Genomic DNA, 144,179 nt, shown 5'->3' on the forward strand with positions numbered 1-144,179 from the left:
TTTTTCGAAGGGGAAAAGCCTCAGGATATTTCGTGGCATAGTCACACAACACTAAAATATATTTGTTGCCTACACTACTTTTCTCAAGGGGCCCTACAATGTCCATTGCAATACGAGAAAAAGGAGTGTCAATTATTGGCATCGGCATGAGGGGTGCCCGATCAGACCTTTTACTTGGAGCCGTTAGTTGACACTGAGAACAGGATTTACAATACTGGACTGTATCAGACCACTGTTGTGGCCAGTAAAATCGGGGGACCATCCTAGAAAAAGTCTTAAAATGTCCCAAATGTCCTGCCCAGGCTACAGAATGTGCTAGGTTCAAAACTATAGGTCGTAAACCTGCTGGCACAACTAGCTGATCCCCCATTTTGCTACGTCTGAAGAGTTGTTCATCTTTTACCAAGAACACTTCTCTTACTCTGTCTGTAACGTCTGTATCAGTAGAGACACATTTAGCAAATAATGGAGCTAGAGTGGGGTCCTCACGTTGCAGTTTAGCTAGATCACTGGGAATGACCATTAGCTCTTCAGAGATTGGTGGAAGAATTGTCTCAACCATTTTTGTGCCCTTAAGTTTTTCTTGTCTTTTTTGGCTTTTACTCTTCTTTGGACCCTTTTTTGAGCTCTCAGACACTGGAACATCACAGTCTGAAAAAGGTAACTCTTTTCCGCAGTCAATATCCTCAGACTCTACCCTCTGCTTGTGACCTGACCTGGTGACAACAGCCATGCTCTCAACAGAAATACCATTGTCTTTAGCGTTGCCTTTTGCTATTAATTCACGCAAAATGGGCAGGTCCCACCCCAGTATAACTGGGTAGGGCAGTTTGGACATAACACCCACTGAGAGTAAATACTGCTGGTCCTCAACTTGGATGTTAACATTCGCAATAGGATAGTCCACATTGTCTCCATGAACACACCAAATTTTCATTTTACCCCTAAAAGTGACATCTTTAGGCAGACAGTCTTCTCTAATGAGGGTGCGGCTACTGCCTGAGTCTAACAGCGCAACATGTGGTTTGTCATCTATAAAAACACAGACAGTTCTTTCCTCATCAATAATTGGTGGAGACATCTCTTCTAGGACACACTGAGATTGCGGGCCCAAACACATGAATGTCTTACTGACCTGCTGCTTGGGGCATTCTGACCTAAAATGACCAATTTGACCACAGGAGTGACAGACCAGAGGGCTTTTGTCTTTAAACTCTCTAAATCTAGGGTTGGGGTTTGAAAACTGAGGTCTAGGGTTTTTACTTCTAAACCCACTCCCACCCATAGGTTTACTCACTCCTGGAGACGGAAGAGGTAGACTGGTTCTAGTAGAAATAGAGGTTTTGAAAGAGCGCCGTGCAGACAGGAATGCTTCTGCCAACTCTGCAGCTTCTCTTGATGTTGGCGGGTTGCGCTCCTTGATCCATGTGCGCAACTCTGGGTTGAGCATTCTCAGAAACTGCTCCTGCACAATAGCATCTCCGATCTGCTCCCTCGTTCTTTCTCTTGGTGTCATCCACTTGTCGTAGAGATCTTTCAGCCGGGACTGCAGCTCCCTGGGCGTTTCGTCCTCATTCACCTCTGTAGATCGGAACTGCATCCTGTAGGTCTCTGCACTTATTTCAAACTTCTCCAGCACCGCTTTCTTCACTTTGACATAGTCCATTGTTTCTGTGACATCCATAGCCACATATGCAGCTCGTGCCTTGCCATTTAGAAGTGGGGCCAAGTACAAAGCCCACTCTCCCTTTGGCCATTGGCAGGCTGTAGCAATTCTCTCGAACGTTGTCAAATAATGATCAATGTCTTCATCATTTTGATATGGCTGCATTTTAGGACCTTTCCCGCTGGGGATCCTCACCAACGCTGGCAAAACGGGGGGCCCTGCCTGAGCTGCTGCTCCTTCCACCACAGGCTGCTGGTCTGGATGCTCTGCTTTCACCTCCTGCTGGAGCTGCTCCACCCGGCGCTCCATGGACTGCCACCGGTTCTCCTGCTGCAACTTGTCCTGCTCCCATCTAGCATCATGCTCATTTTGCTTCCTCACCAGGCCGTGGAGCAGGTTTGCAATATCAGCCATGCTTGGAGTTAGCTGTGGGGCATGCTCAGTCAGTAGCTCTGGTCCCAATGCTCCTTCCTGTCTCCCCTCTGCATGGTCTTCTTCTGGCACTTCATTAAGTTTACTCACATGTGGATTGCGTTTTGGTGGCATCTTCTTCAGTAACTGGATCCCACCACTGCCACCATTTGTGAGGTAGTGTGGCTTTCAGTGGCTATTTAAAGTGAATGATGAGACATCTCAGGCAGGAAGTTGCAAAATCTGTGTCCATTTTATTTACAGTGCCTCCCAAACATTTACAGAGTGCTGGTACCATGATGTGTCTTCCTCCACAGATCAAGCACAAATGGAACAACCCTGAACAAAGCACACACCTGCCTTTTATTCTCAGGCCCACCCATTGGCCCATCCCCTTACTGGGCGTAGCTCCTGGTGAGGTCACCAATGACCTCACCAGTCTGGAGTATAAAACCAGGAAATGTTGACAGCACTCCCCTTTTAGGAGCCACATGGAGCAGGTAAGGATGAATGTAGTTTTGTAAATGTGTATGGGGAACAGAGTGTGTGCTGTTCAACTACAGGGACAAGTGAAGTTTAAGACTCACTTCGTCACATCCATTAATACATCAATTATCCAGAACCGTCCATCTATCAATGTATCGTCCATCCATCCATAATTTCCATCTGAGATAATTTATTTTGTTTATGAAAGATTATTTGTGCCTGCACCTAAACAAAAAAACCAAATCTGAGTTCGGATCTCTAAAAAATTCTTCTCGTGATGGTAAACTTTGCAGAGTAGACATGGAAAATGTTACAGTGAGCGTCTCCTTCTCTATTTACTATAAAGACCACAAGGGGTCGCACTACAGCTGAGTGTATACTTTACACACCTTTATAAGTTACCATGAAAACAACACACATTAAAGGGCAGTGGTTTGTTCTTGTAGGCACAGTTATACAGCTGTGCTTTTATTTAAAAAAAAAAACCTAAAAATGAACGATTACATTTTGTACGCTTTGAGTTTAACACACTTACTCGCTCTACTTCATTAGTACTTCATTGTAGTAGTTTGTACAGCGAAAATAGACACGCATCCTCCTTTACACTGTGTTTTATGTGCCGAATACTTAAATCTCTGTCTCCAGTCGTCCTCAGAGTCAGTTCGGCCTTTCACCATCTGGTTCTCATTTGCACAGCACAGCTGGAATGTGTGTTGGCTTTAAAAATGAGTTATTAGCCCATTAATACATACTTTGGCCAACACTGTTTAAACGAGCCCAGTTTTGAAAACATAAAGCTGCTTGAACAAAAACTTTTCATTTTTTGCATTTGAAGTACATTTGCTAAGGGTTGTAGAAAAAATACTGTATATATCATATAATTTTTGGCAGGTGAAAGTAATAGATTACACGAACTCTCATGACTGTAATTGAGTTGCTTTTATGGGTACTTGTACTTTTTTAAGTACATTTCTGAATCAGTCATTTTACTTGTACTTAAGTATGTTTTAAAAGAAGTAAAGTAACTAATTACATTTCTGCACCCAACCGTTACTGAGTAACTTCAGAATCAGAATCAGAAAGGATTTTGTTTGCCAGGTACAGTGTAAAAAACAGTACAAGGAACTTGGCAGTTAGAGCGGAAAGAACACACATCAACACACCAAGGCGGCCATTTGCGGCGCCATCACAGTTAGATGAAAAGTTGGAAAAAATACAGGAGGAGAGTTGAGGGGAAAAGGGAGGTTTTAAACTGAATTCCCTATGTGTTGGGGGTGGGGTCCAGGGTGGAGAGGAGGAAAGGATTTCCAGCCGCTGGGGGGCACGCACGTGCAGCCTCTTGTGGGCGCTCCACTACGCCAGGAGTTCCCAAACTTTTCAGCCCACAGCTATTAGGGCTTCATACACATGCCCAAAGTGTTTTTTTCATTGATTCCCTCAATCGTTAGTTAGAGGATGATTTGCTCCTTTCTTACTGCAGGGTGAACCCAAACACCTCGCTCCAATTTGATGACGCGTTCCCACTTTGATGACGAATTTGAGCTGGAGAAGCCGCGCCTCCAGGAAGCTCTCTTTCGTGATTGACATGTAAACAGACACACCCACAAAGGTGAGCATTTCAGCGTCTTTTGCACAGTGCTATGTATGTATTTTCTACAGTCTATGTATGTACCGGCGAACACCCCGCCCCCACGCTCTCTCGTGTTTATAAAGCAGCATGAGCTCGGCTACGGAGTGGGTGGGAGGAGGGCGGGCCATCCTCTGGCCGTACGACACCGTGCGGGGAGGAGGAAGTCAGTGTCCCGTCTGTAGACACGCCCATTTATGAATAGGCATAAGTAGGACGTAAATCAGCCTGTTTGTGTAGATGAATGAATTTTCAGAGGCTAAAACTCTGGAAAACAGGCGAGTTTGGGAAAATAAACCTCAAATACTATGTTTTTGGGGTTTTTAGAACAAATGGAGATGGGTGAAAAATAACATGACATGAGACCTTTAAAATGTGTCCCAAGCTTAATGCAGTGTTTTAATGTGAGCTAATACTGCCTCACACACCTGTGTGTCTGTGGTGCAGTAAAATGGGGAGCAATTGTGTGTGTCGTAAATCTGTCATTATCGCCTCCTGAGGAGCATTCTTGAAATCATCTTGCGAACCCAACTTGACGGTTTCCGACACCCCCAGTGGGTTGGGACCCCTGAATTGGGAACCACTGCACTACGCTTCCCTAGCTAGGAGGGGAGGGAGAACTTATTATTTTTTAGCATTATTTTTGAATGTCCGTTTCATGGCACATTGAACATAATCCATATGTTCTTAGTTTTGCCATTTCTGATCAACGCCCAGCCACTTTCTTGGCACTGATTTGGAGTTCATAAATGTAGCTATTGGAGCATGAGAATTTTTTTTATTTTGAATTTAACTCATTGGTGTTATTTTATTTTTAAAAATAATTGTACATTTTGACAAAATTAAGTTTCAATTATGCAAGATTTAAGTTTATACATGAGTTGTTTACTGTATGCAAAACAACTCTGGCAAGATTTATTACCAAAAATAAATGTGTTGGGTGAAAGTAACTAGTAACTTTTACTTTGAGTACTATTTAATTTAGTTACTTTTTACTTGTACTTGAGTATTTTATTCATGACTTACTTGTACTTGAGTACAATTTCAATCAAGTAACGGTACTTCTACTTGAGTAAGATATCAGTACCCTTTACACCTCTGATTTTGGGTAATTTTATCAATTACCAGAATGTAATATTTATTAAAAAATGAAAAAACAATGTGGCACCATTTGGGTTGATGAATTTTCATTTTGACATTTTATGTATTCTTCTTTGTATTACACCAACAATATTTAATGTGCACTTGGACACTAAATATAGTGATATCTTTTTAAGACACAATAAAAAATAAAAATAAAAAAACTGGAAGGACTTTTGACGATGGCGATGTCTTCCAGTGGTTGAGTGGTCTTAGCAGTATTCTTCACTCCTGGTGTCTCCTCTGCACACACCTCCAACGAGCCCGACCGTGTTGCAGCTGCGTACCCGGCTGCGTTTCCCACTGCCACAGCTGGACCAGGCAGACCAGCAGGACCAGTTACCCTCCTGGGTAACAGTCGGTGGAGTACCTAGAAAATGCAGTTTATACAGTGTTAACAGGAGGTGATGATCCATACTGATGATTTTGCGTAGACCTTCTTACATCTTTTTCTTACCTTCATATTTAGCTTTGTCACCTTTGAAATTCTGGCAGACCAAACCCTCAAACAGGTTTGAGCACAGGCAGAAACACTTGCCATCAATCAAGGCCAGAGTGCCTCCGTTTTGACAGGGCCGACACTTACATAGATTATATTCTGCCACATATTCGTCTATGGCCTGCTTCAGGTTTGAAATCCTGGTGTTGGCATCTGCCATCTCCAAAGGAACCAACGCGTAGATTGGCTCCCTCTGTAATCAACATGCAAAGAAACAAACACGTGCATGAAAATAAACAAATAGTGCATTTAAATAAGCGCGACGGGTGCAAAATGTGTGTTGACATTATTGGAAAAAAGAACAGAGACGAGAGGACAATAGAAATGATTACAAATGACATTTAAAAGTGAAAAATAGAACATTGAATACAAAAATTATCTAGAAAAAGTGTATTTCACACAAAAAAATAAAATGCTAGTGAGGATGTATTAGATGAATATCTCAGAATCAGTTTCAGAGTCAGTATAACCTCTCGGAGTCACTGTATAATACAGTAAACTGTCCTATAATGACTAACTGCAGGGGGTGCTGTATTTACTGTTCCAATAGGTTTTAAATTAATCAATATCTGTTAAACTTACAAAAACACCAAAAATCTGTTGTATAATGATAACAATAAGAAACTACATGGAAAACAATAATGAGGATTATAACTAATTAATTATCACTAATTATTAAATAAACAAATGAGCCATTAAATAATTGCGAAAAGTAGAGAAACTTGAAATCCAATCAGGTTCAACTCAGGAAGTACCAAAACAAATAGACATCATTTCAAATGTATTTATGTATATATGTAGTATAGTTTAAATTTCTAAGTAACCAAGACCAGAATACGGTAATTAGAAAGTTATGAAACAATGAAAGTACAGATAAAAAGAAAAGTTCTACTGCTAAAAGTAGTTTTAGTCATTGAAAGCAATAAAGTTATTAGCAGTAACTTGATAAAACATCTAAGAGTTCAGCTCACTCGCTCACTCAGTCACTCACTCACTCACTCGCTCGCTCGCTCACTCACTCACTCACTCACTCACTCACTCACTCACTCACTCACTCACTCACTCACTCGCTCACTCACTCACTCACTCACTCACTCGCTCACTCACTCACTCACTCACTCACCTCAGTGACGAGCAGTGCAGGAACATCGGCGATGCTCTGAGCCCAGGCCTGATAGGTTATTGTGTCCATGATTCCTTTAGTGTTTAGTTTGGTCTTGATAGCGGCGGCGCTCTCCTGACCTCCTCCTCTGATAGAAATCATCACCTTATCCACCAGAGCTTTTCCATCTTCCTTCTCTGCAAACAAAACCTAAAATTGGCAACGCTGAAACAAATTCTCCGAAAGCTAAATTAATCTCTTTTTAAAAATGTGCAATCGTTCTCATTGGTTTTGTTTTCAATGTCTTTTTGCAATTACTGTGAGAAAAGAAGGACGAACACAAAGTCATTCAGGAGATTCTTTTTGTGAATTTTCTCTTTTTTGTTGTTTTTTTTTAAGGGAAAATGGCTCAAATACCCCTTAGTTTTAAAAATGAACTAAACCCCAAAACTTTATTCTGCTGAATACAAACCTATTTGTGTATTAAGTAGTGCTGTTGATTGATCCTGGTCCAACTCTCTATTATATTTTAGTCAAAGTATTTAAATTTAGCGTATTTTGTTGTAAAATGTAAGAGTCACTGCCCTCCATGGGTAGAAACCAGGCTATTACAATGTACTTTTGCTATTGGCTGAGAACAAGATCATGTGACGTTTTGGGACCATCTTGCGTCACAAACAATGGCTGCGTTCGAATATTCCCTCCTATATCCTTTCCTATCCACTTTTCCTTAACCCAGTGGCTGATGTCATGGGGTAAAGGAAAGATATTAGGAGAGGAGTTAGGAAAAGCTGACGCTCTTTTATCATGGTCACCACTTAAACACTTCCAGGGGTTAGAGAAGAGTGGATAGGAAAGGAGATAGGACTGACTATTCGGGTCAGGTGAAAGCAGGGGTTTAGTTACTCTTTAAATACAGAATGATGATAATGTGAAAAGTAAAGCCAACCTTGTAATTTTGTTTTGACAGTGTCACAGTTTTTATTGTTGAGATTTCCGCTAACAGTGAGGCCCTCCATCCCCGTCACGCCTGCATTGAAGTTCAGTTTGAAACAGTCTGCAATGGATTTCTCAGACAGATCTGCAAGAACCATAGTGATATGGAGCAAGACATCAGCCTCAGTTCTATTTGTTAGCTCAGAGATTTTCATTGTTGGGAGTTCCTTACTTAATTCCTTGATGATGTTCTCATTTAGAACGTAGACCAACTCATATTCCCCACCAGACTTTCCATTTTTGGTGTAGTGGGTGCCATAGTCCTCCAGGAAGGCAAAGTAAATCCCCTTCTCATATTGCAGAGGCAAAGACTTGATGTGCTGTAGGAATTCCTCTGCCACTTGCAGATTTTGGGAGCGCATCCGATAAGTGCTCATCTCCACTTTGCCCTTCACACGCATATATCGCTTATTCTGAGGATACAAGAAGTAGGCCCAAGTGGTCAGACCAGGAGGAGGTTCTCTGCATATGTTGACTCTTTAAAGACTGTATCGTGTAGGAAGAAATTCCTGACAATTACCTGGGTATATGTGGTCTCCACCATGTCCTTAATCATTGTCTTCTTCTCATACTCACCACCTACACCACCAGTAACAGACATCCCTGACATGGGCTGTTCACTTGGACTGAATTTAAAAGAGATTCCACCCCCCACAGTACTGCTCATCTCATGCAGCATTTCCTTCAAGAGACTGTGTGTGTGCTCATAGATCTCACTGGAAACGGTTTCCTCCACTTTTGTCTGGAATGGAATGAAACCACAGCTGTAAGTTAACACTTCTTTCAGTCCATGTTTGGCATGTGTCTTTGATTGCGTTGTACTTGCCTCATAATGAAACACGGCAACATTCCAAGGAAGCCTGTCAGTCCTTCTCGTAAGTGGATTTCTGATTCGATCACATTTTCCATTGAAATAGTCATTGTTGAACGGATTTATTCGAGGCTCTCCGCCCAGGACGGTGGTTCTGGTGCATAGATAGTTATACACACATCAGTGGCAGATCCAGACTTTATTACAAGGGTTGGACTAGGCTGTGCAAGGCTTTATTAAGTGATGAATGATCAGTTTCTATAGGTATATCAAGGGAATATGCCTTAATGTTCTTGTTGACACTTGACTATACTCAACAATGAGTTGTCAATTACCTGGGGTGACCAATTGGCTTCTGTAGGGGGTAATTACCTTAATGCAGGGCTGTCAAACTCATTTTCACTGAGGGGCCAAACACTGAGCAGTTTGATCTCAATAGTGTCGCAGATTTTAGGCGGGAAAACTAGCAATTTTGACATAAATGTGCCCCCGTTTGCACTTCCACGTAGATACATAAAGTATAACACCAACAATATCAGAATCAGAATCAGCTTTATTGACCTGGTACGGTTTAGAACAATACGAGGAATTTGACTTGGTAGTTGCAATCCAGGCAATAAGTGACAGATATTAGTCTCTGCTGGGTATTTTTAGTCTGTGACCAATTTTTATTTTATTTGGGAGAAATTTTGAGAAATATGTTAAGGGAAAATTGCAGAATTTTGGAAAAATCAAGAGTTCTTTCAACAGTTTAAGATTAAAAATGACGACTGCAGCTGTGTGATAAAAGCATGGGAAAACTGCAAACTCTGCAAATGTATAGTTTAATTTGAGTATTTGGAGGGGCTGACACCTGATATCTACACATGAATTAGATAGTAATTTATACACAGATTCATGTTTTATCATTTTCGCTTTCTCAAGATTAAAGCTGCAGAAAAGCCAGAGTTAATTTGCATCTTTAGTCCCTCGGTCGACAAATGCAGCCACATAAAACACAGGGTGCATGAAAACATGATAAAAAAAGAAGGAGCAGATGAAGATTTAGACATGTACACAGTACAAAAGATATACAATTTATTTCAAGACCATAACATTTTTTTGGTTAATTGGATTTTCTAAAATTTACTAAAGGAGTGGATGTTAACCAGAGACAAAAAACATGTTTAAATTATATATAAAATCTCATGGAAATTTCATAACCCGAGGGATACATCGACCCCAATTTGACGTGAGTGACTGAAGTCACTTTTTTGACTTAATCGCAAACTTAACCGTAATTGTTTGTATTATGCGGTTAAAGTTATATTTTCACACCTAAGTTGAGCATATTGACATGAGTGTAATTTTGCTTGTCTTATCTAAACAAACCATACCCATATCCTGCAGTCCTGCTTTGCTCATTAGTATCAATGACTGATGAACCACATGGTCTACGAACCGGATCGCAGTCCTCATCTGACCCATCTTCACAATCGAGGTCGCCGTTGCACATCAATCTTTTCTTGATGCAAAACCCTGTCAGATGACGCAGTTAAAATCCAAAGCATTTGTGATTTATTTAATTACATTTTTTTAGCATGATTTATACCTGATTCACACTGGAACTCTGTCTCTGAGCAGTTAGTAGGTGCTGGCGCCACACATTCAGAGGTGGCTACACAGAACTCTTTTTGTCCCAACGATCCCTCGCAGGTTTGACCCCCAAACTGGCCAAATGCTTCGATGCCACGAGAGCGCCTCTAAAGACCAGATATTTAGAGACGTTTTGAGGCCTTTTACATTTATAAAATACCGAAATCAGGATCATAGAATTTTCTTTTTTGAGACAAGAAATAAAAATACTGATTAGCAATTTACTATTTACGGTGAAGTGAATAACTTTTCTCCTCTGATAAAGAAATGATCGGTCTGTAATCATAATGGTGAATTTATTTACAGTGAATACCTGCTGTTATAAAAGCCAAAGAAGCAAATGCATAAAAAAATAATTTCAACCAAGAGCTCTCAGAGAGTGCAAAACACTTTTCTCTTTGCCAGGTATTGGCAGTTATCTTGATCAATGATCCCGATCAATGTCCCATGATCATCAGGCTTGGAAGAAGTTTCTGTCCCCATTAATAGCCATACAGTGATTACAAATGTTGATTAGTCAATTAGAAACCAAAATATACATTTTTGAAAGTTTGCCAATGATGAGAGAGAGAGAGAGAAAGAGATTTTTCAATTGTTGAAAATGATCAGTGTATTGATCGATCCGGATCCCTCCAAACTTTAACGGAATTTTCCATCAAGTAAGTCAGATCAGTCTTGAAATAAAAATTTGTCAAAATTTGTTAAGCACTTTTGACCTAATCCTGCTAACAGACAAACAAACACTTGTGAAATGATTACCTCCTTGACCAGGTCACAAGTTCCATATTGATTTGCTTTTGATCGAGTGAAAAACGTTTCACCCTGTGTTTGCTTTATGAGACTTCTTTGCCAAACCCTAGGCTACTTATTAAACAAAGGGTCACCAATGCGGTGCGCGTGGGCACTAGGTAGCACGCATGGACAATAAACCAAAGAGCTCACTCTAAAATCTGACTTGCCAGGCTTGAAACCCACACAGATGAAAACAGACGACAGATGTAGTTAGTGCCTTAGTAGAGTTACATAATGCTGCACTTCATAACTTTTCATTTTCCATCTTTACATGTTTATTTTCACTGAAACTTTGTGATAAATGTTTTTAGGTGTCACAGATTTGGTTTACTGGTTGTGATAAGATGTGTTATTAAAAAAAACTGCAAAGTAATTTTTTGTAAAATATTAGATAATGGTTAAATTCTACAAACATAATGAAAATGAAACAATTGCATACATTTGGAGAAATGAAGTGTCACTTGTTGAAACTTAAAGTGAAAACGTGATAATTTTGTATTTAATAAATGCTTTTTAAACTGGCAGCCCTTCGGACTATTCACTATGGGCTCTATTCTCTCATGTGCATAAGTTCAAAAAGCCACGCAGCGGCGCTGTTTTTAGCTGTACTTAAGTCAGTCACTGCACGCCTTCATCCCAGTTACGCACTGTGGGTAGGGCAGCCCTGAAATGTGGGTGTTCCCATTCAAATCTGGCTTTACGTGCATTCTCCGGTGTGCATAAGTAGTTTTCTTCTTACGCACTTCTAACCTTGGAATATGTGCAGTGCCCCGATGAGGTGAAGCATTATATTGCACTAGAAATATGGACTTAGTTACATTTGAAACCCAACAAACTTGTGCGTCGCGCAGCAGCAGCTGTGATCACTCAGCTGCTGCTGCGTGATTAATTAAAACTCTGACAGACGCAGACTTCTGTCCACATTGGTCACAGTGATTCAACTATTTTCATACTATGTCCAACAGAAAGTCACGGTTTGATCCACTACAGAGTGAAACAAGCTCATATGCAGAACAAATGCAGAAACAATTGATATTTAAAACTCTGTATTATGGAAGCCAATAGTTCTGTTTCACTGCAAACATCCCTCTGTATTAAAGCACGACGCTCTGCGGCCGCGTTATTTCCTCATATCTCCAGCGCATCTAACTCGGTCACACTTTACAGCGATGATGATGATGATGATGATGATGATGATCAAGGAGAGAGATTTTAACTGTGACTCAGTCACACTGCAATAATCTGATCAATGATCTGCTCAAATCAACCTGTTATATTGTTTATCAATGAAGGCGTTTCAAATGAAAAGTGAATTTTCTCATTTTCACGGATTTCAATGATATTTACAAGTGTTGGGAAAACTCCAGGTTCTGTGATTTCTTGACAGCCCAAAAAAATTCAATGCAATTCAAATCTTCTGCTTCTCGTGAAGCATTTTTCTTCTCCCGCTCTCCTCCCTATCTTACCTTGCTGCAGGTAGCGGAGAGGTTTTTTCCTGGTTCTGTACTTTGTTTTCCATTAGGGAACTCAGTGCATAATCTGCTTTTTTCCCCTCACCTCTCCCTATGTTGTTTTCCCATTTTTTTTAATCTAAATACGGGGCGCCTCCAATGCCCAGTGCTCCTGCTCTTGTCGCCCATGTTATTTGTGACTGTTATTCCATGTTCTTTTTAGATGGGATTATACTGAAATTTTCTGTAAAGCACTTTGTCGTTTTTACCTGTGAAAAGCACTCTATAAATAAAGATTACTTACTTAGGTCCTTATTTTCCCTTTTCCTCAAACCAGTAGTCACACTGGGAAATCTGTCACAATAGAATTGTTACTGGCTGAGTAACGATGCTATGCGGGTAGACATTTAAATCCAATATTTAATAATATAGCTCGACAAAATCTTGCATAGAAATAGTTTATTTGTAATAAATAGTGAATATTTGGAAAACAAGCTAGTTGAAGTAGTTTGTCTGTCCACCGTCTGTATTTACTTACGCGGCTTTTCGAACAAGGGTCACACAAAGTCCACTCAGACCAGCGGCTCCATTGACAGTTCACAGGTGGAGGATTGGGAATTTCCTGCCCACTAAAGCACACATTAAATAAAGTTATCATCCAAACACAGTTCATTAAGACAAGTCTAATTTTGATCAATGATACATACATTGCTTCTTCCCCCTGGGCCAGAGTTAGACACAGGCCACAGAGGACGAGGTGTAGAGCGAGCACAATCCTCATGGTGAAGCTCAGAGATGACAGAGATCAACCTCCACTTCCCCCTTTTTTGTTGCTTTGTTTGTTAATTATTATCCAACTGGCAGAAGAGGGAATTAATCCCGTCACAGTCAACATTTTGGGTTTCACAAGCAGCAATATCGATTTGGTTCCCGGAAAGCATATCAGATCCGTACATATAGACAACTTACCCAACGCAGACAAACACTGTAAGTTGTGTCATTTGTGTAAAGAGTACTGATCTATCCTACACTGCTGCTTGATTGAAATTGTACTCAAGTACAAGTAAGTCATAGTCAATTACAAGTAAAAAGTAGCTTAATTAAATAATACTCAAAGTAAAAGTTACTAGTTACTTTCACCCCCACATTTACTTGAGGTAATAATTATTGCCATGGTTCCCTTGCATACAGTAAACATCTCATGTATAAATTTCACAAGTCAGAGACCAAATCTTGCACAATTGGAACTTTGTTTATTTTCCACAAAGGCATCTGTATAAAATAAAAGGTTTGTCAAAATGTACAATTTTAAGAAAAATTGAAATAACAATTAAACAAAAATTCTCAACCTCTAAATATAGCTACATTTATAAACTCTAAAACAGTGTCATGCCAAATGTGCCATGTGGGCAACAACATAATAGGGATTTCTACACCCCAACCTGAACCAAAGAAACTGGTGGGCATTGATCAGAAACGCCACGACAAAGAGCACATGGATTATGGTCAATGTGCGGAAATAAAAGAAATAATCTCAAAAAAATCATAATTCACTTAGAAAATGTTAGGTGTAGCAATGTGACAAATTACTTCTTTTAAAACACACTTAAATACAAGTAAACTTACCGATTTAGAAATATACTCAGAAAAGTGCAAGTACCCATAAAAGCTACTCAGTTACAGTAACGTGAGTAATTTGTTACTTTCACCTCTGGTTTTAACTCTGCAAAAAAACTGAGACAAAAACACAGGTGGTGTCATATAATAAAACTGTAAAAAGCTTGTGGGTAGAGTTATTTGTTCAAAAGTGTTTTCAGTGACTTCTGAAATATGTGCATACATCACAAAGCACTGAATAACTTTTAATCCCCCAATTGACAATTGTTAAATTCCAGTTTAGTGAAATTATACTTTATTTAAAAAAATAAAGAAAAATAATTTGAATAACAGCATTATGCATTTGTTTTTTGGCTTTACAAAACAAATAAAATACGCTACATATACATAAATATAGATACCTATAGGGTATATATATATATATATATGTTCATATATATCGTGATGGCCAACTTTTATCACACCGGGGGCCACAAAAATGTGACACTCTGATGTGAGGGGCCACATTCTGAGAGTGGAGGCAGACATGGTAACAAAAATGCTCCAAAAGTGGCAAAAACGTGCCAAGAAAAGAGTTAAAAGTGAGTAAAATGGGCCAAAAGCAGTCAAGAGTGGCCAAAAAATGGGCAAATAAAAAGGACAGGTGGTATGTAATGGCAAAAGGTCTGGGCTAAATGTGGCAAACAGTAGTGAAAAAGGGCAAAAATGTGCAACAGAAAGAGGCAAAATATAGGGAAAAATGGAAACAAGTGTTTTTTTGGGGGGCAAAATGTATGTTATTTGGAGGAAAAGTGGCCAAAACAATTAAAGAAAGGACAAAAAATGAAGAATAAGTCAAAAAGAACCAGCAAAAATTGACAAAAAATAGGAAAAAAATAAATATATTTTTAAGCAAAAGGTAACTAAAATCTGAAAAAAGTGTCAGAAATGGGACAAATGAAGTTGCAAAATGGCCAAAGGAAACCAGTAAAAAGGGGTTAAAAGGTTTCCTCCTTTAAAGGTTTTCTGGGGAACAATAATTAAAAGAGCCCCACGTTGAGCATCACTGACTTAATATCGGCTTCTATGGTGTCCGCTGATAATGTAGTGGGCTGGTCTGGATAGAAAATACCACAGTGTGTATTTTTCTCCCAGTTCACTCCTGGTTACATTATCAACATTCATGTTAGCAGTTATAATAGTGACCAATCTGAGCATTAACACATCAGTTTTTGTGTGTTCTTGTCATCTTTGCTGTATTTTCGATGATTTTTTGTTGGGTTTTTTTGGAGTAATTTGTACATTTTTGTTCCCGTTTTGTGTTTTTGAAGTCATTTCCTTTTCATTTTTGTTGTCAATTTGTGTATTTAATGCTATTTGGTGCACTTTTGTTGTTGTTTTTTGGTTTGTCCATTTGTGACCTCACAATCAAAAATCAATATTTCTCCCCAGATTCAATTTTTTTTTTTTCAACTTCAACTTCTGTTTTTGGATAAGGAAAACAACGGCAATAGAAATGCAATAATTGTTACAATGGAATGATACGTAAACCGAACTGTATTTCTCAAAGAAAATGCAAGTGAGGATGCGTAAACTGAACCCTTTGCAGTCGATATAACCCCTCGGAGTCAGTATAACCCAGGAGTCTGCAACTCGCGGCTCTGGAGCCTAATGTGGCTCTTTGACTCTTATGCAATGGCTCCGGATAGCTATATAAAAAAAAAAATAATAATAATTAAAAAAAAACTATTAAAATAAACAGTATTTTTGTACAGAAGCTATTAATGATTCATGACAAATAAAATCAAAATATAACAATTTGTTAACCTAAAATAAATCACGTTGTGCAATGACTCAGCACCTTCCTACTTCACCTCCTGCAACATCTACAGACCATCAACTTTCCTACACCTGTGGCTAACCTCAACTTTTAAATCCCTGGTAAGATAATTAAACCAACAAAAACACTATTCTGGAAAATTGAACCACCAATGTACAGGCTGAATATGCGTGATTTATGTGTGTCAAGAAATAATCAATTAGCATGTGTTGATCACATGATCATGTGTTATTAAATTCAAGTTACTTTTTGTAGCCTTTCAAATACATTATCTAAAAAAAAAATCTTCTTTATATAACATTGTGTTCATGTAAACTGAGATGTGTAAGAATTTGAAGATGTAAGATACTGTTTTATTTCTTAATTTATTTCATTTTATTTTAAACAGTTTTTAAGTTGCCATTTACATGATCAATCAAAATCAAATGAAATTAAATCAAACGTTATTCTATATAATCTGAACTGTATAGAATTTAATTCACTGTATTGTCTTCATTGAGAAGGTATTTTTTGGCTCCAGGAGGACTTTAATCCAGGTGAGATGAGGTGAAATGGTAGAGTAAAGGTTACAGACCCCTGGTATAACCTCTCAGAGTCATGACTAACAGTAGAGGGCGCTGTGAGGCCAATATAAACTGTATCATATTTGTGACAGCGCTGTTTCAATAGCTTTGAATGGGAACGTATTTCATTCAAATTTGACAACTAAACCAAACTATGTTTTGAGTGTTTACCCATAATCACCCAGGAGAATCAAATGCTCCTGGAAATACACATTGAAATGATGAAATTATGTCATGTGAAATTGTGAAATAACCATGGAACTAAACATAACAACCCTGGATCAGCCTGTCACTGAGAATGTTCATGGACATAATATTTTCATTTAAATGTTCACCTGCACTACTCATCAATGCACTACTGCACTATTGTCTTATTATTATTATTATTGTATTTTTATTTCATTTCATTATCTTATTATTATTATTGTATTTTATTTCATTTCATTATCTTATTATTATTCTTGTATTTTTATTTCATTATTATTATTATTATTATTATTATTATTATTATTATTATTATTATTATTATTATTTTATTTTATTTTTTATTATTATTATCTTGTTATTTTATTTAGTTTGCACATATTAGTCTAACTACTCTTTATATTTATACTTCTTTTTTTATTTATTTTTCTTTTTTCTAGTTGATTGTTATTATAAGTCTAACTACTCTTTATATTTATGTTATATTTCTTTTTTATTTATTTTTCTTTATTCTAGTTGATTGTTATTATTAGTCTAACTACTCTTTATATTTATACTTCTTTTTTTATTTATTTTTCTTTTTTCTAGTTGATTGTTATTATTAGTCTAACTATTTATATTTATGTTATACTTCTTTTTTATTTATTTTTCTTTATTCTTCTAGTTGATTGTTATTATTTAATGTTACACTATCAGAGAGAGCACAGTTCACCAAGACAAATTCCTCGTGTGTATTCAATACATGACTTGGTCAATAAAGTTGATTCTGATTCTGATTCTGATTCATATGGTTTGTATGTCGGTCAAAGGAACATTTAGATTCATATCAGAGGAGAAAAAAATAAAATTCCTTTTTTTTCCTTCTTCTTCTGTTATAGAATGAAGCAATTGCATTCGGGTAGTTTTGTTTTTTGTTTTTTTTTTTCTCTTCCAGCAGATGTTAAACTAGTTTTTGTCCACAAGATGTCAACATTGAGCAGATATACAGTATAGTGACATGTCCCAGATTGTGTTTATTATCAGAAAAGGTCAAATGTCTAAAAAGCCTGAGTTTCCAACACATAAAATAATGTCATTTTAATGTGTCAAACAGTGTTTTTCAGTGTAAGGGTCAGTGAAGAAGGGCTTGCACAACACACAGGAAGCTTTGAACTGTTGTGCCCAGTGATCTGTCATGTGATCGTCTTGCTGAGTCTGCACTTGTTTGTCCTTCAACTGGAAACCGTGGTTTGAACAAGTTATTAGAAACTGAGAGACTCACAACTTCTCTTTTACTTTTTAAAGTGTTCAATCGAAAATCAGAACATGTGAAATATCTAATGTTGTGCCTTGTGTAGTGTTACACCAGGTGTGTTTTTGTTAGATAGAAAGGTCGATTAACTTGCAGAATCAGCAGATTTTTTAAAGACTTTTTTTTTCTGCTGACAAGAAAAAACACAATCACACTCTAAAGTTAATCTGAAGCTCGTCTGCGCTGGATCTGGCCCTGTAATCTGCGGGCAGAGCCAGGCTAGTTTGGGGCCTATGTGGTCATGGCCCAATGCAGAGGCACAAATATGTGCTGAAGTCATCACTTTCTCCAGGTTCTGCAGTTTCCTCCCCAGCTTTCTCAGGAAACCAGAGGGTAGGTAAGGTTCTTGGCCAATATTTCTCGGGACTAGAAAGACTTCCTGTTTTTGAGAAGCTGGGGGAGGAGAAGGTTAGGGCTGAGTGGAAACCATTATGGAACAGCACACACACACACACACACACACACACCCACACACACACACACACACACCACATTTACTGTAAATCCCACACTACAGCACACAAAAAAATCTTTGTCATCCCGTGAGGGGATATGATGACGTTGCGTCCTGCGCTATGGAGCGCCGATTGTAAAGTTGCTCATGCTAAAATAAACAGCAACCTTTTGCAACATTGAGCAACAGACCACATTTAAAAAATGTATGTGAATTTTTTTTTTTTTTTTTAACATTACTTTTGACCAGATTTACAGCAATATTTGTGAGGTTTGTGTTTTTTTTCTTGTAAAAATGTAATGTCAATGTTAAATCTAAATCTAAATGCCAAATATCACATCTAAATCTAAATGTTATATTTGAATGTTACATTTAAAAGTGAATGTTGAATCTAAATCTAAATTCTAAATGCTAAATGTTAATATTAAATCTAAATGTAAATGCTAAATGCTAAATGTTAATGTTAAATCTAAATGTAAATGCTAAATGGTAAATGTAAATGTTAAATCTAAATGCTAAATGTTAAATCTAAAACTTTGAGCGTCTATTTTAGTACTTTTGGTGAATTTGCATATTAGCTAAATATTTAGTTTCACTCGTAACATTTAGATTTAACGTTTAACATATAGATTTAACGTACAAATTTAACATTTCAAATTTACATTTAACATTTAGATTTCACATTTAGCATTTAGATTTAACATTTAGCATTTAGATTTAACATTTAGCATTTAGATTTAACATTTAGCATTTAGATTTCACATGGACATTATATTTTTACGAGAAAGAAATATCACAAATTTCACAAATATTGCTGTAAATTTGGTCAAAAGAAACATTTTTAATTATTCATTTTATTCAAACATGGTTTATTGCTAAATGTTGTAAAAAAAAGTTGCTGTTTATTTGGCATGTGCAACTTCACAATGGTCTCTCCATACTGCGCTGCCTTGTTACGCTATGTACTTCTTTATGTAATGATAGAGTCACACACATAGAGAGAGGCTGTAAAGAGTCTCTGGAGTTGAATTCCACAGAGGATAAAGTCATAGAGGATAAAATCTCAAACTACCATAACTATGCTCTGTAGATAAATACTATCTTGGGCTGTGATTGCAGCGGTTTGCAGTAATCACGCCCTGAAATGCTTGTTCCTTGATTGTGTTCTTCCTGTCGTAAACCAAAGGCAGAATTCTTCCTATTGGATTACTTACAAACACAAATCCTCTGTCTGCCAAGCCAGATATGGGCCACTTTTATCACAGTGGGGGACACGAAAATGTGATTGTCTGATCCGAGGGCCACATTATCAGCATTCATGATGTCAGCATTTAGAATAACTAGTGTCCGTAGGAAGTATGTATATATTTAGCACTGTCTTGTGTGTTTTCAGGGTAATTTTATTCCATACTAATTGGTTGGATTGGCAGAAGTCAAAATTGCGTTATTGTTTTATTGCCAATATTTGCAAAACTTAAAGATTCCTGGTTATCTTGTGTCTGGTGATAATATATGCAGATATTTGTACCCAACTAATAACTACCGTAAATATAATGACGGCACACAAAAGTGTGTTGAATTTCTTATCGTAACACAAGAAGACAACATTATTTAACTGGTTAAAGGCAGACGTTGGCAACTGGGGGCCACATGTGACCCTTGATCTAATTTTGTGAAGCCCTCAAACTATATGCACAAAATAAATTCACTAAATGACAACCAAAATAAATAAAATGAGCTCAAAAACAACAAAATGGCAACAGAAATACACAAAATTACTTCAAAAAAACAAAAAATAGCTGAGAAATATGCAAAATGAACATACAAATGCACAAAATGACAACAAAATGATAATAAACAACAATAAAAAACACTCAGTTACTTCGCAAACACACAATGACAGAAAAACATGCACAAATTACTTCAAAAACACAAAAACAGCAGAGAAATATGCACAAAATGAGCGTAAACAACAATACAAAACACTAAATTACTCAACAAACACATAAAATTACAGAGAAATACACAAAATGACAATAGAAAAGTTAAAAATGGCAACACAAAATACACAAAATTACTTTGAAAACACAAAAAAATGCTGAGAAATATGCAAAAGGAACATAAAAATGTACAAAATTATAGTGAACAACAATAAAAAAAAACGCTAAATTACTCCATAAACACACAAAATTACAGAAAAATACACAACATGGCAAAAAATTCCACAAAACTACTTCAAAAACATAAAAAAATAGTAGAGAAAGATGCAAAAGGAACATAAAAATGTGCAAAATTATAGTAAACAACAATAAAAAAAAACTAAATTACTCCACAAATGCACAAAATGACGGAAAAATACACAAAATGCCAATAGAAATACACAACATGGCAAAAAATTGCACAAAACTACTTCAAAAACATAAAAAAATAGTAGAGAAATATGCAAAAGGAGCATTAAAAATGCATAAAATGACAGCAAAATGAAAGTGGAAAACAATACAAAACATTATTTACTCAAACACATAAGATTACAGATAAATACACAAAATTACAATAGAAATACACTAAAGGAACATTAAAATGCACAAAATGACAGCAAAATGATAGTAAACAACAATAAAAAAAAACACAAAATTACTCCATAAACACACAAAATTACTGATAAATACACAAAATGACAATACAAATGCACAAAATAACCAAAGAAAACTTACATTACAGAAAATTACACAATACACACCCCATAAAAGGTGCCCATCCCTGTATTAAAGGTTTCAGATTCAAAGATTCTTCATTAGTGTAATTTAGCATGTTATTTGTGTATTCAGGAGAGTTTATTTCACATTTATGGATGGCAAACATTTGAAAATATATATTTATAGGAGGTTTCATGATAAAAATCCTTCTTGTAACAGTTGAGGGCCATGGGAGAAAACAGGCCCTCAGCTTGTCCGTATCTGCTCTAGGAGGGGCCTCACCTCCTGTAGAGTAGCCTTAGTCAGCAGAACACAGGATACAAAGCCAGGAAAGACATCCTTCCTCTGTCAGTTTCTCTCTCCTACAATAAACAGTATACAGCATGTGTCTTTGACTCAGAACCATGGCATTACGAGTTCAGCTGGTTCGTACCATCAGATATTTATAGTTGTTCGCCTGTTATAGACATGCTGTATTTCCAAATATACGACTCGTGACACCATTTAACTTCTAAAACGTAGATGTTTCACCACAACAATGTGGTATTAATTACAGGATTTATCTCAGTTTTTACAGACTTTGGGAATGTTTTTGATGATGAAATTGTCTAACTGTGTGAAGTCGAACCAGGCGGCAAGCCTCAGTAAGCTATAGCTTCTCTTTGTTCAAATAATCTACGCTCCTATTATGTATCCTAATTTGCTTCTTTATTCTTTCCTTATTTTACCCAAAAAAATTTAATCTCAAATCGTGCATCTGTTTTTCGAAAAAAATTGCGTGTCGAATGCTAGAATGTATTGTAACGTTTGCCTTGGACATTTCAATTGGGGAAAAAAAGGGCCATACTGTATATAGCAGCACACAATTGACAACAAAGTGTTAAATAATAGATTGTTAGGAAACAGTAACTCAGAACTACCGGTTTAAATGAACAAAAACGTCTTTAAGCTAAAAGTTGCACACACAGAGACAGAGTTTGAACAAAACTAGGGCTGTTTTTCTTTGAACCACATCGGGTCATTTCATGTCATTTCGCAAATGGCCCGTGCACTTTGGTCTAAAAAGAATTCTGTTACTTGTGAAAAACGAATAAACAATAGAAGATTATAAGACACAGAGGAAAGCTACAATGACCTCATGTATAGGATTTTCAATATTTGCGAGTGGTGAAACAAATAAATAATAAATAAAAATGAAGAAGTTGTTTAAAGAAAAATTGCTTTACATCCCAAGAAAAAGTCTTCTTTATACGATAAATGTACACATGCAGTTATGAGGCAATGAACATAGCAAAAAAAAAAAAAAAAAGCATTTTTTCGGATTTCAAGAGACTGTCATCCAAGAACCAATGCGTATATCTGACTAATCATTAGTGATTTGAACAGTCTGTGTACAAGCTGATTAAACTACAGGGAGCTAAGGCATATGCAAAGTTGTGCCCAAACATGTTCCAGCCCCAAACCCTGACAAACTTTTTTCCAAATTTTAAAAGCTGGCATGTGCATCAGATAAGATGTATAGCAGATATTTTGGTATATGCTGAGAAAGTAGGTGGAGCTGTATTACTATACTTTGTACTACCAAATTTATGTTTCCTATCTGGTGTCATTTGTGAGTTATTGGAAGCTGAAAGTGGACGAAAAATATGGACGCATGAAAATTGACACACACACCCCGCGCACTAAATTGTTCATATCTCAAAAAGAATTTGATGCTGGAAAACAACATCATTGTGCCACAGTTTGCACTTCTACGTATACATAAAATACCAAATTTGTAAGAAATCCACCTTATCCAAGCAATAACTGATAGATATCAGTCCCAACAGGATCTTCACTAGATTTTGTGACCCATTTCTATTTAATTAAGGGAAATATTATGTCATAATTTGAGGAAAATTTCATGATTTTGTAAGAATTTTGATTTGTTTCAACTGTTTAACATTAAAAATGACTGCAATGATGTGATACAAGCACCGGGAAAAAGCACTGTGAGCCTCTGCAAACATTGTTGAGTTTCATTTACACAATGATTCATGTTTTCTCCATTGTTTTTACTTTTTCCATCGGGCTGAATTCGAAGCTCCAAAGGGCCAGATTTGTATTGTATTGTATTGTATTGTATTGCTTTATTTGAAAGGGGACAGTGCAATTTCATATAACCTATGAACAAACATGGTTAAAAAAAGCCAGAATTAGCCAGGAGGCTATTTTTCATCTGTAGTCCCCTGGCCAAGATGTAAAAAGGCATTAAAATACAGAATGTAGAATACTGGTACATGGAAACAAGTTCAATCTGTTACATTTGAACACCTGGAGAATTTAGCACTCATAATAAATAATATTTGCAAATAAAAACTTTCAAGGAAAAAAAAAGTGCAAATGCTCAATAAAACCCAGAGCAGCTTTTAGTTTAACATTCTTAAGAACTTGTAGAAAACTGGTACATGGAAATAAATTACATCTGAGAGAAAGTACAGATATTTTTTTTTTTAAAGTAAGGAGTAAAAGTAAAAACTCGCCAAAAAAATAAATACTCAAGTAAAGTACAGATGCCAGAAAAAACTACTTAAGTACAGTATTGAAGTATTTGGACTTCGTTACTTGTCACCCCTGCTTGTAGAACATGCACCCCTACCATAGACGTAGTTTTTATCTGATCTATCAATGAGACAGTTTGGCTGTTTGGAAATACTTTGTTTTTCCTCAAATGTGACACCTCACCCATAGTAAGGAGAACACACATATTTACAGAAGTGAAAGCCACCAGTCAACACAAAATAGCCACAATGACATCATAACTCATGTCAGAGCTGATAGCACTGCAGTTGCACAAACCTTGTAGCTCGTCAACAGGCTCTGCAGATCACATAGGTTGTGTTTAGCTGTTTGCTCTAACCCCTAGGGGTATAAGAGCACATTACAGGGGGTACTCTGAAAAAATTAACAATTAATTCAAAAAAATTGGAAAATTTTCCGAGTTACTTTTTTAGAATTTTTTTTGGAAAAAATTAAAGCACTATCGTTCAGAAAAATTCTATATTTTCTGATAATTTATTGGAACAGGATTATTTTGTGCTTTTTGTCACACAATATTATGAGACAATAACTAGAATATTTGCATTTCCTGAAGCAAATGCAAGTGAGGATGCAGGTGTTGGCCCCTGCAATAGCATTAGCCTAACATTAGCATTAGCCTAGCAATTGCACCAACCTAACGTTAACATTAGCCTAGCATTAGCAATAGCCTAGCAATCACATTAGCCTAACGTTAACATTAGCCTAGCAATAACATTAGCCTGTCATTAGCATTCAACTAGCATTGGCATTAGCTTAGCATTGGCGTTAGCCTAGTATTGGCATTAGCCTAGCATTGGCATTAGCATTCGCCTAGTATTACCACTAACCTAGCATTGGCATTCGCCTAGCAATAGCTAAAACCTAGCAATAGCTTACTATTAGCAGTTAGGTTGAAGAAAATCACTTAAAAGTTGTAGTTTAACTAAATTCCACTTTAATTGTTTTGAATTTGTTGAATAAGCCTTAGGGAACCAATGTTCAAGACACATTTAGATGTTTTGGAGAGTCCACTGTTCCACAAATAAAAAAGCAAATGAAATTATGGAGAGGGTACTTATGATATGAAGAGGTACACATGATTTGACAAAAATGCAAAGGGGGTTCACGGGACAAAAAAGATTGGGAACCACTGTTCTTAGCGGTAGTTTTTCTTTTTTGAAACTCAAACAATATTTTAAAGCTGATGTGAAACAGAAAACTATCATTACGTGACTTGAATTCCAAACCCAAAACATGCATTTACACAAAGGGAACCGGTGACAGTCTTTCCTCACTAATCCACTTTATTTAATTCTCTAACAATATGGTGCTCCATGATAAATGTTAGCTATTCAGTTGTGGCACAGGTTGTATAGTTATTACTTATCTTGTTTTTTACCAGGACAATACAAAAAGGTAAAAGAGAAAAATACAGGCCAATAATCAACGGTGTTGAGCTACATCCACGTTATTTGTGCTACTGTAAATCTTCTCTTTGCATTCCAAATTTACAGTTGACCTGCAAAATCACTCCTTGAGCTCATTGTAACCATTGGCCTGGACTGATTTGGGCTTTGGATCAAATGTTGGATGCACACAAAGCTCAGAAATGACATGTAACACAATAATCCTTTGTTATCATTAAGGCAGGCTGAGGTAAAAAAAAAGGTGAAACTTTATTGATCCTGAAGGAAATTAGAATAAACAAACAAGTCAGGTGCTCACATTCAAGATACAATAAATACAAGAACAAAACATACAGAGAAAAAAGCAGAATAAGGAAAAAACAAGATGATCAGAAGAAAACAAAAAAACATGACTAAAAAGGCAGAAGATAATATACATTATATGACGACATTATATGACATTATATGACGTATATTAAACTGAATGTATAATTTTCTTAAAGGTTTGCTCACAATTGTGAACTAACGCATATAATAATAATAATAATAATGCATCAATTTTATATAGCGCTTTATCATAGACACTCAAAGTCGCTTTACAGAATTAAGGCATTATTCTTTCACTCCACACTTAGTGGTGGTAAACTACTACTGTAGCCACAGCTGCCCTGGGGCAGACTGACGGAAGCGAGGCTGCCATAGTGCGCCATCGGCCCCTCCGACCACCACCAACACTCACTCACACACTACATTCATACGAGGCAATGTAGGTGAAGTGCCTTGCCCAAGGACACAATGACAGATACCACTGGGTGACTGCCACCAGTAAAGTCCCGCTCAGTAAGAGCACAAGGACATAGGATTAAGAAGAAGAAGAAGAAGAAGAAGAAAAAGAAGAAGAAGAAGAAGAAGAAGAAGAAAAAGAAGAAGAAGAAGAAGAAGAAGAAGAACAACAACAACAACAATTTGTATTACTATTATTATAGTATTTTTGGTATTTATATATTTTGGAGAAGCAGTGCTAAATCAATCAGAACTGGTATGAAAATATATATTTATATATTTAAGTATTTATTATTATTATTATTTTTATTATTATTATTATTACTAGTGCAGTGCCCGTAGGAAGTATGTATTACTATAAAAAAGTGGGAGGTTCAGTAGCTTTTTCATGGGTGGCCAAATGAGGTTGTGTTTGAAGGTGGGATGTCAGCGACATTTAGGTTTGTTGTGAACTGTGTAGAGCGAGAACTATTGTGTTTTTATATATTTTGGCTTTCAACAAAGACACTGTAGGGAGTTGAACCCCATCTACTCCGATTCCAGTTTGTTGTCCTCACGGATCCGGATCTCTTCAGACCGGAACAGACTCGGTCCGGACTCGTTTAGTGTCATTGATGCACAACAGTCAGGTAAATGCGCACGGAATTTGTAAAGCATTTATTAAATAATTTATTAACTGTATCATTGAAGTTCAGACAAATCCGACATCGCACACCCTTGAACCAAGCAGCAGCCATGTTGAAAGTCTCAGCTCTGTCTGTCATTATTATTATTATTATTATTATTATTATTATTATTATATTCATTTTTGATAAAAAATGACAGTGCATTAAAAAGACTAAAGGATTTATTTAAAAAAATTACAATTTTATTATCGTCACGATAAATAACTTACATACAGTGAAAATACAACAAATATATAATCATTAACATAGAACAATGAGCAATTGGTATATTATTAGATCAGTCATTGTTTGATTATTTTATTATGATTCAATATAGATTGAAATTATGAAATAAAAGATATTAACACAAACATACATCGTGAAAATAAATTTAGCATAAATGTAATGGATACAAGTTTTTAAATATCTAAAGAGGGATACAAAATACAAATTTTTTAAAAATATTTTTAAATACAAATTACTAATGTTTATTTTTATTTTTAATACAAAATATATGTTTATTTTTTTATTTTCTCGTTTTGGATGACGTCACTCTCCTGACCTACTTAGTGGTCACAGCGGTGACGTAGGCAGACCCCGCCCCCTCCGCCAGCTGAAATCTGCTGCTGGTTAGCGGTGTGTGCGTGTGTCAGCAGTGAAAGGGTTAAAGTGGTCAGCGCTGCACTGTCTCTGCTCGACCCGAAACATCTCCTCCTACCGACTCTTTCCCTCACATTATTCACCTCCACTAGCAACGAACACAAGGAGGGACTCGAACCTCTCACCGCGTTTCCACACAGGTGAGTCATTGTGCGCTTTTTTAACGCTTTTTTCCATCCCCGGTGTTAAACGTAGGCTGCTCCAGATGTGCTGGCTGCTGTTTTCTTTTCCTTTTCAGGTTTTTTTTTTTTTTTTTAGAGGAAGTTACACAACAGTGAGTTATTGTGGAAATAAGCTTGAAATGATGAGAAAAGTGTTGAATCCTGAAAGCAGCAGGTCTGTAGGTGGGCCAACTTAATTATTGCTTTGGTTTCTAACTCCATGTGATTATTTGATCAGAATAATTACCAGTCTGAGCATTAATACAGGAAAGAAAATACAGTTTTGGTGGTTGTTTTTTTATTTTTGTCAATTTGTGTGGTTTTGGAGTCAGTTTTGTGTCTTTGTTTTGTCTTTTTGTTCTATTTTATGTGGTTTTGTTTATTTTCTGGTAAAAAAAAAAAAAATTCTTGCTATTTTTGGAGTACAATTTCATATATATATATATATATATATTTTTTAAAATTTATTTATTTTTTGTCATTTTGTGCTTGTGGCCCCTGGGTCTGATAACTGTGTGTGTATTTTTACATTTCACATACCTTTTTAAACTCTCCTCCTTCAACACTGAAACAATGAGGCATTTCAAGATGTCTACGACTGTAAAAAAAAAAAAAGACTTTCTTTCTTCCATTCCACTCTGAACTGGCTCTTGTTTCTTTCTAATTATGACAACAATCCTCACAATGTTTTCCAGTTTTTTTTGTTTTTTTTCCCCCCCTTGTGATGTTTTCACATGTAAGCCGTAAAAAGCTGCATACACAGAACAAAGTCTCTGTTGTGAATATACCAGTAATATTCCTTTTTTAAAAATTTTTTTTCTTAAGTGGCACCATGAGGCATATTTTCTTTTATTTTATTCATTTGTGTTGTACTCAAAACATGTTTTATAAAATTCGACCATCCAATGGTGATGTACCCGAGTATCTTTTCCAAATTTCTTTCTCCTTTTTCTTTCACAAACATGTTTTTTTGGTATTTTTTTTTTACTTACTGTTCTTTTTGGTACAACACTCCTTTTTTTTTTTTCTTTCTTTTTTTTCTTTTTTCTAAAAAACAGCTTTTCTACCTCCTAAAGGATATTAAATTCTTGTATCTTTTTAATGAACACACTTCCTTATTTTCAGGTCAATTCCCTTTAACCACACCAGATCATCCATTGTTTAAAAAAAAAAAAGTAATAATACTTTTTATTCTCAAAATGGCTTCAATGACCTGTTTTAAAAACTCCTAAATAAACCCTATGGACTCTCTAATGTAGTGAAAAATGCTGCTTGTTTTCGTGCTAAGGCCGACTCTGTACTTGTGTGTTTGCATGCTTGCGGGGCTCACATTAGACCTTGTGGTATTTCACCATCTCATTCACTTGCAGCCTGAGTCATTCTCTGATTTCCTCCAGATGTGCAGTCGTTTATGTTTCCTGGCGGCCTGCTAGGATTGTGACATTTCTGCCCTCGCGCTGCCATTATTGTGCTGACAAATAGACATTTAAAGTCATCATAAGGCAGATTTGGGGCTTTTCTGCTGTTTGTTGTAAAATTCTAACTGAAATATGCAATATTAAATGGATTATTTTCCAAACTGAAATTCCCTCCACCATGTCAACGTTAACGGTAATCTTTGGTCAGAGGTGTTGAAAAAAATAACGAAGTAAAAGTACAAATGCAATGACTTCAAATGGCTTTGGTAAAAATAAAAGTCCCAATTAGAAAAATCACTTGAGTAGAAGTCATAAAACAGCTCACGTTAAATGTTTTCATCATTTAGGTATCAAAAGTACAAAAAAGTAAAGTAAAAAGAAGCAAAACAGCCATAGTTGTTCTCTTTATTTCACTTTTAGGTAAATGGGGAAAAAAATGTGATTTGACAAAAAAAAACATCTGAGCAAACGGTGAATCAAGTGTCGTCCTGAGATATCGATTGATATTGGTTGTAAAGATTAACTCCTTGACATTAGCAGAGTTACGATCTTTTAGATTAACATGTTCCTGAGATGCATTCAGGGTTCCTGGGAAACCCAGACAATTTGATGACTTTGTAAAAATCCATCCATGTGGTTCGGACAAGACGTGAACAGAGGACACGTCCGGGAAAAAGAGGCCATATGGCCACCCTAATCTAGTGGTTCTCAACCTTTTCAGCTCGCGACCCCCAAAATAAAGGTTCAAGAGAACGGGAACCCCCACTGTACCTGAAGGTGGTATGAATCTGTGATAACCTGAATGATATCCATTGGAAGTTTATTATTAGTATATAGTCATCTTGACGATATCAATCCTTAATTTGCTCGCCACTTGAACAGTTTCTTCCCACAAGCTGTGACGAATTTGCAAAAAAACGGAGAGAAAAAGGGTTCAAAGTGTCATTGTTGGAACAATTAGTTTAAACTGGCAAATAATGGACATGACAAATTGTGAAAGTGGTTACATTGGCAAAAATAAGCATGAAATATGGTGAAAAGAGGTTTAAAGTGACAATAATGGGTCAACATATGCGACATTCGGTGAGAAAAGTGGTGGAAAGGGTTTATAAGTGCTGAACATGTCTTGAAAGTGGAAAAAATGTGCAGAAAAGGCATTGAAATGTGGCAGAAATGGGAGTAACGTAACAAAAATGCATTAAAAGAAGCAAAAATATGGCAAGAAAAAGTGATAAAAATAGGTTTGGTGTACTGTAGTTGCAGAAATGGTAAAAAAAATTCTTGGTTCCGTAAATGCATCTGGCGACCCCCTTCCCGTGTCTCGCGATCCCAAATGGGGTCCTGACCCCAAGGTTGAGAAGGCTTGTCCTAATCGACAGTAACTGCACACGAAAACCGGAAATTGTTCTTTTGTTCTCGGATATGCCCATTCCAGTAAAAGTATGTTTGTTTTTTTTTTACTTTTAATGTAGTAGATTAGAGTAAAAAATGCTGATTTAAAAATAAAAAGTACAAATCAATAAAAGAAACTACTTAACTCTTGTACATTGACTTTGTTACTGTAAATCTGTCTCTCACTTTCTGTGACTCAAACATCAAATGTAAGGATTTTCTGCTTGTCCTAAAATAACTTTGGTAAACATGTAAAAAGCATGATGTGAGCAGTTTCCCTCCACTTGTCATGAGATCAGTGTTTATTGTTTTACAGCTGCACAGTAGCTTTTGCTTTTATCACATCCCGCTTGTGTTAAAATCTCCTTTGCACTTTTACTTTTTCAATCTATTTGATTGGCTTATCTGTCTTAGTTTGTGAACAAAATGTCTTTGTTGTTGTTGGATCAGATACAGTTTAAAGTAAAGTAAATGTGATCCACACCTTATAAACAGCTGCTGTGATCAGAAAGGTCATGTTTATTATCTCATCCTGTCTTACTCTCATTTCCTGCATGGATTCCACTTATCTTCACATTTGATCGTAAACGATACCTCTGGACTTGTTGTTTTTTTGTTTTTTTTTTTAATTTATTTTTCTCCCTGTGGGAATTGTTGTCCTTAGTTTAGGTTTTGCTAACGGCTTCAATTTCCGTTTGTGCTTGACTACCTGGGCATCACGAGATCGTTGCTTCGTCTAGCGTAAGATTAACTTGAGTAAATTGCTCAACCTTTGGTCGTATTGAACCTTTGGTCCCTGCTATAGTTTCTGCACTGTGCTGGATGCTGCTATTCTAGCTGGTGGAGCCTCCAGAGCTGGTCCTAAAGGTACGTGGGGAGGATTTGTTGCGTTTGAAGGTACTTTTAATGGCTTCATTTTGCTTTGTTGCATTGAAGGGATTATCTCCGCTTGGCGTAATAAACACACATTGATTACTTCAGAGGAAGATATGTTTCGAGTGATTTATAATGTACTGTAATTCTTTTTGTGTATATGTGCTGATGCATTAGGAGTTAACATGGTAATAGAACCCCTCCTCCTATCCATATATATTTTTAAATGGGTAAAGAAATTACAGTTTTTTTTTTTTTTTTTTTTTAACTGATAAAAAATAACATAGAATGTGCAATTACACATAAACAAAAAACAAAATGGGGGGGGGTGCAATTCGGTGTCATGGTGCAGCCCATATTTATTGTCAACCTTTTTCTGTTGCCCCCCCCCCCCCCCCTCCTCCTCCATCCTGTCCAAATTATTTTAAAAATGGGTCAAAAATGTTAGTTTTCATTGGAAAAAAGTAAAAATTGTGACTTCTGCAAAACTTACTAAAATAAAAAAAATGTGCAACCACATAGAAGAAAAAATATAAATAAATACATTATAAAGATGAATAATTTTTTGGGAGGGGGGGTTGGAATTCTAACGACCCCCCCCCCCCCCCCTGTTTTGGTGTCCTGGGGGTGCGCCCCGCAGTTTGAGAACCGTCTTAAAGCAGGTGTCATGGTGCAGCCCAGATTGCTGATTCTGTCAGATTTTTTCTTTTTATTGTACTTCAAATCACATGATGCCTTTGTGCAGTGTCATCATTATGGCCTTCACTTTGACTGAAGGGACGTTAACTGTTCGGGCTGAAAAAGACTTGAAAATAATTTTAAAGAATATATTAAGTTATTATGCTCTTGGTATTAATAACACGTGTGTTTTGTTGCCGTAAACTGTGCACATTCCAGTTTTATGGTTTATTTAATGGTCAGTCCTCCTTTTCAATTTTTTTTGCTCCGGCTAAAAACTGGTTTCCATAGTGACTGATAAATGTTTCTAACAGTGACTTTTGTTTCCCATATGCTTTAAAGCAGTGGTCTCCAAACAGGGGTACGTGTACCCCTAGGGCAGCGGTCTTTACTCTTAAAGGAGACATTTTGTCTAAGCATACCTGGATTAAAACCCTTCTGGAGCTGAAAAAACTATATTCTCAATGAAAACATAGTTAAATTGATATCGAATAATGTTATGTAAAGGTTTTCTGAGTTAATGTATTTGCAGGGCTACGAAAAAGTGACATAACACATGATCATGTCAGTCAACACTTGCTCGTTGCTAATTTCAGCATGCATATTAAACCGTCATATTGGCAGTTAAATAAGACTTTCCCACACAAATGAAATCTTTATTTTCTTCCTAGTTGTCTTATCAAGGATTTAAAACGTAAGGTTAACCACAGGTGCAAGGAAAGTTGATAGGAGGTGAAGTAGGAAGGTGGCTTAGTTATTCTACAATGTGATTTATTTTTAGGTTAACAAATGGTTTTATCATAATTTTATTTGAAATTAATGTCATTAATTGTTTATACCCTCTGTCAGAAATAACAATTCATTATTTTAATATATTTTTTTAAAACTGTAGGGAGCCATTGTAAAAGAGTCAAAGAGCGACATGAGGCTCAAGAGCCACAGGTTGCAGACCTCTGCCCTAGGGGTACAGGAGCACATTACAGTGGGTACTCGAAAAGATTTAAAAATGAATTAAAAAATAATAAAATAAAATCTGGATATATTTCTAGTTCTTTTTTTTTTTTTTATTATTATTATTATTATTTTCTTTTTTTTTAAAAAGTAGTGGAAATCATTTTCCACTACAGGAGACATTGTAACTGCACAAAGAAGTGCACTGAAACCTGGGCATGTTGACCAGCTTGTGTTTTTTCAATAAAATATAAAAAAGAAAGTACTAACTTTCTGCATTTAAGGTGCACTAAAGTCAAAGTTGGTTTATCAGACTTTTTTTACTTTTCTATCTGTTCTACAGTGTACATATTTATCTTTTATTATACTTTTCTCTTTATTTGTTTGTTTTTTTTTTTTTTTTTTTTTTTTTGTAGGATCCAGTAGGGGTGGGAATCTCTGGGTACGATACGATACGCGATACAAATATTTCTCACAATGTGACGATACTGCGATTATCGATATTATGGTCAGAAATCAATCTATGACATAACAAGAAAAAAAAAAAAAGATTAAGTGAAAAATACAATTTTTATTTTATATCTCTGAAAGACAATAAAATGAAAATGTGTCCTATGAACAGTGACACTGTTTTAGTGCAACATCTCTGTAAATAAATGTCAACATACCAATGCAAACCAATAAGTATCTCCAATAGGGTTTTGTGTAAACAAAAAATAGGGTCTTTCTTACCAGTGACACCATTATAGTGCAATATTCCAGTAAACAAAATATTAGTTCCTTCAACAAACAGCGACAAAATTGATAAATGATAAATCTTAAATCCCCCCCCAAAAAAATCGATACTTAGCTTGAGCATATCGATAATCGATCGTGCGAAAAAATATTGTGATATATCGATAGCATCCAGTGTGGTGAACATTTCATTGTGCACATGATAATAAACACTTTGAATCTTGAATCTTAATCAGCTATTTGTTTATTATTGAAGTAAACACATAAAAGTTGCATGGTTTGTAAAAAATTCAAATAAAATAAAAAAATCCACTTTAACACTGGTTTAATCTACAAATTAAAAAAAAATTATGCAATTCGGAGTCACAGTTAGGGGTTTAGGAGAGCCCGCTGTTCCACAAATGAAAGAGCATTTGAAATTATAAAAAGGGTACTTATGATATGAAGAGGGGGTGCACGGGACAAAAAAGATTGGGGACCACTGCTTTAAAGGAAATGTTTAGCCATCATCTTCTGCCTTTTCCTCATGCTGTTCCACTTCACTTTTTCTGCTGCTGACAGACGGCGACAGCAGCATGTGTGCATGAGTCCAACTTTCAGCTGACCTGACTGTCTACACGGAGGTGCCGCCCGCTTGTCCTGCCATCGCCCCTCCCCCACCGCCACCTCCCACTCGTAGCACGGACCCCACACCATGTCGGCGGAGGTAGACCATGCACACGCTTCTGCTGAGCCCGGCGTCCCTTTACCACCCGAGGCCTCGACCCCCGCCACTCCCCCCAGCTCCCCCGCTACAGCCCCCCCCAGAGCCACATTTAAGAAGGAGAAAAAGAAAGGTGAGTGTTTTTGGGGGGGGCAGGCTGATACTTTAGTGATCAACACTTTGTTTAGTATCTTGGTTCCCAAAGTGGGGTACGCAAATTGTCATAGGAGTTATGTGAATAGAAATGAAAAACAGCGTGACATTGGAAGCTATATTATAAATCAACCAGCAGTCAGGAGCCTCCATGCATTGCCACAAATGACACATTGGCCTGTGAGACTGCCTTCTAGTGGTGGCAGAAAAATAATCTCATCAAAAAACAAATATGGCCAGAGTTACATTGCTTTATGCTGGCCAAACGTGCTTGATGCCCTTTGCTACAACATACTTGTGTGGAAGTGGGTTTTTAACTTTGACAAACATGAAAGCAAAATACGATTAAAGACTCAGACTCTCTCAAATTCATCCAAACATTACAGAGTTCTGTGCATCATCTCATCTTCACTCTTCTCATTAAATTTGTAGCGAGTTGTATTTCACAGTTTCAGAGTGATGAATATGTTGTATTACTGATATATGTTCAATCAACAAATGTTTTGTAGATTTCTTTGAACCAAAAAAAAAAGATTGGTTTCTCACTGAAAATGCCAGTTGGCAAATTAATAAAAAAAAAAAAAGAAACATGTGATAATTCTGAAAAAGACGTTTTCTTGTGTGCCTAAAATTATAATATATATATAATTCCTCAACAGAATATAGGTGATTTCACTATAGGGCTACATCGTATATGACATTACATTATTGTGTTTTTTTTTAAGCGTGCAGGAGAAGAGTGTAGCCTACATAGCTTCAGGTTAAATGTTTGAAGAGGTATGGGACTGTAAATAGTTTGTGAACCACTGGTTTAGAATCATAGTTTTGTTGGTTTTTAGTCCTAGAGAAGACGGATCAGTACCTGCTGGGCAGGTTTCAAGGGGACGGCGTGAGGTACAAAGCTAAGCTGATCGGTATCGATGACGTGTCTGAGGCTCGAGGAGACAAGATGTGCCAGGACTCCATGATGAAACTGAAGGTACAGCATTTCCACCTATACTTTATTTATTAATTTCATGAAAATACAAACAAACGTTGCCCGTGTACATCCAATAATATCAGTCCAAATAAAAGATTTTCATGATTGGAAAGGAGCATTAGAAAGAATCCTTAACTTAATCAATACATAATTGATGACCCCACCAACCTTCCCCCATCAATCCACACAATTTTCACTATTCTTTGTTAACCTAAAAATGACAAATCAAAATTTACAAGTCAACTTTCTCAAACATATTGGCAGATAATTTTTTTGCCCTATACATTTTTTTAAATTGACAAATATTTTTACAAACCATAAAATCCCTTTTTTACCCATTCCTCAACCTTTTACACCAACAACAGACAAGCACATTAGTCTTGAAATAGTACGAGCTACTCAGTGTTTAAAATAAAATTTCCTCCTTTCTCCCAAGTGCACTTGGTTTTTAATTAAAGCTATTATATTTGTACATCCTCCTGTGTCCTTTATTTTCATGATTTTCTTTAAAGCAAAAAAACAAAACATTTTTATTTTATTTTAGGATGTTTAATCAGATCCATTGATTTAATTTTTTTTGTTTTTCAACAGGGTATGGCAGTAGCTGCTCGATCCCAAGGCAAACACAAGCAGAGGATCTGGGTCAACATTTCTATGTCTGGCATCAAAATCATCGACGAGCGATCAGGGGTGAGTTCATACATTTGTTTGTTGTCTCCCACAGCATGTGCAGACAAAGTGAAGGTCAACACTACCAGAAGTGCAATCTTTTAAAAACAGCAATGCATGTTTTGTTGTTGCAATCAAATAAATTAATTTATTTTATTGCATAATTGTGACCATCACCAGCCCTCCCTAAGGAAGGGTAAGAAATGCTTTATTATAGGGAGAATATAAAAAGAGAGGTCAGTGTAACACCTGGGTGAGGGGGGCGGGAGTCAGGGTAGGAAATGGAAAGGCTGGGGAAGAGGTGACTGTATGAAAGTGAGAGTGAGATGGGGTGTTATAGTTGTGCTTATTGTGTTGTGAAATCCATCCAGCCAGTCTGGTGGAAAATGTGGAGCTTAAGTATAATGCTAGTGGTGGTGAACAGAGGGAAGGCGTGAGTGGTAATACCTAAAACAGGTATTTGGTATCAACGTGTCTAAGGTTAAGCCCAGTACGAGGCATGCCAGTGTGTCCATGACCGATGTTTGTGCAAGAACCGCTTCTGTGAACCCAAGCTCTGCCCCGGGCCCAAAGATGCAGCCAGGCCAGCAGAAAGAGCGGGGGCCAAGGAGCCCCAGGCCACCCCCACGACCGAGCAGCCCCCCAGACCCCAAGCCGAGAGTCAGTCACCGCCCCCCACATACACACTCGAGAAAGCCCATAAGGAGCCAAATACCCCACCCAACCCCCTGAGGGTAGAGGCCAGAGTGCCCCCGCCCGAGACCCTAGCGGAGGAGCAAAGGCCCACGCCCTGTAGACGGCCAGAGCCGCGCTGAACAGGCAGCCAGCGGGCGCCCGTCGGTGGGCCCAGAGACAGCGGGGACTGGACCCCAGGCCAGAAGGAAGTGAAACACACCGGCAGCAGCCTGCCCAGGGACAACGGCCGCCTCCCCAGCCACCAGGTGCACCGAGGGGATGCTGCAAGTCGCCCAGCTGGCCCCCAGGTGCACCGGTTGAGTCCCCCAGAGCGTCCCAGATCACCCTTCATTGATAGCGCCAGCGCAATGAGCATTAGTTATTGTCAAAGTCAGGACCACCTCCCCAAGGGCCCGTCTTAACGGTATACGGCACTCACAGCCCCAAGGTGCGCCGCATCGCAGGCATGCAAGGGCGCGGCCCGCGCCGCCTGCCTGCCCCTGCCCAGCCGGACCCCAAGGGCATCCTCCCAGGACCGGGAACCCCCAAGGGCAAACCTCCGGGTGAAGATTCCCGAGGAGAGCCCCCTTACCCCAGCCCACGAACCGGCCACCATCCAGCAGGAACGCACAGCCCCAGACGGCACAAGGACAGCAGCCTAGGTCTCGCCGTCCACCGGACAGTGCAAGCCACGGTGTGATGCCCCCCACCGGCGCGTGACCACGAGAAGAAGGCACATCAACAGCACACACCTAGTGTGGTATAGCAGCCCTTGCTGTACACGATAGCCCAGCCATCAACAGAGGGGCCGGGCCCCCACTGATGGGCCTATTTGTGTGAAACCACCCACCACCCTGTTATGGTACCTCCCCATTCCCCAATTGAGAGGCACTTCCCTATCCCCTGTGTGAATGTGTGTGTTTAGTGGATGTATGAGGCTCATACATGTTAAGCAAATGGTGACCAACATTGACATTATCATGGGAGGTAAGGTTACTGTCTGAAAATTCATGCGTGCACAAGTAAATATTTGTGCCTGAATAGTAAGTGCGTTTATTCGTAAATAAGTGCACACAAGTTAAAATAAAAAAATCGTACAGCTTGATGCATTTGCTTTTGAGAATCATTGTTGAATTTGTGGATAGAAATCTGACAGCGATATCACTGTTAAAACTACATCACGCGGTTACAGGAATCATGTGTCGAGTAAAGATCAATTATAAGCGATGCCGAGCGAACCTTGTTTCTTAACATTGCAGATCTTTACTCAACGTATAATGCATGTGACTGTGACGTCTTCCCTGTAATTTCAGCTTTGTCTGATTAATATCCACGCTAAGAAAATCCAGAAATGCCACTGATTCGTTAATGTAAATTAGTAAATCTGCATGATTATTTTTTTTACATGTGCATGCACAAATCTTGGGATGTTAACCTTCCCTCATATATTTTGAGAGACTTATGCATGTATTGTTTTTGTTAATCTTCTCCTGTGTTGTCCAGGTAATCGAGCATGAACATGTGGTGAACAAGATCTCCTTTATCGCCCGAGATGTAACGGATAACAGAGCGTTTGGATACGTGTGTGGAGCAGAGGGCCAGCACCAGTTCTTTGCCATCAAGACTGCACAGCAGGCAATGCCATGAGACACACACGCGCACCAAATGCATGTAACAAGCAGGAAAAAAATCTGTTTCCCATCTGATCCATTGTTATTGTGTAACACACAGGCAGAGCCACTGGTCGTCGATCTGAAGGATCTATTCCAGGTCATATTCAACATGAGGAAGAAAGAGGCGGAGGCTGCACTAAAGGTAAAAGTCTGGGGCTGGAAACTGGGAGAAGTTAGAAAGAGTGACGTGCAGGCAGGGGAGGCAATAAAAGTACTTGGAAATAATTTCACAAATATAAATTCATATTAATAAAGAAGAAATGCATTTAAGCTCAGTGCCTCTCCAGCCATTGACATCACCGCACATCACTGGTTAGAAAATAGATATAGATAGATCGATAGCTTTTTATTGTCATTGTACAAGACAAGGCATACAATGAAATTTTAGCAGCTTGCAATAGTGTTACGACACATACATTTTTTTTTTTAAATAACAATAAAATCACAAATATCTACACATACAGTGCAAAGGTGCAACAGTGCAATGAATGTTTATTGTTTGTAGTGTGTTAGAGTTGGGGGCAGAGGGGGGAATGACCTCTACCTGAGGGCAACAGGTCAAACGGGTGGAAGGCATGATGGGTGCAGTCCTTAGAGATTGCCTGAACTCTGCTGGGGCAGCTTGAGCTGTGAATGTCCTTCAGAGACAGGAGAAGACAGCCGATGATGTTTCCTGCACTTTTTACCACCCTCTGTCGCTCTGCTTCAGTGCAGCGTGAGAACCACACTGTGTTGCAGTAGAGCAAGATGCTCTCGATGGTGGAGTGGTAGAAGGTTTTCAGCAGCTCCTCTCATGTTGTACTTCCTGAGCACTCTCGGGAAGTACAGGCGTCGCTGTGCCTTCTTGATGACAGCCGTGGTGTTGGTAGTCCAGGAGAGGTCAGCAGAGATGATGGTGCCCAGTAGGGTGAAGCTGTGGACCCTCTCTACACATTCACCGTTTATGTAGAGGGGGAGAGGGTCTGTCCTATGCATCATGAAGTCCGGGATGATCCCCTTGGTATTTGTACTGTTTAAAGTCAGGTTGTGAGCCCAACACCACACAGACAGTTCTTGGGCTTCGTCCCTATAGGCATACTCATCCCCACCTGTAATCAGCCCCACCACAGTGGTGTCCTCTGCAAACCTAGCTATGGTGTTGCTGGTGTGGACAGGTGAACAATCGGCCGTGTAGAGGGTGAAGAGCAATGTGCTCAATACACATCCGTGTGGGGAGCCAGTGCTCAATGTCGGGGTTGAAGACAGGTATGGCCCAAGTTTTGACTGACTGGTCTGTTGGTGAGAAAGTCCTTAATCCATGAACAGGTGAGAGGATGAAGTCCCAGAGCAGACAGTTTGCTGACCAAGATGTCAGGAATGATACTGTTGAAAGCTCTGTGTTCCAGATGACTCAGCACAGTGTGGAGGATGATGGATGTCAGCACATCCTTTTTTCAGTGTAGAGGAAAGCATTTAGTGTCACATTTGTATTTATCTTCACCTCACCTGTGAGTTATTTCAATGAATCATGGTTATCAGACTTGCCTCCTAAATGATGTGACAAAATTTAGAAAAAAAAAATTCTCTTCTCTTTACAGGGTGAAAATGGCAGCACAGTAGAGGTGAGCATTGCGATTATTTTCCAACCATCTTCATACCATAATCTTGCCATTTTTACAGTGAAATTCTTTGCATTTAAATCTCCAGAATGGAAGCGATGCCTTGCTCAGTATGGATAACGGAGGCAAAGCTGTACAAGTAAGACTCTCACACAGATGTTCATTAATTATAGTCAGTCACAAGAAGTCGCTCAAATGAAGCGTTTGTCTTTGTGTGACATCCAGGCTGTAGAGCAGCACGACCTCTTTGGAGACATAACCACTCCTCCAGACATCAAGGACACAAATGTAAGAACAAGTCGGGTCAAATCTGTCGAAGCACTTTATTTAAATATTAGTTTCTTCAGTGTCAGACATAGTCGGGGGACAAAATTAAACCATTCCACGGTTAAAAAAAAGACAAGGTAGTACAAGGTTTTCCTCCCTAATCAGTTTTTGTAGCCTTTAATCATTTGATAACAGATCATCCTCCAGATCAACTCATGTATGTCTGTGTGAACTCAACTCTTAAAAGACAATCTTAGAATATTAATTCATTGGATTACATGCTTTCCAGAAATTTTTCATAAATTACTTTGGTTCTTTTAAGAATTGAGTTTTTCATCCATGTTTTCTCATTTTTGTGATTAATCAAATGTCCTTGAAGCAGCTCCAAGTAGAATATAATCAGATTGATGCTGAGCGGTGCCTTTATTTACACCCCAGGGTTTTAAATTCTGCTGAAGCTTCTCATTAACTCCAGTTTCAGCTTCAACTGCACATGTTGATTTTTATCATGTTTATTCAACTGTAGTCTTTGCTAAGCAAGATGGATCTTTTTTTGTGTGATAAATGGCTTTTAACAACGAGCCAGATCCATCCCACCAGGCCATCTATTTTAGATTTTTAGATATCTCTGCTCTTATAATTCAATGAAAGTTTCCAAAATCGGATCTGGCTTTTAATTCTTTTCTGCATACCACATGAGTGCAGGAATATTTAACAGTGAATCCTCAGAACTAAGTAATGCAACAAAATCCTGCAAATTTTGAGAAAATTCATCCCGAAATAAAATATAACTTTTCAAATATAAATTTGACTTTTTGCTTAACAATTAGGATATTAGAAGTTTACTATATGTAAAAATACTAACCAGACGTAACTAAAACTAAAAGAACATGGTTGAGAATAAACTGATTTGTGGCCCCTGAATTCCAATTAAATGCACCCCTTGCTTTAGAAAATGCTTTGGCATTTGGATTAAAACCCCTTTTTTATTCTACATGTGGCTGCTTCACATGTTCTCATCATTTCATGTAGAGCTGGGCAATATATCGAGATTCAAGATATATCGAGTCTGGTCTGAAAATATTGAGATTTATATTGTACAATATGAGTTTTTGCCCATATTGCCCAGCCCTAATTTAATATCATTTGATCAACTTTGCTTCATGTCGACACAGTTTGTCCTGCTCTGCTAAAACTGATTCATATGTCTGTTTTTTCTGTCCCCCTCACGCTAACCAGGACTGTAAAGATATTCTCTTGCTGGACTTCTCCGTGGAAGTTGACAGCAATCAGAATTGCATAAAGGGAAACTCCTTTCTAACTTTTTCGGACCATAGGGCATCCCAGCAAACGGGGAACGAGTTCTCCTCTACGTTTGGCTACTTCCCAGCACCTGACAGTGACCCTTTCAGAGACGACCCCCTTACTAAGTCCCCTGATAACACGCAGATAAATCTCGCCTCCATTAACAGCAGCTCGGATAAAGACTGTGATTATCCCTGTCCGCAGATAAATGGCTTATCCAGTAAAAACATGATCCTGGCTCTCAGTAATGGACAGTGGCCACTAGGGGGCAAAATAACTCAGGGCAACATAATCACAATGATGGATGGAAATGAATCTCAATTAGATCCCTCAGCCCAAAACCCATTTTATGAGTCATGTTTGAGAACTCCAACTACGCCCAATGGTAACGAAGCACCTGTGGCCAATAGCAAGGATTCAGTTGTGTTAAGCCCGCCTCCTCAGAGCACTAAGTCTGGACGAAGTCGAAGGACTGCAAAGGTGAAACTTCTTTGCATTTGAGCTGCATGTGTTGTGCTTTCATAGAAGTTTGCAACACGTTTGGCGCTATCTGCTAGTTCCAAGGCCCCACACACATCTTCTGGATTTTTTAAAACGCCTTCCTCTAAAGCAGTGGTTCTCAACCTTTTCAGCCAATGCCCCCCAAAATAAAGGTGACAGAGACCAGGAATCCCCACTTCACCTGAAGGTGGTTGAACAGTCATGTGGAGACAGGGCCATCTATAAGGGGGAATAAAGGGGATAACTTTTTTGGGCCCATCCATAAAGTCAGCAAAATGATGCCTTATTGTTGCATGAATCTGTGATAAACACATGTATTTATTTATCAGAATAATATCAACTGTTATTTAGGAAGTTGTTTTTTTTTTTTTGCGCCATAGTATATCGTCATCTTTAAGATGAAAATCCTGGTTTTATTCAGAAATTTAATAGGTTAAAACTTAAAAGTGACTAAAAAAGGTGGTAAAGTGGTATTTTTAATACTACAAAAATTGGTTAAAAGTTGCAAATTAGAGTGGCCAAAAACAGACAGAAAAAGTGGTATAAAGGGTTCAAAGTGTCAATATTGGCTTCAAAGTGGCAGAAATGGGGGTTAAGAACAATTGGTTTAAACTTGCAAATAATGGCCATGACAAATTGTGAATGTGGTTAAATTGGCAAAAATAAGCATGAAATATGATGAGAAGTGACAACAATGGGTCAACAGATGTGACATTAGGTGGGAAAAGAGGTGAAAAGGGTTTATAAGTGCTGACGATGTCTTGAAAGTGGAAAAAAAAAAAATGTGCAGAAAAGGCATTGAAATTTGATGAAGTGGCAGAAATGTACCAAAAATTCATTAAAAGGAACAAAAGTGTGCCAAGAAAAAGTGCTGAAAAATATGGCAAGTTTGGTGTAGCTGCAGAAAAAGGGTAAAAATATGCAAAATTATGCTCAAATTGTTCAAAAAAAGCATCTGGGGGCCCCTTCAAGTGTCTCCCGACCCCAAATGAGGTCCCAAGGTTGAGAACCCCTGCTCTTAGCAATCTGTACCTATTACACTTTACATGTAATAAGCTAATAAGTGCCTTGTATGAAGGTAATCAGTTATCTAAATCATATTGCCAACCTAAAATATTGTAGTTTAACAAGGCTTCAGAGATAGTAGCATCTTCAGAAAGATCCAGACATGTGTTGATGGGGCCTGGGAGTTAGGTGTCCACACTGGTGCCTGACAGGATATATACTAGGGTACTGTTTTTAATTTAGATCTGTAGCTTGTTGTTTACATCCTTAGTTATCTTGGTGCATGTACAGTTGGTGAAATGCTTCTCTGTCCTGTTTGGTCTGCACTGCTCAACAAACGCCTGTCCTCTGCTCACACATCTACTTTCTCACGTTTTCATGCAACACTGATTGAAACAATAAAGGCCTACGGTAAGTCGCACAGCATGCTCCGGTATCTATGCTAAAGCAATGTGAGCATTGTATTTGTAATATTCTCTCTTGAATACATTCTTAAAATGTTACATAATGTTTTTGTAGACTTATGTTTTGTTATTTTTGTGGTTAGACCTCATCCAATGACCTTTTTGGAGCCGACCTGTTTGCTGCTCCTGCTTCAGAGACTTCTCCTGGGTCAGAAGGCCTTTTCAACAACATGCCCACAAACAATGCACCCTCCTCCATTGCTGCTCTGGGTAATTGACAAAAGTTACTGTCCCTATGAAATACGTCTTAGAGGTAGTTTTACTTAAAGCTGCTGTATATGATTTTAATCGGATAAAGACGTAGTGCACGCCTCACAGATCAACGGAAGATCATTTGCTTGAAAAAAATGATGTAAAGGTAAATACTGTAAATGCTTCATTTATTGACATTTTGGGGGAAAGTTTTGCGTTGTGGAGTCCCGTAGACGGATGCATTGAAGTGTTTTTACTTTATTTTTTATTATGATTTTATTGTGTTTGTCCCCAAATATTCTGCCAAAGTGACTTCCCAACATATTATTGGTGTTTTTACTGAAAGTTGTGGCAAAACAATGGAAGATGTTTATCTTGGAGTTTACACGGAAAGACCCGAATCCGGCCAAAATGTAATGTTTGCATAGGTGGAGTTGGAGATTCTTGCCGGGGGGGCAGCAAAAAAAAAAAAATTCAATATATAGATGTCTGGAGTTTGCTTCACACATACGGAATGAATCTAAATGTTTCTTCTCATTTCTCGAACATAAGTTTTAAAAGCTGTATTGTGGACCGGCCAAAATAAATCCAAAAATGCAGCTTGAAATGTTCTGGACCCTGTTGTAACTTAAAGAACAAGAGAGTAAAGTTGCTCACATTAAGCAGTACAGTATTATTTATGATGATCTACATGATATATCATACAACACTGGATGCATGTTTTAATACAAGGGGGCAGACTTTAACATGGAGGGGTAGACTTTGTCAGTTGTAAATCACTGTTAGACAACAGTTAAGATAGAATTAAAAGTCCAACAACGTAGATTATGGCATAAAAGTATCTAACAACGATACTCCGCCTTCATTGAATGCTGAGGGCATGCATACTCCCAGGGGACGGCGATTTTGTCGGGGAGGGGGAAGTAGATTGGAAGAGCACTGCTCAATCCACCGCTTTGTAGCCAGACAAGTGCGCACTGATCACAGGGTTTGCTTGTTCTCTGTTCCAGTCGCTTGTTTTCACAGTGCATCACTGCAAACAACAGACTGAGTCTACGGAGCACCCGCTGTGTCCTCCATGTTGTAAACAAAGCTCTGAGCTGCTATGGGAAGCAGGAGGGTCAAATGTCATCACTGCTGGTCCTTTAAATCATCTTTACTTGATTTTATTTTGTGAATTTTTAATGTTTTTATCATTTCCTGGTCATTGGGTTTTTGGTACTTAAAATATTTGTAAATTATGTACATTATATTAAGAATTATTTTTTTGAATTAATTTGGTAAAACTTAAATGAAAACTTTTGATCACTAGGGGGGCAATGCCCCCCCTGCAAACTCCGTGTATGAGTATCTGGCGAAGTGAGGTGGTATCACGGGGAATACCAGGTACAAACTACAACAAAAATGGTGTCAAGCCAATCACTGTTTTCCTCGTCTAGAGAAGTAACACAAGAAAATCGGTAAGAATAAAGTAAAAACCCTTCTATAGATCAGTCGATGGTATTTCGTATCCTGCAAAACTTTTCCAATGTCAATAAGTGTTTACATCGGAGAAAGGTTTAAATTGCCACTTGAAAGTTTTTCTCAAGTAAATGATGAAAACTTTCATCTCAAGCAGCTTTATTTTAGAAATGAATAGTTTTCTGTTTTTCACACTAAGGAAACCTTCAGCTTGGTCCACCAGCTACCACAGCTATCCCTGTATCGGGCATGTGGGGAGCGCCTTCTGTAGCACCCACCATGTTCCAGATGCCAGGAATGACAGCTCCAGGTCCAAGGCACGCTTACCCACAGCCATCCGCCTTCGGAGGTCTACCAATCCCACCCACAGCCTGGGGTCAGATGCCCCCTCAGTTCAGTCCTCCACCGCTCTCTCCTCCTCATCTCGCTTGGGTTCAGCCGACGGGGACCAACCCTTTCCAACCCGGCGTATACCCAGGAATGGCTGACCAGCATGGTCCAGCACGCCCCCCTCCAAGGCCACCAGCAAAGGAGACGCCTCCAAAAGTGGAGAACAGTGCCTTCACTGCTTTGGATCCCCTTGGAGAGAAAGAAAAGAAGATTGGAAAGGACATGTTCAAAGACTTCCAGATCGCTAAACCACCACCCGCCATCCCGGCGAGGAAAGGCGAGGTCGTGTCCATCTCCGCTCCGACGCCCAACACCAAAGAAACTGGTGCCTTTGACGAGTACTTTTCCAATAAAGTGGGCATGGCTCAGGATGTTGCCGATCACGATGACTTTGATATTAATCAGATGTCGTCGCCTGAAAATGGTAACGAGCTGCACCTGTTTGTGTAGTTTTGCACGATGTGTATGAATTTTAACATTTTGTGTGATGTCTTTTTTCAGATATGTCTAAAGCAGCTCCGAGCTTGAACTCTGGCCTTCTGGATGCTTCCTTCCCTTTGGCTCCCATCACAAACAATTCATCACAGGGTCAAGCCTGCAATCAGAACATTTTTGATGATGCGTTTGGGGCCGCGGACTCCAGCCCATTTGGGGCGCCACCCGTAGCAATGGTAAAGTCCAAATTTAGTTACAATTTACTGTCATAGTCGTCTTTTTGTTTATCGTGAATCATTTATTTCTCACTGGTATTTCAGAATTCATCTGTCGGGAAATCCTCTGGATCTACGGATGCTTTTGCGGATCCTTTCGGAAATCCCTTCGCTTGACCCGAACTTTTGATTAGTAAGTGTTGATCTCCATAATCTGAGTGTTTTGCTCGCATCCAGTAAGAAACAAACCTCTTTAAAATTGTGCTCTCGCAGACAAAATGAAGAAGATGGAATGTTGCATGAAATGCCATTGCTGGGAGAGGCTGCTGTGTAAAAGACAACCTGAACGATGGATATTGCCACATGTCCCCAAACTCAACTTTGTTGGAGATCTTCACCTCTGTGGTGCATTATTTTTCTTTTCAATCAGTAGACCCTTTATATATGAAGACCACTGATCTAAGAAGTAAATGTTGTCATAATCTGCTGAAAGAAGGAAATGTGTTGTGTATGTGTTTGTGAGAGAAAACTCATCTCCAAAGAGGTTCACTGCTGATGTATGTTAAAGAATTATAATAAATCAATTGAAATACTTCTAGGTTTTGCTGCATTTGTTTTTCTATACACGCGCACGTTAATGTGTTTTGTTTTTTCTTTTTTTTTTTTGGTTGGTTTGTCTGATAGCAGGATTAAGTTAAAAGTACTTAAGAGATTTTGCCAAAACATTTACCAAAGTTGGACTTTACGCTATGGAAGATTCCATTTAGTTTTGGTGGTGATGTCATTACTGATTCTGATTTTAAATCAGTTTAAAAAATAAATAAATCCCTATCTCTAATCATTAGAGAAATTTTAAAAACCTATATCTCTGTTGGTAAATGATCAATCTTAGTAATTTGACTTGATTATGTCAGGGTCGTTCTCCAATGACCCCTCTGAAATGAATCCAGATTGGATCTAGATTGCACATTTCATCGCGATTATTCAAAGAAAATGGGCGTGCACATTAATTTGGGCCTACTGTATCATTAATGTGTGAATGATCGTGGTACCATGTCAATGATCCATATCACTATAAGAGAATATTGAGTTTGTGCTGAAAGCTCTTATTGTTTTTCATGTTTTAAAAACTCACAGGTTTTCGTTGCTTTTCGTCGACACCCCAAATGCGTCCACCGCCAACAGCATCCTGGTTCCATGGTATAGTGGTTAGCACTCTGGACTCTGAAGTGGTCAAGGTTCAAATCTCAGTGGGACCTGGTTTTTGAAGTTTGCATTGAAACTCATTATTTATACTATTACCTGGTGACTTTTAATTATGGTACCAACGTGTCAGTCAATCGAGCAGTTGCTGACAGGAAAGACCTTACTTTCCTTTTTCCCACTTGAATGCACCATTCAACAGCAACTTCTTTTAAAGTGGGGGGCCTCAAAAATGTCATCGTCTAATCCGAGGGCCACATTATCAACATTCATGTCAGCGTATGAAAGAACAAAGTTTTGTCTTTGAAGTCCTTTTGTGTGGGTTTGTGTCGTGTTTTTTGTGTTTTCAACATTTTGTGTTTTTGTGTGCTATGTTCTTCTTCATAGAACTTCCACCTTTATGAATAACATTTTGACTCCAGTTGCCTATTTTTGATGTAGGACCCTGTGCAGCAGTGGTTCCATGGTGTAATGGTTAGCACTCTGGACTCTGAATCCAGCGATCCGAGTTCAAATCTCGGTGGAACCTGATTTTTGGAAGCTTCGCATTGAAACTCATTACTGCTAAAAATATTGGGGTTTATGAAAGGGTCATTGGCGTGAAATGTGAGGAGCATGGTTTACTAGGTAATCCCTGGCATCTCGCTGTTTTCCTTGAGAGAACTTTCTGTTTCTTTCTGATGTAGCTGAACAGCTGAGTTCAAAATCGGGACCATATTTGACTTAATAGATCGTGTAAATATTTACAGGTTTACCTGGTTACTATTGATTGTGGTACCAACGACCTTCTAATGTGTCGGTAAATATCACAGTTTCCCATAGTCCATGAACGCACATGGTTAGCACTCTGGACTCTGAATCCAGTGATCTGAGTTCAAATCTCGGTAGAACCTTAATTTTCGCAGGAAAGAAATTGGTTTGTTTTTGGTGGCATTACATTCAGGAGTAAATTAAAACAATGCAAGCCATTTCCCATGACCCAATCACACCAGTAGTGTGACAATTTAGCACAAGAGTATTTACTCTCATAGCGATAGTGATTAGCGAGAAAAAAATGTATTTCTTGGAATTGGTTAAAGCAGAACTAAGTAACTTTCTCCCCTAATAAATCCTTCTCGTAGTCCCTGTGAGGGTAATACAAGTGTTTATGGGGTGATTCGGGGATCTTTTATCTCTCCCGACTGTCTCTGGCCAGAAAACCACACTTGCAATTTCTCTTTTCTTCGACCCGGTGGCAAGACGTACAAGACACGAAATCTTTCCTTCTTCCAGTCACGGTTGTAAAGGCCGTGTCGTACAGCTCCAGGTGGTCACACGCAGCTACTACTCCATGGTTGAATAGGTGAACAGACCGGTGTCCATGTTGACGGCCTGAAGTCATCGTCAACAAAGACTCTGATTGGCTTTTGTCATGCGAAACAGTCACAGGAGTTCAATATTTTCAACTCTTGCCAATGTACGGATGTGCAGATATGCGTAAAATCGGGAGCACGCTCGCACGGCCAACGCTCTTGACACGCGGAAAACCACACAGGAAAGTTTTTGCCACGTCTGTCCATTGACTTTGTATATAATCTGGACGCACGAACATTTTGTTATAGATTATGACCAGCCCCGTGACTGCACACAGTTGTCTACAAATTCACTTTTCTCATACCTTTATCATGGTGGAGCCAGCAGAAAAAAGAAAAAAAAAAAGCAGAGAAGACTTTTGTCCGAGGAACAGAGCAACTCCATGCAATCACAGCTCAGCAGCAATCACACACACTTGCAACCCAGCGCTCCATCAGGCAGCACACACACATATCCATCCCAACTGTCTGGACCAATCATATTTGGGATTACTTGCTAATTGCCAAACATCATCAGCTGTCGTTGAAAGGTCACTACCAAGGCAAGAATATGTTTTTTCAGTACTACTGAATGAAAATGGTGGGTAATACTGTGTTATTTCAGTGTTATATAATATAATATACCCTTGTAATATCTAGTACTATACATATAAACTTATAATATACTCCAATTTATTTGAATAACAGACACAAAATGTTACATTGATGATGATTTAACCTCATTTAATTAACTTATAGTAAATACTTTTCCTGACTTTCTAATTATGTTTTTCAAATTATGAATTCATATTTCAACATTGTTATGAGATAATGTGTACTATTTATAGACGAGACACCATGTACTGTAACTTTGACAGTTTCAGCGCTGTCCTTTTTCCTGCAGTCCATGAATGCACCATTCAATATTTGTGAACGTGGCAGTATAGGTTCCGTGGTGTAATGGTTAGCACTCTGGACTCTGAATCCAGCGATCCGAGTTCAAATCTCGGCGGGACCTTAGTTTTTTTTTTTCAGAAAATACAATGCATTTCAATTCCATTGTGTTTTTGGTGAGATTACATTCAGAGGCAAATTAAAACTATGCAAACACGTGCCTACGACCAAGATTTCCATTTATTGGAATTTGCTGAAAATTCTTTTCCTAAGTTTGGAAAAAAAAAGTGTGTGGCTCATTAGTGAACGTGATGTTTGGTGTGAATTACGGAATTCTGACGCTTAATAAACTGCATGTTGAGTTCACACATGTGAACTAAATTTTAGACTTAGACTTTATTTATTGTCATTCAAACTTGAACTTTACAGATACATATATATATATTTATGTGTAAGATTCCTTACACATAAACACCAGTAAATACAAATGTATTTATTACTAATACTTTCCAAACAAAAAGCTTCTTGTCAGAAGTGGGATTCGAACCCACGCCTCCAGGGGAGACTGCGACCTGAACGCAGCGCCTTAGACCGCTCGGCCATCCTGACACATTTAAGTAACGACGATAAACGTTTCGAATACCTCACAAATGCAAAGTGAAACCGGGTTCTTTTTTTGTAGTTTTCCTGCTTGCAATCACATCAAATTTCGTCCGACAAATAACAGAAATGCACGATTATGTATGAGTGTATCTTGTTTTGGATGTCCTCTGGTAGTTTTTCCTGAAATAAATACGAATGTCTATCATTGATATAGCTTTGCTATCTTTGCTCGCCAATTCACAGAACTACGTTACCCACAATCCCATTCACTCATGCAATATCTTGTCATTGGAGAAAATGGTGGACTGGCGTTTGCACGGCCAACGCTCTTGACACGCAGAAAACCGCACAGGAAAGTTTTTGCCACGTCTGTCCATTGACTTTGTATATAATCTGGACGCACGAACATTTTGTTTCGCATCTGGTGTGAACGCAGCATAATGCTAGATTATGACCAGCCCTGTGACTGCACACAGTTGTCTACAAATTCACTTTTCTCATACCTATATCATGGTGGAGCCAGCAGAAAAAGAAAAAAAAAAGCAGAGAAGACTTTTGTCTGAGGAACGGAGCAACTCCATGCAATCACAGCTCAGCAGCAATCACACACACTTGCAACCCAGCGCTCCATCAGGCAGCACACACACATATCCATCCCAACTTTCTGGACCAATCATATTTGGGATTACTTGCTTATTGCCAAACATCATCAGCTGTGGTTGAAAGGTCACTACCAAGGCAAGAATATGTTTTTTCAGTACTACTGAATGAAAATGGTGGGTAATACTGTGTTATTTCAGTGTTATATAATACAATATACCCTTGTAATATCTAGTACTATACATATAAACTTACAATATACTCCAATTTATTTGAATAACAGACACAAAATGTTACATTGATGATGATTTAACCTCATTTAATTAACTTATAGTAAATACTTTTCCTGACTTTCTAATTATATTTTTCAAATTATGAATTCATATTTCAACATTGTTATGAGATAATGTGTACTATTTATAGACGAGACACCATGTACTGTAACTTTAACAGTTTCAGCGCAGTCCTTTTTCCTGCAGGCCATGAATGCACCATTCAACATTTGTGATCGTGGCAGTTTAGGTTCCGTGGTGTAATGGTTAGCACTCTGGACTCTGAATCCAGCGATCCGAGTTCAAATCTCGGCGGGACCTCAGTTTTTTCAGAAAATACAATGCATTTCAATTCCATTGTGTTTTTGGTGAGATTACATTCAGAGGCAAATTAAAACTATGCAAACACGTGCCTACGACCAAGATTTCCATTTATTGGAATTTGCTGAAAATTCTTTTCCTAAGTTTGGAGAAAAAAAAGTGTGTGGCTCATTAGTGAACGTGATGTTTGGTGTGAATTACGGAATTATGACGTTTAATAAACTGCATGTTGAGTTCACACATGTGAACTAAATTTTAGACTTAGACTTTATTTATTGTCATTCAAACTTGAACTTTACAGATACATATATATATATTTATGTGTAAGATTCCTTACACATAAACACCAGTAAATACAAATGTATTTATTACTAATACTTTCCAAACAAAAAGCTTCTTGTCAGAAGTGGGATTCGAACCCACGCCTCCAGGGGAGACTGCGACCTGAACGCAGCGCCTTAGACCGCTCGGCCATCCTGACACATTTAAATAACGACGATAAACGTTTCGAATACCTCACAAATGCCAAGTGAAACCCGGTTCTTTTTTTGTAGTTTTCCTGGTTGCAATCACATCAAATTTCGTCCGACAATTAACAGAAATGCACGATTATGTATGAGTGTATCTTGTTTTGGATGTCCTCTGGTAGTTTTTCCTGAAATAAATACGAATGTCTATCATTGATATAGCTTTGCTATCTTTGCTCGCCAATTCACAGAACTACGTTACCCACAATCCCATTCACTCATGCAATATCTTGTCATTGGAGAAAATGGTGGACTGGCGTTTGCATGGGTCCCGCTGCTTAAACATTCGGCGTTGATTAATACCTTGTTTCTTCCTCAAAACTTGTTTTCGTCCCGAACAGGTATGTAATACGGAGTAGTATGACACGCATTTATACAGTAAAACACAAAAATATTACTTTTGGGTTTATTTTACGAATCCTACCGGAAAATTCTGACTGAAGCAGCTTTTCAGCTCAGATTTGGTCTTAAACGGTCATGTTGTGGTTTTCTTGTTGGTTTATGTTTTGTGGACGTAGCTTTCTTTGTCTTGGTTGTGTTAAGTTAGATGTTTATGCACTGTAACATCCTGCTGAACTGCCTCAAAAACAATAAACAACTTGCATGTTTATAATAATGTTACAGCATTTCTTCAGCCTTTAACCAGCCTGAATGAGTTCTCACGATTTATTATTACATGTGGCTTAAATACTGTGAAGTTTTAGACATTTTTTTTTTTGAAATACTAAGTCTAATATCATCTATCCATCTATTTTCAGACCCGCTTGTTCTTGTTTTTCAGGGTAGTGCTGATTTCTAAACGTCACCGTCAAACAGCTGGGTTTCCATTACAGATTTTCGCAGAATAAAAGCGATGTTTCTAAATGTCGACAAAATAATTGCGCTTTAAACTTTGTATTGGGCTGAAGCATAGTGAAATCTCATCCCGCGAGACTTTTTATTTTAAGTATAACGCTAAAAAATATCCCGGTCTCCTTTTCGGTCCACACGTGCCGCGTCATGAGACGTCACTTCCTGTGACGTGTTTTTGCGTTTCCGTTTAAACTTCATAGCGAAAAAACGTTTCAGCGTTGAGGTTTTTTTCTCCCGAAATTTGTGTGTTTCCATCACCAATACTTATTTTATCAAGAATTTGCGCATTTCTGCGGGTAGTGGAAATGCAGTGACTGACAGATCACCTATGTTTAGATGAGTCATCTTATTAATACTTACTGGTTTTGCTTTATTTGAACCATCAGGCTATAATAGTTTTTGGTACGTATTCATTTTTGAAAATTAGTAATGTATGTATGATTGGAATCAATGGTGTATGACATTATTATTGAAAAATGAATTACAATATAAATTATCCATGCATTAGTTAAAAAAAAAACAAACCAAACAACAAAGTGTCTATTGATACGGAAACATATCAATAGCCCCCGGGACTATGGGTTCGTTTTCCGGACCTTTTCTACATAAGCGTAATATGCCTGTGTTTTTTCACCGTGTCAATGTGGCTGAGTGGTCTAAGGCGCTGAACTCAAGAAATCTTCCTTCTACTGCCGTGGGTTCGAATTCTGCTTTTGTCTATATGTTTATATCATTTTAACATATTTAACACAGCAATATTCACCTTTAAAAATACATATATGAAAAAATATATATATTTTAGGATATTTCCTGGGTAAGGGATAGAGTTAGGATTAAAAATATATTAATGAAAAAAAATGATATTTTAGGGTATTTCCTGGGACAGGGTTAGGGCTGAAATAAAAGGATTAGCACGGTAGCTAAAAATAAATCTGAGCTAAAATAAAACTGACGGAAATTTAGGTCACGTGGTGCACCTATCACGTCACCTAAACTGGCCAATGAGGGGCGTATGAATGGCAGTCTATTCATATGCTTCCGTATCAATAGCCATGGCCAAAAAGCAATGCAATACCGAGTCTTCACCTCCAGAGAAAGTGAGTAGGTGTGGGGAGAAAAGTATTGATTCCCGATATATTGCGATTTTTTTAATGGAAATATTAAAAATCAGTTTTCCTCCACGGAATTGGACATTTAAGATTTAATTAATTTGTTTAATTTTAAAATTTCTTCATATGTGGTCATAGGTTAACACTACATGTAGTGAAGTGCACTTTAATGTATAAATGTCTAGAACTCAATATAACAGGGTTCTCACCAAGAATTTTTCACAGCACAGGGTGCGTGGTGGGCGAGCGAGCGCTGTTGGTGCAGGCAATTTGGAAATGTGTAATTTTTTGAGGGCCAAAATTAGTGAAATAAGTTTTTGTTACTTTGTTACTGCCTTACTTTTAGGGGTGTGCCATCTAAGGGACTTCACAATTCGATTCGATCTCGATTCGGGATGCTACGATTCGATTAAATCAATGATTGTTACAATATTAACAATTCTCACAATGTTTTATGCATCTTTTTTCTTTTCCTCACTTTGTGGCTATTTCATACTTTTAAACAAGGTATATGTGTCAGTATCCATTCATTAAAGTAACCAAACACATGTATCACTATTAGGGATGTAACGATTCACTCAACTCCTGGTCCGATTCGATTCATGATACTGGGTTCACGATACGATTCTCTCACGATTTGAACTTTAAAAGAAATCCCATATCAAAGAAATAATATAAATAAACAAACTATGGCTTTAGTTCTCTCTCTCTTTTGTTTCTCCATTTCCTCTCTGAGCCCCTCTTACCTTGGATTTCACATGATTTCACACTTCTGATTTAAAACGCGGTGGTGCGTCCTGAATTTCAAATTTTAAATAGATAGCGCTCTCTGCTGTTAAAAAAAAAAAGTTTTTAAAAAAGTTCTGTGATTTCAATTTCAGAGTATCGATGTGAACCGGAGCACCTTTGAATCGATTTTTACATCCCTAATCACTATTATGTTTATATCAAATCACCAAATCCAACAGTAATCATGTTACAAAAGAAATAAATATATTTGAAAATAACAAAAATATTAGCTTGTTCAGCTAATTCAGTCTGATATAACACAAGAGCTTATTCAGTAAAAATAAAGACTTCCAAACAAAACAAATGAGTAGCATAAATCCCAGGGGTCGGTGGCCAACATCACCACCGACCCATTGCGGCAACTGTCGTGGTTCGGTCCCCGTGTCGGGGCACACTGAGGACAGTCCGTGAGGGGGCACCAATATCTGCTCTCCGTCCCCGCCGAAAAATGTATATGGTGTCAGTGAGTATTTATTAGTGGAGTACCTATACCAGGCTTGAGTAACGCTCTTAAATACATTCAACATCATGACCCCTCATCAATTGATTAGATTTGATTTAATTTTATTTCGAACATGAACGCAACAGCAGTGTAATTACCACAATGATAATGATAATAATAATAATAATAGTAAAATTTTGTACAGAATGTTATAGTTAATGGATTTAACTAAAAGAAAAACCCTTTTGATTAATTCAAGATGCAATGTTTTTTCCAGATCAAAATGTTTCGCAGATCAAGATTTAGTGTACGGCCGAACGTTTCCTCATTAGGAAGAGCATGTGGAGCAGCAACGGCAGTAACAACAACAGCAGCATCCCAGGAAAGTCCTTCAGCATCTACAGAGGTCAGTGACACCCCAAATGAAGCAAGTGACAACAATCCTGCTGTGGTTGTGACAGAGGAGAAGTCTGACGTGCCCCCGTCGGAGAAAGTTGCAGCGTCAGGGTAAGTTAGCGCTAGTCATGGACATACGTCTCTGTTTGTGTGTATTGTAACAAGCATGTCCCGCTTTTTTTTTTTTTACTTTAATTAAGGAACAGCAGCAATCAGAATGGGGAAGGTTCTGCTTCTTCTGCAGCAGTCCAGAGACGAAAGCGATTTTCAGTCAAGCCCAGAGTGACCCCCGGTCGTCCTGCACCCCTCCCACGTTTGCCTAAATCTCCAGTCAAAGCAGCTCCTGAGAGTCCAGCGGAGGTGTCCATTTCCAGCCTCGACAAATCACCACCAAACGCATCCAGGCAAACGGGCAGTACTGCATCAGTTCAGGGACTCCTGTCTCCTAGGCGACAAAGCCCTTCAGAAGGATGCAAACCGCTCCGATTCCAGTCCAGACCTGCGGTCATCTCATCTGAGAGTATAATCAACGAGTCGCCTGTGAAAACCAGTCCGTCAGCCGACAAAAGCAAACAAGCCGAGACCCCGTCAGGCAGTCACATCAAAGACCCTCCCCCGGTTAGAGGACCAGACAAAATACCACTCTCGCTGCCAGACAGAGAAGCTGCTGAAATATCTGAAAAAGCCAGAACTTTGGTAACGTCTAAGACCACGCTGTCACTTACGCCGTCCGCCTACTCGTTGAGTCGACTGCTCAACAGTCCATCAGACCTACAGAGGCTTGTAAAGGCGCAGAAGCTTCGAGAGCTGCTCAAAGAGGAAAAGCGCAAAGAAAAGGTGACTTCAGGTCTTTACGTGGGACACGACTGCTCTCATTTATCAACCGTTTGTATGTTCAGATCTGAGCGTACAACGTGCGTTCGACCATATTCACACAAGCTTTGGTATTTATCAGTTTTGACGTGAGCGTACGTTACAATCAGATTTCACGTCAGGTCTCACCTCGTGTACGCAAATCTGAGTGTGGGTTTGTGTTGCAGCAGCAAAATCAGGTTGAGTCTGAGAATAATTATTAAACTAACAGCTGCCATTCCAGCATAAGCAGACACACATTCAGAACAGGTCAAAACAGATTATTAAAATTAATTAAACAAAATAAAATTAATTTTCTTGCCTCGTCGTGCAGCAAGGTTGGGGTCAATTATAATTATAATTGCGTAATTGATAATTATGATAATGGCATGATAATCATTGCAATTGTAATTTTAAAAATCTGTTGCTGTTGTAATTTTAATTCAATTGTAACTGACTTTAGATAATTGACTTTGTGATTGTAATTGCCATGAAAATTCTATAAAAATGGTCAATTATAATTTAACGCTAAATTGGGGAACTATGTTACAGTTCTATGTACAGTTCTACACATATGTAGATAAAGCTAGGTTAGGTGATTTTCTCCAGATTAACTTTTTACATTTTTGGTTGAAATTGTCTTTATGTCCTACCAATTCTTGCCCTACCAATTGCACCTCAACACACCTCCCCCCCGGAGGGTGCGACCACCACTTCCACCCTCTGGAGCTATTGCGAAAGAAAAGAACAAAAAAAGGAAAAAGAAATTGTCTTTATGTCCTGTCAGAAATTAAGATCTTATGTTCTCTGAAAAAGGAACTAAGAAAATCTATCAACAGTAGCAGCTGTAAACCTGTAATAACTTCACGTCTCCCTGCTCGTTCTCGTTCTTCGCATGCACGAGCTCACACTGAAAGCGTGTCACCGCTGACAGTTAAAACAGAGTTTTTGATCATGTATTTAACACATATAATGGTAAAGTTTCTTGTTTACTTACTGTTGAATGAGACATGAGACAGCAAAGTTTCTACACAATACAAGCGATGAGCTGAGGTCTGCTTCTGCAACAGCTGTGCTCATGCATGTGAGACGGAGCACAGAGGGGAGGGGGTAAAGGCGGAACCGTTGGGGAGGCTACATTCAAAATCATACTAGCTTTTGAAAATCGCCTACCCTACCTTTAACAATTATTAATATATGTTTCATATCAAGCTTTCTCACATTTTACCATTAAAAAAAATAAAAAAATAAATTGAATGGTACACTGATACAAAAAAGACTCAGATGCCCACACTAAAAATATTACAGCCTATATTTTTATTGATTAGGAAGCCTAACAAGGTAACCAATAGATAGGAAAGAATTAAGTTTATAGATACTTATTTTCAGTGTATTTTACAGCTGATTTAGGACCCGTTGTCATAAGAGATGCTAACAGAAAGCTAACACATGATGAAGGTTCACTTTTATTAGGTTATTTATTTCAGGTTCAGTAATTGTGATATAATGGTGCTCATTGTTATCGTAATTGAACATGGATAATTGAAGACGTAATTGTAACTGCAAAATAGATATAAACGTCACATACATGCGTCTCTCCAGGATTAGGGGTGAGTATTGGTAAGGATGTTGCAATACAATACGTATCGCAATACTTGGGTCACGTTACAATATTATTGCAATATATTGCAATATTCTACCCCGTTAATATCAAAATTAAACGTGGAGATGAAAAATCAAGTTGCTGTATATGTTCATCAGAAGATATTGATCATTCAGAGGACAAATTGAGTCAAAATTATTTGCTTCAAAACATCCTATCTATTATTTATTATTAGTGTTTTTGCACATTTTTACTGAAAAAAGAAGATGCGGTGTTACACTTTCATCATAAAACAAGTTTCTTTTCACCGAAACTACTGTTTCAAAGTAACCATTACAATATAATGACAGCATTGTAACAACTGTAAGTGAAAACATTAAGGATAAATATTGCAGGCATTACACACTGCCATCAGAAAATCAAGTGCATCAAGTAACCATTGCAACACATTGAAAGCACTGTAGCCACTGAAATATTATATTAAGTAATTTTTTTTTAAAATTAAATCGATTTTTTTAAAATAAAAAAATAAATTTAAAATCTGCACCCAAAAAATTGCGATATATCGTGAAATAGATTTTTATTTTCACACCACTATTCAGAATCTCTGCTGTGAAGTTTGCAGCGCACACGGGGGCAGACGTCACCTGCTCAGTAGCTGATCCTCTTCCACAAAGCATTTAAATTTGGTTTTCACACGTTCAAAAATCACATCTTTTGTTTTGTTCCGCCTCAAATGTGAAGATGCTGATTTCCGTCTTGGAAAAAGTTTCTTTTCTTGTTTGACTTGAGTAGGCGGGGCCTCCGAAACAGGAGGGTGTAACAAGTTAATGACGATCTAATTCAGCGGCCGCATTTATCAACACCCGATCATTTGTACGCTGGGATTGGTCAAATACGAATGTTTCAGGAATCACACAGGTCCTTCTGTACGAACAAACGTGCACTCAAATTTACACCCGTTTTCACGCAAGGTTGATAAATGAGGGCCAACATCATTTTCATCTCAGCATTGGAATTCTAATGTTTATTGTAATTGTAATTTCCTGTTGCAGACTCGAAAGAGGGAAAAGACTCGAGCAAAGGAATACTCTTTAGATCCCAGCAAAATGACAATGAGTGATCTTATTCATTATCTTCCAACGTCAAACCCCATGTTGTGAGTATTTTGCAAGTTTGTCACTTTAAAGCTTGATATCAAGGAATTCAATATTTTCTCACTGGAGGATTTTTCTTATTTTGCAGGACTTGTTTAGAAGATTCAAGCCAAGAAAACGAGACGGTGCTGCCAGCTTCACCAGAACCACAAAAGTAAGCACCTAAACATCCCCCTTTGTTATCCAAAATTTTGCATCAGATTTTCACGTGTACGCCTTTTTTGGTCTGTACTTTTGATAATTTTTTAAATAAATGGGGTTTTCATTTTAGAGCCGTCCCAAACGATTATTTATTAAGCAATTAATCTAATGATGATTTTTTCAGGTAACAATTATTTAACATCACGTGATCAATGCTATTTTTCTCAAACCATCTCTTGTTAAAGATTAATCGTAAGGCAGTTAATAGGTGTCACGGTTCATATCGATACTCTGAAAATTGAATCACAGTACATTTTTAAACATTTTTATTTATCCTTTTCTTGTTTGGACTATGTCACTCACACTGCTTAGGGCCCCCTGGCCACTAGAGGGCCCCAACCTGGCAACCCCACTTGCATGTTACTGGTACTGCTGTGCATTGCGCACATCAACACTGCAGGGCGCATTTCCAGTAATCTATGCAGCCATGCATTTGTTTGTATGGTAATTACAAACTGGCAACCTAGAGAGTGATGATGGCCTTGCCACAATTGGTCAGCTCATTGTAAGCAAGTAGCGTGGAAGAAAATGCCTGATACAAACAACATCACTCATCATGTTGAAGATAATTTATCCGTCCAGAAGCGTAGGTGTGTCAAACATGTTCATAAATGATTCCTTACCCCTTTAGTACCAAAAGAATATCTGTAAAAGTCGTTTTTCTATTAGCTCTGTCTGCTAGCGCGTAGCATCTCTTCTTCACTGCTAGAATAGCTGCATGCCAACGACCACTGGGTTACCAGAGCCCTCTGCTGGTTGAAACAAATAACTCCTGTAAATGCAGTACACTGACTGTTTTTTTTTAATCCATTTGTTGAGGTACAAAATAAATTTTCAGTCACACTTTTAAAAAGAAAAGAAACTATTATGCAGTTTTGCATTTTTTACCATAGAACCAAAATTTAAATGAATAGGCTTCTTCTTCATTTGTATTATTTCTTTCTTCATTTCATTCAGGATTTATTTTTAGTTAAATTGCATTGTTTTGAATAGTTTATCAAGGGATTCTTTTGACAATGGAAGATAAAGATGAATAATATTTTTCAGTCATCATTTGTCTACAGTCTCATTGTGTAAAATGAAAAAATCGTATCTTGAACCCACTATTGTGAATGGAATCATACTCTAGGTTTTATTTCCATAAATGTGTGAATTTCCAATTGAAAACTCTTTGGTCAGTTTTTCAATGTTTTCTCCCCATCTTTGTAGGCCCACAGAGGAAGTCAAACAGCCCGAAGTTGCCCCTAAATCTTTGAGTGACGGTGATCCGGAGGAGGAAGATGAAGAGGAAGAGGTGGAGGAGGATGTGCTCATGGTCCCTCAGGTCAAAGTAGCAGAAGATGGCACACTCATCATTGATGAAGAAAGGTCAGTGGATTTTTTTCCTTCTCCCTTTGTTGATAAAACCTTTTGTTGACATTTTTCCTCATCCCGTACGTTTCAGCCTGACAGTGGAGGTGCAGCGAACCAAAGGACCAAACATAGTCGCAGATCGAGATCCTATATTTGAGCGTGGCTCGACCACAACTTACTCCAGTTTCAGAAAAGGAAGCTACACCAAACCATGGTCCAGTGAAGGTAGCGATAATATTCAGATAAATTCTACAAATCTGCACCAAATTCATATTCCTTCCTGTAGGGATGTAACGATTAATCGTAAGGCAGTTAAAAATCGATTCATAGGTATCACGGTTGATATCGATTTTCTGAAAATTAAATCGCAGTACTTTTTTTAACCAGCAGAGGGCGCTATCCACAAGTGTAGGTGGCAGGCGGAGTCTAATGCTTTCTTTCTGGCTGCCTTCTACTCTTAAATATGTTAATAAATGATTCATTACCCCTTTTGCACCGAAAGAATATCTGTAATATTACCTGAATATCTGTAAAAGTCACGTTTTTCTATTAGCTCTGTCTGCTAGCATAGCTTCTCTTCTTCACTGCAAGATAGCTGCATGCCAACCGACCACTGTGTTACCAGCGCCCTCTGCTGGTCCAAACAAATGTGACGTAAATCAGTGCAATCACGTTTTTTTTTTTTTTTTTAAGTCCAATTGTTAAGGCACAAAATACATTTTCAGTTGCACTTTTAAAAGAAAAAGAACTATTATGCAGTTTTGCATTGTTTATTATAGAACCAGAATTTAAATTAATAGGCTTCATTTTCATTTGTATTATTCCTTTATTTATTTAATTCAAGATTTATTTTTAGTTAAATTGCATTGTTTTGAATAGTTTATCAAGGAATTCTTTTGACAATGAAAAATAAAAGGAAAATAATACAGTATTTTCGAGTTTTTTTCCCAAAAAAAAAATTTGTCTACAGTTTCATTTTGTAAAATAAATCGTGAGAGAATCGTATCGTGAACCCAGTATCGTGAATCGAATCGTATCGGGAGTTGAGTGAATCGTTACATCCCTACCTTCCTGTATGGTTTGTTACAGAGACGGATATGTTCTTTCTGGCTGTGAGTATGGTGGGGACGGATTTCACCATGATCTGCCAACTTTTTCCACACCGAGCTCGATCAGAGATAAAGGTGTGTTCATCTATATCCAATCTGCAACCAATCTGATTTATTGAAACACTGAAGCCTCATCTTCTTGTTTTTTACTTTCAGAATAAATTCAAGAAAGAAGAGAGAGAAAATTCCTGGAGGGTTGACAAAGCTTTCAGTAAGTATTCAGAAGCGTGTTCAAGTATTTAAAAACAATACGACATTATCGTTTTTATTAAAGTTCGTGTAAAGCAGGAATACATTTGTGTGATGAGTTGTCGCCACAGAAACGTGTGTCATTGACCACTGAGCCAAATTTGAAAGATGAAAAAATCGTTAAGTATATAAAATTAGGTCTCAAAATCATAGAAAAGCAAGCATATCTCTTTGTTCTCAAACACTGGGGGCAAGTCAGTTAGAGGCGGAACCACGCCCACGCATGAAAAGGGCACCGCCTCCGTGTATTAACCCTAACCCTAGGGCAGGGAGCAGTGTGAAAGACCAAAAAACAGGAAAAATCCAAAAATGCTTGGATTGGACCAAACGAGGTGTCAGCAGAAAGGTCTTCTCCGCCCGATTCCAATATGTGTATCCTTCATTTCATTGAAAATATGGCACCAGCGGACGTGTTTTATTCTTTTTAGTCTGAATATGTGTGTTGTTTCTGGTGTCCTTCAGCAGCAGGGTCAGGTTAATGCTAATGATGGCTCCGTTACGTAATGTGGCCATGATTTCTGACTTGCCCATTAAATCCTGAACACAGAAATTTGAAACACATTTTGCGAAGCTTAGCTCCATATTTACATTATAAATGGTTGAATGGCTTTGTGCATGTTTTAAGGAATACATTTATGACCTATTTAATGTGTTTATTAGAAAATATCAGAATTTGCTTTACATGGACTTTAAATGAACCAATTTATTTTATTTTTTTTTTTTACTATTTTGCAGAAGAGAGGCGTCAACTGGACATAGAGTACTTCTCCAAGCTGCTCGAAAAAATCATGGATTATCAGAAGAACAAAAAAAAACTGAAATCACTGGAAAAGGCAAATGCCCCAAAGAAGAGGCGCAAGAAAGCAAAAGGTAAGTCCAACTTTTTGTGTTCATCAGTTACGCTGCATTGTATTCTACATGCATTAGTAGGGCTGGCTCTAGAATTTCCACATTAACGGAATCACAGACGGAAGCAAAACATCTCATTAGAGCTACAGAAAATCAGTGGGGAAAAATTGGCTGTTGTTGTAAATGAGTCCACCGATGCCAGGGAGTATAGAGCCTTAAACATTGTAGGTTAATGATAACTTGATAGCTTCTAATACTGTAAAATATTCTAGTCCCTAGTGGTGAAATAACTGATGCATCCATGTGTCCATTTATTTTCGTCTCATCATTACGTCCTGGAATGATGTCATCAGGATAATTTAAATTAAGTTGATCAAAATGTAATCAATAAAACTGCTCAGATTCAGTAAACTATTGATTCCTGAGGAGGAATTGGGTGACGTTATTAATGCTGCTTTCATACATCTTTATAAGACATATAAATAATTAAAATGGAGCAGTCAGAATAATCCATGTCAGTACAACTTTTAGTACCTTTTAATCGTAGTTCACACGTGGTTTTAAATTTCATTTTTGTTTAATTATGGTTTTGTTTTTATTATTATTTTGTTTCCTCACAGAAGTTGAAAACCAATATTTTCTGAAAAAATTGATAAAATATTTGTAAGAAAAATCTGGAATTAAAAAAAATAATTATTGTGGAAAACACAGAATTAGGAAAAAATAAAATGGATTTCATCAGGCCCTACATTCGTACCATATTTTCCGGACCATAAGTCACACCAGTATGCACATAGATGGCTTTCCAAGAAATTGAATTTGTACTTGGAAAAAAAATAAGTCGCTCTGGGCTTCAAGTCACATGCCTGGATGTTATGCTGCGTTCAAACCAGGGTGAAAGCTTCCGCAGGATCGAAAAACGTTTTCCAAATATTCGCTTCACATGCGCGTCTTAAGCGAATGTAAAAGCACCGTCAACCAGACTCCCTTTTTTTTTGACGTCATTGTCAACAAGGACTCTGATTGGCTTTCGCGCCAGCGCGTCACATGAAACATTTGCTGGAGTTCAATAATTTCAACTCAAGCGAATGATGACTGTCACGCAAAATTGGGATCGAACCACACCACAAAAAATTGTGATATTATTTTTTTTCCATATCGCCCACTCCGAGTTCACTGCATTCCTGTGGAAATTCTACAATCTTCTACAAACACCTGCTTTTCCTCACTGCTCAATGTCTGCATTTCACTCTATTTACTGCTTTTTATGCAAATATTTTACTGTCATCGGTAAGGGTGCAAGGAAAAATTGATTCGCCGATATATTGCAATATATATTTTATTGTACGATTATCATAGTGATCCAAGAAAAAGTCCAAATTGATTTTTTTAATTATATTTTTTAACGAAAAAAACAATTTAATTACTACTACTTCACTCCTCAATGCATTTTATGTGTATTTATTTTTTTTGTTTTTAAGAATTTAGGAATTATCAGAATCTGTAAAAAAAGCAAAAGTTAAACTTTTGAGAAAAATATAATCTGACTGGTTGATAAACTTACCACTTGTTTTTGATATTGGTACTTGAATTGCGGTTAGTTATCATTTACTTGTTCTGATAAGTTTAAAAGAAAAACATGAAATAAGTTGTATTTTTTGTGCTTTGTAATTTGTACTTGTAAAGGTGAATTTTGTAATTATTGATATTGCGATATATCACAATGTATATTGTATAGTTTAGTACTGGGATATATCGTATCGTGACATGCAGAAGTTTTTACAATTCACTTTTTTTTTCACTAGATGGTGCTGAAAAATTCAGTTTGATCTCTGTCTATATGTGCTTCTTTAATTTTAAATACAACAACTGTAGGACAATACGTTAAGGATACTCAGTGGTTTGTCTGAGATCAAAACTCTTTTGTCTCTCCAATTTTAGCCTCTGGTAAAAAATCTGCAAAGAGGCTGAGTGACGTGGAAGAAGAGGACGACGAGGAAGAAGAGGAAGTACTTCCTGACTTTGAGGAGGAAGTAGAGAAAGAAAATGAGGATGTTTGTAATGAGGGTGGAGCATCTAAAAGAAAGAAGAAAATAAAAAAACTAACCGAGGAAGAGGCAGAAGAGCCAAGTTTAAAGAAAATCAAAAAAGCAGAAAGTAAAGGTAGGACACTGTCGTTGTTCAATGACATGTTCATATTTTGCTTAAAAGCTTTTAAATTTACTTATTAGAAGATCTGTACTTAGGAATACACCATATTATGCACCGTATTGTAGATGTGGAAACTTTTATCAGAACGGCGGCCACAAAAATGTGTGTGTTTAATCGAAGGGCCACATTATGTACATTCATGGCAGCATTCAGTGTAATGACCAATCTGAGCATTAACACAGGAAATAAAAATAGTTTTTAGAGTAATTTTGTGTGTTTTTCTTTCATTCTGTGTATGTTGTTTTGTGTATGGTTTATTATGTGCTTTTCTGTTGTCCTTTTGTGTATTTTTCCTATAAACTGTGTAAACTGGAGTTGTATTGTGTATGTGTTATCATTTGTGTGTTTTTTTTTTTGAGTCTTTTTTGTGAGTATTTCTGTTGTTTCGTTTGTTTGTAGTACTGTGGGTTGGCAGACTCATTTTTTGGGTGTTTTTCTTGTCCGTTTGTGTACTTTTGTTGTAATTTTCTGCAATTTTGTATGTCTTTTTTTTGCAGTGTTTTTGTGTAATTCTGTTGTCGTTTTGTTAATCTTTGATTTTGTGTGTTTCTGGAATATTTTCTGTGTTTTTCTTGTCTTTTACTGTATTTTCTGTAGTGTTGTAATTTTTTTTGTATATTTTAGTGTATTTTAATATAATTTTGTGCGTTTACTTTGGGGGGGCCAAATGGGGGCCGCCATCCGCCAGTTGACTACGTCTACCATAATGATTATACTGGTTGTTGTTTTTCACTTTGAAGACTTTCCTGCCAACTTAGATTTTGTCTTGTCCTTGTCAGGTGAGGATGGCGTATTACCACACGACGCTGAGGAAGCACTTCCTGAGGAGCACACAACTACAGACATGTAACAAGCCCTTAAAAGACGATTTTAAAAAATGCACTTTTGTGTTTTCATTTGCACTAATAATGATCTTTTTTAATATATTCAGATGTGAAAAACCCATAGAGGACAGTATTAGCAAGGGCACTTTAATCAAACCAGCTCAACTTTCTCGAGGAAGAGCACCGAAACCTCTCCTGCATCTCAGAAGCAAGTATGCCATGAAGCCCCCGAAGGTGGATGGAAACGGCAGCGATGCAGTCCCCATATTGCAGGTAGTTGTGTTTCAGTTTACAGGCTTGTGTGATGTTATTTCTGTATGTTTACATTTCATGTTATAGAAGGTTGTGTTACTATCATTTTAGGAAGACAAGGAGACGTCACCCTACGGTAAAGCTAAAGTTAGCGAAGCAGTCAGTGATGGCACTTCCTCTGAGGAAGAGGAGATTGTCGTCAAACCCCCAAAGCCTACCAGGTACTAGAGATAGGCGATATCGACTACAAAGATTATCCTGATAATTTTTGGTATTTATCATAACAATAAATAAAAGAGTTCACAACTTAAAGAGTAGACAGGTTCCTTTCAAAAACACATTTAAATACATCAACACTAGACCCATTAAAAAAGGCTGCAATAGCTGCTGACACAAAGAGCTCATGAGCTGATATTTCATGGAATATATTAGTGCATGTGGATCACTCTATTACTGTTATTGTATATAATTCATTCGTTTCCTAACTTAAAATTAAATTATTTTCTTTAAAAAAGCACATGAAAAGCAAAAACAACTCCATTAGTGTTTTTCCTGGTGCTGAATCTTGTTTATTTTATAGCTTATGATGAGTTACATAAAGTTATGGTTGATAAATAACTCTCTGATTTCCTATAATTAAACCAGATCAAGCTGATGATTTAATCATTCAGTATATTTAGGTCTAATAATCACAATAGTTACATTAGTCTAATGAGACCAGCTTTGTCTTGTGAACAAGTGGAATATAATTAAAAACAATTGCATTTCACAAGTTGGGACGGATGAATAGTGACAATATTATGCTAACATTTATTTCAGACAATGTATGACATGTTTATCTTTTATCCTTCCATACAAGTGTTAAATCTGACCATAAACAAATCGATGGCTCTCTGTGGTTTGACATTAACTCATTCAGTGCCAGCCATTCTCAGATTTTCTACCTCCCTCAGTGCCAGCCGTTTTTGAGCATTTTGACTGATTTTAAAGACCCACAGAATATTTTCTACTATGACTGTCTGAAATCTGACACCAGATTCTGAAAGATTGAAGCCTCTACTTTTCTAAAAAAAAAAAAAACAATTGTTTCTGGCTCGTTTCGTTCTTTTGTAATCAGCTGTTGAACAGAGCAAGTTTTACACAAATCTTCAGTTTCAGAGCAAAAAGCTGAGAAAAAAGCCTTTTTCTAAAAAAACACCCTGTCAGTGACTTTAAAGCAATTTTTTTGCTTTAGTGACAACTCTAACATCTGAACATTGTCTCCTTATATAAAACAAAAAAAAAACACTGAGACAGGGCTTTTGATGGCAAAAATATTATTATTTATCTATCTGGGTCAGAGTTGTATGGATTTCTTACTGTATTTTGGCGTTCCTCCAAGTTTCTCTCCCGTCATTCTGCACACACGCAACTTCCTCTTCTTCCCGGACATGCAGAGTGTCACTGCGTTCCCCGTTCTTTTTATCGTTTCATCTCACCATCGCCACACTATCCATAAGTTCCACACATGCTCTAGTCGAGTGTGTGCTGCTGTGCACTGCTGGGAATGTCAACTCTTGTACATGTCACCTATTATTTTGCTATCTGGCTCACAGGCTGGGGATACCCCCCTCCTCCCGACACGCAGCGATGACCCATTTGGCCCTGTTAGTTGATGGTTTTATCTCACCATCTCAACATTATCAATAATCCACTCAGGTCCACACATGTTCTGTGTTAGTATGTGGAGCTGTGAGCTGCTGGATACGTCACAATATCACTCTGTAGCGCCATAATCTCACTTGTTCCTGTTTCTTCCTCCTTTGCTGGGTAGCATCAGTGGCTAATCTCTCATCTAAAGGTGCACTGCTGCTATCTTCAGGGCACAGTTGGTCACTACAACACCCCACAGCTTAGATATTGATGAGGAACCTCAGCCAGGGTGTTTTCTAGTAATCCCCGTGAAAAAACGCAAAAGACGAGATATCTCGTCAATGGCACTGAACATTTAAATTTCTATTTAATTAACTCATTCAGTGCCAGCCATTCTGAGATTTTCCACCTTTTTAAAGACCCACAGAATATTTTCTACTATGACTATCTGAAATCTGACACCACAAAAATGTTTCTGGCTTGTTTCATTCTTTTGTAATCAACCGTTGAATAGAGCAAGTTTTACACAAATCTTCAGTTTCAGAGCAAAAAGCTGAGAAAAAAAGCCTTTTTGTAAAAAAAAAAAAAACCCTGTCAGTGACTTTAAAGCTTTTTTTTTGCTTTAGTGACAACTCTAACATCTGAACATCGTTTCCTTATATAAAACTAAAAAAAAACACACAGACCGGGCTTTTGATGGCAAAATTATTATTATTTATCTATCTGGGTCAGAGTTGAATGGATTCTTACTGTATGTTGGCATTCCTCCAACTTTCTCTCCCGTCATTCTGTACACACTTAACTTCCTCCTCATCCCAGACATGTCACCTATTATTTTGCTATCTGGCTCACAGGCTGGGGGTATTTTGTATTCTACTAATCCCCGTGAAAAAATGCAAATTGAAGAGATATCTCGTCAATGGCACTGAGCGTTTGGATTTGAAATGATGAGATATCTCATCAATGGCACTGAGTGAGTTAAGGAAAATGTTTTGGAAGAAAATTAAAAGATTTTGTAAGAATTTTGAGGAGGTTTTTTTTTCAACTGTTTAAAGGCCCATGTTACGCTAAATGGACTTTTCTGTGCTTTAAACATTATAAAAGTGCTATTAGGGCTTCATACACATGCCCAATGTGTCCTCAATCGTTAGTTAGAGGATGATTTGCTCCTTTCTTACTGCAGGGCAAGCCCAAACACCTCGCTCCTATTTAATGACGCGTTCCCACTTTGATGACAAATTTGACACGGCACCGAGCTGGAGAATCTAGGCCTCCAGGAAGCTCTCTGCCGTGATTGACATGTAAACAGACACGCCCTCGAATGTGCGCATTGAGCATGAGCTCAGCTACGGAGTGGGTGGGAGGAGGGAGGGCCGTCCTCTGGTCCTACGTCACCCTGCGGGGAGGCGGAAGTCAGTGTCCCGTTTATAGACACGCCCACTCATGAATTTGCATAAGTAGACCGCAAATCAGCCCGTTTGTTTAGAGATGCTCAGAAACTGACTTTTCAGAGGCTAAAACTCTGGAAAACAGGCGAGTTTGGGAAAATAAACCTCAAATACTATGTTTTTGGGCTTCTTAGAACAAATGGAAAAATAGCATGATATGGGATTTTTAACATTAGAAATGACTGCCATCATGGGATTTAAGCACCAGGAAAACTGTGAGCCCCTGCAAATATTGTTGAGTTTTATTTATAGAATAATTCATGTGTTCTCTGTTGTTTTCTCCTGCGGGCTGAATTGGATGCTCCAAAGGGCCGTATTTGGGCCCCAGTCGTTGAGTTTAACACATGTGCTCTAAAGACATCGCCGCACCCCTTTACTCTCCCACACTTAACTCTGCATACCTGCAGGCAACAAGGAGGCCCAACTTGGGACCAGAATGTCTGCACAAGAGCCACAAGATACACAAAATCTGGATGTGGTCACGTCTCCTTTAACTGTTAAAACTCTGAGGACAATAAATAGTAACAGGTACCTTTCCCCAAAGACAGTCTACTTACATCAAACAGATCACCTTCTTCTCCCTTTCTCCTCACTCCTCTCCTTCTCTAGCTAAGCTCATATTGTAAAAATGACTGGATCGATTATTTCCAGTGACCAGCATAGTCGTACAAACCCAGACACGGCCTTCAAGACATTTACGTTCCCTTACGTCCTTACGTTTCTGCAACCCAAACTGATGGAAACACGAGGTTAAAAGGAATAACACAAGTTTCAATTGCTCTTGTTCTTTGCATTGGAATTTGTCTGTATTTGTAATACTCACAATACTTTTCTAGTCTAGATTTTGATTCCTTAGAAATACTTGTGCCTTCTGCAACCACCGGTCCTCATTGTTTTATTTTATTTACTGTTTCCATATTTAGTTCTCTTCTCTTTTCGTTCCTTTAGTTATACTTGTTAATTTCATAGTTAGGATTATTTTAGTGGTTAATTTATTTTGGTTATTCCCTTATTGGTTAATCATGTGTTTTAGTCATAGTTTTTCACTTCACCTGTTTTATAATAAATAGTAAAGTACAATATGGGTGACCGTGGCTCAGGTGGTAGAGGGGTGTCTTCTGATCGAGAGGTTGGGTGTTCGATCCCAGTACCTGACTGTGTCGAAGTGTCCTTGGGCAAGACACTGAACCCTAAGTTGCTCCCAGTGGTCGACTAGCGCCTTGCATGGCAGTCCTGTCCAACTGGTGTGTGAATGTGAGAGTGATTGGGTGAATGAGCTGATATGTAAAGTGCTTTGAGACTGCTTCAGTGTGGTGATAAAGCGCTATATAAATCAAGTCCATTGACCATTTAAAATGTATAGTTTGTGATTATTGTGATCAACCCTAGTTTGAATATAAAGAAACCAACTCTAGCTCTGTTATATATTATAAAGAAATATTCTTAAAAAGTTGCTAATTGTTTTTTTACCTCTTAATTCAAAACAACTCTTCTTAAACCCTCTATAGCTACAAAATAATGTAAATACCTAATGCACAGGTTACCAACCTTTTCCGGGTCGTGACCCCATTTTGATATTGCAAATGTGTTACAAATATAGAGTAGCCAGGATTATTGCACAAAGTGACAAGTGCTCGACCTCAGATATTTTTATACTGCATTTCATTTGAAATAGATTTCAATTTGAGAAAGTTTAAGTATAGGATACAGATATTTGATGTTTGTGTGTTTCACAAAGAACAAGAATTCAATTTATTTATTTTTTAAAATTAATTCCAGGTGACTCCACTTGGGGTTCCGACCCTAAGGTTGAGAAACACTGACCTAATGTATAAATTTGTACGATTTTAGGACAATATGATGAAAATAGATCTTGACATGAATAAAAAATTCTAAAACTTTTTCATTTAAATTACATTTTATTGATATAGAGCAAATTACAACAAAAGTCATTTCAAAGCGCTATCAAAATATAAATATTGTAAGAGAAAAGAAAAAAACCCAACAAATCCACAAGAACAAGCATTAGCGACAGTAGGAAGAAACAGCTTCCTGTTAACAGGAAGAAATCTCCAGCAGAACCAGGTTCAGAGGTGGCAGCCATCTGCTGTGGACAGGAGGACCAACAGAACAGGATAAAGAGATAGAACATCAGAGTGTCCCAGACTAGTTGAGTTGTGAACCACAGATCAGGAACTGCCATCATCAGCTTCACGACACCTGAAACAGAGCAGAGAGAGAAGGGCGAGGAGAAGGCACTGACTGCAGAAAAACATGATACAGGAATACAGTGGAATGAGAATGAATATGTGGTGGACATCAGTGTAAGTAGATAATCTTTCTTTTTAGCTCGTTAGGGAGGCGGCAAATCTCTTCACGTACATTGGTAATTTCCTTGTTGGCATTTAGTTATATGTCTATTGGTGTACCACGGTCTGTAGATGTGGCCATCTTGGACCAGTATTCAACATAGATGGCCTAGTGGTAAATGGTAAATTATTATGACTTTTATATGTTTTAGTTTGTTTAATTTTGTAAATCTCTCAAGATGATGATTTACTAGATTTTTAAGGAATAAGCATATTAAAAGCTTTGATGTGCAATGTTGTCCCTTTCAGATACGGGAGACTTCCCAAACAAACCAAGCCATTGATCATTGAGGACTCACACTCCTCTGCATCAGAAACCCAGCTGACCTCTCAAGTAGGGTCTCCTCCATCTGCAGCAAACACCAAAACCTCGGCCAAGAAGAGAATTTCCACAAAGCCACAGCCATCCAAGGCATCCAAAAAGCCCAAACTCATCACTCTCACAGCTTCTCAGTCCGACTTCAGTGATGAAGAGGGTGAAGATGGGTCAAAGGATGAAGAGTTGGCGTTGGAGCAGCAGCAGCTAGCATACAGCAGTGACTCTGTGTTTGTGCCTGCTAGTCTGCATACGCCTCAGCCTGTTATTCCAGAGGTGGATGAGACCATGGCAGAAGTAAGAGGAACACACATTTATTTGAATGCATGTTATTTACATTTTTTTTTGTTTTTGTTTGTTCAGAATTTCTTTCTATGTTGTGCATCACGTTCTGTCCATTTTGCATCATCCATTTCTGATTTTCCCCATTTTCCACACACACACAGTTTGATATCTTGGCCAGTATGCCAGATGTGTTGGACATCTCCCATGACGCGCTGTGCCCAGATTCTTCTTGTGCTCAGGCACAGCAGGAGACGGGCTCAGCCGAACCCTTTGAGCATCAGTTGGACCTGCTTGTTGTAAGTGACTGTAACAGAAACATCATTCCTCTCCCATCCCATAATCCGTCGTTGTTTTGTTTTCACCTCATTTTATTTCCATGCATGAAAAAATTATTTGATACACTTTTTTTTGTTTCTAGTTTTTGCTCCTTTCTTTGCATTTGAATGACAACTGTTTAATGGTGTTACGAGTAAGAATTGTTTTGCTATGAAGTACATTTTTTATAAGACTAACGTCGAACTTCAAAATTTTACAAAAACACAATAGAGATTAAACTTTTTTTTCATATATATGTATTTTGTTATATGTTAAATGTTTCAGCAACAACAAAAAAGATAAAATCATTCAACTATTTATAGTATTTCAAGCATTTTTCCTTCACCTGTGAAAGTTGACACTAATTGGCATTACTTGCTATTAGCGAAGGCCAGACAGACCAAGAATTATTGAAAAAAACGTATGTTTTGGAATTTTACACAGCGCTAAATTGGGGGCGCACACAAATAAATTCCAGGCTTTGTTTGTTCAACTTCTCTGTGTGATTTACTAATATTGCCAATGCAGGCGTGTGAGAGCCCGATATGTAACAATGACCCGAATTGTAAAAAAAATTAAAAAAACATTGTTATATATATATAAACTTAACAACTTAAGAAACTTAAGAAAAAAACTGTTAAGGTTCTCCAAAAGGCTTTTTTGAAAAAAAAAAAAAAAATATATATATATATGTATACACACATACGAACACACATACACATTTTTACACGTATGCATTTATGTATACTCATCTCTACATTGAAGCAATAAACCCTTTAATTCATAAATCATTGACTCACTCTATGATGTAATAAATGTATTACATTATTAGGGAAAAATGTTTTGCCTGCCTCATAATGTAATCACGAAAAAAGTTTTTACGTATTGAGCTCAACGTTTTGTTACATTATTGACCAGTTGTAGCATTTTGGGTTTCATTACTTTAAAAAAAAAAAAAAAACATTTTGGACTCAGCACTTGCTACATTATCGACCAGTTGTTACGTTTTGAGTCATTGTTACATATCGAGCTCTAACAAGGCACAAAAGTGGTGGAGATGCACGGTTTGAATTAGGGTTTGCGCTCGCGAGTTCTCGTGTGAGAATGCAGCGACGCAATAAATCACATTTTGTAAATGTTAGTGGAAGAGGAGAAATAACATAATGTTGAATTACAGCACATAAATGTAAATATAAGCAGGAGAAACATAATTTGGGAGACTGTTTGTGAGAAAGTGAGAGCTGTAGGGAAAATGAGAACAGCGTATAAAATAAAAAAAATTAAACATGGACGGACAGAAAAAGATAAAGAACAAAGGAAATGGAACAAACTAGGAACAGTAAAATCTACATCCTCTCAATCACCTTTCGTTGTACTTTTGCCCCCTCTTCTTCCTCGCAACATTGCATTTGTCGAAACATGCTATGTAAACATGCTTTCGAATGTGCATTATGAATTTGAAAAACAGTAATTGCAGTTAAGTAGCAGTCACGTTGTGTGTGTGCTAAATGGCTCTACTTGCATCTCCTCTTTCCACTATTTTGTGCGTTCTGGCAGATCCACCCAGATTACATATTCATTAAAGGGTTAACTCAGTAAACAGGTTTCTTGTGTTATTTTCCCCATTTGCCAAACAATTTTTTTTTGCGCTGGGTTAGTAGATCAATTGCAATGTGTATTAAACCTTTAGTGAATGAGGCCCACACAATGTATTTGAAGTTTGAAAAAAACTAATAATAAAGTTTTGAAAAAAAATGTAGTCAGATCTTTGTTAGTTATGAATTGGACGTTAAATTGCTTTCTGTTTTTTTTTAAAATTCACCTACCTTATAATTGATACATTAGTTTTCAGATGTTCAATTATCCGTTTGCGTTGCAGGACGTTATAGACTACCTTTCTTCTGAACCCACAGAAGAAGGTATGTTGAATTTTTCTTTTTTTTGGAATAAACAATTTAAAATTATTCAAACTATTTCCAAAGTGCTGCAGAGTACTCACGTTTAATGTATTTTTTTTTTAATCAGTATCTGAAGACCAGAGCTACAATGAGGCCGCTAAAACTCTGTTGACCATTGGGAATGTGGATCAAACCTCGCAGAGTGAAGAGGGTCAAACTGATTTGCAAGACCGCTCTCCACGTAAGAGATACATCTCCACCACTACCACGTTGATTCTTTTGCAATGGACTTGCTTAACATTAAAAACAACTTGCTGTTTATTTTCTAGTGATTTCGTCAGCTAGTGATAAAGAAGAGATGAACACACATTCTGCTGCACCAGAAGAACATTCACTTGATATGTTCCCAGCATTTGACCATAAACTAACAGAATTGTCAACAACAGCATCCCTACTGGAACCCGCTACAACAAACACCACTGATATGGTTATACTGAATACTATTGATCAAATAGGTGAGCTACAGGAGGCACCTACACCTACATTGCAATCAGTTCTGGAGAGCCCAAGTAAAGGTTCTCCTCAAACCAAGAAGCAACGTATGCCTAAACTCAAGCCCAAACCCAACATTGGGCGAAGCTCAAGGGCTCCACAGTTGAAGCCTAACTCAGAAGAATCATCTGTTGAGTCGGTGTCACTACCAATTGATAAAGATACTGGCCCAAAAACACTAGACATGTTTAAAGAGACATTGAAAGAGGACTTTTCTGGTACTCAAACCCTACTAAAGAAGACCCCACCTGACAGTGAAGAGAGGTTAGTTCATGAAATTGACCTAAGTGCAACAAAATCAGATCAGGTTTCCTCTGAGCTCAGCAAGCAAAGCTTTTCTGAGCCTTATTGTGAACCAGAAAAGGATGTGTCAAGTGGAAATAAAAGTGTGATGAGTTGTTCCAAAAATGACAATATTGCAAGTTTGGTTGAAGGGGTGCAGATTAGAAATATTGCAGAAAGGGAGATCGAAAAAAAGTCAATTCAAAAGACAAACATTGTCTTGGAGAGCAGCAGCAACAAGGATGCTATGTCTCCCAGCCGAGAAAATTTACTCGTTTCCCAAAATGAGGTGAAAGAAGCAGCAACTTTGAGCCAATCTAAGGAGGATCAAATTAAACCTAAGCCAAGTCGACCACAGATATCTGGAGGAGGAAATTATGAATCTCAAACTCCAGAAAGACCAGTAGATAATGTTTCAGCCCCAGTCCACGTCCAAGCAGGTAATGAACCTTCTCCAGTTTTATCCACTTCTCTAGAAGATGCTACAGTTATTCAAAAAGAGGTTGAAACTGCATTGATTCCTCAACCAAGGAGGAGTCGATTACAGAAACCGAAACCCAACCTGCCACACATATCCAGACCTTTACGATCCAAACCTGGAACTACAAAGATATGTGAAGAGCACAACATGCGTACAGAAGAGTCTTTTGGAGATACAGCGTCAACTTCTGATTTCTCAAATGAAACTCAAAAAGACCATGTTCAAACAGAAAGTAGTGGCTTCAGTATGGTGACAATGGATTTAGCAGATTCAGGATCAAATTTGGGTTCAGCCCAATTACTAGAAGGCCAAGACATTTCCACTTCACGCGTCAGTAGTGTAGACCATTTACTGATCCATCAAAATGAGGGTGAAGTTGACGTTGCAGGTCAACTGAAGAAGAGTGGGTTACAAAAACCCAAACCAATCGGGCCACAGAAAGCTGAAAATTCAAGGTCTGAACCTGAAGCTGAAGTTGAGTCTGCAGAGAGGGATGTGATTGCTGAAGACTCAATTGGAGGCACAGGAACCACTTCACAGTTCACAGATGAACTGACATCTTCTGTTAGCACTGAGGGTAGTTTTACAAATGTGGACAATTCAATAGTTACTGAACCCCCAGTTGGACAAAAGTCAGAAAACTACTGCAACCAAGTTCAAGCAGACCAAGACAATGTTTTAACCACTCTTGTAGAACATTTACCAGTTAGTCAAAAACTAGTTGAGCCTTCTTCAACTCACCTTCCAAGAAAGATTGGATTACAAAAACCAAACCTGTCACAGAAGTCAAGAACTTCACAATCTATACCGGGAACAACCGCAGAGCCTGAAGAGAAAGACCTTACCACAAAGGAGTCTCTTGGAGACAGAGATCCAACTCTTGATTATAGAAATAAAAATCTATCAACTTGTGCTCAAACTGATAGTAGTTGTGGTGTTTTGGAAAAGACAGACTCTGCAGGCACAGGGCCACCAGTTAAACAAGGATGGAATGTTGATTTAGACTCATTCCAAATGCAAGAAGGGCAAAGCCATTCCGCTTCATCCATTTCTTGTGTTGAGGAATTACAAGCCATACAAAAAGAGGGTGAAGTCACATCTACATGTCAACAAAAGAGGAGTCGATTACAAAAACCCAAACCGAATCTACCACAGTCATTGAGGACTCTAAGATCCAAACATGAAATCGCAAAGTTGCCTGTGGAAAAAGACTTGATTCCGAAAGAGGAGACTAAAAACACAGAACCACCTTCTACACTCATGGATGAAAACCTGACATCTCCTTCTGAAACCGAGAGTGGTTTTAGTGATGTGGCGAAAAGGGATTCACTAGTTTCGGAACTACAGGTTGGCCAATGTTTGAATAAGGATTCAGCACAAGTTCAAACAAATCAGGTGTCTAATCCTGAAACCACTCAAGAAGAGTTCACTGACGAAACAGACACATCTCCCGTCAAAACAATTAATGTCACAAGAACTGAATCAGCAGTTAAAGAAGTACTGTCTGAACAAAAGTTGAATGTAGAATTGGCAGAAGTTCCTCTTGGAGAAGGCCATTGCTTAACAATGCCTGCGACAAATGCTGAAGCTAGTCAAGCACAGAGTGAACGTGCATTAACTTCTCAACCAATAAGAGGTCGATTTCTTAAACCTAAACCAAACCTTCCACTGATATCAAGAAGATCCAAATCTGAAAAAAAGCTAAATCCATTGTCAAATTCTGAATGTGAAGTAACTGAACCAACACTTGCTGTTCATAGTGAACATCAACACTCTTATCTGACTTCAGGACCACCATCAGATTTACACTCTACTCCTGCACATTCTAAAGAAATGACTGCAACCGCTGAAAGAAAAACATCACCAAAACTTACTGAACAAATGGTATTAGTTGCTGTACCACCAGAGCAGAGTGTGCCAGGAAAAATACAATTGAATGAATGCCAGGTGGAACCTGTTCCAGTGCAAGCCCCAATTGATATTATTTCCAAAATCAGTGATGAAAATCAGTTAACTTGTGTGTCAACAACTGAGAGCAACAGTGAACATGTGACAACTGACTTGTCATGCACACAAGTCGGACATGGTTTGCACGCAGATGCTGTCCAAGTCCAGGAAGATGATTATCGTCCTGATTTGCCAGCCACTAGTGTAGAAGTGTTTCCTGTTATTCAAGAAAGAGAGAAAGTTGTAAGTCTCTCTCAATCTAGAAAAAGTCGATTACAAAGAATTAAACCCAAACCAAATTTGTCACAAGCCAGACCTACACTGTCAAAGCCTGGGCCATTAAAAGACACACTTTCACAGCATGTTGAGGAAACACCTAATAAATCGTTTGAGTCCGATTTCCAACCAGAAACTAGTATGACCCAACCAGAGGCTCAAAGCTCTGTCGAGGATACTACTGGTGCCTCGTCAACTTATAAACATGCAGAGGAAAGTTTTTTGATTGATGAAGAAAAAGCCAAAGCCGAATCAACTGTACTCCTACCTACCACATCCGAACAGACAAAACTACTGTCTGGGGATTTAAGCAACACCCCAGACGATTCTCATTTGGATGCAAACTCAAGGTCAATGTCAGAAAAGCATTTATCTAGAGACTGTAATGAGAGTCGGCGAGATCACGATTTACTTGAGAAAGATAGGAAGGCCTTTGCTCAAGTCGATTCCTTATCAAAAGATAAATCTATGGATTTGGAAGAATGCGCTTCTTCGGATGGCATGCATATAGCAATATGTGAAGTTCCAGACAACGAGTCTTTGCCAACAGACATGTTCTCTAAAAGTATTCACAACGCAGAATGTACATTGAATGAGACTTCACTGGAGGCTGGATCGTCTTCAAAGCCAAATGCTCAACAGTCATCTGACCCTATTCCTACATCAACTGATAATTCCAGCTCTTTACCTTTGGAAAGGGTTTTATCTGGTAAAAGGTAAGGAATTAGGTTCCTGTAAATGCACAATAAGTTTAGTTCAAACACAAATGTCTTAAGTATCTTATTTTAGTGCTTCTTTCACCTCTCCCAGCACAGACAATGTTTCACCAGTACCGACGGACTCTTCCGTTACCTCAGATGAAGCCCTTCATGCTAGCACAGTGAGGCTTTCTCCACCTAAACCCAGAATAGAAGACAGTACAAGTCCTATACAAGTCCAGCAAGAGCAGGAAACCACTCCAGCACAAACAGGTGAGACTACTTTGAATTCTTCAATTCCCTTTTCAGGTGGATCTCATCTAAGACTGGAGGTTGATCACGTATGTTTCTTTTTTCTACAGACTTTGTTGTTCCTTTGCAGGGTTTGGATCTCAATGATCACAAAACTGAGTCTGACAACAGATCTAACATTCAGGATCCAGTAGCTCTTGGTGGTGTAGCACCGGTGACTCAGCATTCTCTTGCTTTGATGTCAGTAGTGTCTTCTGCACAGGTACGATCTACGCCTTTTTTGTGTTGTTTGTTTTAATGGGAAAGGTTGTTTTCACTTTAGAGCAAATTGGTTTCAAACAACTTTTATCAACCAATTAGGTTTGAACAACAAGCTTTGACTGTAATCAACAGGCTGGTTTGAATTAGGAACACTTTCACTATAAGGCAGCACCCATATATTTATCGTTCAATTTGTCTATTTTTTTTTTTTTTTATATATAATTTTATTTATGAAATGCAAGTCACAGATATAATTGTATACAAAAGTGTACAATTTCTTTTCTTTTTATACAATTGAACAATTTGTACAAAAAAGACAAAAATTTGATCCAAACAAAACAACGAAAGCCCCGCCCTCCCCTCACCCCAAACCCCTGAGCCTCTTAAATAATTACCGTGCAATATGACTACAAAATAGATATGATAGAAATATACATTTGCATACAAAAGTATATACACATACACATATATACACTTACCTCTGCACAGCGCATACACCCCCACTTATAGACATGGCCACACATATTTTAGTGCACATGTGCAGCTACACATCTACACATGAACCATGCATGTGCGCATCCTCATACCTGCCTGAATAGCTGTCATCAACAGTACAGAATGAATATCGATGGCTGCCCACTCCCTGGTTGTTGATGCGTAACCGCCATGCTGGCAAATTTGTCTATTTTTAACCCTCCTATTGCCAATTAAACTATAGATGTTGCTCACGTTATTGCATTGGCTTAAAATAATATTTTCCAAGGTATACATTGCTATTTTTTCATTGAAAATTGAGTTCGTGACTTTTTTGATGGAGCAAGGATTTCAAAGCCAATTGGCAGTAACGACTTGTGAATAAAAATGTGAATTGTGAATCACTTCATGTGAAAGTGAAAGCAAGTTGACTTTCACTTAACTAGGATGCTGTTTAAGCTTGTTTACATTAGACTTCTCAAAATGATATGTTTACTGCTGTAGCATGAAATAAGTCTGAGCCAATTGATGATTGGCATCTTCTTCAGCCAATCTCACACATTGTAATAACAGAGGAGTTCTTTTTGGCTGAAAGATGTGTCAAGCATGTGATTTGTTGACCATGAATTTTTCTAGGAAAACATTAAATTTAATTAAAATCAACTAATATACCAGTGTGACTTACAGACTTATTTCTAGAAAGTATTTGTTATTAATTTCGAAAGATGGCTCTTTTTCAATCTAGCAACAGTGTTGAATTTTGTAAAATATTCCACAAGCAGACACTAGGAGGTTGTCAAACTTGGTTTTTGTCCTTTCACATTAATCAACTTTCAGCAGCCACTGCAAACTTCAACTAACGTTCACAATCATGCTTTTTTTTTCAATCAGCAAGTTGATGAAGGCTTTAAAACATAAAGAAGCCACTAGTTTGCAAAATAAAAAATAGCGTCAAATATGCCAGCTGTCTCCACTTCTATTTATCTGTTAAAACTTTTGAAAGGAGTGTCACTTTTAAAATATAGACTTCACTGCACAAACACTTTTATCAACAACTGAAACCATTTTAAAGGTTTCTTCAATGTTTCTTTCCTCTTTGTCTAATTGCAGGTTGCATCACCTGCAGGTGCCGACAGCGTCCAAAGCTGCCAAAGATTTTCAGATTGTAAGATTTTCTACTTGCATCCTGTTATTTCAACTTTTGTGTACTAGACCTGCTTTTCTTCCTCGCTCACAGTTCTGCCAGACCAAGTACCTTCAGATCCCGACGAGCCATTTTTCATCCTCTCTCTGACTGCGATCCCGGGCCAAACATCAACAGAGACTGATCCCAGTGAAGCTGGGCAAGTCTTGGACCAACCTGTGACAGTCGCATTAGTACAAGAACAAAGGTTTGTTTTTTGTCCTTAAAGACTAACTGAACGCCAAAGTTTTAGTTGACGTGCGTCTAGGCTGGAAATTATCAAGAAATTATGGGTGGGTTTCCTGGAGCAATTTGTTATTACCTAATTAATTTACAATATATACAACAGGTTTTTTTACAATTCTAAATATAATATACTAATATGAGCTATTTAGTCCACAATAAGTATAACATTCTTTATAATACACTTATAGAGACTATTTGATGAGTTAATTAATCTATAATGATTCATATTATTTTTTTATATTGATAAATACATTAATATGACCTACTTGATTAACTTCTTGGTTTACAATGATGTGTATAATCTTTATACAATGATAAATTAAATAAATATAATATATTAGTATTATGAGAGAGATACTTGTCTTGATGAAGACTTTGTGAGTTGAAATGCGTCGACATGACATCCCTGTTTTAGATAAAGGATTTTTACACCTCTAGAGTGCCTCGGATTTTCACTTTTGGCTGCCGCTGCCACTTTGTATTGTTTTTTTAACGTACTGGAGAGGCAGTTCACTGACTCTCTTCTTCAGTAGCAAAATTTTGATTGTAATAGCCAGGTTTCAACCCATAGAGGGCAGTCACTCTTGCATCTTACAACAAAATACGCCACATTTTCGTACTTTGACTAAAATGTGAAGAGTTGGACAGGAATCAATCAACAACACTCTTTCAAACCCAAATCCACTTGTTTTCAGCAGAAAAAAGTGGTTTTGAGGTTATGTTGCTCTTTAAGCTCTCCTTTAATGCAGGCCTGACAGTTGTTTAGTTTGGTGTCTTGTCCTGAGCTGTTATCATTTCATCTGCAGTGTTTCCGAGGAGCTTTCGGTCACAGGAGGAGGTGAGTCTGTCCCTAACAAACCCTCGTCTCCGGAAAAAAGTGACTCCAAGAGCGACACATATCAAGTAAGTGAAGTGTTGTGTCTATGCTGATGCTCATATGTAATTATTATTAGGCACCTTTAAAATGCACTTTCACTAGACAGCAAATGCTCCATCAGGTGGTTTCACTATGAGATTTAGTGCAAATTCCTTCAAAAAATGTTTAAAATAGAAATATTGAAATAGAATATGCACCTACCTCAACATTTATAAGACCATGTGCAATCATTTTCTCCTTGTGTGTTTGTGTCACATTTTTCAGACTGTTTCCTTGGTGGTTGCTGAAGTTTCACAAGGTAAAGTAATGACATGGAACTGAACTGTGAATGGGACCTCATTTTAAAAAAAAAAAAAAATTTAAAACTTTTTTTCTTCCCATCTTTTGTGTTAAAGAAACACCAACATCTGTAGGTCATTCCCTTAAATCTCCAGCACATGAAGATAATAATGAAGTTCCGTCTGCAACGGAGAAACGGCCATGCACCAGGAGTAGAGGTAACTGAAAATGTTCATCACATGTAGACCAGTTTTTGTCATCGTATGTTGTGTATTTTCTAACCAGCCAAGCCGCAGACAAAACCCACGACTGCTCAACGGCAACAAAGGAGTAAAGGATCAACTGAGGAAACGCCGTCGGCTAACACTGGAAGAAAAACCAGGAAGGGCTCAAAGAACGCTGGGCCATCAGAGCCAAAGACTCCAGAGTCACATGAACTAAGAAGTGGGGACGTAGACCTGGATCAGGAAAGTGTTACTAGCGAAGAAGACCTTAACAGCAACCTGGGTACAAAGACCACGAAGCATGTCAGGGGTCAAAGACAGAAAAGGTACAAGGATGTTTGCACATTTTTATTCCTGATCTGCATGAGGAATATTATGTTGGCGGACAAAGGGTTTTAAAGATGACAATATAAATTATTATTATTGATATTAACATTAAGATTTGTCGGCGTGCCATCTAGAATTGAGTTCAAGTGTTTGTGATCACTTGTGTGAATTCTTGTCAAATTATCTACAATATTGATACATGAACCACAGACAAATAGTTAAAGCTGGGGTATGTAAAATTGTGAGGCGCTCCATACTCCCCCCTCCCCTCCTGAACGAAACTCCTGCGTGCATGCGTGCACTATCAAACTTTGAGACTGATTTCTTCATAGAGACTAGTAACAAATGTAGGAACTTTATCTTGTGCCATTGGAGATTTTTCTGATGTTTTAGAGACATGAAAGCATGCATCACTCACTGCTGTAAGGATAGTAAGAGGCGCAGAGTCAGAGCTGCTCCTCAAACACATGCAGCCGCACCCAGCTGATCAGAGCAGACACACTCCGTCCACACTGCAGGTGAATTGGGTCTCTTCTTTCCACCCTGGATCATTTTTAATAAGCTATTTATTCCGTTCTCACTCTCTCTGACTCAAGGCGGACTGCACTGAATGAAAGCAGATCGCTCACAGTTCACTGCACACACCTACTTGGCGGACACCGTTCCTCCTGAACATGTTTGTGCCTTTATTCTGTTGCTTCTCCACCTCGGTCTTCCTTTTTCCTCTTGCTTTGCCGTGTAACCGCTGTGCCATCAGAGACTTCAGCTGGAACATAATGCCATGGGACTGTCCAGACTCTCAAGCTGATTTTGACAATCAGCTTGAGCAGCCAATAGTAATGCTTAAAACAGCTCATGGGCTCGCCCTGTTGGTAAAAAAAATCTCTGATTGGCTGAAGTTCATCGTCACGTTCCTGTATTTCTAAAGCTCATTTACAGAGCCAGGAGAAGGAGGAGAGGTTCACTGTTCACTCAGAACGCTTTGGATTACAATATACAATACAATATAATAAGATTATTATGGATTTTTGACCAAATAAAACCAAGAAAACTTACAAACTGCAGCTTTAAGTTTAAACATAAAAAGAGAACGCTTAGTGGAAGAAAGAAAAAGATAAATAAAATCAATATACAGTAGCAGCATGGGATTTAGGTGCAGTGTTGGGCAAGTTACTTTCAAAATGTAATACATTACATATTACTGGTTACTATCATTTAAAACGAATTAGTTACATTACAATATTACTACCTCTGAATTGTAGTGTGTTACACTACTTTTGAGTTACTTTCACCAAAATAACCTCTGAAGTATGACTAGCATTCGAAAATGTTAAAATATAGTTTATTGCAGCTGATTATATATCCAGTGGAGGGTGATTTTGTATAGCATAATACATGTGTAGGTTACTAACAACTTAATACAATAGGCACAGCTAGAAACAACTATAATGTAACCTATAACCTTGTGACATGACAAGACGCACAGCCGCTTTCTTTTAGTTTCTATTCCTTTTTCCCTTAACTATTAAATGTGGACTATTAAATATCAGATCGCTTTTGTCTTAATCTCTTTTAGTGAGTGATCTTATACTTGACCATCAACTAGGTTTATTATGCCTCACTGAGACTTGGCTCAAAAATGAAGATTTTGTTGATCTTAATGAAGCCAGCCCTCCCAATTATGATAATCATCATATTCCCCATGACAGTGGTCAGGTAAGAGGAGTGGCAGAAGTTAATCACTCAAGCTTATCAGTTTCCCCAAAAACAAAACATAACCAAAATTAATTCGAAAGCATCTCCCTTGAAATTTGTAATCCTAAAACCAAGATACAAAAACCCACTTTATTGGTTATAGTTTACCTTCCTCCTGGTCACGGGGATGAGAATATCTGTCAGTCGTTACTTTAAGTCTGATTAGAATTTGAAGTTCCAGAATACCTGGGCTCTGACGAAAGAGGGCTGGTGCTCGTCCCCTTGGACGGCATGTCCATTAGCACAGTCCGGACGGGAACGCTCTGCTCAGGACCGCAGAATGTGTCCCACGTGGCCCGTTCTGGGCTTGTTGGCCACACCGCTAGTTCCACAGCTGGTTTGGAATAGTAGGTTTCACAGCGTTGTGTTGTGTAGCTGGTCCCAGCTGGCCTCTAACAGCGTTAGCAGGCTTCGGTCCTTCACAACAGTGGGGGAATGGAGGCTTTTCTCTGGAGCGCGCAAGAGGTTAAGCTGGGTAATTGTTGTTAAATTGTTATTCTATCTATTGTTAACAAACTTCTGTTGGTCTTCTCTGTAAAACGAGGTGTGCTGTGGTGTCTGTTAACACGTCACAGACTGTGTCTGCTACACTTATGTTTCTCTTTAAATGTTCTGACAGAAAACCCAAAGACAAACCAGCCAGCACAAAGTCTCCTCCACCCCCCAAAGCACTCTCTAAGGGATCGAAGGCTAGAGCTGTGCGAGAAAAATCGCGTGTGCCAGAGCCTGCTACCTCCTCATCACATGACATACGTTCAACGACGCAAGGCAAGAAAACCGCGGTTCCATCACAAATGGAGGCGGATCTCGAGGTGACATCGGGCCGCACTGATCACAACACGTCTGTTTGTACAGCAGAGGTGAGACAAACATGGTAGACTGAGGGCTTGTTGCTTTCGTGCAGGGTTTTTCCAACCTTGGGATCGCTACCCCATGTGGGGTCGCCTGGAATGTCTAGTAATTGATAAAGAAAAAAAAGTTACTGATTTTTTAATTATTCTTTTCAAAATTAATACAACACACTCTTAAACAACTGTTTTCTATATTTTCACTTTATCACATATATATCTAAAATATTATATAACGTAATGAATAAATAATATAAAATTAAGTCTTTGGGGTCCCCAGAAATTTGTGATATAAAAATGGTGTCATGATCCAAAAAAAGGTTGTGAAGCCCTACTCTAGTGTTAGTGATCTGAGCTTAATATTACTGTATCTCTGTGGTTTTCCTTGTAGGTTTCAGCATCTCAGGAAAACGTGTGCGTGATGGACAGCTCACCCGATGAGGAGCCCATCACTGTGTCTCAGTACTTCTTTGGGGACATTTTTACAGAAGTGGAGGAAAAGTAGAAAGTCTTTTTCCTTTTCAAATCTCCATAATTTTTGTAAATTTTACATGGGGAAATGTTGTTTTTTACTGCCAGTTTCAGCACTTTGGTTTTGTAGAGCAGTGATTGAAAGTGAAGCTCCTTCCTGTTTCCTTTGGAGTGTTTTACTGGCACAAAGATTTATAATAATGTATTTATTGTACAATAATTGTTTTGAGTATTACTTATGATTTACACAAGGTCTCAGGAAGTGTGTAACATTACACGGCAACTTGAAAACATACGTACATTTTAATGTCTTGCCCTTTTAACCTTTTTTTGTAGATTTTTTTTTTGGTTTATTTTCATCAACGTACCATCACAATAAGATAAGATACATTTGGGAAGTTGTCACATATGTTCAGTTGTATATAGTGGTGATTTGTTAATCATTGAGGGAAAACAATGTACAGGATTTTTGTATATAAAACAATGTCAAAATAAAATATGGAACTCTTAAAGACTTGAATATAGTTTATTCTTTCACCATCTGTTTGTTCTCAACACTTTCCTTTTCTTTTGCTCCTATTGCTGTTAGAATTCAACTTGTTGAATGCATTTAAGGTCTTAATATACCTCAACGGTGGCCGATACCACCTGTTTATGGGTGCAACTTCCTATGTGGTAAAAATGAAATACAGAGGATTTATTGAACTCTTTTTACTGTTGTATACATTGATGAGTTGCACATCTTTTGCAGGAACGATGACTTGATTAAAGAGTCCAGTCTTGCTTTGATGGAGCTGTCCAATTAAAATGTTGGAGACATTGTTAATCCCTCACATTGCAGCTCTTGTGTTAAGGCTTAGGACTGTTTCGATCCCTCTGTGTTGAGTAAGCAGCTGCTGGGATATTATTCCAGTCGCTGAGACCAGCCAGACTCAGAGGGACGAGAACCACCATGAATGACAACATCCAGGTCAGTGTGACTTCCTTCACTTTACAGTATTATTTATTTATTTTACACTAAAGTATAGGATACATTTTGAAACTAAGATTCAGAGATAATAGTTTGGGGGCAAGGTTGAAGCTCATTGTAATTGTAATCACATTATTGATAATTAATTACAATTATGATGTAATTATAATTGTAATTGAAAAATATATGTTGCTGTAATCATAAATGAATTGTAATTGAGTTCAGATAGCTGACTTTGTAATTGTAACTGACACAGAACTGTTATAAAATGTTAATTAAACGCAAACTTGAGGAACCATGTTACAGTTTTATAGCTTACACGCAGGGCCGGCCTTCCAGACAGGCAAAACAGGCGGCCGCCTCGGTGCCAAATTGCACCCACCCACTCCCAATTTTTTTTTTTTTTAATAACTTCAAAAGTTATAACAAACGTGAAACACCCTTTACACAATTGAATATTAGTATTAAATCTGTAACTATACCTGCTAATATTCTGCCCATATTTATATTTATTTAATTTTAATTCTTGTTCTATTCCATAAGGCTATTGTGTTGTTTGCACATTGTGTTCTTTGGTTTTAAGATTTGTGTTGCTGACGAGTAAAACCAAACAGGAAAGTAGACTGAAACTTTTATATTTTATTTTAACTTTTGATTGCACTGTTTTGTATTGCTTTTGAATTTTGCACCATTGTTGTTATTGTTCCCTCGAGACATTTGCACTATACCTGTACGTGTTATAATGCATTATTCTAAATTTTAAAATAGGTTGTTTTTTTCAATGGTTTGTTGTGTCGCAGAATTGCATTGTTTTGTCTTGATATCTATTTGTATTCATTCATGGGGGGGCGGGGCGATCAAAGTCCACTCTTGCCTTGGGCACCTAATGACCTAAAGCCGACCCTGCTAAGTTACTCATACGTACTAGTTAACAATTATATGTTTCATATGTTTCTCTCTACCTGCGAGTTTTCTTGAGGATCATTTTTTAAATCTATACTATCAATACTGACAAAAAAAAAAGGCTCGGACGCCTACATCAAAAATATTAATACCAATATTTTCATAGATCAAGAAGCCTAACAAGGTAACTAAGAGATGGAAAACAAATTGGATGATATATAATATTTTGTAGTGTATTTTACGGCTGATTTAAAACAAGGCTCAAAACTGAGCTGTTATCATAAGAGGTGCCAACACAAGAGGATGGATACATTTTATTGATGTATTTATTAAAGGATCAGTAATTGTGATTAATTGTAATTTAACTTTAGTAATTGAGAATGTGAATATAATTGACTTTCAGGAGGAAATAAACATTGTAATTGGAAAAATGCTGCTCAATGTAATCGTAATTGAGCTATAATTGAAGATGTAATTGTAACTGAAAAATTGTATTGACCAATATGACCCAAACCCTGTTTTTGGGAATTCTGTTTTATTACTCTGTATAAATGTATCGTAAGTCATATCTTTAATATGATGATTTTACAAATACAGTGATCTAAAACCCAATAGGGTCACCATCAACTACAGATTTTCATTCCAATGTAAATCACTAAATACCAACAAGGCTTAGGATCAGAAAGAGTGAGATGATTATGTAACAACACTCTGATCCCTAAATCTTAACAAACATTTCTTGCCTGTTCAAACATGAGCAGACACGTAGGCAAGGTGTCATTGTAATGGAAAAGAATCAACATGGCCAACTATGTCAGGAGTAATATTTGCATATTGGATGATATCGATTTGATACGATATCAGCAGGAATCGTACATACTTGTATTATTTATTTTGTAGTGTGAAATGTTAAAGGTTTGATCAATTGATATTACTCAGAAAACAATAGTTAGGTATGGTTTCGAAACTCCACCGTGTATTATTATTAAACAATGATTACATACATTTTAACCCTAAATATAAGATTATTGTACTACTGTATAAAATAAAAAAAATTAATAATTTGAGGACAATTTTAGGCAAAACAAGAGAGCAGCTGTAAGCGTTTAAAGGCATTTGCAATAGTTTACCGCAGTTTCTTCATTGTTGGAACTTGTTTGCAGACTCTGAAATAAAGCTGCTGCGCAGCAATGGTATGGGCCAGGCAATTTTAGGCAAAACAAGACAGCAGTGTGCAGAGTGACGCACTTCATAGTTTGCAATAGGTTTAAATTTACCACAGTTTCTTCATTGTTGGAACTTCATTTTAGTGTAAGTATCATATCTGTAGCACATTTGGCTGATTTGATGTGAATTTTTGAAAATGTTCCTTTAGCGCTACCTTTTGGATGATTGGCCTGTTTTTGCAGCTGAGGTAATCTGTCATGGGACTGGACCTTTGTGCAAAATGTAGTGATTGTTTGCACCGAAGCATGATTTCCTCCTCCAAAGAACAGAAAAGAAGAACATGCAGGATAACAATAGGTTCCCACACCTTAGGCTGACCTACTAAATTAGAAAGACCCTGAAGAACAACTTCAATAATAACAATAATAATACGTTTTTAATTGGAGATTTAAAATTTTACAGCATGTGCAGAAAAGGTAAAAAAGAAAGGGGGAAAGATTTTAGAAGATATTTTTTTTTTTTTTTCTGTTGTCGGAGCGATATCTGATATCAATTAAATTTCTATTCAAATACAAAACAGCTTTATTGGCATGACAAACTTGTTTACATTGACAGAACGATATAAATGGAATAAATATCAACATTAATATTAGAGTGAGATTGATTCATGCATTGCATACATTTATAGCCAGTTTGACTTGTTTTGCACTGCCAATGTGTATTAATGGTGCCTTTTGTGTCTTAGGAGAATATTTGTGAAGTGTTTTTGTTCATACATAGCTACAGTAGATATGGGTATTGTTTTCAGATGTATAACTATAACTATCTGTGAATGAAGAGTGAAGTTGTAAAGCTAGTTCTTTGTGCTGACGTGAATTCCATGGCAGAGATTGTGTTATCGAGTAAACTTTCCCATAACAAGATTCTCATGTGGATTACATTTCATGCAATGCACTTTTCAAACTTAGGCTCCTGATTCTGATATGTCACCCAACAGGTTTAGCTCACTGACATTAAAGCTTGATACCAGCAGTAACAGAGAGCAGCCGTGAGAATGCCATGATAATGTCTGTCTGTTTCTCCATTTGTTCTCCCCGTTGGTCTCGCTCAGGACCAGGAGCTGCTGCAGCAGATCGAGCGGGAAGTGCGAATGCGTGAAGGAGCCACTAAACTCCTGGCCGCCTGCACCCAGAGAGAGCAGGCCCTGGAGGCCTCCAAAAGCCTGCTGACCTGCAACGCCCGCATCCTGGCCATGCTCAGCCAACTACAGAAGATGAGAAAAGCCCAAATCCTCCAGAGTGCAGGTCACAGGTCAGACAAAGCACAGCTATAGGGATATACAGTATGAAACATTCTTTGGATGTTTGACTTTATATCAACTGAAGGGCTGTGGAAAAGTGATTTATAATATATATATATATATATATATATATATATATATATATATATATATATATATATAATACCCAGGGCCCAAGGCAGGGTTGGACCCTCAAACGTCTTTTATATATATATATATATAATACCCAGGGCCCAAGGCAGGGTTGGACCCTCAAACGTCTTTTATATATATATATATATATATATATATATATATATATAATACCCAGGGCCCAAGGCAGGGTTGGACCCTCAAACGTCTTTTATATATATGTACGAAAATGCATTTTAAACATTTTAGATTATTTATATTGGAATGAAAAGGGCCCTGTGTGAAAATAAACTGGTTGTTAATCACAGTTTTGCACTGAAAACAATTATTCATGCTGCACCAGGGCTCTAGCTACCACTACCTTTAAAACAATGCAAAAGGTACGACTGCGTCTGCTTCTACAGCTGTAACAGGTATATGCATACAGGTAGTCTGAACTGTGGATGTGACATGGAGCGGGAGATACACTGCAGCATTTCTTTCCTCAAGAAAGAAAAACCAGGCCAAAAAGTAAAAAAAAAAAAAAAAAAAAAAAAAAAAAAGGAGCGAAGGTTAAAAAAGGGAAATCAACTGTCCAATTCTCCAGAGGTGAGCTTTAAAACACTTACATCTGTTTAAGGCAATATATTATTTTGTTTGAAATTAACTATGTGCACTCTTGCGCATTTAAATGCTGGAACATTCCTTTAGCACGTCAAATTAAAAAAAAAGAAAAAGATTTTAAAGATTTTGCTGCCACCAACTCTTAAAAAGGTTGCTTTACCTTTTATTAACTGTTGTACACGTTTGCTTTGTGTGGATACATACAGTATATATATATATATATATATATATATTAGTTATACCCCCTCCCCCCAGTTTTTTTCAACCTTGGGGTCAGGACCCCATGTGGGGTCAGCCTGGATTTATAATGTGGTTTAAATGTCCACTAATTGGTTAAACAAAAAAAAGGTAGGTAAAACGGATTAAAATCTATGTTTAGAATTTTTTAAATTATTGTTTTTGAAATACACATCACACTCAATAAATATCAAATAACTGTATCCTATACTTAAACTTTCTCAAACATAAATCTAGTTCAAATAAAATGCAGTATGGTAAATAGACTTTATCACCACACTGAAGCAGTCTCAACGCACTTTACATATCTGCTCATTCACCCAATCACTCTCACATTCACACACCAGTGGGACAGGACTGCCATGCAAGGCGCTAGTCAACCACTGGGAGCAACTTTGGGTTCAGTGCCTTGCCCAAAGACACTTCGACACATAGTCAGGTACTGGGATCGAACCCCCAACCTCTCGATCAGAGGACGACCCACTACCACCTGAGCCACAGTCGCCCAGTATAACAATATCTAAGGTGGTGCACTTGTCACTTTGTCACTAATCCTGGCTACTCTGTAACACACCTTAAAAAACATGATAGAAGACTAATTCTAGCAGAACAAAATGTCTGTGGGGTCGCTGGACATTTGTGATATTCAAAATGGGGTCACGGCTACCCAAAAAACGTTTGTAACCCCAACCAGTCACAGCAGATGGAGATTTCTTCCTGTTAAAAGGAGTTGTTTCTTCCCACTGTCGCTAACTGCTTGTTCATGTGGATCTTGTTGGGTTTTCTCTTTATTATGAATTTTATATTTCGATAAGATATATTTTGAGATGACTTTGTTGTAAATTGTGCTATACAAATAAAGTTGAATTTAATTGAACTTCTGGGTTAATGTGAAGGAAAAAAGAAAGCTTATATAACAATACTAGAATAGTTTCCGGGCAAAAAACAAAAAGGCAGTGGCTATCCGTACGGCTGCCATATCAATATACCGACATTCTATCCGTACGCAGCGCCGCCTCATTGGCCAATTTTGGTCACGTGATAGGTCAGTCATTGGTCAGTTTAGGTTGCGTGACTAAACCTTAACTAAACCTCACCCTTACTCTAACCCTAACCCTAAAAAATGTTGCACTATTGTGTTATAACCTAACCCTAACTCTATGACGCTACATACTTGTACTTCGGTAACCGTACCAATAGCACCGGAGGTTGTTTTTACGGCAACCGTACAAGTAGACACTTTAAAAAAAAAAAAAGAGGTGTACATATTAAAACTAATAGGAGGGACCCAACAAGATGGTTTGAACCCAGGGCCCAAAATGTGGTGCTATGCCCCTGACACAATGGCACTACAGGGGGTACAGGAGAGAGAGAGAGTGGAAATTTAACAAATATAAGTGTATGAGATGACCGGAAATGATAAAAACTATAGAAATAGATCTATTCAGCAGCCACTAAATCAGTGTTTTTCAACCTTGGGAATCGTGACCCCATTTTGGGTCGCCTGAAATTTCTGATTTATTCTCTTTTTTATTATTATTAAAACGGCACAATCTTAAACAACTGTATTTCTATACTTTCACTTTGTGAAATATAAATCTAGTTAAACTAAAATGCAGTAAAATAAATATCTGAGCTCAAACATGATCACAAACAAACGTTTTTGGGGTCACCAGAAATTGATATCAAAATAGGGTTATAATACATTATTTTAATATTATATACATATATTATTTTTTTAAATGTAGCCTATGTTCCTATCTGTGTGTGTGTTGCTCACACAGAAACATTAATCTAACTCTGTTTTGGTTTCTTGTCTGTACAGAGGGTACAGAGAGACAGAAAAATGAGAATATCTGAGTAGAAAAGTTTGAGAAATTTAGACAGAAGCTCGGGAGAAATGCATGGGAAAAAGTTATTGGAAATAACCATAAGATAATGGAGCTGAAACTAAAGTTTAAAATTGAACAAGAAAAGGGGAAAGCGTCATAATGGAGTGAGAAGAGTGAAAGGCAGACACTAAGGAACACTAAAGTAGGAGATATATTGATTTGAATCCTCTCTTATTTGCATCCCTAGTCTGACTTCTTTATGATATAAATTAAAAAAAAAAAATGTATCATGAAAAAATACAAAGCAAGATCTAATGTACAGTACGAGGCATTCACACACTTTATTTATTATTTGTGAGATGTCTGGGTGTTTCTGTCTGTGCTTGATGGTCCCTCATTGTCTGCAGATCATCTGAAGGTCCACTGCCATGTGCAGGAAAAGTAGCAGTGTCAGGTGAGCATGTATTTATTTATTTACACAGGACCATTGTTTTTATCCGTCTCGCGTCTTCTGCTCTCACCAGACCTGAGAATCCCTCTCATGTGGAAAGACTCGGAATACTTCAAGAACAAAGGAGGTACGTTTGCTTTGGGAAGCACAAGCTCGTAAATTTGAATAATTGAATTTTCTTTCTTTTAAAATACCAAAAAAGGAAAATCAAGTCAAACAATACAAGTGATGAGAAATTAGGTTTTTGCAAGTTAAATTTCCTGTTTTTTCGACTTCAATCTCAACATTATATGTCTTTATTCTCGAAATTTCAACTTTAATCTCGACATTTTGACTTTATTCGTGATTTGCCCAAAATGATTTGCTCCATCAAAATTAGCCTTAATCAGCTTCTGTAATGGATACTTTTTTTTTTTTTTACACTCCTTTTTTTCCACAAGTTAAAAGTTTGATTTTAAAGTACAGAGGCCTTTCTCTCCTGATTCTGAGTCAACTGTCAGCTCAGCCCACTCAAGGCCTTTTCTTGCCCTTTTGAGATACAGTATATCCTAAGTTAGTATCTCCTTCGGAGAAATAACATAAATCAAATAAAGAAAGGTGTGAGATTTGCAAGTTATTGCATTTCTACTATTGTGGTTTGCAGAGATAGAAGTGTCAAAGCAAGGATATACTGTAAGAGAGGACTCACGATGTGGCCTTTTCCCAGAGCTGCAGCGCTGCACTGTCTTCTGCCTGCTTCATTGTGGCACCGAGATCAAGGACACTGACCTGGTGACGGTGGACCGAACTTTAACAGACATCTGCTTTGAAGACGCCATCATTTTGTGAGTCTTCTCCATCGAACGAGATGAAAATTGTTGAGTAAAATGTGCTTTAATGAGTGTTTCTCTGTGTGTGAGTAGCAACAATGTGGGCCCTGAGTTTGAGCTCCATGTTGAGTTGTACAGCAGTTGTGTGGTAGAGGACTACTACCCCAGACCCGCTAGGCCAAGGCGAGGCAGCCTCTTCAGTGGCACTTTAGGAAGCTCGTCTGGAAAAAAGATCCGTGCTGCCTTCGAGTCCGCCACCCTGTGTGGATACATTTCAACAGGAGGGGGAGATTTAAGACCTGAGGACATCCCACCTCCAGTATTCCCAGAACTGTCCTCACTGTAAGCACTGGAACACACACCAACATGAGGAGCTGTTTTATTGTGACTGATTGTGCTCATCAGGGTTGGGGTCAATTATAACTGTAATCATGTAATTAATAATAATTACAATTATGGTGTAATTTAACCCCCAGTGGTCAAAAGTTTTCATCAGTTTTCCCAAATTCAGTTAAAAAAAAATTAATAATAATAATAATAATAATTGATATAATGTACATAATTTGCAAGATTTTTAAGTGCCACAAAACACAGTTACTGTAGAAAATAAATATTAATTCATTTGTTGTTCCACCTCAGGTGTGTAGTATAAGTTTTGAGTGAAATGGTCCCAAATATTTGAGACTTTAGGTTGGTTCTTCTTCTGTTGTGCAATTGTTCTTCACAATGTAAATGGTGAAGCGACACTGCAGCCAGTTATGGCAAAATTATGTTACTAATCATTTTTGCATTATTCTATTCTATCTACATTGTGGTTGCTAGACTTTTAATTCTATATTGTCTTTTGCCCCTCTCCCGGCAAAAATCTCAAACTCTGCCTATGATTTTGCCGCAACAAAAACAAATCTATGGGTATATTGACAAAAAAAAGGTTCAGACGCCCATACCAAAAATACTAATACCAATATTTTTATTGATTAGGAAGCCTAACAAGGTAACAAAAAAATAAAAAAAACAAATTGGATATCAGGAATTTTATTTGTGTGTTTTTCAGCTGATTTAGGACATGGGTCAGAACTGACTTTTATGGGCTTATATAATTCCGGCTAGGTAATTGTCAATAATTGTAATTTAACTTTATTGATTGAGAACATAATTGTAATTGACTTTCAGAGGAAAAATAATAATCGTAATTGGAAAAAATACCGGTCACCATAATTGTATTTGAGTTGTAATTGAACATAGATAATTGAAGATGTAATTGTAATTGAAAAATGTAATTGACCCCAACCTTCACAATTCTGTTTGAAGAGGACCAAAGTTTAACCTCCTGGCTCACACTACGCTGACAATCAAGCATGTCCAGGAAGGTTTTAAGACGCATGATTTGACACTTTCCACAACAGGTAAATAAACTCTTTTCACAGTTTATCACCTCATCTGTACCTTTCTTCCTTTTGACTTCATGTTGGGATGTTTTTCAGAGGAAAGTCCTTTCTGGTTGCCTCTCTATGGAAACATGTGCTGTCGTTTAGTCGCTCAACCTCTCTGTATGACCCAGTCAGTTCTAAGCGGCCCAGTCACAGTGAAGGTAACTAAACCTCTGTCTATTTCTGTCCAAATGTAAATACTTTATCCTTTCCAATCAGGAACTCTTCACTTCTGCTCCTCAGCTTGAAAACGACGACTTGTGGGGAAACTTTCACGGCGTGCTCCGAACGCAGACGCTTTTCTGTTATGAGAGTCAAAAAGACTCAGAGTTTGGAAAGAAGCCGCTGCTGATGATCCCCATTCATAAGGTTAGGTGTGGGTGTGGGAAACCCAACATGGGAAACTTTTGCAAAACTGCAGTAACGCATCATGGCCACTAGAGAGTGCTGGTAAATAGGGAAAAGAAGAAGAGCTTTTCCAAAACTAGAGGATATAGTTAAAAAAATATATTAAAAATAGTTGTCAATGAAAAAATATTTTCAATCAAAGTAAAAAGTGTTTTTAAATACCATTATTTGGGTCTGAAATATTTTTTTGATTGAAAAGTTTTTTAAACACAAATTTACCTCCATAAAAACATATAGTCTTTGGGTGCATAAGACCAAATCAAACAAGGAGCTGCATTGTGTAGCTATGCAAGTAGAGTCAAGGAATTTTAGGATTTGAGTATAAATATACATGCGATACAATTAAAAACTATAGGTTGTTTACATAACCCCAGATCTCTGAGTAACATGAGTGAGACATCAAAACAAATGTTATGAAAGAGAACCATTACATACTACATATGAAATCAAAGCTTTTGGTTTTGGTTGTTTTTTTAAACCAGATTTTATGGTTTTATTATAGGTTGAAAAACATTTATCCAGTGGTTAGTGATTAGGTGAAGTAAATACCCTGTATTTATTAAAGATTAAAACATGGTAACGAGGTGTAAAACTTGGATTAAAAACATCATCAGCAGTTGAGGCTGTAATTTAGAGAATTTTAACTTTCTCATAATATAACCAGGTCAAATGGTTTTTACTAATATATTGTTTTTATCTCAACATGTGTCTTCCTAAAGCCCTTTATATATTGTTTCTGTTTGAAAATAGATTTGACGACAATCAGAAGATATGGATGTTCTTCCCTACAATCCCACAGCTGCTGTCCAGTATGATGTTTTTAAACCCTGAATAGCAAAAAGTACCATAATCTGTCTGAGTATCATCACCAGCAGAATTCTCAGCGAAGTGGCAAAATGCTTAGCTTTACAACACCTCAACTCCTGCCTAATATTAAAGTTCCCATGTCATGCTATTTTTCCACTACTGTATCTCCATTTGTTCTAAAAACCCCGAAAACATAGTATTTGAGGTTAATTTTCTCAAACTCTCCTATTTTCCAGAGTTTCAGCCTCTGAAAAGTCACTTTCTGAGCAACTCTACACAAACAGGCTGATTTGCGGCCTACTTATGCATATTCATGAGTGGGCGTGTCTATAGATGGGACACTGACTTCCTCCTCCCCGCACGGTGACGTAGGGCCACCCACTCCGTAGCCGAGCTCATGCTGCTTTATAAACACGAGACAGAGCGTGGGGCGTTTGCCTGTACATACATAGACTGTAGAAAATACATACATAGCACTGTGTGAAGGACGCTGAAATGCTCATCTTCATGGGCGTGTCTGGAGGCACGGCTTCTCCAGCTCAGTGCCGTGTCAAATTTGTCATCAAAGTGGGAACGCGTCATCAAATTGGAGCGAGGTGTTTGGGCTCACCCTGCAGTAAGAAAGGAGCAAATCACCCTCTAACTAATGATTGAGGGAATCAATGAAAAAACGTCAAGGTCACGTCAAGTGTCAAAAACAAAAATTGTCCATATCTCTACGAATATTTATCGTACAAGTTCAATGTTTACATTTATGAAAAGCTCATCTCAAGTAGAGTATTTTATTTCATTGGGCCGAAGCTGTATGACCTACCACTAAAAAGATTGGCAGGAGTCAAAGTTCATGATGTCACAAAAAAAAAACCCCCAAAAGAAATACTTTTTTATCTATAACTTGGCTACAAACTGAGATACAGTGCTCAGACTGGTGCCATTGAACAACATTTCCTTTCATTGTGTGACCTTGACATTCACTCAAGGTCATATTTAAGGTCAAGGTCAGTCTTCTCTTTTTTCTGCATTATTACTTTCAATTGAATTAGTAAAAAGAACAAACTTGTCAACAAATCCAGATTCAGGTTTTGCCAATTTTATCAAAAGTGGTAATTGAACATGGATAATTGAAGACAGAATTGTAATTGAAGATTAGGAAGAGCATTTCCTTATTCCTTAATATAATGTACATAATGTACAAATATTTTAAGTGCCATAAAACACAGTGACTGTTCAAATATATATGAATTAATTTGTTTTTCTTTTAAAAATACAAATTATTTTTTGGAGCTCGAGTCATGTGAACATCGTCCTTCTGTCTTTAGGTTGGTTCTTCTTCTGTTGCCCAATTCTTCTTCACAATGTAAATATTGAAGCAACATTGCACCCAGCAGTTCATGTATGGTACTGCAGCAAAAATGAAGCAGAAAGCTTATCATGAATTTACAACATTAAACGATGCGTCGAGACAAATTTTTGTAGTCAACATTATCATTTATGTTACTAATCATTGTGGTTGGTGCGAATCGCGAGACGGCCTATATATTTAATTCTCTTTTTTCTTTTGACCCCCCCCGGCAAGAATCTTAAAGAATCTCAAACTTTGCGTCCATGTTTTTGTGTTGTCTTCACGCACTCTGAGATCTCGATCTATAAAGCATGTGACACATGTAGGTTGCTGTATAGCCCCAAAGCATACATATTGACCTGTATACCTGTTGTTCTTAAACAACAGACACAGTAGAGATTAAACGTGACAGGAGGTTGAGAGAATGTGTCAATATCAGTCAACACCTTATTTTGTACCGCGTATTGAGAAACAATGGCACTTTTCACTGAGACAGACAATCCAACTGATTGGAGGTGAGGAATGCTCATGCAGGAATGAAAGACAACACATGAATACATGCAGTGTGTAATGTGGGGCTTTTTGGCGAATCGACCCGGAAACAAGAATTTCGAGAATGCCTCAACTGACTGACGAAAGAAGAGACAGTTGATAATCTTGTCTGTATTTGGTGTTAACAGAATTGCCGTGACCTGTATTTTGGAGGCAATGAAAAGTGTTGATTGTTTTGTATTTTCTTTTCTAGAAATGCATTTCATTCATTGAATCAAAACTAAACAATTTAATATAAACACAAATGTTCCAAAATGTTGAATGGAAGGGAGCAGAAACAAAAATAATCTTACATAATCTGCCCCACTTTGAAGTCAAGTTACACAACATACAAAACCACAACAATACAATAAGCGACAATAATAATAAAAAATAACGAAAATATTTGCATTTCCTGAAGAAAATGCAAGTGAGGATGCATGTGCTTTGCATTGCATTAGATTTGCATTATTAATGTAAAATGGTGTTAATTAAAAAAATTCATATAAATTTATTTTGTCAGAGTGCAACCTCTACAAATTACTGATAATTGTAGATTGGAGAATGGGCTATATTATTGCTTCGCATTCCCACAATAATAAAGTTTAACGATTATAATAGTGAGGATGCCAATGCATCAAAACAGTAACTTAATACCCTTAAAAAGAAAACATTTTTTTTTTTTTAATACTTTTAATGACAGTCACTCTTAACATATTTCAATAACACACTGACTTTAACAATATTTTAAATTCAATTTTCAAAATCAAATTCAAATACAATTTTGATTGTTTGGTTGCCATGTTCAGATTGTTCCATAAACTGATTCCTTTCACAGAAATACGTTCCATCAGTTTTGTCCTGATTTTTTTTTTTTTTTTCCTTTTAAAAGTTATACTCGCTTTCTCTTTTTTCAAATATTTTCTGAATATTAATTCAATATTAAACTTTAAACATGATTTGCAGAATACTGTAATCTTCTACTATTTTTTCCAAATTTCAACAATTTTAACTAAAGGAATAATGGGTTTGTTGGATCTCTATATTGTTTACTACTGATTATTCTTATGGCTCTTTTTTTTTTGAAAATTGACAAAGTTTATGTTTTACAAGAATTTCTTCAAACTTCAACACAGTAGGTCAGACATCGACCAATCATAATGTTGTATGAAATCTACAATGCTTTGTTATTTAATGATTACTTTATCTTGTGTAACAGCAATTTAAAAAAATAAGAAAAATTACCTTTGTATAATTTATTTGTGATTTCCAACACAGTCTCATCCAGCTCAACACCCAAAGACGTAGTTTCCCTTACTCTAATAATGTCAATACCATGTACAGCAGATATAGGCAACTGGTGGCCTGGGGGACACATGTGGTCCTTTGTCTAATTTTGTTGGGCCCCCAATACAAATCCCCAAAAATTGTCTTACAAGAAGTTGGAAGGAATATAAAACCAACATAATAAGACAAAATACCATAATACAAATCAAAAGCAAAATGTGGAAAAGACTCAGAAACACACAAAAAAAAATCTCAAAATACACAAAATGACAACAAAGACCGACACAACGACTTAAACAAAATTATGACCAAAACACAAAAAACAACACATTAAAGAATAGCTCCAAAGACACGAACTGGCAACAAAATTACACAAAACGACAAGAAAATACTGAAAACAACAACCAAAATACAGAAAGTGACCCCAAAAACACACAAATTGACAACATAAAGGAAGAAAATGATACAGATGAACATTAATTATCCTTTTTAATAATTTACTAATAGAAAAAAGAACCTGTGGCTCATTTTCTGTGTGTCTTTAAGCAATAAATGCTCTAATAAAATAAATAATCAAACATTTGTGTATTACAGGATACCGTAGTTGATGTATCCATGGCAGATCCAGCTCGTTATCATTGTGTTCACATCCGTACACAGCATCAAGGACAGAATGTGACCCATCTGCTCTCGACGTATTCACATGAAGATTCACAGCGCTGGAAGGAGGCCCTGCAGCAACATGCTTATAACATGAGTGAGTGATAGGTATTATATAATGTGCTTCCACATGTTAAAAAATGCCACATTACCACAATTTCATCAGGCTGAAAGCAGAGTTGTGAGTTCCTCGAGTGTGTATAGGTTCAGGTTTCATATTTCCACTGGAAATACCAATACGTTTATACAAGCAGAGTAGAAACACGTGGCGTAACAATGACTAACCTTTTCAATATGTGTTCACAAGCTCACAGCTCACTTAAGTCTTATGAATATACAATATCATTTTTATTTCATTTATACTTGTGTATGTGTACATATATATATATATATATATATATATATATATATATATATATATATATATATATATATATTAGGGATGTAACGATTAATCGTAAGACAGTTAAAAATCGATTCATAGTTATCACGTTTCACATTGATTTTCTGAAAATTGAATCGCAGTACTTTTTTTAAACAGCATATATTTATCCTCTTGTCCAAATGCTGAGGCGGCGGGCAGAATCTGCTACTACTTTCTTTCTGGCCACCTTCTACTCTTAAACATGTTCATAAATGATTCCTTACCCCTTTAGCACCGGAAGAATATCTGTATAATTACGTGAATATCTGTAAAAGTCACGTTTTTCTATTAGCTCTGTCTGCTAGCACATAGCATCTCTTCTTCACTGCTGGAAAAGCTGCATGCCAACCGACCACTGGGTTACCGCCGCCCTCTGCTGGTCCAAACAAATGTGTGCAGACTGGTTTTATTTTAAAGTCCAATTGTTAAGGCACAAAATACATTTTCAGTTGTACTTTTAAAAAGAAAAAGAACTATTATGCAGTTTTGCATTGTTTACTATAGAACCAGAATTTAAATTAATAGGTTTCTTCTTCATTTGTATTATTCCTTTATTTATTTCATTCAAGATTTATTTTTAGTTAAATTGCATTGTTTTGAATAGTTTATCAAGGGATTCTTTTGACAATGAAAAATAAAAATAAAATAGTACAGTATTTAAAAATAATGGAATATTTTTCAGTCATAATTTGTCTACAGTCCCATTTTGTAAAATAAATCGTGAGAGAATCGTATCGGGAGTTGAGTGAATCGTTACATCCCTAATATATATATATGTATATATTACATATATATATATATATATATATATATATATATATATATATATATGTTGGGGAGTAACTGATTACATGTGACGGCGGTACGTAATCAGATTACAAAATATGAGTAACTATAATCCGTTACAGTTAGTTTAAATGGTTGGTAATCGGATTACAGGTACATTGTTAAAAATCAATGGATTACACGAAGTTTACACTGAGTTACTTCTCAGTTTTGTGGGTTTATTCACTCCCAACATGGCAACGCAATGCTTTTCCTAGAAGCCCCAATGTAAATCTGAAAAAAAAACCTATTTGCGTCAGTCATAAGCAGTGGAAGGTGGAGGTTTGTTGTGTGGGTGTGGCTTGTCTGTGTGAGTGTCGCTGTGTGTGTCCGCCCTTGCGTGGTTGAAAAGGTGTATTTAATTGCAGGTGTTTTAAATGTGATGTTTTACTACCTGCTATTGATTCCATGGCTGCTCTATAATGATAATAATAAAAAATAATAATACATTTAATTTATAATGCACTTTTCATTCCAAGGAATCTCAAAGTGCTACATTTAAAAACACAATAAAACACTTAAAAGCTTTCCTAAATAAATATGTTTTTAGTTCAGCTTTAAATGAGTCCAGACTCTGCACTCCTCTGAGCTCAGGCTATTCTAGTATGGAATCAGAACAGTATTATAGTGAATGAACTCTTGCAGGGTTTTTCACGAATGCACATGCTTTGTTTCTAAGTAATATTTCAAATTCACAAATGCACACGATCTCTTTCGCAAATATATATTTTATGCAAACTTGTAACATAAATCTTGAAATGCACAAGCTCTACTTCACAAATATTATTTTGAGGCACACTTGTAATATAAATCCACAGATGACGCAAATTGCTGAATGTGCATTTACACTTTTAAACCAATTGCAGAGCTACTGATATGTGTGCGCATACGCAGTGTTAAAACAAGAGTGTGGAGAATATGTAAGAAGCTATATGATTGGCTGAAAGCAAACACACCTGATTGGCTGATGAATCTGTCTATCAGTTTTATCAGCCAATGGTGACGTTTGTTGACCCGCGACGTCAAGGCAGTCTCAAAATTCACCGCACAGATTTCTCTCACAAATACACAGAGGTTTCACAGCACATTCAGCAATTTGCATTTGCAAGTCTTTGGCAAGATGGCGGGAAGGGTTGTCAACCTGAATATTCACATCACCAACAATTAAAATGTTTGTTGACATAGGGCAGAGCAATGTAAGTAATTCATGTATTTCTGAGAGAAATGAGGGGTGAGGGTTTGTATGATGACGTAATCAAAGTTTTTATTTTGTATTTAGTGACATATCATGTTTATTGTCCAAATATGTGTATGCTTAAAACTAAAACAATGCTTGAAAATGGCACATATTGATTCCAGAGCTCATTGGTTTGTTTTCAGTGTGATTTTCTTCCTTTGATTCATCCTGAGGAGATACTTTGATGTTCAGCAGAGTTCAGTTGCTTGTCTCTCACAGTGTGAACATCACACTAGTTTAAAGTTTTAAAGACAATGTTTTGACCGTGTAGATTATTTTTGTGTTTAAAGCTGTTCTAGAAAAATCTTGTTTGATGGACTTGTCACTAGTCGATAAAGAAACATCAGTGTAGTCATCAAGATAGCAACGTCCCTAATCTCTATCTGTTTATTAATGTGCAATTACAGATAGTCCATTGTTACTTTTTATTTATTTGTGATATCAAATCAGAAACCTGGACTCACTGACCACCGACAAAAACCTGTTTCAGCTTGCCTACAACCTACAATAGCATTCTTTGTTTGTCAGTTTCAATTTGTAAAGCATCTTTGGGTTCCTTGAAAAGCGCTATATAAAAGTTATGTATTATTATAGAATATTTACTTTGTTTCTCCTTTGACGTGAAAACGATCTGTGGCTTTTAACTCTTTTTAGGCAGAGAACGAGAACGAGATTAAAAACAGCAGTGGTGTTCCCGTATTTAGTGTTAATGCTAGTTTTTTATTCAGATTACAGGGTTAGGAATCATAGGAGAAACTCCCTTTGTGCAGCCAAACAACTTTAAAATGAATCCACTTAAATAAGAATTAAATATTAGTTTTTTTTTTTAAAACGTATACGCCTATTTTATGAAGGCTATTTAGGAGTGAGCTGGATGCTACTTAAAGGCACACCGTGTAACGTTTGGCCACTAGAGGCGCGAGACCTGTAACTTTCACATCAAGCGCCCCTAGAATCACAGCGCTGTCGCAAAAATCAACAAACATTCAGTTGGGTCAGCCTCCCTTGTCTTTTGATTGTGTATGCCGACAGCAGATGACCTGTAACTTTGGAATAAGGATTGGCTCTAAGGGCTGGGTCGGTCGGGCTAGGGTGCAAAGCGGGCTGGGCTTGAGTCGCCACCGAGACGGGTCACTCGTCCGGCGGCAAGGCCAGGGAGTGGGAGGGAGCGCCACCGACGCGGCGAGGCAGGCAGAGTACCGGGTCTCCGGTCTATCAATTATCAAATTTTTTAAAAAAAAAGACTTTTTACCTTAAAATACAATCCATGGGGAGCAGCCATGTTTGGCAAAATGTGCCGCCAAGTTGTTGATTCCAATGGAGTGTTTTTCTCTTTCTTTAGGTTTTTGCAGCGCTTTTCTCCACATTTTCTCTAATATATGCTGTCTTTATTTACTCTTATATAACAAATATTTAACCATACATGTCATATATCAAAATGATTGTTGGGTTCTCCATTTTTTTTAAATAAATTTTTAGAAGAAAGTGTCTTATGAAGTTGGCTTCACATTGGTTGGTCCATCAATTTGGTACCAGCGACGACCGGTGATTTCTAGCGCTACTGCACGAGTTACAAGTTTCAAAAAGTTACACATCATATTCGCCAAATGTGTTCCAAAAGTCACATGTACAGAGACAGCCAGTCAATGCAGACACACAGATTGGATTGCGCGGACATGTTCTTTTGCAAATCGTAATTCTACACACACTGATTGAAACACACACACAAGGATCAAGGGTGCTTGTTGGTCAGATGAAGAAGTCGAGTGTTTGCTCGAAGTGTGGGTGGACGACAGCGTTCAAGATCAACTTCATCAGACTCATTAAAAGGCTCATGGAGTTAGCATCTCGGTCGAGCAGTGCAGGCAGTTTCTCTAAGGAATTGTTTTGAACTACAAGCTATATAAAAATATATATAATGCAAGATACATTATATTATAATTAGGGCTGTAACGATTCACTCAACTCCCGATACGATTCGATTCACGATACTGGGTTCACAATACTATTTTCTCACGATTTATTTTACAAAATGGGACTGCAGACAAATGTTTTTTTTTTGGGAAAAAACTAGAAAATACTGTATTATTTTCCTTTTATTTTTCATTGTCAAAAGAATTCCTTGATAAACTATTCAAAACAATGCAATTTAACTAAAAATAAATCTTGAATGAAATAAATAAAGGAATAATACAAATGAAAATGAAACCTATTAATTTAAATTCTGGTTCTATAATAAACAATGCAAAACTGCATAATAGTTCTTTTTCTTTTAAAAGTGCAACTGAAAATGTATTTTGTGCCTTAACAATTGGCGTTTAAAAAAAAAAAACCTTGATTGCACTGATTTATGTCATATTTGTTTGAACCAGCAGAGGGCGCTGGTAACCCAGTGGTCGGTTGGCCTGCAGATATCTTGCAGTGAAGAAGAGAAGCTATGCTAGCAGACAGAGCTAATAGAAAAACGTGACTTTTACAGATATTCAAGTAATATTACAGATATTCTTTTGGTGCTATAGGGGTAAATAATCATTTATTAACATATTTAAGAGTAGAAGACGACCAGAAAGAAAGTATTAGCAGACTCCGCCCGCCGCCTACACTTGTGGTTAAAAAAAGTACTGCGATTCAATTTTCAGAAAATCGATATCAATCGTGATACCTATGAATCGATTTTAAACTGCCCTACGATTAATCGTTACATCCCTAATTATAATACATTACATTTTCCTCAAAAGTTATTGTAGAGCAGCCAGGAAGAGAAGATGAGAGACTATTGCTATTGCTATTATGCTAACTCTGATGCCAGTAATGATGTCAGGGCTGTTGTATTTAATCGTCCCCCAGTAAGTCCAGCATTTTGTATGTAAACAGTACAGCCTACTGCCAGCTGTGGCTGCTCCGATGTACAGCAAAAGCTCACAATAACAACTTCATACATGTCAGAAATACAGTAGCTCCATCACACATTCTTGTGTTGTCCGTATTAATAAAATACACAATATTAGAAGAAAACCTAAAGAAAGACATAAACACTGCATTGGTGTTTGTGTTTATTAAATAGATATTATCATTTGTGTTCCAAAAATCTATAAAACAATGAAAGTTTTGTCTTTTCTTATTTCAGTTAATTAAACCGTCATTTCACATTTCATAGTATATATATGTAAAATGTGAAAATATGTACATCATGAGTGAGTTTTAATCTTCATCCGACTGTGACATGTTTTATTCAAGGTCTACTGAAGTTTATTCCATTTGAACCGGTAACGAAAATATCGATGTTTTCCTTCCAAGACTTTTCCTAACTTTGTCGTACTTTCACTTAAAGTAACAATTCGACTTTTAATTTATTCATGTAAAACTTTTCAGCAATTCTTCAGATTCTTTCCCATAACTTCAACAACACTGTTCTGTATTTGCTGCTATTATTAAATATCATTTTAGAGTTGGAGTAAAATATTTAAAAACTGAGCCTTTAGTCCTACTTTATTACACTCAAAAATTGCAATTTATTACGTGAGCACATTAGTTCAGCTAAAATGATTCACACAGCCGGTTCTGCAGGAAATGTTCCTTTGATTCTCACCTTAAATGCTTTCAACATGCAGCCTTTAGAATATATGTAATGTAGGGTGTTTCCGATACTATTTTCAAATGACTCACATTTTCTACTTGTGGTTACTCTTGTCGTCTGACATAATAACAATAATAAGGGACATGAATGCATTTAGAAATACAGGTGTGTTGCATTGCTAAATGACACTAATTCCTAACTATCTTCTATTATGGCTACAGCGTATGCCAACTTACTCAGCAACGCCTCTGAACAGGTTGTAAATACACAAAAACATGTACTTCTAAACTTGCAATCAAGTTGTACACTGAAGTGACCCCAACATTAGGTATTAGTCAGTGGGATGAGTATTCAAAGATAGAAAGGGTTATTCTGTGTGTTTGATCGCTACAAGTTGACATGACTCCAAAGACATTATTCATCTTTGCACCAATCATCTGAAGCACGTGTCAAACTCAAGGCCCGGGGGCCAAATCTGGCCCTTTAGAGCATCAAATACGGCCTGCTCAAGAGAATAAAAATGGAAGAAAAAACATGAAACATTTTGTAAATTACTAACAAATTCTCAGCCCCTTCAAATACAAAAATTCAATTAAAATCCACAATATTTGCAGAGCTAAGTATTCCAGTTCTTATATGAGATGACGGCAGTCATTTTTTTTACCGGAAATTGTTAAAAGGACTTTTTCCGAAATCTGGCAAATTTTCCTCAATCTATTCCACACAATTTCCCCAAAATCCCAAAATCTGGGTAATTTAAGTGAAGGTCCTGCAGGGACGGATATAATCACATACTTTATCATTTATATATAATTTATATGTGGAAGTGCAAACCAAATTCGTGTACCCTTCATTCTTTGGTGATTTCATTTCAAAACCAAATTAAAAGATAAAAAAACGGACAGTTTTTTTAGTTTTTTTTTTTTTGTTTTATTTATTTAGAACCAGAAACACGAAAACGGAAAAACCAAAAACGAAACGAGCAACGTTTTTCTGTTTTAAAATGAAATCTGGTTTTGTTTGGCGGATATTTACGGGGAAACTAGGACGAGAGCTTCGTGTTTTAATCTCACCACACTGCTGTTAGCGGTATTTATAATGTGCAAAATGACATTTTTACTGCCCTCAAAAAAACTGTAATTGTTTTTGCAAAAGTGTCAAATGGTAGAGGTTTTAACATCTATTGTTCCTCACACCAGCCTCACAGTTGATAAGCAGTCACCAGTTTATTTGGATACTATTTGGACCGTAACACCGCAAAACAAAACATAAACGTGAGGAGCTTTTTACGATCTAAAACATCCACAGACTGAATGAAAACAGGAGCAGAACCAGAAAACTGCTGAATTAAATCCTAAACAGTGCTATTACTGTATGTGTGGAGACCTGGTCCAGGACCTGGTGTAGTGGACTTCAGTTCTCTTTCTAATTTCCCTGTGAATATCCAAATATCTCACAAACAGAACAAGTTAGAAAAAAAAACCTGAAAAAACGCTGCTTTTCTGTTTTTTTGTTTTTCTGTATTTCTATTTTGTTTTTAAATCAGTAAAACAAAATAACCACACTCTTTATTTGTTATTTTGATTTTATTTTAAAACGGAATAACCAAAGAACGTAGGGTACACGGATTAAACCAGGTCACATTCCCACCAAAAATCTGTGGCCCACTTGAGGTCAAACCGGTCCGTATTTGGCCCCTGAATTAAAATGAGTTTTAAAACACCCTGATCTAAAGTGCATTCATGTGATGGGTCATGTATCATTTTAAAGACTTCAAACGGAGGCAGATTTGTTCGTTCCTGCCAAACTTGTTCTTTTCTCATCACTGTTGATAAATGGCATTCTCTCATTATTTTGTTTTTCTTTATTCCTATCTGTTGTTGCACACTGGGTGTGTCTGTTACTACATTATACATCAACTAACCCCGGGGCTAATATTGCCAGTCGTTCTGCCTGTGTCATTGTGTAGCCAAATGATCGCAATGTACGATGATGAATATTGCTTGCAAATATCTGCGTCATCTTGCTTCAATTAAACTACGTACATAAAACTGTGTTGTGTATCAGACGCGCTAGAAGAGAAGGTAAATTAGCTGCATTGACGTGCTTCTAACCCAGTGTCTTTAATCTGCTATAAATACATAGTGGCCACGGCATAGGTTTTTTCAAAATTCATATTTGGACAATTACACAATGTGCCTTTTCAGCTCTGGGCACCACCACAAAGAAACACAGAACTTTTAAACTGTAACTGTATGCCTGGTTTAGCTGACCTGCCACTAGGGCGAAGTTTAAAAAAAATGCCTTGAATATGGGCGGGGCTCCTGGAGCAGTTAAGACACACCCAGTCTATGCTATAAAATCTGTAAAGGAACAATCTATGCTATGTTTACTACATACTCAATGCTCACTATACCTCTCTATTCACAATGCTCTCATTCCAATCGACTTGCCATAGAAGGGGCGGAGCCAACAGTACTTTTTTGTGACAGAAGATGGTCCAATGACATCACAGAATTCAGCCAATAGCAAAAATCTGATAGCCTGGTTTCAACCCATAGAGGGCAGTAACTTACATTTTTACAGCAAAATATGCCTAATTGAAATACTTTGACTAAAATGTTGAGAGTTGAACCAGGATCGATCAACAGCTCTACTTAATACCCAAATACATTTGTTTTCAGCAGAAAAAGTGGTTTGGGCATTTACTTACTCTTTAAGATTTAAGTTCAACTCTGGTTTACAGAGTAACTGAACCTCAAAACCCCCTTTTTTCTGCTAAAACATGTGTATTTAGATATGAAGTAGTGCTGTTGGTTGATTCTTCTCTAAATCTTGGGTTGATCAAAATATTTAAATTTGGTGTATTTTATTGTAAAAATGTGGCTACTACAATTACATTTTTCTATTGGGTGAGAACCCACCACTGTTGGCCCCGCCCCTCTTATAAAAACTCTCACCTGCGGACTCTACAATCTGTGGTGAGTAGGTTTGATTGAGAGAATTGTGAATAGAGAGGTATAGTGAGTATTGAGTAGCTAGTTAGCCTAGCATAGATTGTTCTTTGGATCAGTTTACAGCATAGACTGGGAGTATCTTAACTGCTCCTGGAGCCACACCCATATTCCAGGCATTTATTTGAATTCCGTCCTAGATGCATGTCAGTCAAAACCTCTGGGTTTAGTTTCTCTTTAAAGCTACTATCCGAAGTTTCTGAGAAACGTCTCGATGTCCCTCCCTCAACCGCTGCACTACCTCCCCTGCCTCCGCAATTTACCAGATGCCACGCCTCTACTTTTCTGCACATGCAACGTTGCATTGCGTCACATTGATATAGGTTTATGGATCAGGTAAGAGCCAAAATCATATTTACCCGTTTGCTGTTGTGACGAGCGTCCTTGTTTTCGTGCACAGTTCAGCGTTCACTTTGATTGACAAAGAATCATACACAAACATAGAGTTCTCAGAAACTCCAGATATCAGCTTTAAGGGTTTTTATATCTAAACTAGTGGCTTTTTAACCAACAGAACTGACTGGTGTATGAACAAAATGTCCCCTTGAGGATTTTACCAGATGTTTAAAAATCATGCACTTTACTTGAGTTATACTTGTTATAAGGACAGAGGTCATCGGGGGCTTGTCCAGGTTCACTCTCGCGATAAAAAAAATGTTACCATACTTAAGAAAGTGGCTGCTGAAAACAAGACAACTACAAATAATTAGTAAATATTAGCGATACAATGGATTCAAAGCTCATATGTTTTAACGAGCTTTCAGCCCGTTCAGTAGCATTTTGACAGCATGATTGATTCATCTCATTACGTGACAACTGCTCACAAAGAATCTTTCACCTCACTCACTCACTGCTGCAGTTTTTGTTGCAGGAGAGTGGAAACAGTGTTGCGATTACCTCATGAAGATTGAAGTGCCCGTTCCGAGGAAGTCGTCCACAGTGAAGCAGGGATCCCTGTTCCATGAAATAGGTAGTCATATTTAATAGATGATGAATGCAGTTTTGGAAATGTTGTAAACACTTTAGTTCACACCAAACGTCAACCCTAAGGACTAATATTCAGTTGCTGTTTCAAACACATACACCATGACAAATCTGTATTTACCTAGTAGTAGTATGAGCGAACAAATGTACAGTCGAGTGTCGTATATTCTGTGGAAATCAAGATGTAAGGTATTTGTAACATACAAGTAAAATAAAACAAGTTGTTTCACAACATCTTAGTCGTCAGTCACCTAACATTTGTCAATAATTCCAACAATATTCCCTGTACAGACTTTATCTTGATTTACAGAACACTGGAGTTAGAAGTAGACAAACGGGTTTTGTTAAATATGAGGAACCAAACAGATAAATTATTTGCGACACAATAAACAAAGCCAGACGCTGCAGTCAGGAAGGGACACGTTATTTCTCTGGTACTCGAAGAAAAAAGAGGCTTGTGGATGAAAATGTATGACAGACACACTGACACTGTACTGTAGTCCAAAGGAGGGACAGGGTCATAGTTCGGATACTGTAGAGAACGTGGGTCTAACGTTGTGTGAGCCTGAAAACAAAGATACACACTGGTTCCAAAACTTTGCAAAATGACAATGCAAATACACAAAATAAAGGACACAAGACATACGAAATGAGTGAAAATTCACAAACACATAAAATTACATAGAAACATAGAAAATGACTCCAAAAACACACTTAATAAAAGATAAAATGACAACAAAAAGACGGAACAACACACTACAGGACAGAAAACAGCACAAAACTGAACTCCAAACACATAGAAAAGGACGGCAAAATTACACAAAAACAAAGGAATACAACAAAAATACACACAGAACAAGAACAAAAACACAAAATGACCCAAAAAAAAAGAATAAACCTATTAAAAGACTACATATATGTCAAAACCATTGTTGTGATTGGTCATCATTCAAAATGGTGACCTGAGCGTACATAATGTGATACTTGGATCGGACAAACAAATATTTTGGCCCTCGCTGTGGTAAAAGTTGCTGTTGATGAACACTAGAAACGCTGTTTTCATAAAAGGAAAACCTGATTCTCCATAAAAGCAACATTAGCACAGTGTTTTCAAGAACAATATGTGTGAATTTTCTCTTGCAGTGACACCTGCCTCGCCGCAAAAGGGTTCACTGGTTCCGGATGTTTCTATCGAGATCCGCTCTTTGCTCTCCTCATACTACAGAGAAAGGTAGGTTTTTGTTTCTCGGTTACAAATATGCTATTAAACTTAATATATAGTTTAATATATATATTTTTCTTTTTTTTTTTTTATGTAAATGTTAAATTTTATTCCTTGAATTTTTACCAATGGGGAGGCAGAAATTTTCATGACGTAGGCATATTGATTCCAAGGCAGTGTTTTCCATTTGCTCCCAACTTTCTTTGAATTTCATTTTTATCACCCTTATAAAAGTTCTCCTCCACTTCCTCTAGTTTTCCATTTTATAATTTCCCCTAACAATTTACATGTAATTTCTGCCATTTTTCCCATTTTCGTTTCGTTTTTTTTTCACCAACTTTCGCGATACGTCAAAACTTGCTATGAAACTTCCTGAAATCATGCCAAACATGCTTAATACATTTAATTGAGTTAACTTTGTTCATATTTTAATGTTGCCGTCGTGCACAAAAAGCACACAATGAAGTCACGCGAGATTACGTCGTATGGGATTTTGTGCAAGATTTGCTACATTTGAGATTACACTTAAGATACACTTGAGATATGCATCCGAATCATAAATACTTTATTTATCCCAGGGATAGTTCAAAAATATTGTAAGTGAAAAGAATAAACACTAAACAAAGAAAAGAAAGGAAAAAGAAAACATACATAAGTGAAAGACTGTTAATTAAATAAGGAATAAATACAAATGCACACATTACAGTAGAAATAAAAATGTAGGTTTGCTAAATAACTCCTGTTTTTAGGGTGAAAAATGTTGTTGAAATGCTATTACTATAATGATATTCTCCCAAAACTTGATGTAAAGGTATATTCCACGTCATATTGCAATTTTTGTTTGAGTTTGATCATAAAAAAAATAATTTTAAAAGCTTATAATGCTGAAGATATTGGCCATTTTTGTTTCAGGAAGTCAATTCTGTGCTTTCTATTGGAGGCCCAGTGTGTGCAATGTATAAAAACTGCTGAGCACACAAATATTTAGCTATATATTTCCTGTATGTGTGACAAATTAAGTCAAACTTCAATATAAACCCCTCACACTACTGTATATTTGGGCTGACCATGTTAGTTTTTGGAAAGGACTAAACTGCCTAAATAATATGTACTTATTTCAAAAGATATCTGAATGCTCTTTGTGTATGATTGCATATCACTGTTGAATCTATCAGAATATATCAGCAGATCTCACATGTTCTTTCAAAGTATTGAGCCTCGCCTTTTTTCTGCTTTTTTTTCTTCCCAACTATGAAACATAAGCTTCATTGCAACTGTAATAACACGGTACACAACTGCCAATAACACGTCAAGTCACACCATTTATTTTCATGGGATTTTTCACTGATCGACAAAGATCATGTTCAACCCTCAGCACCAGCATTCCTCCATGTGTGACATCAGAGCTGAATAAGATGAATATCTGGTGCATAATGGTCCTCTTATTCAGTGCTGAGCTGTTTGTCACGGGGACTTGACTGATAATTTGACTTCTTACCAAAGCCAGTAAACAGAAGTTACAAGTTTGAGGCTGAGCATAATGCACGAGATTGTCCAAAGCCATCAGAGGCGTGACGGCCTGTTTACAGAGTAAGGCCAGCGTTTGGTCAAAGCATTCCTCACAGTGGAGAACAGGTTGTGCTGGAGGAGCTCCATGGTTGATATATGGGAGTATCAACCAAAGGAGATGACTAGTGTCAAAGGTTTACAATACAAGCATTGTGCGCCTTTCAATACTTTCTGTCGGTGCTTTCCCCCCCAGAGTGCTAATAGTGAGTCACACATACTAAGTTTATGTACTTCATGCATGACCACATAGGGTTGATAAACAAACGCTACTGTTTTGCCATTTTTCACCTCCGTTTGAACCAGATGAATCACTGCTTGTGATGTGTTTTTATGTTGGAAGAGGCCAAATGTCACGTTTCAAACGTTGAGACAATAATTCCGAATCAATTTATTATCTTATAATCTATTTATTTCAACTCTTTGATTTAGGTCGTTGTTTTTTTTTTTTTTTACGTGATCGAAATCGAAATAAAAATAATTGTATTAAAATAAAACACTTTCTATTTCATTTGCCACTTAATCAAATTATTATTTAACCAATGAAGTTATGTTTTGACATAATCAATTCTTCATCATTTTAACCCTCCTATTATTCTCAAATATTACTAACACACTTTATCCTTGGGGTCAATCTGACCCAGAAAATGATTGTTGACCAAGTTTTGGTGTCAGGCACTTTATTTTTTTGTTGAATCCATAAATAACCCCTTAATAATAAAACCATGACCTGTTCTCTAGCGCCACCATCAGGCCAATATTTTACATTAATATTAATTTATTTTGAATTAGTTTTCATTCAACTCTTCTCAAATTTACTGACAACATTATTGACCACATGAGTGTGAACCCTTTTGGTTGTGGTGATGATTTGACCTTTCCTGCAGCGCCACCATCAGGTCAAACTCTCAGTGGACGTAAGGTCATACGTGGGTCACACACAGACAGGTTTTATGCAGCTAAAATAGCTTGGGGTCAAATTGACCCCAGAGGAACACCAATGCGTGCAATGTGTGTTCAGCACATTGAAAAAAATATGATCATTTTATGCTTCATCAATTATACCAATTAATTTAGGAAAAGTCATGAAATATGAAGCAAAAAAGTCTTTCAATTTGACACCAAGGATAATAAATATGTATGTTAAGTGTATTGAAATAATATTTTATTGTATCTATTTAGTTTAAAAATAATGTCATGGTTTAAATATTGTTTATTTAATTGTTTTAATAAAATATATAAAAAAAAAAAAATTAAAAAAAAAGCAGCATGATCTTCACTTTAAATTTCTCAGATTTTGTGACCAATTTCTATTCATGTAAGGGCAATATTATGTCATATTTTGAGGAAAATTAAAGGATTTTGTAAGAATTTTTAGGTTTTTTTTTGAGTGTTTAACATTAAAAATGACCACAATCATGTGATAAAAGCACCGGGAAAACTGTGAACCCCTGCAAATATTGTTGAGTTACATTTACACAGTGATCCATGTTTTCTCTGTCATTTTCACTTTTTCCTGTGTGCCAAATTGGATGCTCCAAAGGGCCGGATTTGGCCCTCAGGCCTTGAGTTTGACACAGGTGACATAAGCAAAGAGTTTATTGATTATCACTTTTCATATTGAAGTTACGCAGAAGGTTTCACAGCAACTTCCAAAGGCAGCAGCATTCCTTCAGTGTTGATGCCTGAACATGCTTAGTTCTCTCATTTTTTGTCATCTATGAGCTTTTCTTGGTCATTTTCAACAACAAACTCTTCTTTTCTTTCTCCACTTGTTGCAGCTATTGATGATCCTCCTCACGTGCACTGGAGACCTGTCCATGGGGCCCAAAGCTGGACATGAACGAGATAAATGGTTGTACTTCAAACTCTGCAGAGGTTTTTTAGACCAGTTATTCTCAACCTGTGGGTCGCGAACAGCTTGTCAAAAATAAATACATACTTAATGTCTCTCATGTTGGGTTGGACTTGTCTTTTATTTTGAAAGAAACTTTTCTTTTGACAGGCCTGTTGTGAAATGCTTGTTGCATGGGCAAATATATAGATTTATGTTTTTAAAAAAAGATTAAATGGATTAATAAGATTAATTTTGGTTGGTTGAATTCTTAAAAAAAAAAAAAAAAAAAAAAGTGTGTCGCGATTTAATGACGGTGGCAAAATTGGATCGCAGGGTGAGACCAGTTGAGAACCACTGTTTTAGACTATACTGTACCTGGTGTTTGACTCTTTTATTCCTTGTTGATCTTGCCTGTTAAAAACCTTCCAAATGTTAAAACAGCTCAAGAGCAACAAATGTTTGTTCTCCGAAAAAATAAAAATACAAAATAAATTCATCATTTCATCATTTTGAGCGATATATGCATGTACTTCGCCCTGTTTTAAAGTCCCTCTATCAGTGCTAGGTTTATTCAGATTACAAATCCATTCCAGTAGACTGAAAACATCTTCATTTAGAAACCTTGAGTCACGTCCTGGAATTAACTGAAATAGTCTCGCTGACATGAAGCTCATTGTCCTGACTTTGCTGGACTGCCTTCTTTTAGTGCATTGTTTACTTAGTGCCATTGATTATGTTGTTTTCTCTGCACCACACTTGGAATCACTAAAAGATAAAACTCACCCGTCGAGTCTTTTCTCAACACCTGATTTCTGCAAACTCCTGAACAAGAACTCAAATTAGCAATCACAATTTATAACGTATTTATACTGAACCAGAAAAATCTAGGTTGTGACTTTGGAATCTGTTTGAGTGCAAAGCATTAGTACATGAAAGAGAATGTATGTCTACTTATTGTAGAGAACATGTCAAACACAAGGCCCGGGGGTCAAATATCGGCACTTTTGAACATTTATTGTGGCCCGCAGGAGAAAGAAAAAATGTCAAAGAAACCATTTATCGCGTGGTTCGCGTGGGCGCGGCGCGTGGTTCCTGGCCCGGTGGATCCGCGTTGGGATTGGCTGGTCTGCTGGCTGGGTGCACCGGGCGCCGTGGGCGCGATTCCGGGGCGGGGGTGCCCCGGGGGCGGATCCTTGGGCTACGTGTCCGGGGAGGTGCTCTCCGGCCATCTGCCCGGGGACCGGCCGCGGCTCGTGGCGGCGCTGCGCAGCCTTGGGCGGGGCGGGGCTGGTGGCCTTGGGCCCGCTGTTGTTCGGGGTGTGCTGGCGTCGGGGGGGTGTCTCGTGCCGGTGTGTGGGTCGTCGGGGATTGCCTCCGTGGGGGGGGGGGGGGGCTCTATTGGCGCCGTTGGTGTGGGGGGGCGGTTCCGGGCTGGGGGTGCTTCGGTACTCTGGCTTGCCGGTCCGTGGCTGGCGGGATGGCCCTGCTTGGCGGTGGATGGCGTCCTCTCTCGTCGGGGGGGCCGGGGCCGCCTCCCGGTGGAGAGTGTTGTATCGTGGCGCCGGGTGGGCCTGTGCTGGCCCTGGTGCGGGCATGGGCCTCCCCCCTGCTCGGCCGCTCCCCTTGGTGGCGGGGTGGCGTTGCTCCGGGCCGGCGGGCGGCGGGGGTCGCCCCCTGGGGCGCCGGGGGATGTTGTTGGTGCCTGGCTGTACCCGGGGGTGGGGGGTGTCGCCGTGCTCCGCGGGGCCGGCGCGGTCTGGGGGGTGCCGTGGGGGGGGGTCTCCGGCTGTGCTGTTCCGGGGCCCGCAGTGCCACTTGCCCGTCTGCGCCATCTACCCTCTCGCGTGGCCCGCCACGCGGACGGGCCCGGCTCACACTGGACAGGCCTCCTACATGTTCACTTCACCCCACTCCCAGCTGGTCTGGCTCACTCACTAAATGCACCACACACCAATACCCAACCCTTGGGGGGCTGGATGGTGGGGCTGGGGGTGGAGGGGCCCGCCACCTGTGTTACTATGTAGTGGCGTGGGGGCGGCCCTCCCACCTCTAGTTGCCCTACTAATCCCTCCAATTTTAATCGCATCTCAACATGTCACCCCCCGGAGGGTGTATCATCATTTACACCCTCCGGCCTATTACACCACATACACATAAATCCACAGAGGCTGGAGGGGGAGCACCGCTCCCCTCCATCCCCCTTCTTTTAATTACACCCCATACATTCACCAAACACACACATTCACACAGGGGATCGGGAAGTGCCTCTCCATTGGGGAATGGAGAGGCACCATAACAGGGTGGTGGGTTGGTACACATATTTGGGCCTCTCCGGTGGGGGCCTGGCCCCTCTGTTGGTGGCTGGGCCACTGCATAGAGTAAAAGCACATCAAGATGGTGCGGTCGGGCGTGGCGGTGGGTCTCGGGGGGGCTTTGCCGGGGTTTCTCCTTGCGGGGTCTTTCCGGGCTGTGTCGGCCGGGTGGGGCGCGGGGGTGCCTCTCCCCCTTGGGTGTGGCTTGGTGCTTGCTTTGTCTCCTGGTGGCCTTGGGGGCGGGCCCCGCGGTGTGCGGGCCCGGGGCGGCCTGCCTCGCCGGTTTGGGGGGTGGGTGTGCTGGGGGGGTGCTGGTGTCCTCACCGGGGTTGGGGCAGGGTTGTTTGGCGCCTCGGGATGATGCTGTTTACTGGGGGGGCGGCGTTAGCTGTTCCGATGGTTGAGGTTGCTTTCGGCCGCCTGGTGGGTATGTCCTGCCATCTGCGGACTGGTGGGTGGGTCCGGGGCATCTTTGGCTGGGGGCTGCTGTCCCGCGCTGGATGTGTGCCGATGGGGTGCCTCCGTCCCCGCGGTGGGGGTCGCCGGTTGCTCGCGGGCCGGCGGGGGGCGCTGCCCCGTGGCTTGCGCTGTCCGGGGGGCGGCGGGCCCTGGGCTGCTGGCCTTGTGCCGTCTGGGGCTGTGCGGTCCTGCTGGGCTGTGGCCGGGACCTGGGCTGGGGTGGGGGGCGCGTCCCGGGGGGCTTGGCCCGGGGGCTTGCCCTTGGGGGGTCCTGGTCCCTGGGGGTACTCCTGGGGCCCGGGGTGCTTGGCCGGCTGGCCGGGCCGGTCCTGGCGGGGGTCTTCTGGGGCGGGTGGCGCGTGCCGCGCCCTTGCATACCTTCTGGTGCGGCCCCTGCTTGGGCAGTCCCCCGTGAGGCAGAGTGTCGGGGTGGGATTAGGGGGCCACATCCCGGCGGGGCGGTCTGGCTTGGCCTCTGGAGGGGGCCCTGGCTTTAAAGAACTGAAGCTCGTGGCGCGGGCGGCATCAGCATCTGGGGCGCCCGGGGGGGCTGGGTTGGGGTGCCTGGGGACTGGCGGGGGGACTCCCAGCGGCCCCCTGGTGCCTTATGCGGCTTGGGGTGTGGTCGTTCGCCCTGGGCGGGCTGCTCCTGGTGCTGCATCCATTCCGGGTCCTCCTGGCCTGGGGTCGGGTCCTTGCTGGCTCTGGGCTCACCGGCGGGTGCCCGCCGGCTGCCTGTTCGGCGTGGCTCTGGTCGTCTGCTGGGCGTGGGCTTTGGCTCCTCCGCTGGGGTCTCGGGCGGGGGGCTCTCTGGGCCCTCCCCTCGGGGGGCTGGGCGCGGGGGTGTGGGTGGTGGTGGGGGGGTGGGGGGCTGGGGGGCCTGGGGGTTGGGGGTTGGAGTCGGTGGCGTGGTGCGCTTGGTCCTTGGCTCCTTGGGGGCTTTTCGGGTGTGTATGGGGGGGCAATGGCAGCCTCTCGGCTTGGGACCTTGGGGGCGTTCGGGGGGCTGCTTGGCCGTGGGGTGGTCGCCGGGGGCCCCTAGATCTCTCGCTCTTTCTGCTGGCCCGACTGCTTCTTCGGGCCCGGGGGCGGCTCATGGGTTTTGCAGTAGCGGCTCTTGGAATCACATTTGTCATGGACGCACTGGCCTCGGGCTGTGGGATAACACTCATACTGGGCTCAACCATAGACACGTTGTTCCCAAATACCTGTTTTATGTAACTTCCACTCACTTCCTCCTCTGCTCACAGCCACCACCATTATTCCTAAGCCGCACACTGGTCACCAGACTGGCTTGATAACACAACAATAAGCACAATATACACAACCACAATTTCACATCACATCACTTGAAACTTATTGATTATTCCCCACCCATTCGTTTTCCTATCTTGTATCCCTCCTCCCTGTTAACTCCCCCCCCCCCACCCCCCTCACCCTGGTGTAACACTGCCCTCTCTCTTTTACATCCTCCCTTTAATAAAGTATTTACCCTTCCCTAGGGAGGGCTGGTGATGGTCACAATTATGCAATGAAATAAACTCATTTATTTAATTGCAATAATAAAATATGCATTGCTGTTAAAAGATTGCACTTCTTGTAGTGTTAACCTTCAACAGCATGTGCAAACAAGGTGAGAAAAAAAAAAAAAAAAAAAAAAAAAAAGAAACCATTTATCACTGTGTAAATTACCAAATACCTCAGTCGCTTGCTAGTTTCCCGTGCTTTCATCAAATAACTGCAGTCATTTTTTGTCGCAAATTGTGGGAAAAAATACATTTTTTCCAAAAATCTTGCAATTTTTTGCAAACAATTGCAAAAAAATATCTCTAAATAACACAAAATTGGTGACAAAATCAAGAAATTTAGAAGTGAATATCCTGCAGTCATTTAGTGGTTTTCACCTGACTGAATTGGGAGAACATTGTGTTCTCTATTTCACCTGAAGGTGTGAATGAGTGTGTCATTATTATTGTGTTAATGTCACACCTAGATATAGAAGAATGCTTCTAGCATCGTTCTATTCCAGCAACTTCTAAATAATTCCTTCCGATAACACCTGTTGATTGCATCACACACACAACCAGTCGGAGGATTTCGACTTAGTTACGTCTTAAAAACACAAGTTACGGCTCATGATCGCAGTTTTTTTTTTCTTATATCCTTCATTTATTTTTAAGAAAACTAGGGATAAAACGAGATCGATTTCATTCTCCTCAGATAAAATGAAATGAAAGCGTAAAATGTCTTGAAAGTGGAAAAATGTCCAGAAAAGGCATTGAAATTTGATGGAGAAGTGGCAGAAATTGGAGTAATGCAGCAAAAATGCATTAAAAGGAGCAAAAACATGGCAAGGAAAAGCGATGAAAATAGGTTGGAATATGGCAAGTTTGTTGTTGTTGCAGAAAAATTGTATAAATTCGCACAAATTGTTCAGAAAATATTCTTAGTGTTTTGAAGGCATCTGGCGGCCCCCTCCCAGTGTTTCGTGACCCCAAGGTTGAGAACCCCTGCTCGAGTGGCTCACAAGGGCCCTATGCAATTACATAGTCCGCCTATAGCAAGAAACACCTGTGAATGTTTACATCATGACCAGTTTTTGGCAAAATAGCAACACCACTGATTTTTAAATGTCTGTTGTACATCTTTTAGATCTGTTTACATATATTCACATAAAATAGACACATTTGACATCACAGTCCCGCACTGCATTGTGGGATCAAGAAGAAAAACACTGCAAGCAAAATACATGCGTGAAAAATGGCTGACGTGAGAAATATGAAAATTTCAAGTGCAGCGAAAGGCAGTGATTGAAAGAATGTTGTCAACATGAGGGTTTATGATTTGTAGAAAGTTGAACTTTCATTTGCAGCCTTGGAGTCAAAAGTGGCCTTCAAAGCAAGAGTAAAAGTCAGCTGCTGAACATGAATACATGCTGGTTTTTAAACAGCACCGACCCCCTTTGGGACCCCCTTTGTGGATGGCTGGGGAGTTTGTCGACTAATAAAAACTCAAATATAATTTTGTCACATGGGACAAAATGTGATCAAGTGGTCGTACACATTGATTAGATCAAATCTGTCTGTGTATTTACAAACATTAATACCATCCCACATCAGGTTGATCAATGGTAGATGAATCTTAATATTTTAGTCGACTTCATCTGTAACAGGTTTAGTCGACTAAACTCATCAATGTCTTTTATTTTTTGTTTTTAACTGAAAGGAATTTACGAATACTTGTGACGCAAATGTTAAAGGTGCAGTCTGCAACTCTTATAAAAGTAACTTTTTGTCATATTTGCTAAAGCCGTCACTATGTGAGGACAGCTTTACATCAAACTAGTAGTTTTTGTGAAAAAAAAAACGGACTCATTGAGCCCCCCCTGCTGCTCCTGCAGCCTTTGGCAGATTCCCAGAATGCACCGCGACCGAGCAAAAAGAACCAATCAGAGCCAGGATTGTGTTTGATGGGCTGTCCGACAGCTGTTGCTCACTGACCCCGCCCCGGACCTGGAGCGCCGTCTTTTTGCTTCAGTGTGGTTATAAGGCGCTATATAAATCTAGTCCATTTACCATTTTTTACAGTGTATGTTATATTACTGTGATGTTGCTGTCGGACTAACGTTAGCTTGCTAGCAGGGAGGGAAGGGGAGAGAGGGATCTGAGAGTGGCGGACTGCACCTTTAATGGACTAAAACTAAGTTGTCTATTACAAAACCGCAAAGTTGGAACTGTCGCCTCCTGCAATCATAGATTATTTTTTGAGTCACAATTGTTTTTATCGTCTTTCCATAAACAAATGAGGTTTACATCGACATCTTAACTTTTCCTGATTATTTCGAGCATCCAAAAGCAGCACAAATTGGTATTTTGAGCTAAAAAGCTGATAAATGTTCTAAAAAGTAGGCTGAATGCTTCACTCCGATAGGAAACAATGGGATGTTTACAGGCAAATGGGGCCGTGTGACATCATCAATCACGTGATTTCAGGATGGCAGAATACAGGCTCTAAAACGGTAAAGGAGTCTAATTTTTAAAAGTTTATCAAAACAAATATGGTGCAAAAAAAGGCGTTTGTTAGGCATAGGTCTTAGGTTTTAGGCCACATTTGTAAAAACAGTGGAGGATCCCTTTAATGGCACAATGTGGGCGGGGCATATTGACTTCAAGTGTTTTAAAAAAATAAATAAATAAATAAATCTTCACAGTTCACTTATTCGCAACAAATATAAATTACTTTGTTTGGTTACAGTGACTTTTGGCCCAAATGTCAACTGTTAATTTGTTCAGAATCAGAGTGCGTTTGCTTTGCTAGCTCATATTATTCGCTGTTGCATCACAGTCGAAATCCTTCCAAACTAAAATTCCAGTACAGCATTGGTCCCGTATTGTATTCAGATCCAATGGTCTAATTCAATGGGTTCAGTCTCTCTAACCACGATCCATCTGTGTGGAGTTTTTAATCTGTCCTTGTGTTTCCGAGGTTACCGCACTAGAAACTCCCGGTAAGCATTGGAAATGTAAGACACATGAAAGCAGTTTTCATACTCTTTAATATAAGTCTGGGGAAAGACTGCTTCATTTAAATGGAATTACATAACAAGTGGTTGTTAATTATATGGGCGATATTACCGACCATATTCACAATAAAATGTAAAATCGGTTTACAATTTTTTTTTTTCTGTTATTGAAAAACTGATATGTGATGTTGTTTGAGAACATTTCAAAAACAAATATGCAGCTTTATTCTATCACCAGAGTTTAATTTGTTTTCTTATTTTGCACAGATGATATTTATTTGGAGAAGACATCCAGTGTTAAAATTAAAAGTTTGCTCAACCTGTTTTTTTTTTCTCATTAAGATATTTATAATGTGACTCTTCTCCACCCCTTCCATTGTCCTACCCTGACTCCCTCTTCCCTGTTCCCTTCCCCCTCACCTAGGTGTAATGCTGCCCTCTCTTTTTATATTGATCAAGTTTTCCTTACCCTTTCTTAGGGAGGGCTGGTGACGGTCACAATTATGCAATAAAATACAGTCATTTATTCAATTGCAATAATAAAACATGCATCGCTGTCGCGGAAAGATTGCACAACGTGTAGTGTTGACCTTCGACAGGAAGTGCAGGCAAGGTGAAAAATACTTTAGAATCCAAGCAGCAGTTGCAAAAATAACAAACTTTGTTCCTCATTTTTGTACGCTATTGTACCTTTGTCCACTGAAACCACTGAATACAATCGAATGCACGCCTTGCCTTCACTGAATGACTGGATGTAATGTTTCAGTTGCATAAAATCTCAACAAGTAAAGCATATATCAACCTCTTTTCATTTATTCACCTTTATACAATATGAAGCTTATTTCATGGGAATATTTCACAAACAATATGAAACAGAATATGTACTGTACATACATATAAAAACAATTTCCTGGCTTAAATGATTTCATTATGTTGACACTTATGCCAAGTTAAACATCAATCATTGTGCGACGAATATATAGCAGCGAAGTGCTACATTTTGCCTATGTTGTATGAAAAAAAAAAAACGTGGAAAATGCACAGAAATTGCATGCAAGGTGACAAAAAAGAAAATACTAAAATTCGATTGTGCAGAATGTTTATGTATATATCGGTATAGGTTAATATCAGAAATTGAAAATTTAGTGTTGGATGATATTGGCATAATGAATGTTGGCAAAGAAGCTAAAATCGAACATCGCTAGTGTTTATTGCTACTGTGTATGGAAACAATATTATTTATTCACATTATGATGCAGGATGGAAAAATAAATGTTGAAATATATTGATAATCAATGACCTATTGTAATACATGTACAGTAGTGGATTGTGTGCTTGAAGTGTAACTGTTATGAAATCCTGTGTGGTATGTCTGTACATGGTCCACATGTTCCCGTACGTTCAGTGCGTAAGGAAAGTTCCAACATCTGAAGCATGAATTGTAGAAATACATTACAAGTGTGAAATGAGAGGAATGCGTTGCATGACTTGCACAACATCATTGTGAAACCTCTGTGTGCTTGTTGATTTCTCCGTGAAAATTCTGCATATTTTTTTTTTTAAAAAAAAGAGTAATTTTACTTGGGTGTACTGCTGAAATCTTTGACCAAATACAATGACTAAATAGTGAATATATTGGCTTGTTAATAGACTACATAGCTTTATTTCAAACGTGATTCTATCAAAGAAATGCAGGTGATTACCAAAGCAAAAGCTGAACTCAGGATAAAGCGGGTGAATTAAGGTATTCATCATTTTTAAAGCTGCTAAGTAAACATTGGAAATGCTTTGCCAGGGCGTCAGTTAGAAATTAGCGTCTCGGCACAGCTAAATAAACACAATCCTCTGAGGATTTAAACACTGTTCATGATGTATTCACAGGAAGTTCCAAACTGGTTATTACAAGAATATTTTTATAGTCAGACTGCCCTTAGGGCTTTTTGAAAATATTCATTCTGTTAATGAATACTTTAGCACAAGGGACCTGCAACCCTGCCCCGTCATTAAAACGTCTGCACGAAAGGAATGGACGATACAGTCACAGAGACCCAATAAATACTAGTTCTTTTATAATGTCATTTAAACCACTGTCATGCCATTTTCTGTACATGCTTATCTGTGCAGGGATCTGTTAGTGTTGTTTTTTTTAACCTCGACTGAAATGTCTAGTAATTGATAACAAATAAAACAATTACTAATTAGAAATATATTTAAGAATTTCGTTTAGTTATTTCTTTTTCAAATTTAAACACAACACACAATCTTAAACAACTATTCTATAATTTCACTTTGTAAAATATAAATCTAGTTATTAATAATAATATTACTAATAATTAAATGAAGGAAAAAATATCTGAGCAGGCACAACTTGTCACTAATCTGTATTTGGTGAATGACGTATAAGGATTTCACCGCATGATATTTAATAAAAAGGGCATCATTGGGCAAGATTTGCATGAATATTGTGATGGAAATAAATATAGTAAAACTTCAAAATCTTATACAGAACTATAATATATCTAAAATAGGGCAGAAATAAATTTAGAGTAATTTTAAAGATTTTTTTCAAAACAGCAGTCATGGCCAGACAGTCGCACTATATTATATTTTGATTCTTTGATTAACAGAATATATTACAGAAGTAATTTAGGAAGTAACTTTAATTTTTTTATGCCTTTAAACCTTTTTTAACTAAAAGAAAGGGAGTTGGACAGAATATTTAGGTGTCACGTCGTTGGCCAAGTACAGACTTTTTTGGGGAAACGATCCAAAATAGGTTGAAAACCACTGTTTATCACTTTATTTGATCACAGTTTGACAGAAATGTGACTTAAGTGTATTTTACCAGCCCAATGTCCCAATTATTGAAGTCTAAATTTAATTACAAACTGGTTTTCCATTATGAATGATTATTGATTAAATCTTTGATTATTAAAGACTATTTATCTTTCATTTAACATCTGTCAACTTCTGAATTATTTGACTTCTCCTTTGAGTGGCACCTCCCAGAACCTTTACTATTGTACAGTGTAATTGAAATAGTGAAATTAAAAGGACTTGCCAGGGTTGTATTACAAATTGAAAAATGTAAATGATTCATTTTTGTTAAGTTTAAGAATCAATATCGAATTTTCAATCCTAAAATGATATAAAATAGGTGTTTGGAATGGGGCTCTATGGTTTATGAAAACATTTAAATGCACAAAAACATTTGGATCTTTGAAGTTTGTAATTATGGAACAAATCCAACCAGCAGTTGTAAAAAAAAAAAAAAAACATTTTTTGTACGCTATTAAAAACTTTTGGCCAAACCACTGAATAAGGACAACAAGACAAAACAAATGCAAGCCTTGCCTTCACTGAATGACTGGATGTAATGTTTTAGCTGCATAAAATCTCAACAAATAAATCATATATCAACCTCTTAATTTATTCATCTTTATACAATATGAAGCTTATTTCATGGGAATATTTCACAAACAATATGAAACAGAATATATACTGTATATACATATAAAAACAATTTCCTGGCTTAAATTATTTCATTAAGTTTACACTTTTGCTGCTTTAAAAATCAATCATTGTGGGACGAATACAAAACAGAGAAGTGCTACGTTTTGCCTATGTTGTGTGAAACCCCCCCCCCCCCCCAAAAAAAAAAACCCCACTTGAATACATAATGAAAAAATGGGATTCTGAACTCCATGTACAAATTACAGACAGTGATTTGCTGAACACGTGGAAAATGCACCAAATATGCACTGGTTCATGGATCTGAAGGGATAACTTGCTATAGTGTCAAAAAGATCTGGTAAACAAAGCAAAAACAATGAACAATTGAGTCAGATTGTTGATGGAAAAGTTCACACATGGTTTCAGATTACAGGAAGTCTATTGTAACAACACAAATGAACAGACGGCAGCATTATCCGACACTGGTGGACAATTATTACAAATATGACTGCGATGGTACATTTAGATTTTTAACTGCGTTCATTTATTTAATTATCAGTAACGTGCCGATACTAGTATCGAGAGGGGCCCAATACGGCACTAAAAGGCTGGCATCGGTATCGACAAGCACTAACTATTAACACGCCAATGCCATTTACAGCATCAAACCTTTCTTCAAACCATTTTGCCGAAAAACAAACAAGAGAAAATGACGGCGTGGTTGAAAACCTGTATTTTGGCGAAAAACTGAAATTTAACTCATTTATGTCTGGCTGATTCTTCAATTTAGAGATGCATCGAGATCAGATCCGGATTGCACATTTCATGGCAATTTTGCAAAAATAATGGGTGTGCCCATACATTTGGACCTAATGTATGGGAATTAATGGAGATAGAACAATAATGATTAATACTTCACATGCTTTTAACTCATTTCTATGATCAGGAACAACAACTGGCAAAGAAGATACAGTATTTGTTTCTGGCGGAAGTTTTCTGAGTGTTGTTATTAGTTTTGTATTCATGATACGTTTGTACAAACAGTAAATGTTAAATAGAGTCTGTTCGACTGTGTCTTCATGATGAACTGGAGATAATTTTCTTTAGCTTCATAACCTCCTCAGTGGTGAAGTGCATCATCAGTGGGTTTGAGTCCATCTTGAATAAAGAGGATGACTGAGTCTCTGACTTTTGGGTTTTTCCCTCCAAACCCATCTTGGAGATGAATTCTGGCTGAGCTCGGATTGGACCAGCCTCATGTTTCTTGGGAGCCGACTCCTCCCGGGAAGGTGGAGACCTGGAGCTGGCTGTAGCATTGGCCTCTTGCAGATCAAATGGACGGCCGTCCTTCCTGTTTGGCGTTGTCGACCCTCCTCCCGAAAGCCAAGCGCTGCATCGGTTGAGGGGATTGTTGTTTGTGCTGTGGGGAGACCTGGTCGTATATCTGTTTGGTACTGGGCTGGTATTCCTCAGCCTCAGATCCTCAGGTGAGTGTCGAGGATTGTCGATGGGTGTTGCCTTTGAGTCAGGCCATCTTGTTGGTCCGTGATGCTCCTCTTGTGGAGGAGGAGACGTTTTGTAGAAAGCTGAGGTTCCGTATATCTTCAGCCAGTTTTGAAACACGGACAGCGGTACCTCAATCTCCATTTTGCCCTCACTGCTTCGAGGGAAGCCTGACAGTAAATGCTGAAGGTTGAAGTTGTGCCCATCTTCATTTGGCTTGAGTGTACAGTCTGCTTTGGGTGAGAAGGGGGTTTGTGGTATTTCTGGTGCATCATTGTCTCTTTTGGCTGCTTCGTCAGTCTCTCTTACTCCTCCAGGGTGGGAATAAGACGAGATGCCTGGCCTGGGTTCGGGCTTTTGTGTTTCAGACTCGTCACTCCTGGGAACCTCTGTATGATGACTGGTGTAAAGGGTGGAGGGTTTGTTCAGGAACTTTGGGTTCTTGCTAGATGAAGGCGGGGAAAAAGAGGACAATGGGCTACTGATGGTTTCTGGAGGGGAGGATTTCTTGCTCAGGTTCAGGGGCTCCTGAATCAGTCCAGATGAGGTTTTGTACAAATTTGACAAGTTTCGAAGGTGTTCCAGTGGCTCCTTGACCCTTTCAGTGGGGCTTACATGAAGTGGCGGGATGGAGAATTTTGGCTGTAAGACGGGCAAACTTTGAGGTGGTAAGACTGGGGGGGAGGGGAGGGGGGGATGGCTTGGGTGATAGTAGTGTGGGTAGGGAGGAGGCAGAGAGAAGAGGCTCCCATGTGGATCCATGTGGAGGGGATACGGTTTCTGTTGGAAATAGAAGACGTTTTGTTAGAGGCGGAAAGAGTTTCACAAAGCGTAGAAGCTGCTTTTTGACCTGAGGCCCCAAAATGTGCAATCATAAATCCTATCTATGTGCAATAATTCACATCAAAGTACAATCCACTATCCGTGCCATATTCATTTATCTCACCAACAGGTTAGTTTACATTTTATATTGCGTGTTATGGTAATGCTGAGTAGTATTATAGTATTATATTTATTTATTTTCCCAATATTTTATTTAAGTGTGTTATATGTCATTCCTTATTCTTTTAGAGCACCTTAATTTCATTTTATTTGTTGTACAATGACAATAAAATGCTTCTATTCCATATTCTACGGTCTGCCAATTTATTATATCCTCAATTAGTTTTTATTTGATTCAAAATATTATATTTGTTTTAACTAAACTTGTTTAGATTAAATGTTATACTTGATTCGTATAAATAATAATAATAATAATAATAATAATAATTTTGGTGACTTCAAGCGCTTTACATGGCATTGTTCTTTCACTCCACACATAGTGGTGATAAGCTACTATTGTAGCCACAAATACATCTGATTAGATTTGATGCAGCCATTAAATTAATCTCAATATGAAATAATATAGATTTGATTTTATAGGGTTTCAGTTGTATTTTAATATTAATCATTACATGTACTGTATAATTATTATTAAATATTATTTACATTATGTATATAATTGCTATGACCTTTACTGGACATGTACTGTTCTCTTATTATAGGCAAAGGAAAGGAAAATAGTTTAGCACATTTCATACACAATGCAACTCAATGTGCTTTTAATAAATAAAGGTGCAGCATTTAGAAAAACATTGAAAACACGTTAAGCATGAAATTGTTCATTAAAGCTTTACGTTTCCCTGCTATACCCACTTGCGATCACTGTAATTAAAGCACTGTGTTTTAAATGGTGCTTACTGGGTAGGCGTGTAGAATCCTGCGCTTTGGTTGGCTCGGCCCACAGTCGTCGTCCTTGCTGTAGGGGAGACAATGGACGGGCTTGGGCAGTGGGATGACACTCAGTATGATGCCTTTCAGATGACATTCATACGGTAGAAGCAGCCTGTGTCAAACACACGTGGTTAAAGCCAAAGAGTAAAACACTGACAGTGGGCCAGGGTGTGAATTAGCTCACTTTTCGTAATGCCTCCGGGTGCAGGTGGCTGCACTCGTGCTTCGAGGGTTTCCTCCCAAAGCGTTGTAAACCTGTTTCCACATTTGCTGCGCGGTCACCTAAGGATCAAGAAAGAGTTTTTGGAATAAAAGATTAGGATTTACTTTTACAAAAGTATTTTTATGGAGTCATTGTTATTCTAAGTAAGCACTATCTAATGTAATAGGTCTACAGATGTGGGCAGCTGGAAGCTTGATCTAACTGTATGCACAAAATAAATCCAAAAACGCACATAATGACAGAAAAATACAAAGAGAAGAGCAAAACAACAGAAAACATATACAAAATGAATCCCCAAAACAAACAAAAACACTGAAATTGCACAAAGGAAAAACAAAAACAGATGTATCATGGAAAATGTATACGCAGAAAAAATTAGGAGAACACACAACATGACAACAAATACACACAACATGGTTCCAAATATGCAGAAAACAAACAAAAATACACAAAAGAGAAAAATTATACAAAATTACAACAAAATATAACATTAAACAGATGAAACAAAAAATACACAAAGCCTTTGTTCTTTCCTGTATTAATGGTCAGATTGTTCATAAATGCTGATAACGTGGCCCTCGGATCAGATAACTACACTTTTGTGGCCCCCGCTGTGATAAAAGTTGCCCATCTCTGGTCTACAGTCTACCAATGAAATTAGATCACAAAGAATGTTTTACAAGGAGACATTTTATAAAAGGAGATGAGATTTTTATTTACCTGTTGATAACCTCCCAAGCCATTAACGGTCTTGAACATGAGAAACAAATCAACTGGAAAACAACAAGATAAACAAACAAAAAATTAGATTGAAAAAATAACTTTCACGTTGTAACTCACAAAGTTACAAATAAAAAGAGAATTCAATGAGAAATGCGTCAACTAATAATACACAAAAATAAAAACCTGTATTAATAATGGTAATTATTTAAATATAAGGTAGTTGAAGTAAGAATATTTGAATATAAATACAATTTTTGGTCAAATAGTGTTTTCTAAGTTTTTTTTCCTGCATAAATGACTATCGACACAGGCTCATGCTTATACAAATATACATTTAGATTTTTCTGGTTGTAATTACTTTGCTTGAAGCCCAGGTGTGGGATCCTCTCGATCGGTGTGTCTCTCTTAGTCATAAAAAGGAAGAGATCTTTCAGAAACTTCTCTTCCGTCAACTCCTTCTTCGGCTCCTCGGCCCCCACATCTGGAAAACCGGCATTTGCCTTTTCCATGTCTTCCTGAAAACAACATTAAGCAGAGGGTGAGTAATAAATTGATGTGCATGATAATGAAATTATCCGTGACAGCCATACAGGTAACAATAGTGCGCAAAAACAGTCCCATAGCTCTGAGATGTTGGCTTATTAATGTGTAATCTGTGTGCGGGTCATGATTGAAGATTGTCAAACAAATGCACATCATTGTTCATATATCAGTCAAAAAGGTCCTATTTTTCCTGCATTGCATCGCCTTAATCAATAAAAGAAAAACCAACCTAAAACACACACATTTCTCTTCCCATTTTACTATTTTTGTGGATTTCCAAAAATAGGAAGAGAATTGATAGAATATGCCAAAAACTGAACTGGCCCAAAGTTGTAACGTAAATAATAACTCAATTGCAATTATAATTAATTCAATGGGGTGAAAATTGACAACAGGCAAAAATAAAGACAAAAACCAAGTATGTTGAAATCAAATTATATTATAAAAGAGGAGTGTAAATCCTTACCTGAATTCCCATCAACCGATTTATAATAGATGGAATATTAGCCTTTACAGAAATATTCCTGTGAGCTGAACTCCCATCGGCGGCTCACTGACACACAACGTTAGTCACACACCTGTCTGCGAGTGTTCTAGGAAACTAACAGAAGGGGTGTTCACTCCTAACCTCCTCTTCTTGCTGAGATTTTCTCAAGTCGGACCAGTTTGACTTGCTTTTGAGCTTTTGGCTAAAGGAAGCGATATTCAAAGAACACACTTCAGAATTGGCCAAATATAGGGACATCCTGCAAATAAAAAAAAATAAAAAAAATGCAATGTCATAGCCTGAATCTTTGTTTTATTTTGCATTCATGTCACGTTTTGCAATCAGTTATCACATTGTTGTAATTATTTGCTTTTATGAAGCATTGTGTGGAGTAGGATTATGAAAATGTTTGACAAAGAGTGCACAGTTCTGAGATGGCAGCTAAACCCAGATGAACTTGTAAAAGAATGACAGGTAGAGTATGTAAGGTATGAGGCAGAAAAGGAGACGGGAATCATTTTATCTGATGAATGTAAGCCTCATAGATCAATAACTCGAACATAATTTGCTTAAAAAAAAAAAAAAAAAAAATGTAAAAGAAAACGTAAGAATTTTTGCATTGCAATGTGGGATGTGGGGTCCTGTCAGGAGATAAAATTTCCTGAAAAACCTAATTTAAATAAAGGAAACCTTAACATATAATCATGGTAAGAAGGAACTAAAAACACTTTATCCGTTTTCAGGACTTTACCTCCCACAATGCAAACCAACTTTTCCGACAATGTCAATAAAACTTTCAAGTGTCTATATAAACGTTTGACATCTTTTTTTTTTTTTTTTTTTAAGTAAATGATCTTTGATATATTGATCTATGAGGCCTATGCTATGTCTTTATCTGATTTTTTTTTTTGCTAATTCTTCTCCGGCAGCTGTGATATCAGTGAAGCATGGTGGTGGTAGCATCATGGTGTGAGCATTTTTGACAATACTGCATTGTCACACTAAACAACCTGCAGGATGTCATTGACTTCTACTGAAAATTGAGCGTGACTTATCGATGATTGTTTTTTATCTCTCCAAAAGTGAAGGACACATAATTAATCATTTAAATGTAAAGACCCTTAATTATAAGCTGAAAATCTTCATTTGATCCATAACTTGATGGTTTATTATATGATAAATCTCCAACCAATAATTTAAATGAATTATATCTTAAATAATTTAATTAGTTTGGAATGTTGGTCAATTGGTCTTGGGTTGATCAATGTTAAAAATAGTTTATTTGTGGTGCATTTCACATAACCAGGTCACATAAGTTGAAATATATGGAGCATTAAACATTGGTATTTACCATTATGCAAGGTTTGGAACTACATCTTGAAACGTAATCAGCTAAATCTTATAACATCTTTGCTTTCTTGAAATAATTATGAGATGTACTTCCTCATAATTGAGTTTTTGGGGAGTAGCTGAGTCTGGTAATGCCGTGAACAAAAGAGCCAGTATCATTTGCAAACCCTTAGGGGTTGTCTTCAGTCTTAACCACACACTTCAAAGTTTTATGGAAAAGGGGCGGAAGTTATGAATAAGATATTTTATATGTTGAGAATATAAAATAGCACACAGCCTGTGGGAATCATATTTCTTATTAAAGTCAGTAACCTCAAAGAAGAAAAACAGCTCCGACAACTAACCGAGAGAGGCGGATAACGATGACCGCATTCTTTTGGCCTCTGCTGAGTCATTGCCAGGTTGTTATTTACTGTATTTAATACAATTTTCCCATTGATTTGTGCAAATAAGAGCAGGCCAAAGAGAGTGTGAATGGATCTGGAGCTCATACCAGACAGGCCTCTTACAGGACCGGATCTCAAACATTGTGAGACAGCTGTGCAAAGCGGTGCACTTGTGACCACAATACACAAAGCTGTCAACAACAGAGAGTGACGTCCATTCACTTGTTAAGAGCACATTTAGTTGGTTTTGTGTGGATGGACATTTTTTTTAAAGCAATGATGTGTGGACGTAACTTTTTTTTTTTTTTTTTAAACAGAGGATGATGGATATACTACTTATACAAATGCCCAGCTACTGTACATGTGGACAAGTCCTCAGTGTTACCTGCCGCAATCAAAGCGAGGGCGGAGATTGCATCACTAACAAGGGAGTGAACAAATTGCGCAGCAATACAAGGCTGCTATTATGTTACGCAGTGTGAGAAAAGTCAGAATCAGTCGATAGTTTTATTGCAATACAAGGAATGTGACTTGGTGGGTGGAGCGAAAAAACAAAAATCAACCAGAAACACTATATTATTATTATTATTATTATAAATATAAGCCGTTTCTTTCTGTTTAAGACACTTTTAGGCTTCTTAAAAGTCCTCCTCATTACTACTCTTTTAGGACCTAAGATGCTTTGAGAATCACTTTCATCCTAACAAGGAAAAATTCGAAGAAAACTGTATATGGGCACTGGTCTCCTCGGGCAAATCATTCCAGAGTTTTGAGCTTGGACTAAAAAAGCTGTGTCCCCTTTAGTTTTCAGCTGGGCCCATGGAACAGAGAGCAGCCCTAAGGTACGTGCTGATGTATATGTAATAAAAGCTATGTGAGGTAATGGGGCAAGGCCTTAAAAGTAATCAATAAAATCTACAAATCAATCTTAATGCATACAGAGAGCCAGCGTAAAAACGTTAAAACAGGAGTGATATGATCACATTTCTTGGTTCATATTAAAAGTCTGGCAGCTGAGTTTTGGACAATTTGCGGTTTTATGGAATTTTGGTTCATACAGTTAAAAATGCTATTAAAGTAATTTAAACGAGAAGAGAAAAAAGCATGTAAAATTATTTTGGTGTCTTTAAAAGTTAAAATCGGTTGTATTCTAGAAATATTCCTGAGGTGGTAGAAATGAGACAGTTCTCACTTCGTGGTATGTTGTTTCAAACTCAGATTATTGTCGAATCATGAGTCATGGTAATAACATCATGACAATCAAAATGATGACAGATAATTGATATGACTGGTTGGAGGAGTTTGTGAGATGTTCTGAAAAAACAGGTATGACCAATGGAGGCCATACTGGGTTGTCTGGTAGGGTTGGTAGGGAGTTTAAGCTAGCACAGATCTCTTTGGCACCTGGAAATGAATCTCTCCTAAGGTTGTGCCGTAGCTGTAAAGTCTTTAGGCAAATTGCTGCAGCTGAGCGCTCACTACATATAAGGGATATTGTCTCTGTCCCATTAAAATGACATTCAAAGGGAAAGAGAGAAGTAGCTATTTTTACTTCGTACTTCTCTATGATGCGTTAAAATGCAAAAAACTGGATTTACCCGATAACCTTTAACCTATAGCTCAGTTTCTCTGTCATTTATTTATTTATTTTTTGTCTTTTAGCAGCATTATGTCAAAAATGTACCATGGAAGATTCCATTAGAGGGATTTTTGAGGGGATCCAGATCAATATACTGATTTCAGATCAGTTTAAAGACTGATCTTTATGTTGGTTCCGACTTTCTTCTTGCTTCTCTCGACGAGGACAGTCGCACTCTCTGGTTCTCCCTCCCTTCCTTTCTTATCTCTCTCCCTGCTGCTGCTTTGTCTGGTCTTGTGAGCCTAACAAGAGCCTCTCTCTGCAACTCATCCAAAACCAGAATAATGGAACTAATTAGTTGGTCTCTCAGTGCTATCGACCAGATTTTTTCGACGAAAAGAACCGGGGGTGGTGAACCCGCATGTCCGAGCGGGACGTTTGCGGCTGGATACACACTTGACCCTTGGAACAAGTGGCGAGTTGTGTGTCTGTCCATCCTTTCCATGGAAGACGTGGAGGACATCTACATGATTGGAATAATGATAGTAGGCATGCTGCTGATCGGAGCTGGTGGCTTCTTAATCTATCAAAAAGTCCGTACTACGCTGGCGACTGTTTTGGAAAAGCTGCCAGTGATTTCTGAAGTTAGGCCACTCATTGGCTAACAGCAGAGAGACCCAGAACAGAAGGCTATTGGAAATTGACATAGCCTGTATCAAATCACATTGCTTATCTCCCTTTCGGCTCCCCAGCCAGCCAAGGCTAAAGCCAAGGTCGTCTCAACTCTAATCACCAAGAAGTTTCTGCAGACGGCGGCTCTTACCCCCACTCCCTCCCCCCGCTCCTTCCCTACATTCTCACCCGGTGGGAATGTAGGGAACTGTTGATGCTGAACTTTGCCACACGTCATCTGGCTATTGTCAGTAACGCAGCTACAGGTCTTCAAGTTCAAATTCCTCGTCGGCCATCTTTCCCCACCTCCCATCCGCAGCTGTATGGAGGCGTGGTTGCAGCGCCCATTGGCAGCACGCCCATGTCCTCAAATGGCTGGAATCCTGCTGTTCTTGATCAGAGGAGCATAGAGATGATAGCTTTAATCAGGCCAAAGAAAAAAATACCCGACCAGGTCCGAGTCCAACAGAACATGGTTCGAACCTGTCCCACCGGAATGAAGCTTTTCTTAGCCCGAACCCGTTTCAATAAAATTAATAACAGCTTTATTTACTAGTCCATCATTCTGCAAATGACTATAAACGTGACAAGCAGCTTCATGTGATGCTAAATGCTACTTAATGGTTTACTCCTGCTGAAAAGCATCTTAGTTCCAGCGAGATTCATTTTGTCTTCTTTTTGAACGGTATGTTAAGTTGAGGTTTCGTTCATTCAGACAATGTTTTTTAGGAAATGTTTACCTCCCGACATGTTTTGACTGTCAACTGCCAATCTTTGACGTAAAGACAAAATGAATCTTTCTGAAAGTATGACACAGAAGTCAAGTGAAACTTCAAAGGAACCATCAAAGGCAATCAGCAGAATTCCTCTGACAAAGGCTGGCAGTTGACAGTTGAAGCATGTCGGGGGATGAACATTTCCTGAATAAACTAAACCTCAAATTAACATACTGAAAAGCATTTTGTAACACTGCTGTAGCACACCTCAGAGAGCTGCTGTATGTGTGACAACACACAGCTCCGCATCAAGTCAGCATCCATTTGTGCATCTTTCTCACGTTAATTGAAATGCATCATCTGACCATTAATTTACCACGCAGCGTCCAAACACGGCTGGAGCCCGTGGTATAAAGATCAAAATTAAGCCCGAACCGGGGTTGAGTTAGGGCAAATAATTCAAGCTTTAGTAGAGATATTTCTGGGTGTCATCGTCATTCCAACAGTGCTTACAGAGCAACTAATCCCCATAATAATCTTTTTCTGCTGACAAAAAATGTATTTGGGTATGAAGTAGTGTTGTTGATTGATTCTTGTCCAACCATTTTAGGGAAAGTAGAGTGTCTGCCCGCTATGGGTCAAGGCAAGGCAAATTTATTTGTATAGTGCATTTCATACACAAGGCAACTCAATGTGCTTTACATAATAAAACATTCAACAGCTTAAAATCAATAAGAACATTTAAAGTCATCAGTAAAATCAATTAAAATCATCACCAAACATTACATCAACAACATGACCAAAAATCTCAAAAAGTGCCTTTAACTTTGATTAAAACATGTTCACATGTGATGCTGACTTCAGCTCTGCTGGCAGTTTGTTCCACTTCTTTGCAGCATAACAACTAAAAACAGCATCACCATGTTTACTGTGAACTCTGGTCTCCACTATCTGACCTGTGTCCATAGATCTGAGAGACCTGCTGGGTTCATACTTGACTAACATGTCACTGATGTGTTCTGGACCAAACCCATTCACAGATTTATACACCAGCAGCAGAACTTTAAAGTCTATTCTGAGGCTGACTGGGAGCCAGTGTAAAAACTTTAAAACTGGAGTAATGTGCTCTGACCTCTTTGTTCTGGTTAAGACACGAGGTGAAAACCCTGTTATTCAATTTTCCTCTACAAACCACCACTGCTCCTATAAAAACGACCACCTGGACACCACCTCACTCCAACCTACTCGCCAATCTGTGGCGAGTAGGTTGGAGTGAGAGGGTTGTTAATAGAGACCTACAGTGAGTATTGAGGAGGTGGTGAGCATATCATAGATTATTAATGTATGTTTTCTACGGTCCACCCACCCACCGCTGACATTACTCTGAGGTCTCACTTACAGCTTCAGCAACACCCACACCCAGAGCAAGGGCCTTGACAGGTGAAGTGTTTCCATTGTGCTGAGGGAGAACCGTCCCCAACAAATAAAAGACTATATATATACACACAATTAAGCTTGTAATGTTCCTGCAGCATGAGAGAGCAGACAAAAGACATATTTTAGTGTAGGGATTGGCCTATTTAAATACACTGCAATACACTTTAATTAGTGGTTGTACATTACCCAAACCCGCCCAAATAGTTGGAAGAGGTTTGTGAATACCAAAAGGTATATGCCATGCGAGTAATGTTGATCATTTCTATTTGTATTATTAACGTTGAAATGATTGACTTTACATGGCCCAGAGATCTGGGCTCAAATGATTCTCACTCTGCTTTCGTAAAAAGAAGTGTGTGGGACATAAATTGCAGGAGCCTCATTTCTAACCGTTGTGCACACCCAAAAAGATGTGCACGACACTTGAAACAACGCCATTAGATTAGTTGGCAGGTCTATAATGACACAACAAACCTGTTATGGTTGAGTCAAAAAACCGCAGTCCTCACAAGAATGTGGGTATCCAACTAGCATTAAGCGTTACTATTCATCCTGAAGCTCGTTTTTTTATGATGGACAAAAGACGTGATGAAAGATGGGGTTGTTTGCATATTAGAGCAAATATTTCTGAGTTGTCACATGACGGTATGATTCAAATGTAATTGTTTGCTGGTTTTTTTTCTTTTTTTTGCTTCGTACTTGCGTGAGGAAAATATTACAAATTGACGGCTTTCGAAATATTATATATTGCCAAAAAAGTGCAAAACTTACAGACCAATACATTTATTATTGGAGTTTATATTGAGAGAAAGCTCAAAGTAATTTCAAATTTCTTCATTGTTACGATCATGTCAACACTTTCTGATCGTATTACTCTCCAATAGATGGAGAGATTATGAGACGTGATGGGTAAACTGAAACAGCGAATAGCCAAACAAAGAGCCCACAATAATGTGACGATGGAAACACAAATTTGTCATCAAGAAAAACAAGTCACAAGTCATGTTCCCTGAAGTCTTTTGTTTAGTATTCATATTAATTCCATTGTCACGCACACAATTTACTTTCGTGTTGAAACATGTTTCCTCAATGCCTGCAAAAGCACTTTCGCCTTCACAGAACTTGACGCATTTGTGCACATGCACAGTGCACTCGCTGTGCCAATATGCAAATATCAGAGCAGAGAAGAACGTAAAGTAAGGCAAGGCAAGGCAAGGCAAGGCAAATTTATTTGTATAGCGCATTTCATACTCAAGGCAACTCAATGTGCTTTACGTGATAAAACATTCAATTGTTTAAAATCAATAAGAACATTTAAAATCATCAGTAAAATCAATTAAAATCATCAGTAAAATCCTCATGACATCAACAACATGACAAAAAATCTCTCTCTCAATCATATGCAGTAGTAGTCGACATCCTGAGTCAGGATCGTATGGAAAGCCCAATGAGAATTTATTAGCATGTTAACCAGTCAATCAGTGATTAAGATCTCCAGTTAACTAGTAATACAGTTAGTTGTATGTTTAGTTAGTGAAGGCTGAAAAGCTCACGAGTTCAAGCCTTTTTTGCCCTTAAAATAGTAAACTCGGTGGACCCTACATGTTGTTTACTAGTGTTTTGAACAAGTAAAAACCATTTGCAGCAGCACTAGTTTAGTTTAGTTTAGTTTAGTTTCAAGCACACAATGAAAAAGTGTACAGTATGTACAACATAATACAATAATCCACAGAAAACCGAAAAATTCAGCGCTACTCGAAAAGGAGTGGGATGAAGTTTAACACCTATTAATTCCCACCCCCTCTTTCAAAGTCTTAATACAATAGCTTACGACCTTTGGTTTTATCTACTTTCTTACATAACACAAACACATGTATATTCATGCATTCAAACAATATGTTAACAACAAAAATTCCAGTTAAATCAACTCATTTTCCTTCATTTTTATAACGTCCAAAACAAATTTCTTTAAATCTTTTCCTAAATTGTTTTATATTTGGACGTTCCTTGAGCTGCTCATTGAAGCTGTTCCACAGTTTCACCCCTTGTACGGAAACACAAAAACCTTTCTTCCCACTGTGTACCATCGGTATTATGAAATGTAGATTTCCTCGTAACACACACCCTCCTTTACTTTAACTTTTGTACATCTTGAGCTAAATCATCGCACTTTGCCCTATATGGAATTTGTACAGTCTGCAAATCCACCAAATCTTTGATTTTTAATCATTTGGACTCTACTAAAACATATATTTGTATGTATGACCCGCCCCATGGATGATCCTTAAAGCTCTCTTCATTGAAATGACGAGTGGCTGAAATGTTATTTCCCCACACTTCTGCACAATAACTAAAATATGGCAAAACTAGTGAACAATAGAGCATACATAGGGACTTATGATTTAAAACTTGTCTTGCTCTATTAATTATTGAAACCTTGCTCCTAACGTGACTAATGTGAGATTTCCAGTTCACTTTATTATCAATTATGACTCCTTATAAAAATGTATTTCATTCATTTTTTCAATATTCACTCCATCCAGCTTCATTTCAATTTGCAAATTATTTTGACCATTACCAAACATAATTAATTTTGTTTTCTTTAAATATAGGGATCATTTTTCTGCACTAGCAATTGAAGATCACTGCCTGAACAAAAATATGGGTGTCATCAGCAAACAACACTAATTTCAATATTTCTGACACTTGGCATAAATCATTAATGTAAAGAATACTAGTGAACTAGTGATGGTAAAACTGTGCACTAACAAACTAGTCTTGGGGAAATAAAGCACATACAGGTAGTTTACTGGTTACAGAACAGAAAAATAAGGATAAGGTGGGTGCAGCAGTCACGGAGGGGTCCTATTGGCTCTCCGTGCAGAATGAAACATGACAACCAATGAAAACTCAGGATTTAGTTCTTGTCCCGCCTGCTGTATTTGCTCTATTGATCACAAGTGGAAAGGTTTCCTCAGGACATGCAGCATGTACATGTGAAAGTGCATCCCAGTGCACATGAACAAGCAACAGGAACAGTGCTTACTAGTTAACTAGTTAACTAGTTATGGTCTATTGTGAATTTACATGTTATCTAGTGAAGATTTAAAATTGTATCAGATGCTGAACAATTCCAATTTTTTTTTTTAATATTAAGGTTTCATTTATTCAGACAACATATTTCAGGAATATTAAAATCCAGATAGCAACTGAAAGTGATCAATCAGTATGCTTTGAGGCTTTTTTTTAGAAAAGAACTCCTAAGGATACATCAATGCAATCAGTAGATGCCTCTGCGGAAGACTGACAGTTGGCAGTCAAAACATGTCAGGAAAGTACATTTTAAAGTACATTTTCTGGAAAAACGTTGTCTGAATAAATGAAACCTCAACATATCAGATGCTGAACAAGCTGTAAACGGCACACATGCATGTTTAGACTCAGATTTGTTTTTGTTATTTCAGTCTGAAGTTAATTTTATTTAATATGTATCTTTGAACAATTATTTTTCCTAGAGCCAAACTACTGTATCTATACTTACAAACAGTACGGGTATTCAGGGTTTGGATGAGGGGGTGTTTGTTTGTGCGCAGTTAGCTTATAACTCATATAATACATTCCTTATTTTTTTTATTTCGTTTCGTTTCCTTTCGTTTTGTTTCGATTTATTTCGATTCGATTCGATTTGATTTAATTTGATTGAATTTTATCGTATTGTTTTGCTTAACTTAACTTTATTTAATTTAACTTTATTTTATTTCTGTATTTATTAATTTCATGAAAATGCAAAAACAACATAGATTCCCCATGTACATCATATAATATCACAGTTCAGATTAATTTAATCAGTGCATAATTGATGACCCCATCAATCCACACAATTTTCCCTTTTTTTGATAACCCAAAATTGACAAATCAAAATTTATAAATCACCCTACAAGTCGACTTTCTGTAGCATATTTGGAGATTTAGTTCTTGCCCCGCCTGCTGTATTTGCTCTATAGATCACAAGTGGAAAGGTTTCCTCAGGACATGCAGCATGTAAATGTGAAAGTGCATCCCAGTGCACGTCAACAAGCAACAGGAACAGTGCTTACTAGTTAACTAGTTAACTAGTTATGGTCTATTGTGAATTTACATGTCATCTAGGGAAAATTTAAAATTGTATCTATTGTGTTGTGTTTCGTTTTGTTTGTTTTGCGTTGCGTTGCGTTTTGTTTGAAGATCACCAAAGGTTCATTCTATTCTACTCTGTTGTATTACCCCAAACTTCAACACAATAAATGAAATATGGCAAAATAATTGAACAATATAACATTTTCAAAATATTGTAAGGTTAAACATACGAAGATTTGTTCAAAATGAAAATGTTTTTAGACTTTTTACACGTGATATATGAGCTTTCCATGACAACTGATGGTCCAAAATAACTTTGTGAATTTACTTTCATATACAGTATATATATAATCCGAAGAAGAAGTGTAAACAGACCAAGTTGTCCCACACGTATCTTGATGTAGATGAAGTAGTAACTCAACACCTCCGTTTAAAGTAGGTCATGTGATGTTTTCAGCATTCTTATACATTTCAAGGTGGATTGGTGTTTTTATGTGTGCTACGTAAGTCGACTAGACTCATAATCATGCATACCTATTTTAGACATGGCACTGAATATTTTCATTTTTCCAATGCGGCATTTATCATACTTCAGGTTGAGCAGCGTGACATGGGAGTGCAGAAATATGTAACAAACAAAGAAACTCTTTGAGTGACAGCTCCGGCAAACCAAACACCTGCATTCTTCTTTACTCATCGGTTTTTCTTGTATTGCTACTATTATGACAGCTAACCCGTAAAAGATTAACACCATGGCTGAAATTAATGCGCGTGACTACAGTGTGACGTGTACGGACCTGTTTGACAAAAGGCGGTTGTTAGAGAGGACAAAGATATTTTGATGGGAAACATTTGTCCTTTTCTTTTTTTTTTTTAATCTTGATTATTAATACAGACATAGAATAACCTTAACCCACATCACAGAGACTAACTCCACAGTTTACTTACTACATGTTCTATGGCTTAAATACGGTGGCCCAGAAGGGCCAGACAACACATTAAAAATGTCACAACACATTAAAAATGTCACAACACATTAAAAAAAAGTCACAACACATTAAAAAAAGTCACAACACAATAAAAAAAGTCACAACACAATAAATGAAGTCACAACACATTAAAAAAAATGTCAACACATTAAAAAAAATGTCACAACACATTAAAAAAAAGTCACAACACAATAAATGAAGTCACAACACATTAAAAAAAATGTCAACACATTAAAAAAAATGTCACAACACATTAAAAATGTCATAACATTAAAAAAAGTCACAACACAATAAAAGAAGTTACAACACATAAAAAAGGTCACAGCACATTAAAGATTTCATAACACATTCAAAAATGTCACAACACATTAAAAAAAAAGTCACAACACATTCAAAAAAAGTCAAAACACATTCAAAATTCACAACACATTCAAACAATTCACAACACATTCAAAAAAGTCACAACACACCAACAAAAGTCACAACAAAAAAGAGGGTGGGATTATTTTCAAAATAAAATACTCTGTACCGACCTGCCGGGGCCTCCAGCGGGCCCCATTCAGACTATCCAAAAATCAAGCACATATTTGGACTCGGGGGAATAAAACCTGTCCGCTGATACCACATTTTATTTCGGTCCAAAAATTGTGCGTTTCGGCTCTCGCTGGCACAATTCGGACACTACCCGAAAACCAATTTCGATGAAACTAAATTGGATTTATTTTTGCTTGATTACTTATGTTAACATTGGCCGCCGGAGATACAAGCACAAAGACACACATATATCATGTAACTCCAAAGAATGTGCTCACAATATACATTTTCATTTTTTTTCCTAATATTTCAGAATCTTATGATAAAATTGATTTCGTTACAATTTTACGTTGTCCTCACTTACAGCTTCATGGTCATTTTACGTGACAGATTTACTCTTTATATTTCCAGTTATTATCTGTATTTTCAGAATTCAAAAGATCTTACATTTATTGCTATTTTATCACATTTGACATCACTTAGATTTTCTGTTCTATTCGAATTAATTAATTTGACTGAAAATGAACAAATTAATTAATATACACTACTGGTCGAAAGTTTTAGAACACCCTAATTTTTCCAGGTTTTTATTGCAATTCAAGTCGTGCAAGTCCAATGAAAAGCATAAAATGGTACAAAGGTAAGTACTGAACAGCCAGAGGTTAAAAAAAAAGGTTTGGTTACTTAAAACTGAAAAATGTACAAATGTACAATTCAGAATTATACAAATAGGCCTTTTTCATAGAACATGAAGTGGGTTAACAATTTAAAGCTGTTCTGTAGCAATGAATCAGCTAGTGCTACTAATTCCTACAGGTGTTCCAACTTTTCTTGACGACTTACGACCTCCTATGTTTTTTTTTTAATGTAATTTTTTTTTTTTGTAGTAAATGTAAGTGGGCAAGTGAACAAAAGCGGCCTGTACT

General features: G+C 37.9%; 5 protein-coding genes and 5 non-coding genes across 17 annotated transcripts; 6 read left to right on the forward strand and 4 right to left on the reverse strand.

Annotated features, from left to right (window-relative positions):
- Positions 1–5,542: 5,542 nt before the first annotated feature.
- On the reverse strand, positions 5,543–13,397 carry c9 (complement component 9). The gene is made up of 10 exons (XM_028462989.1): positions 13,155–13,397; positions 10,330–10,480; positions 10,115–10,256; positions 8,754–8,892; positions 8,448–8,669; positions 8,100–8,340; positions 7,881–8,012; positions 6,953–7,128; positions 5,788–6,022; positions 5,543–5,700 (listed from the first exon to the last, which is right to left on the reverse strand). Exons 1-10 carry the CDS (start codon positions 13,395–13,397, stop codon positions 5,543–5,545), a joined length of 1,839 nt encoding a protein of 612 aa, XP_028318790.1.
- A 13,901-nt stretch (positions 13,398–27,298) lies between these two features.
- On the forward strand, positions 27,299–46,821 carry dab2 (DAB adaptor protein 2). 4 transcript variants are annotated; one of them, XM_028462756.1, is made up of 15 exons: positions 27,299–27,473; positions 34,103–34,377; positions 35,237–35,376; positions 35,968–36,066; positions 38,224–38,355; positions 38,452–38,535; positions 39,971–39,994; positions 40,080–40,130; positions 40,217–40,279; positions 41,498–42,043; positions 43,617–43,743; positions 45,386–46,000; positions 46,078–46,247; positions 46,332–46,419; positions 46,500–46,821. In XM_028462756.1, exons 2-14 carry the CDS (start codon positions 34,236–34,238, stop codon positions 46,401–46,403), a joined length of 2,265 nt encoding a protein of 754 aa, XP_028318557.1. In that variant the 5' UTR covers positions 27,299–27,473; positions 34,103–34,235; the 3' UTR covers positions 46,404–46,419; positions 46,500–46,821. The 4 variants fall into 4 exon arrangements, with proteins under 4 accessions (XP_028318557.1, XP_028318556.1, XP_028318560.1 ...); XM_028462755.1 differs by lacking the exon at positions 27,299–27,473 and adding an exon at positions 31,014–31,171; XM_028462758.1 differs by lacking the exon at positions 27,299–27,473 and adding an exon at positions 31,111–31,201.
- Positions 46,822–47,886: 1,065 nt separating this feature from the next.
- Positions 47,887–47,958, forward strand: trnaq-cug (transfer RNA glutamine (anticodon CUG)). Its single transcript has one exon. It is a non-coding gene; the product is annotated as a tRNA-Gln (tRNA).
- A 1,748-nt stretch (positions 47,959–49,706) lies between these two features.
- Positions 49,707–49,778, forward strand: trnaq-cug (transfer RNA glutamine (anticodon CUG)). Its single transcript has one exon. It is a non-coding gene; the product is annotated as a tRNA-Gln (tRNA).
- A 402-nt stretch (positions 49,779–50,180) lies between these two features.
- On the reverse strand, positions 50,181–50,263 carry trnal-cag (transfer RNA leucine (anticodon CAG)). Its single transcript has one exon. It is a non-coding gene; the product is annotated as a tRNA-Leu (tRNA).
- Positions 50,264–51,378: 1,115 nt separating this feature from the next.
- Positions 51,379–51,450, forward strand: trnaq-cug (transfer RNA glutamine (anticodon CUG)). The gene has a single exon. It is a non-coding gene; the product is annotated as a tRNA-Gln (tRNA).
- A 398-nt stretch (positions 51,451–51,848) lies between these two features.
- Positions 51,849–51,931, reverse strand: trnal-cag (transfer RNA leucine (anticodon CAG)). Its single transcript has one exon. It is a non-coding gene; the product is annotated as a tRNA-Leu (tRNA).
- Positions 51,932–52,216: 285 nt separating this feature from the next.
- Positions 52,217–86,433, forward strand: zgc:162472 (transcription factor TFIIIB component B'' homolog). Of its 4 annotated transcripts, none has more exons than XM_028462947.1 (29): positions 52,217–52,318; positions 55,447–55,676; positions 55,766–56,402; positions 59,076–59,179; positions 59,266–59,331; positions 60,588–60,746; positions 60,823–60,956; positions 61,821–61,915; positions 61,997–62,051; positions 62,825–62,959; positions 64,880–65,101; positions 65,929–65,995; positions 66,081–66,246; positions 66,337–66,446; positions 71,924–72,287; positions 72,437–72,571; positions 74,470–74,509; positions 74,616–74,729; positions 74,818–78,742; positions 78,837–78,997; positions 79,087–79,238; positions 80,822–80,876; positions 80,949–81,102; positions 81,947–82,043; positions 82,282–82,315; positions 82,413–82,514; positions 82,582–82,846; positions 85,222–85,462; positions 85,842–86,433. In XM_028462947.1, exons 2-29 carry the CDS (start codon positions 55,453–55,455, stop codon positions 85,953–85,955), a joined length of 8,127 nt encoding a protein of 2,708 aa, XP_028318748.1. In that variant the 5' UTR covers positions 52,217–52,318; positions 55,447–55,452; the 3' UTR covers positions 85,956–86,433. The 4 variants fall into 4 exon arrangements, with proteins under 4 accessions (XP_028318748.1, XP_028318750.1, XP_028318751.1 ...); XM_028462949.1 differs by having other exon boundaries at positions 55,772–56,402; XM_028462950.1 differs by having other exon boundaries at positions 55,775–56,402.
- Positions 86,434–86,760: 327 nt separating this feature from the next.
- On the forward strand, positions 86,761–115,451 carry LOC114473518 (rhotekin-like). The gene is made up of 13 exons (XM_028463192.1): positions 86,761–86,891; positions 90,073–90,272; positions 93,473–93,519; positions 93,590–93,643; positions 94,223–94,340; positions 94,419–94,667; positions 95,637–95,731; positions 95,810–95,916; positions 95,999–96,124; positions 100,725–100,887; positions 110,739–110,837; positions 111,995–112,082; positions 115,421–115,451. The coding sequence occupies exons 1-13, from the start codon at positions 86,874–86,876 to the stop codon at positions 115,425–115,427; spliced, it is 1,371 nt and encodes a 456-aa protein (XP_028318993.1). The 5' UTR covers positions 86,761–86,873; the 3' UTR covers positions 115,428–115,451.
- Positions 115,452–126,642: 11,191 nt separating this feature from the next.
- arid6 (AT-rich interaction domain 6) lies at positions 126,643–131,604 on the reverse strand. Of its 2 annotated transcripts, XM_028462893.1 has the most exons (6): positions 131,454–131,604; positions 130,803–130,959; positions 130,442–130,494; positions 129,683–129,780; positions 129,466–129,610; positions 126,643–128,505 (listed from the first exon to the last, which is right to left on the reverse strand). In XM_028462893.1, the coding sequence occupies exons 1-6, from the start codon at positions 131,463–131,465 to the stop codon at positions 127,300–127,302; spliced, it is 1,671 nt and encodes a 556-aa protein (XP_028318694.1). In that variant the 5' UTR covers positions 131,466–131,604; the 3' UTR covers positions 126,643–127,299. The 2 variants fall into 2 exon arrangements, with proteins under 2 accessions (XP_028318694.1, XP_028318695.1); XM_028462894.1 differs by lacking the exons at positions 130,442–130,494; positions 131,454–131,604 and having other exon boundaries at positions 130,803–130,927.
- Positions 131,605–144,179: the final 12,575 nt, after the last annotated feature.

Source organism: Gouania willdenowi, chromosome 12, assembly GCF_900634775.1.
Source record: "Gouania willdenowi chromosome 12, fGouWil2.1, whole genome shotgun sequence".
In the NCBI taxonomy this organism is placed as follows: domain Eukaryota; kingdom Metazoa; phylum Chordata; class Actinopteri; order Blenniiformes; family Gobiesocidae; genus Gouania; species Gouania willdenowi.

Coding starts and splice junctions, on each gene's coding strand:
- dab2 (XM_028462756.1), top strand. CDS start 34,236: ATGTCGGCGGAGGTAGACCATGCACACGCTTCTGCTGAGCCCGGCGTC. Junction 38,536..39,970: donor AGGCGGAGGCTGCACTAAAG/GTAAAAGTCTGG, acceptor TTCTCTTTACAG/GGTGAAAATGGCAGCACAGT. Junction 46,001..46,077: donor GATGTCGTCGCCTGAAAATG/GTAACGAGCTGC, acceptor GTCTTTTTTCAG/ATATGTCTAAAGCAGCTCCG.
- zgc:162472 (XM_028462947.1), top strand. CDS start 55,453: ATGTTTCGCAGATCAAGATTTAGTGTACGGCCGAACGTTTCCTCATTA. Junction 66,247..66,336: donor ATGCAGTCCCCATATTGCAG/GTAGTTGTGTTT, acceptor CTATCATTTTAG/GAAGACAAGGAGACGTCACC. Junction 81,103..81,946: donor GCATTAGTACAAGAACAAAG/GTTTGTTTTTTG, acceptor TTTCATCTGCAG/TGTTTCCGAGGAGCTTTCGG.
- arid6 (XM_028462893.1), bottom strand. Junction 130,495..130,802: donor ACACCTGGGCTTCAAGCAAA/GTAATTACAACC, acceptor GTTGTTTTCCAG/TTGATTTGTTTCTCATGTTC. Junction 129,611..129,682: donor ACCCGGAGGCATTACGAAAA/GTGAGCTAATTC, acceptor TGTTTGACACAG/GCTGCTTCTACCGTATGAAT.
- LOC114473518 (XM_028463192.1), top strand. Junction 93,520..93,589: donor AGGAAAAGTAGCAGTGTCAG/GTGAGCATGTAT, acceptor TGCTCTCACCAG/ACCTGAGAATCCCTCTCATG. Junction 95,732..95,809: donor TTTGACACTTTCCACAACAG/GTAAATAAACTC, acceptor GATGTTTTTCAG/AGGAAAGTCCTTTCTGGTTG.
- c9 (XM_028462989.1), bottom strand. CDS start 13,397: ATGAGGATTGTGCTCGCTCTACACCTCGTCCTCTGTGGCCTGTGTCTA. Junction 10,481..13,154: donor ACCCTTGTTCGAAAAGCCGC/GTAAGTAAATAC, acceptor TCTGGTCTTTAG/AGGCGCTCTCGTGGCATCGA. Junction 6,023..6,952: donor CTGCACTGCTCGTCACTGAG/GTGAGTGAGTGA, acceptor TGTTGATTACAG/AGGGAGCCAATCTACGCGTT.